The sequence below is a fragment of the Oryza sativa genome, chromosome 12 (assembly GCF_034140825.1).
Source record: "Oryza sativa Japonica Group chromosome 12, ASM3414082v1".
NCBI lineage: Eukaryota > Viridiplantae > Streptophyta > Magnoliopsida > Poales > Poaceae > Oryza > Oryza sativa.
In genome coordinates this window covers 9,493,137-9,609,191 of record NC_089046.1, presented here as the reverse complement: position 1 = coordinate 9,609,191, position 116,055 = coordinate 9,493,137, and the positions used below count along the sequence as shown (strand labels likewise).

General features: G+C 41.5%; 5 protein-coding genes, 4 long non-coding RNA genes and 2 pseudogenes across 19 annotated transcripts; 4 read left to right on the top strand and 7 right to left on the bottom strand.

Moving 5' to 3' along the window:
* Positions 1-2,420: 2,420 nt before the first annotated feature.
* LOC112937444 (uncharacterized) lies at positions 2,421-5,385 on the bottom strand. The gene is made up of 2 exons (XR_003240053.2): positions 4,958-5,385; positions 2,421-2,627 (listed from the first exon to the last, which is right to left on the bottom strand). It is a non-coding gene; the product is annotated as an uncharacterized lncRNA (long non-coding RNA).
* Positions 5,386-7,496: 2,111 nt separating this feature from the next.
* LOC4351940 (uncharacterized) lies at positions 7,497-19,689 on the bottom strand. 6 transcript variants are annotated; one of them, XM_026022169.2, is made up of 24 exons: positions 19,416-19,689; positions 14,675-14,898; positions 14,412-14,517; positions 14,157-14,258; positions 13,985-14,044; positions 13,762-13,843; positions 13,475-13,622; positions 11,775-11,898; positions 11,472-11,649; positions 11,265-11,293; positions 11,021-11,169; positions 10,803-10,905; positions 10,620-10,715; positions 10,459-10,514; positions 10,225-10,348; positions 9,948-10,010; positions 9,791-9,850; positions 9,454-9,600; positions 9,225-9,295; positions 8,964-9,057; positions 8,746-8,882; positions 8,562-8,642; positions 8,050-8,155; positions 7,497-7,972 (listed from the first exon to the last, which is right to left on the bottom strand). In XM_026022169.2, the coding sequence occupies exons 1-24, from the start codon at positions 19,617-19,619 to the stop codon at positions 7,925-7,927; spliced, it is 2,592 nt and encodes an 863-aa protein (XP_025877954.1). In that variant the 5' UTR covers positions 19,620-19,689; the 3' UTR covers positions 7,497-7,924. The 6 variants fall into 6 exon arrangements, with proteins under 6 accessions (XP_025877954.1, XP_025877955.1, XP_015618600.1 ...); XM_026022170.2 differs by having other exon boundaries at positions 9,454-9,615; positions 11,472-11,577; XM_015763114.3 differs by having other exon boundaries at positions 9,454-9,615; positions 19,416-19,688.
* A 6,961-nt stretch (positions 19,690-26,650) lies between these two features.
* LOC136354524 (uncharacterized) lies at positions 26,651-28,170 on the bottom strand (annotated as a pseudogene).
* Positions 28,171-31,121: 2,951 nt separating this feature from the next.
* Positions 31,122-33,940, top strand: LOC9267451 (uncharacterized). Of its 3 annotated transcripts, XR_010738561.1 has the most exons (7): positions 31,122-31,560; positions 31,673-31,799; positions 31,918-32,033; positions 32,119-32,169; positions 32,365-32,519; positions 32,926-33,130; positions 33,202-33,940. It is a non-coding gene; the product is annotated as an uncharacterized lncRNA (long non-coding RNA). The 3 variants fall into 3 exon arrangements; XR_010738562.1 differs by lacking the exon at positions 32,119-32,169 and having other exon boundaries at positions 33,756-33,940; XR_010738560.1 differs by lacking the exon at positions 32,119-32,169.
* Positions 33,941-49,319: 15,379 nt separating this feature from the next.
* Positions 49,320-55,508, top strand: LOC107277800 (uncharacterized). Of its 2 annotated transcripts, XR_003239880.2 has the most exons (6): positions 49,320-50,118; positions 51,027-51,255; positions 53,268-53,387; positions 53,926-54,043; positions 54,502-54,548; positions 55,071-55,508. XR_003239880.2 is itself a non-coding variant. In XM_066306163.1 (5 exons), exons 1-3 carry the CDS (start codon positions 50,099-50,101, stop codon positions 53,995-53,997), a joined length of 321 nt encoding a protein of 106 aa, XP_066162260.1. In that variant the 5' UTR covers positions 49,327-50,098; the 3' UTR covers positions 53,998-54,043; positions 54,502-54,548; positions 55,071-55,508. The 2 variants fall into 2 exon arrangements, 1 of the variants encoding a protein (XP_066162260.1); XM_066306163.1 differs by lacking the exon at positions 53,268-53,387 and having other exon boundaries at positions 49,327-50,118.
* A 1,893-nt stretch (positions 55,509-57,401) lies between these two features.
* On the bottom strand, positions 57,402-57,820 carry LOC9272600 (uncharacterized). The gene has a single exon (XM_015764064.3). It carries the CDS (start codon positions 57,742-57,744, stop codon positions 57,574-57,576), a length of 171 nt encoding a protein of 56 aa, XP_015619550.1. The 5' UTR covers positions 57,745-57,820; the 3' UTR covers positions 57,402-57,573.
* Positions 57,821-69,665: 11,845 nt separating this feature from the next.
* LOC4351938 (wall-associated receptor kinase 3) lies at positions 69,666-84,722 on the top strand. 2 transcript variants are annotated; one of them, XM_015764757.3, is made up of 3 exons: positions 69,666-70,925; positions 71,554-71,688; positions 83,312-84,722. In XM_015764757.3, the coding sequence occupies exons 1-3, from the start codon at positions 69,953-69,955 to the stop codon at positions 84,520-84,522; spliced, it is 2,319 nt and encodes a 772-aa protein (XP_015620243.1). In that variant the 5' UTR covers positions 69,666-69,952; the 3' UTR covers positions 84,523-84,722. The 2 variants fall into 2 exon arrangements, with proteins under 2 accessions (XP_015620243.1, XP_015620244.1); XM_015764758.3 differs by lacking the exon at positions 83,312-84,722 and adding an exon at positions 72,023-72,280.
* Positions 80,385-82,357, bottom strand: LOC107278082 (uncharacterized). The gene is made up of 2 exons (XR_001542234.3): positions 82,017-82,357; positions 80,385-80,767 (listed from the first exon to the last, which is right to left on the bottom strand). It is a non-coding gene; the product is annotated as an uncharacterized lncRNA (long non-coding RNA).
* Positions 84,723-91,596: 6,874 nt separating the features above from the next.
* On the bottom strand, positions 91,597-94,970 carry LOC107278731 (uncharacterized). The gene is made up of 3 exons (XM_026022210.2): positions 94,737-94,970; positions 92,252-92,609; positions 91,597-91,611 (listed from the first exon to the last, which is right to left on the bottom strand). Exons 1-3 carry the CDS (start codon positions 94,796-94,798, stop codon positions 91,597-91,599), a joined length of 435 nt encoding a protein of 144 aa, XP_025877995.2. The 5' UTR covers positions 94,799-94,970.
* Positions 94,971-97,801: 2,831 nt separating this feature from the next.
* LOC136354861 (uncharacterized) lies at positions 97,802-98,427 on the bottom strand. Its single transcript, XR_010738726.1, has 3 exons — positions 98,270-98,427; positions 97,928-98,177; positions 97,802-97,837 (listed from the first exon to the last, which is right to left on the bottom strand). It is a non-coding gene; the product is annotated as an uncharacterized lncRNA (long non-coding RNA).
* A 7,808-nt stretch (positions 98,428-106,235) lies between these two features.
* Positions 106,236-113,005, top strand: LOC9271271 (hydroxyproline O-galactosyltransferase GALT6-like; annotated as a pseudogene). Its single transcript, XR_010738164.1, has 7 exons — positions 106,236-106,253; positions 106,423-107,199; positions 107,269-107,453; positions 110,406-110,691; positions 110,774-110,901; positions 111,003-111,176; positions 111,987-113,005. The product of XR_010738164.1 is annotated as a hydroxyproline O-galactosyltransferase GALT6-like (transcript).
* The last annotated feature ends 3,050 nt before the right edge of the window (positions 113,006-116,055 follow it).

The following is a 116,055-nucleotide window of genomic DNA, read 5'->3' as shown; positions in this document are numbered from 1 at the left end:
CTCAGAGCAAGTTTAATAGTATACCCAATTACTAGCTACAAATCATTTATAGCCAATATAACAGCTCATTCATACATTAGTTATCTATAAATCATTAACATATGGTCTCACATCTCATACACACATAACGTATTGAAGTTCGTGCTGTAGCTAGCTATAATAGCCTTTTTTCCTTCTCTCCTCTTCTCTTCTTTTCTCTTCTCTTCTCCATGTGTGCCAGACTTAGCCAGGGGCGTGAAGGTCGTGCTTCTCGTGCTCCGTCCAAAGCTTTCCTGGGTCGTTGAGCAGGAACACTTAGCTCGTTGGAGGCGGCGTACGGACAATGAAGCAGCAGAGGCGATGCATCATGGCTATTGTGGATGGGGGAAGGGCTGCTGGTGTGGGGATTGGTTTGGTGTGGGTGTTTTGTGTGGGGATTGATTTCAGATCGAGGAAATGGAATGGGGGAAAGAGAGCCCTGAAAGTTTCACATCCCGCCACTTTTCCCTCCTTGCCGCCTCTCATTTCCCGCCCCACTATCTAGAGCATCTATAAGAGACTAGCCAAATGGTTCTCCAAGCTAAAATTTAGCTAAATTGGATAAAAAATTTACTCCAACAAACTAGCCAAATGGCTCTCCAAACCATCCGACTGGCTAAATTCCCAACCTCATTGACCAAAGTTGGCTAGCCAGGACGGCTTGCCATCTGGTGTGGGTCCCACCTCCTCTATCCTCTCTCTCCCCCTTTCCCCATCCGCCCAGCACCGCCGCCGGACGTCCTCCCGGCGTCCCATCTGCCCAGCACCGCCACCCCATCCTCCCAGTGTTGCCGCCGTCATCCTCCCAGCGCCCTATTCACCTAGCGCCGCCGCCCCATCCGCCTAGCGCCACCGCTGCTGTCCTCCCGGCGCAGCATCGATGCTGTGCGGCACGGCGGCGTCGAACTCGGAGGAGGCGTCGAACCACCGGTCCGCGTCCCTGACTCGTGCTCTCCTCGTCACCAGCGTCGTCTCGCCAACCCACCGGCGCTGCGGGTCGCAGCCGCCCGGATTCCTCGGCTCCACACCCTTCTCAGCCCGGCGCCCGTCGTCGGCACCGCCGCACGCCTCGGCAAAGCAGCTAGCGGCGGCGAACGGGGATGGCACGACGGAGGCGCCAATCTTGGTGGCGGCGGCGGCGGCCAAATCCTCGTCGAAGCTGACTCCCATCGTCGTCGCCTCCCGTCGTATGCGCCTCCTACTCCTCGTCGCCGTCGCCGATGGAGAGGTATGCCCGCTCGCTGCCGAGCTTGCCGGCACGAGTAGGCGCAGCATCGCCGCCGCCTCTCGCTGGTGCAAGCAGCAGCAACGTCGTCTTCGCCGCCGATTTCCGCCATCTGTCCGCTCGGTCGCCCGCCGACGGCACAGGGGAGTCAACGAGGGAGTGCCACCGCCGGATCCGCCCGCCGAATCCCCCGCCGAGTGCCGCCGCCGGATCTGCCGTTTGGAGCTCTGGCTGCAGCCCCCACCGCCGTCTCGACCACCGCCGATCTTGCATGGCGACCCCCTCCGTGGCTTCGTCGACCTCCTTCCGTGGCCGCCTCATCCGCATGCACGCGGGCTCATGTGGGAAAGGGGAGAAGTAATAGAGACTGACATGTGGGACCCACTATAAGATTGGAGAGTGAGATGGAGAGACTATTGGAGTAAAAGGCAAATATGACTAGCTAATTTTTTTAAACAGTTGGCTAAATGGACATATAGAGAGTCTAAAATAGCTCTTAGGTCGCCTCAGAATCTTTGGCAAGCTAGATGCATATCTACACGTGTCGACAGACAAACAACTACTACCACAGAATTTTCACCAGTAGACACTGTGACAGGACATTTCCCGGCATATCGAGGCATTGTTTAGTTCCCAAAATTTTCTTCCCATAAATATCACATCGAATCTTCGGATATATACATAGAATATTAAATATAGATAAAATGAAAAACTAATTGCACATTTTGCTTGGAAATCGCGAGACGAATATTTTGAGCCTAATTAGTCCATGATTAGCCATAAGTGCTATAGTAACCCACATGTGCTAATGACAGATTAATTAGGCTTAATAAATTCGTCTCGCGGTTTCCAAGCGAGTTATGAAATTAGTTTTTTCATTCATGTCCCAAAACCCCGTCTGACATCCGGTCAAATGTTCGATATGACACACAAAAATTTTCTTTTCGCGAATTAAATAAGGCCTGAGTGCTAGCGAAAAAAAATACCGACAGCGGCCTCCTTTTTGGTGTGGTGTACTACGTCCGCCCCATAAAAAACGAATGTGGCATATCTGTACTATAAATTTGGATAAATGTCCAAATTCGTAGAATCAAGATATGTCACATCTAGAAGTAGATTGGTTTTTTATGGGACGGAGGGAGTAGTGAACAAGTAAAATCTGCTAAAGAGCCTCGTGTATACATCAATAATTAATCTATAACAAATGAAGTTCAAAATTTACAATATATATCCTGCACATTCACGTCTGTACATTAATTGATCTACCTTCTTTTTCAGAACAAAAAGGCATGATCACTTCACCATTAACATAGTTACATTAACAAAGAAAAAAAAGAAATTGTCTGTACATCGATCAGCCTCTTCTCCGTGCAACATGAAAGACCTGAAATCGAAAAGGGAGACAAAATTACACTTCCCAGGGTCTAAAACAATTGTTTATGTGGGTGGTTTTCACGAAAACAGATCGATATCAGTCGATTCTTCAAATCACATAATTCAAAGTCTCAAGTAGCAGACTAGAGCTGGCGACCATCATGTTTCAGTTACTACATGATTGACGACAAGCTTACTCATGTAATTTATATATAAATAGTATCACTTGTCATACATGTGTCCATCTGGCCATGTTCTGACCAATAATAGCAAACGTATGATTGGCTCGATTGATTTTGTCCAATGTCCAATGGCCATCTATACCCCGCTGGAAATACCACTGTCGTTTGGTGATCATCGGTTTAAATAAACAAATCAGCAAAGACAAAATGAATTTCAAAGTTGAACCTTTTCTATCTGATATATACTATTTGATTTGATTCCACTGTTTGTCAGTTTAGAAGAGTAGGGGGTTATTTCATTCAATAGCATACTTGACGGCTAAACCTTATGCGAAGTTCCCCTGAAAAAAAAAAATCAAAAGCTTATGCAGAGTTTGGCTTTTATTTTTATTTTGAAAAATTCAGTTGTTTACCTCAAACTTCGTTCTGAGTGCAGTATTAACGCTAAATTTAAAACCTGGTAAACTTTTAAACTCAAAATCATGAATCCGGATTAATATTATCTTCAAATGTAATTTTTGTTGAAATGACGATGGTTTTCGTTCAAATGTGATTTTTGTTCAAATGACGATGGTTTTCGATAATAATGTATATTGCTACCAAACAAGTTTCATCACTACAAATCGTCTGTAGATACCATATGGTTGTGTTCGGCTCAGCTGATTCCCATCCTCTCCTTCCTTTTTTCCACACACACGTTTCACCAACTATGTATTTTTTGTAAAAATTTTCCGCAGTAAAGATGCTTTCAAAATTCATAGCGACCTATTTTTTTAAAAAGTTTTTTAGCTAATACTTAATTAATCATGCACTAATCCATCGCTCTGTTTTTCGTGCGGAAGGTGAGGGTTCCAAGAACACATCCTTGGCCGTGTTCCTAGGTGAAACCCTCACCTCTGACATGTAAAATGGAGCAATGGATTAATGTATGATTAATTAGTTATTAGCTAAAAAAACTATAAATTTTGATTAATATGATTTTTTAAAGCAACTTTTCTATAGAAAATTTTTACAAAACACGCACCGTTTAGTAGTTTGAAAAGCGTGCGCGCTGTAAACGAGAGAGTGAGGTCGGCTTAGTTCGGCAGCAAGGGTTCTCAACCCATCTCCCTCGTGTTCCGTGCGCACGCTTTTCAAACTATTAAACGGTGTGTTTTTAGCAAAAAGTTTCTATATGAAAGTTACTTAAAAAACCATATCGATCCTTTTTTAAAAAAATAGCAAATACTCCCTCCGTCCCACAATGTAGCAACCTAGGATGGGTCAATCTAGACATGGCCATCCTAAAACTATAAATCTAGATATGACTCATTCGTAGTCCTAGGATGGAACCCATCCTAGGTTATTATATTTTGGGACGGAGAGAGTACTTAATTAATCACGTGCTAATGGACCGCTCCATTTTTCATACGTGGGAGATATGTTTCCAACTGCCTGCAGCGAACATATGATGTAAGCAGGTACATTATCATAGCTCGCTAGCAAATTCGTGCCAACAAGATGATCCAAGTCCCATATGTAAGTGAGAAAATGAGTTATGTGAAAAATAAGAGAAACTTTATGGTTTAATGAGAAAGTACCTCGAGCTATTGAGATTTTACAATAAAATTTTTGGTATTTCAAGATATTTCTACTTATATGTACCGAATTTACAATAGAAAATATGGTACCTCCCGATCAGAGGTGGACGAAGGGTATTCATTTCTTTTTTTACAAAACAAAATAAGTATATACAATGTAATACATATATATAATAAAATTATATTTATATATAAATATATTTAAATAAAACAAATAAAACCATATTTCTAGGCCTTGCTCCATCCTCTCTCTCCTCTAATGGCCTAATTTGTGCAAGTCTAGCGGCTCATTTCGATGATTCGTGCATGCTAATTAAAATTTTTTTGGCTCCTTTATATTTCGAATACACAACTTTAAAATTATGGGTCCGCCCTTGCTCCCGATACTTTCTTAAGAATGATAAAATTACCACAGAAATAAAGTTCTACTGGTCTAATTAAGCAGAGAGAGAGAGAGATGGAGTAACTAAGAAACATGCATTGTCCAAAATATACACATATGCAGGAACAGAAGCATTACTTGAGAAGGAATTAAGCAATGATCAACCAGAGCAAGAATGATAAAGCAACCGACGAACCTGCAGTTAATTAGTGGAGTAGTTAGTTAGCTCGATCGGCCACGCGCGCCGATCGAGCACGTCGTCGATCAGCTAACCGAGCGCCGAGCGGAGGAGGCCCGCGAGCTCGTCGGCGGCGAGGCAGCAGACGGCGATCCAGCCGTCGAGCAGCGCCCACACGTTCCGCAGGATGCACGCCACCGTCTCCCACGGCATCGCCATTGTAGGAATTGAAGATACGATCACTTGACCATGGATCGAGGAGGAAGAGAAGGAGATAAGAAAGATCAAAGGCAGGCAGCTGCAGCCTGCAGCGAGAGAGACGACATAGGTGGCTTAATTCTGAAGTGGTAGCAGTACAATCTGGCCCATGATACCACACGCTAGCTACATGATCAGCTCGATCCAACGACGACCATGATTGGGCTGGAAGTTCGGTGGAGATCGAAGGGGAGATATACAAATCCGTGCAGTAATCCGGAAGGATTTAGCATCCACGTCGGCATGCTTAGGATCAACCTGAAGGTGACAACGAGGATGAGCTCTTTTTAATACTATTTCTGTGGATTCCAAGTTTGGAATATTTGGGAGACAAGCATGAGCTCCCACATGCCTCTCTCTCTTGCTGTTGTGTGCATGTTCCGAACATGTATTATTATATAGCTGTACAAGATTGACTTTATATGTACAACTCAGTTACTCTTCAGCATTATCGATCTTTTGCTCTGGTTTGATGTTAGCCGTTGACAGTAATATTATCTTTCGTTTTGGTTCGACATCAATCGTGAATCGTCGATGGTGGTGATACGTGCGAAATTCGATTCATCTCCATGGATTTCAAAGATTTACTTTTGGTTTGAGAATGATAAGGACTAGATATAATCGTTTGAGAAAAACATTGGTTATGTAAATTGTCATCCACTATTAATGGAAATTCTATGTCATGTCATGTTAAGTTATTCTATGGGGGTGTAGAATATACTGTTGTGCTGATTACCCTGCTCTATCTGCCAGTGATATATCTTTGCATCTTTGCCATGCAATGAGAAGAGTTAAAAGCCAATAGTAGAAAATAAAGTACGATAAAAAAAATCAAAATTATAAAATTAAGATCTAAAATTTAAATTTTAGTTGTATTTGATAAGCTTAAACGAAATGATGGAGCTATTCCTTTTTCGATATCTGGGTAATCCAAATCTTGTCCCAAACTTTCCCAACGTTTGTAAAACTCAGCCTAGTTCAGGTAAACACAAAGCCTTGAAGATAAACTAACACAAAACGCTTCACAAAGGGGCTGTTCAGATTGATGTTATTTTCAATCATACCTTTTTTTGGCAAAGTTACCAAAAATGTGTATACGTTTAATTTGTTGCTAAATTTTGATAAATACATAAGGAATCATGCCAAAATTTTGGCAATATTGCCAACTTGCCAAAATTTGGTAAGGTTTATTTTGGCTACAATCTGAATAGGCCCAAAGTGTCTCTGGCTATGCTTATGCTATTTCAATAAGAGAACATAACCGAACACTTTAAATACCTTAGTAGCCGGTAACAAACTAATGAAAAGTGACACTCAAAATAAAACGAGAATGAGCCACATCATTCGATAAATATTTGCCATTGGATTCACTATAGGACGGAAAAGAATAAATGAATCTTGACTATTGGATTAAATGGATGGTAAAATCAATAATTAAAGAGGCTTTTGGAGACAAAGCTATTAGAAGAGGAAAGAAAGGAAGGAAAAAAAGATAGAAAATAGACATAGGATGGTACAAGGTTATACATATAATTTACGATTTGCTCCTATAATAAAAAAAACTATTTTATAAATAAACTCTCTTATATTCACCTGTCAAGATTGAGCTATTTAAGAACATATACAAATGTACGTTCATATAATTAATTTTGTTTGGAACAATTAATTGTTAATATATTTGAGGAAAATATTTCTACATGCACAATCATGATTTTCACACTAATTTAAAATCAACCCAAACTCATGCCTTAAAAACATACAAAAATTTATACGTAGGCTATAAAAAGTGCATGCAATAGAAAATAAGGGGTTATGCAACCGCGAAGACATATAAAACAATGACTCGGGCAAATATGAATTTTACAATAAATATTTTAATTGTTAATATATTTGAGGAAAATATTTCTACATGCACAATCATGATTTTCACACGAATTTAAAATGAACCCAAACTCATGCCTTAAAAACATACAAAAATTTATACGTAGGCTATAAAGAGTGCACGCAATAGAAAATAAGGGGTTTTGCAACCACGATGACATATAAAACAATGACTCAGGCAAATATGAATTTTGCAATAAATGACTTATGTTTTTTCTTTATAGCGATGAGAAACCCATGAAAAATGGATTGCCACCCCCACATGCCACGTAATAGGAGGCATAGAGTCACGCGAATGCACGACATCATATGCTAGTAATTTGTGAACTCTCAAAATATCCATAATCAAATCGGCTTGCAAACACCTCCATGTTTCTCTTAACACATTCAAATCATTCTTCCGTACAGAAAATTCACATTACCAAAATATGGTAACCTTCATTTTTAAAACCAAACCAAACCCAACATATCTTTAATGCGCTCAGATGGCAAGAACAATGCTAGGACAAGCAATGCATCTTGCATCGTGTATATACACCATATGGAATTTATTTGAGGTAATAGATCATCAGAATATTTACTAGTCACCCCTCCAAACAAGGGTGACATGGCACAGAACATGCCTTCAAACAAGCAATGGCGGTAATTTCTCCAGGGTTGTACTTTGTCCTGTTTTAAAGTTCATGGATTGAGTCGCCAATAGTTGAAGGATTTCAAATATAGACTTATTCATTTTTTTTCAAACATGATCTTCAAGCATGAAGACCAAAGTTTCCTGTAAATTATTACACAATGGCAAAGATAAATAGGTTGGCTCGTGCTCTAGGGCAGAGGTCAATTTTGAGTTTAGAAGCCAGATCCCATCTTGGTGTTCCCAGGACGAGAGAATACAATCTGAAAGGGTCAAGCAACCAAGTGAGTAATAAATAGTTCTCTATATATGTTCATACGTACAGTAGTACAGTACTTGCCTGGTAGTCTCCAAGTGTCCTGGATTTAAAACCGGCTGCGCAGTATATGAAATAGTACTCCCATGTACGAATGAACTTCTCATCAAAGCCCAGGGCCAAAATTTTACTGAAAATACAAGAGGGAAATTCTGTGTAAACTCTGAACTGCCATACTGTGTGTTCATACTTTGGATTTTTGAACTGCTACTTTCTGCATTTGCTTGCTCAGCAGGCTTATGGCACCATAATTTTGTGCCATTTGCCGTAAGACATTTCAAAAACATGTCTTTGCCATAGGACACTCTTGTTTTATGGTAATTTGCTAGAACACACTATGGCTATCATTTTAACATTATTGTTCAATTGGAGATAAAAGAAATTGGAAAGGACACTTTTAACACTGCCAAAGTACAAGGCAGGGTCTGTGCTTTGACTAAAATTTCTGAAATTTCAACTCTTTTGGGCCTCTGTGTAACACATACCCTATTGGTACTAGTTGCTCACTTTGAGTAGAAGGCCATGCTTGTACTTACTCTTTATTGGCCATGAAGTTGTCCCTCCAGCGTATCAGAGTTGTATAATAATGGTACCCAATATTCTCAACGTGCTCAATGCTGCAAATGAACTCGACGTGCATCCAATCCAAAACCAATAAATCAATGTACGAGTGTGAGCACTGTATTGTATTGAGCATCAATTGACTGATCTTGAACATACCAGAGCCTTGATGCAGCAGACATGGCAGATGTTATCCGAGTCAGAGAAGGAAGGCATCCACCAGGGAATATGTATTCTTTAATAAAGTCTGAGCTTCTCCGGTACTCATCATACCGTTCCTCCGGAATTGAGATAAACTGGAATAATCCCATGTAAATTTAAGTGGGATATATCAACAGTCAGTGTCAATGACAATGACAAAGGTTGTTTGTACACACCTGGGTGACAAATATGCCATTTTCAGCCAAAAGGGACTCACAGCAGCCAAAGAATTCATCCATGTATTCATGACCAACTTCTTCAATCATCTCACTGATGAATTATGCAATAGGCTGGAAGCAATTAGTAACTGGCGGAATCACATGAACATGTACCCAGTGTTGATCGATGATAACCAACTTTATTTTTCAGGTGATGGGAGAAAACCAACTTGATTACTCTATTTCAATTGAAACTCACATGGTAGTACTAGTACTTACCAGCATATGATCCTGTCATATTTGTGACATGGTATTTCACGGTAGTCACACAGCAGAAAAGTTATTCGGTCCTGATAATAAATAAAAATATATAGTTATTATTAATGCTAACTTATCAGGGATTTCACCATACATATTTAAATAGGAGACTAAACTAACACTAAAACTGATTCCAGTAAATCATATGCGCAGATGATGTGAAAGGGAGAGAGAGTAAATAGTACGCAACCTCTAAGCCAGCTTCTTTCACCCTTCTTTGGGCATATTTAAGTTGCTCCACAGACTGTGTAACTCCTGTATATTTGCAGCCAGTTTGCTTCACCACTTCCATAGCCAAACTGCCCCAACCACTACCAATCTCAAGAACTTCATCATCCTGTCCCACTTTAGCCTTTCATTAAGTGGACATGTAAAAGATTGAAGGAACATCAGACCATGTATATAGATAAGAAAGGGTCGGGTTCATCTTCATAGTAAATATCGATCAAGACATATGTTCTCTCTCATTATGTGGTGAGAGAGAGATAGGTGGAAACACAAAAACTACTATATGATAGAATTATCACCTTATGGATTAGAAGGTTTATTTTACGCAGCTGAGCCTCTTCTAAGCTTTCTTCCTCATCCTAACAAATTAATAGGGCAATAAATCAACTGTGCATTAGTCCAACATATTCTTATGATAATTTACAAGCTGCGGAAAAATTCATATGTTTCACTTACCTTGAAAATGGCAGATGAGTAGGTCATTGACTTATCCAGAAAAAGCGAGAAGAAATCATTACTCTGCAGGTAAAATATATAGGATAAGAAAGGGTAACTCTTGTTGACTAGTCAATTATGTAGACATGGGAATTAAAGAAAATTATCAAGCATCCAGAAGCTGTATAGGCAGAGAAAGCATCAACATGCTAACTATTTTGAGCTAAGTCATCATTCAGCAAGGAGTTAGATCTGTTAATTTTGATAGATAATTAAAAAAGGACATATACAAACTGACCAAATCATAGTGCTGAGAGACATTTTGACGAGTTTGTGTTACAGAGTTCTTCCTTGAGATGTGACGCAGAAAATATTTAGCAGATGCAACGCCGGCAGTAAAAAGCAAGGGTGTCCACCAACCCCTGAGAACAAGGCAATATTTTTATCAAACTGATAATCTCACACAACATATGCTACTTCATTTTGATCAAACAGTCGAAAGGGATTTAGTGAAGAGCAGAGGACTTGATACCTTCGACTAGAATTCCTGCAAGAACTCCTGTGTGCATCTCTACTGGCAATGAGGATCTGCAGTAAAAAAGCCTGATGGGTTAAGTCTGAAAACCGATTAATAAATAGCACTATGGATATTGCTTTACCAAGAAAGTAATGAACTAAAATATATAGTATTACAAGGAAAAGATTCAGAAGGCCTTCTCTCTTATTGACAAAAGAGAAGCAGCCATTTATGTAGGCATCTGCTAAACCAAGGTCTGCTTCTGTTGCAACCTGAGAAACAGCAAGTCAGACAGGATCAACGCACAGATGCATCACTGATTTGGAAAATGTATTGACTTTTTTTCTGGAGAAGAGAACCTGCCAATAAAATAGTGGGTCCTGAACTTGCAGAACAGATTTTTTATTGCATTTTTCACAAGCTTCACCAAAACTGAACATAGTGCCACCTTCTTCAAACAAGCTACACATACGGGAAGTTAGTAAAGCAAGAATCATAACTACTTAACTATGCATTGCATTGTGTTTAACTACTTAACCATGCATTGCATTGTGTATCAATTTATACGAGTACTCACATCAAGTTGCCAACAGAGATGTACTGTTTGAGAAATCTTAACACCAGAAGACGTGCCCCAGTCTCTGTCCATGACAGGACCATCTGCTTTGGGTTCGTCAGGGGATCAATCTTGTTCCCAAGCAAACTTTGAGCTGCTGCTTTGCCAGCCTACATCAAGTCAATATACCCAACATGATCACAGATCATATAATGGTTATGTGCTTGAAACTCAAATGTGTGTGCACAGGTTATTCAGGAAAAACCTGGAATCCATCTTCATGGAAGCCAGATCCTGTGATCCAGGACAGAACAGAATTCAGATCTAACTGATGCAGTGAAAAATTGCTATACATAGATGTTCAGACATGCATATATGCTTGTCACTTGTCAGTAACCTACAAGTTAAACTAATTAAGGGAAAATATAATTTTTGTATATGTACATGTTTTAGAATCAATGAAATAAGCTACCTTGATATGCCCCGCAGAACCATATACCTCTCTTGCCCTGGATCTGATCAAGCTCAAGAGAAGCCTTTGAAGCAGCCACAGTCGGAACAAAATGATTTGTATTCCACTTAAGCAACACATGATCAGGAACATAAGAGGGGTTCAATGTCACGAGAAAATGATTTGTAGATTCAATGTTCTGGTAATTGAAAGAAAAGATATCAACAGGCTATTACATTCATTATCCATCCATGCATATAAAAAAACAATTAAAGCAGTCTTATTAATGTTCTATATGGAGCCGCCTTGGTATTTGCTAGGTACCTGAAGCAGATTCAACCAGTATGTGACACAGACAGAGCCGCTTCTTGTTCTGGTTATGTTGCAGGCACTCCATGTGGATGAATTACATAGCATAAAACTTTCATCGCAGTGAAGATATAGATTACTGCAATGGAAACCGAGGCATATATGTAAGTCTTTATAGACACTAATCTCTACTATTATAGAAATTGAAGATGTTTCTGCCAACATCTTGGTATGTCGTCGTCTATCCAATAGATCGCGATTCCGAGAGCACTCAGGAAAGAGTTTTGGATAAAAGTGACTTCATGCCGATTCAATCGCCGTCCAATTCTGTTGTCTGATTCATGTCTGTGTGCAAGCGTTCATATTCTGAATGAGATTGATTTCCTATATTTCAACTTGCCACACACCTATGCACATATGCAAAAGACCCTACACAAAATCCAGCAATCCTGATAGAAGTTTTGGGCTGTGCTTAAGCAGGGAATTGAATCAGGCTTTTTCTTAAGCTTAGTTTGAGATAATCTTGGGCCTTTCATTGAGAAAAGGAAGATATGCTCCGGTCTACCATCATATCCTTTTCTTCTGCTAATTGGCGATTTATCTTTAGTCTTCTCGGCTTAATGGTGGGCAAAATCCATTTGAGGAGGTGGTTTTACTACTCGCCACAATAAAAACAACTCTGAAAATCAAAATCTTCATGCAAAAATCAATTTTTGTGTGTGTGGGATCGTTAAGAGGACTGCCAATAAAAGCCAATTTTTGCAGGCAAGTTAGTCAACATGAACGTCTGTGCACTGTTTTTCAGTAAAAAAAAAATCAAAATATAGCAATTTCCACAATTCCCAGAAAGGCTAGCAAATCAGTGTTACAAAAGGCTAGCAAATCTCCAACAATTTCTAGCAAAGCAAGCCATACTCACAAAACTTCCCAATCAAATATTCGAAAAAAGAACTTCCAAATTCAAGGTGGCTCGAGAAAGGTCCAGCATGGGGAGGTGCAGCTCGACGACAGCACTGGCTACCAGTGGCTTTCCCATGTTTCTGTCCACGTCATCCACCAATGTCAGTGCCGGGAAGCTCCCTTCCCTGCCCTCCCTGGTCTCACCAATCCAGTCATCACCACCACATCCATCGACCACCAGCGCAAGGGGAGGGAGCACCACCTTGAACTTGCCCGAGCCACCACTGCCACTGTCCTGAGGCCCATCACCGCATAAGAGGACCTTATGGCCCAATTGTGAAAATACTCCTGTTTTCACAGGTGGTACTCTAAGGGGGGTGCCTATAAAAATAATGATTTCTACAAGCAGTTTCTTAAGATGGTCGTCATACGATCTTATTGAGATGACTGATTTTCATAGGAGGTCCATGATCGATGACTCAGGGTGTATTTTTACAGGCAGATTTTATTATCGACCGCGTGTACAAGAAAGGGGTATCACAAAAAATGGTTTTTCAGTGTCATATGCATGCACATCTATTTAACCTCCCCGATGCAAAGATGGACATGTTTACGAGTAGATATTGGGATTGCTCCCTGATATACAATCACGCTAAGATGTCTGAATTGAATCCCAAGCATTTAATATTAAAATCACATATGATTATAACAATTGAAATTGCTTTTATCCAGTGCAATGCATGGGCATCTTGTGCTAGTTACATCAAACTAAAATATATGAGATCTTTTAAGCAATAGGAGGCTGCAGGCAATACCTAGAGACATACTGAAAAGCACCAAGAATTCTTGATTCTTCATGTGTTGCTTCTGCTCCTAGTAATTTTAGAGCATCAAGTGCATGGATACCAACTATGATTCTGTCATACATCTCCTCTGAACCATCAACCTCTAAGACTCTGTAACCTGAAGCCAGAAACATAACAATGTTTCATTTACTCAATGAACTGTGAGTTCATTCATTATTTTCTGTGTTGCTGTCATAAACTGTTATAGGGAAAGGATGAAATTAACCACGAGCTTTGCAGCACAGTAATGCATGTACCTCTGTCAAAACTTGAAATGGATTTCACATGGCAGTTAGTTTTTATTCGACAGCTCCTGCTTTCCAGATCTTCTCTTACCTGCTAGTATGCAGTAGTAATTGTGATGAACAATCACTGCACCATGCATGTAATTAATAGCATCTACAGCCTAATAACAATATAATGTGTAGTGCTTCCTCCGATAAGCGCTCAACTATGTTATACTGCAAGATTCTAAAGTACCTTGTTGAAATAGGACTGAGAGCGACCATTGACAATGAGCGGCTGGGTGCGACTAAACAACTGCGAAAAATGCATGATCCCATTGAATGAATTAGCAGCAGCAAACTATGCCTAGTTCAGATGTAATAACATAAAGCAAGCAATGTGGAACAAAAACATATGAAATCGCCACCTGAAGGAGATTATGCTTACGAAAAAACGACAGCACAGAGGAAGCAGAGAAGCCCAAAACTCTTTGTGATGGACATGACCACATCCAACCACAGATTGGAAACTGCAGCAAACATATATTATTGCTACCAAACAAAAAAGGTGATTCAAGCAAGACAAGGAGATGCCACAATTAACAAATCACAACTCACAACTCAACAGTGCAGACATATATGTATATCAAAAAGTAACATAACTAATTGGATAGGGCTAGTACAAGATAAGCTTCTTGGAAGAACTGACAATATCCATGGGACTGAACGAATTGCCCCAAAGTCTCGCTCTGTTCCAGATCAAGGTTGTTTTCACAATCCTCCAAGTACCTTGAATTGAAAATTAAGCAACAAACAAATAATTCAATTACACAGTAGAATTCGCTCATATTTTTCAATCAAATAGGTAGGGCATTATTTTAGCGCATGAAACTGTTGTGTTTCTACCAATTAACAAAATAACTAGTGGACTAATAAACTAGCTCACCTGAGAGCATCCCTCTTGAACTTGAGTGTCTCACTGATCATGCGCCAAAAGCTGGGGCTGAGCGCATTACTCCTCTTTGCCAAGAGGCCTGAGATGCCATTGCTGCTGGCCCATTCACATTCACCACAAGCATCCAATTGTGTTCTTACAGAGAAGGACATGTCTGATCTCTCCATATTGGCCCCAAGATCTGCAAACCATTGCATCATGTTTGGGGATGTTACCTGTAATCAATGCATAAATGTAAGCAATAGAAAAAATCTCCGAACTGTAGACGATAGATAACACAGGGCCATTAGAGGTGAAAACTAGAAAAATTCTTTGATTGAAGGGACAAGATGTATTAAGTGTCAGTTTCCGCAATAGCTGCAAGCAGCCTTCATCCCAGACACTTACTCAACAAACAGTAAGCCAAGTACAGAAGAAATGGTGAAAAAAATGGATAAAAAGGAGGAGCACAGTCACGGCATAAACAAAACAAAAGCTCATTGTCCTGAGACAGCTCCATCAATCAGTTACCATCATATCAGCAACACATATACGCTTATCCTGCTCAACACTTCAGCAGACAGTATCTGATACTGATTACCCTCGCTCTTCATTTTCATCCTCTCTGCTCTGTCATGTCTAAGTGAAATGGACAATTACTGATGACATTGGCAAAACAAAATGATGAGTTCATTGGAACATATATATTGACATCTTATTTTTCAGAATCAAAGAGTGCATTGTTTCTAATGCTCGAACTACCCAAGAACAGCTCCCTCACACACCAATTGTTTCAAAGCCATCCATAGCTGATATGCGAAATAAGTATGTTTATGTGAGACGATCGAATCCAAAAACTAAATGGTTGTCTGCCACTCACTAAATATATTCAGCAAAGGCCATTTAAAGGAAATGTTCAATACTTCCACCAGTTGTGCAAAATCAGAACTGGTGTATTTCCTTTCTAATTTCCATTGAGAATATGGTATTTCTGAAATGAATTGAAATAGAGCAAAAGAAATTTCATCCTGGATGGTATGCTCAATTTCCATGGAGAATGATGTGAGAGTATGGTAGAACGCTGGTTGATGAGATCAGTGTTGATCCACATGGCTATGCCCCGAAATGGTTGGGCCGTAGCTGCCTAGCTCCAGTGGCTAATGCATATAGATCTATAATGATATTTACCTTAAGACATATTCACCCAAATGGTTACTTCTTTCTTGTTTAGGAATGTGATTTAATATACCATTCGCATATATGTATCATACACTTATATTGATCAAGAAATCTGAGGTACTGCGTGATACCATCATATTATGTGCAATGCTATGCTACGGTAGTGATTCAACCACGAAATGAAGGTACATTAGTACATGGACATACGGTTTTCGACCGGATTTCGTCGGAATTGTGAACCCTAGTTACTAGTAGAGTTCTGCTCCAACCTAGGTAGAATTATAATTGATATATTGACAAATTCATAATCCATTGCATGACTTTTTTAGTTTTAAATTACCAAAATGAAATGCTAGTTCGTACATTACAACAGAGCTAGAAATTGCTGACATCGCAAGCTCTTGACATGCCCGTACAATGTCAGCACCACAAAAGAAAAAAAATACGGTTTTAATAATCGAGAAAGCACCCTTTTTTTTTTTTGGGGGGGGGGGGAATAATTATGAAGACCAAAATATTTAATAATCCGAATCACGCTTACCACGGTTGCGCACTCACGCAGCTGGGCGGCGCCGTCAACGCTCGCCGGACGGCAACTGGGGATCCGCCGCCGCGGCGCAGCGTCGCTCCCCTTTCACCCGATGCACCTGCAGAAGGCGCCGCCGGCCCCATTGAGCGGAGGGATTGCGGTTGCACTGCCCGCGTCCCCTCCCGGCTGCCTCTTACCACCCCGCCGACGAGGTCTCGGCGGCGGAAGGAACTATGGCCCAGCGGCGGCGCCGCCGCCGCCTGATACCCGCGAAGGACTTGGGTGAAATTTCTGATTGATTTCGCAACGGTTTTTCTAAAAAATATATTTATTAATCTTTTGTTACAGAAATATATTATTTTGTCAAAAATCGATAATTAATATACCCCTCTTCGTATTGTTGTAAACTTACTAGCACACGATTACCACGCGGTTATCGCAGTTACCATGCATGATAAACTTTTTATTTTTAAAACCACGTTATGTCTCGCGGTTTTCACGATAACCACGCAGTTACCGCGGTAACCAACTTACCGCGGTGTCCAATAACCGTGCCGAAAACGCTAAGGGGAACCCTGCTTGCATCCACCGATATAAGTATTTTCAAATTGCTAAGGTTAAGGGGAAAAAATCTTCAGCGATAGATATGTGTGGCAGTGTGGTTGAGCGTATCCATGTAATATAGAAATAAATGTAAATGAGAGTTGATTAATAGAATAAAAGTATTTATATTTATGAACAAATCTAAAATACTTAAAGTGGTTATATTTGTTTATAGAGAGTGAAACCCCGATATATATGGATTCGCCATATATATAGAATGGAGAGATACTCCACTTCAACATATGGCATGATAACATATATGATCAACCTTTTGCAAATATATCCTGCTAAGTTAAATGTGGCATGTTACATACAATGCCATACTTTTATGAGAAAGCAATGTGGCAGGATATTCATTTATTTTCTTGTAAACACACTTATCCGCTTTAATGTACTACATAACCACACACAATGGTCTATAGGACAGCTTCCTTTTCACACAGCTAACTATTTTTAATTGAGTGCTAAGGGTTGTTTGGATCAAGCCCTGTGATTCACGATTGAGCTAGGCATCGTTCTCAGGCGTCCAATTTCGTGCCTCTGGTTCGATGGACCTACCTAAGTAAGTGAGAGCTCTTAGGTTAGGGCATCATCCAAACACACCTTAGCCTATGCATCATCAAAGAGGGTAAACTCATCAACTATGGTTACGCTTCTGTAGTACTTGCACAACTCTTTCAGTTTAAATATACAATTATCTTCGTTTCAAATTATTTATCATTTTAGCGGTGTGATAGGACAATCATTTTGATCATCAATTTCTATCTATATATATATATATATATATATATATATATATATATATATATATATATATATATATATATATATATATATATATATATATATATATATATATATATATATATATATATATATATATATATATATATATATATATATATATATATATATATATATATATATTAACGTAATAGATTCACCATGAAATAATATATAATATATAATTCATATGTTGTTAAATTATTTGTATTTCTAGATAAGTTGGTGGTTAACAGTAGGACTGTTTTACTTTTGACAAGCTAAAACGACATCGACAAGTAATTTGGTACTAGGGGAGTATATTTTTGCAGTGTGCACTTTTTTATATAACAATGTAACTTATATTATAGAGTTTTAGGTAAGTGGTCTTTTTTGTCCAATGTTTTTACCAGTTTATTCCTTAATGGTAGTTAATTGATTTTTTACAATGTAACTTATATTATAGAGTTTTAGGTAAGTGGTCTTTTTTGTCCAATGTTTTTACCAGGTTATTCCTTAATGGTAGTTAATTGATTTTTTTAGATCGACAGTTATTGAATTTACGATACCGTAGATCTGCCCAACTGAACCCATGATCAACTGTGATGACACATCTTTCATGGACGAATGTGACTCGTCACGAATGAAATTCACTTATGACTTCATTGGTGACGGGTCTAAAGCTTGTCTGAGATGAGGCTACAGAAAGCACAACTGTTGGCTGAAAATCCATGAAACATTTTTGGGCTGGGTGTGTTTAGATATGTCGACTGACGATTTGACAGTAAGGCCTAATTGGTGGCAGATAACCCACTGTTGATCTTTGCCGACAGACAATTTGTTGACGATTTATTCCTTTACCAACACACAGTGTGCCAACATATTTCCTAACAGTCTGAGTGGCACCTAAAATTTTTATTACCGACAGACAACTGACTTTTTTTTGGTGTTGCGGTGTAATGTGAGGGTGAGGGATCCGCGTCGAAGGAGTAGGAGTCGGTGTATCCGCTATCCCTGAGGCCAACGCCGATGGATCCGTTGCCCCTGAGGCCAGCACTAGTAAATCCGTCGTCCCATCTTCTCCGCCACTGCTGCCACGCACCCGGAAGGAGGAGAGGATGAGGCACGCCACGTGGCCATTTGTCTCCCATCGTGTGGCTACCGCTCCCGTCACACCCATCACCTGGATTCGAGGAGAGGGGGAGAGGAGAAGAGATGTGGAAGAAAGAGAGGATGAGGGAGGAGAGAGGTGAGAGTACTAGGAGAGCGAGAGATTTAGAGTTTTTTTTAAGGGAAGAGGGGAGTGGGAGGCTAGCTTGGAAGGCAGTAGCAGACGAGCCACTTAACAGGGCCTATTAAACCTATGAAAAACCTTGAAATTTGCATATAACTTTAAGCTATTTTTGTTTATTATCGTAGCCACTTGTCATATTGGCCCCCCGGCCATATTCAAATCCTGGCTTCGCAACTGCATCAAAGGTGCCAGTTCTCCTCAGCAGTGTTGTTAATGAGATGTCAATTGGTAAATCCGGCACCTACGAAGGATTCATAGATGTTCTGTAGTAGTGCATCCTCTTTCGTTGCAAATGCGCAAGTCCGTATTCTAATTAGTCTCATACAAGGATGGACGAAATAAACGATATATAGAACTAACATATATATATTCATGTGTGCACCCACCGAGTTGAAGGGCATGAAGCCGAGGTGGAGATGGACGACTTCGCCGCCGGCGCCACCATCGACGCCGACTGTCCGCGCAAAACTACCGCCAAGGCTGTCCTCTTTCTCGTACACGGTCACGTCGACGCCGCCGGCGCAGCTCGTCGCCAGCTCGTGCGCCGCCGCCAGCCCGCTTACTCCGGCGCCCACCACCGCCACCCTCATCCTCCTTGGCGATCGAGCTAGCTAGCAAGCAATATGTACCTCTTTCTCTCTTGGACCCTGATTGCTGCAAGACCAAGCTATACTTTATAGTTTATAGTTGAGCTAGGAGCTGGCACATGCGTGTATAGGTGTACTGATCTCTTGACCGGAAATGGATCCTCTATTGTATAAATAATACAAATAATGTACAGGTGCTGTAGAAGCTACAATATTATATCCATTGTTCAATTAAATCAAGCGGCTCATTTTCCTCGTGCTTCATATTAATTAGACTAATCCAACTTTACGATGAACCCTGCATACATACATACATATATATATATATACATATATATATATACACACACACGTATATATATATATATACACACGTATATATATATATATATATATACACCTATATGTATACATATATATACACACGTATACATATACATATATATATCTACTACTTCTACTACTACTTAAAAAATAAGTAGCGAAACAACCTAAAATAAAAAAGTCCGATTCCCCATAAGAAAGTGGCGAAAATAAAAAAAACTACCGTATCCGATTCCCATCTAATTTTGTTCATTTTCTTTTTTTTCTGTTTTTTTCCGTTTTATTTTCTTTTCCCGTTTCTTTTTTTCTTTCACTTTTTTCCGGTTTTCTTTGTCCGTTTTCTTTTTCCCCTCTTTGCGTATATTCTTTTCGCCGTTTTTTCTTTCACCAATTTTTCTGTTTATTTCTTTTATTGCTATTTTTATTGCGGTTTTTTCATCGGGCCAAACCCAGCGCCGTTTTCCTCCCATATGCTTCCTCCTTCTATTCGTTGCAATAACTGATTCCCCACTATTCTCTCATTATTTCCCCCATGAATTCCCCTTTCGATTCAGCTTTAATTCACCAGATTGAATCTGAGGTGCTTCCTACGTCCGTCAAAAACCAAAAAAATAACGAAAAAAAAGGTCCGACTCATATTCCTCTGGTCCAACTCCTATTCCTCTCAGAAAAAAAAAGTCCGTCCATCAAAAAAAAATAGCGAAAAAATAAAAAAAAGGTCCGACTCCTATTCCTCTCAGAAACCAAAAAAAAACCGACCCCAGGCACCCTCCTCTCGGTTTCAATCTATACTATGATATCCCATATATCTTGGTGAAAAAAATTAATGTGTCAGATTGAAGATCTATTTGCAACAATGGAACCTACAGGTCGAGAGCATTCCATTTTTATATGATTTTAATTTTTGGGTTTGTACTTTTGCATTCGAGTCCCTATAATTTTTATATTTACATTTGAGTCCCTATAATCTTGCAATAAGGTACTTGAGGTTGTTTTTGTTAAAAAAATGATAAAAGTGAGAGAACAAAAGCAAAAAGGTGCATAAAAAGAAAAAGAAAAGCCGCACAAAAAAAACAACAACAACAAAAGTTCGTTTCCCCTAAGTGAAAAAAAAACATAGATCCGAACCGAAAAAAAATCGATTCCTATAAAAGGCAAAAAATAGTGGTGAAAAAAACGCTAGATCCGATTCCTTTAAAAACAGAAAAAAAGTAAAAAAAGCGATTCCTTTAAAGGCGAAAAAATCCGAAAAAACATCTAAAAAAGTCTGTCCGATTCCCTAAGAAAGGGGCAAAAAAAATGGTTCGTAAAAAATAAGAAGCTGGTTTGTATAAAATAAAAGATGCACCTGAGAAAAAAAGGAAAGGACAAAACAAAAGTCCGATTTCTAATCAATATATATCTCTTCTTATCTCTAATCTAATCTAACTATATAAAAAAAACTGTTCAAAAAACGCGTGAGAAAAAAGTCAAAAAAAAAGGCAAAAAAATCGCTAAAAAGGTTTTACATCTTCCATAAAACAAAAAAAAGCGCGAGAAAAATTATTTCCATCGCCGGTAAAAAATTTTTAAAAAAACATGCGAGGAAAAAACTATCAAAAAACGCGCCATTTCTAAAAAAAATGGTGTGAAAAAAACGCGCAAGGAAAAAAAACCATCTATTAAAAAACAAATCGCTCTGAAAAAACTGTCAGAAAAAACACTAAATTGATGGACGCTTGAGTCGGATAGAATCCATCGATTTTTTTGCCATCTACTACACGGCTTTTATTTCGTCACATATTCTCCTGTATTGGAAAAAAGCAAAAAAGAACATTTGAAAAAAACATGAAAAAAACGCGCGAGAAAATGATTGTTAGAAAAAACATGCAAAAAAAAACACACGAGAAAATAAAAGCAAAAAAAAGAGAAAAATATGGTTTTCATCGTCAGTAAAAAAAGAAAAAAAAAACATGCTAAGAAAAAACTATTAGAAAGAAATGCGCTATTTCTGAAAAAATAGTTTGAGAAAATCGTGCAAGAAAAAAACACCGTTTATAAAAAAAAAGCCGCTCATCAAAATACAAACATATATTATTATTAGAATTTTTTCATCCATTGCAACGCACGGGCATTTTTGCTAGTTTACTTAAAAAATAAGAAACATTTTCTTCGTCCGTTTAATAAATAAGAAAAAGCGAAAAAAAACAAAACAAAAAGAGTCCGATTCCCCTGGAAAAAAAAGATCCGATCCCTAAAAGGGAAAAAATACCGTTTAAATAATAAAAGCAAAAAAAACAAAAAAAAGTCTGATCCCCCGGGCAAAAAAGTTCCGATCTCTTAAAAAGGGGAAAAAGACGGAGAAAAATAGCAAAAAAAAAACTAACAAAAATAGTCCGATTCAAAAGTGGCAAAAAAAAAAAAAACAAAAAATAAAACCGTAGATCGTTTCCCTTAAAAAAGGAAAAAAAAGTACAATACCTGTAAAAGGCGGAATAAAAAAGAAAAGTGGCCGAAAAACAAAAAAAATCCGAAAAAGAATTAAAAAACCAAAAAAACATCTAAAGATCCGTCCGATTCCCTCAAAAAGTGGCAACAAAAAGCTGTTTGTAAAAAATAAAAAAAAAGTAAAAAGGGCAAAAAAAAAAGTCCGATTTCTATTCGTATTTGTTTTAGTACTCCGTAAATATCTATTCTCTATATCTAATCTAATCTAATCAAAATATTTACAAAGAAAAGTTTACATCGTAGAACTAAAAAGAAAAAATACACGAGAAAATAAAAACGGTTTAAAAAACACTTGAAAAAAAAGCAAAAAAAACGCACGAGAAAAAAATGTCAGAAAAAAGCGCAAACAAATGCTTAAAAAAAACTATTAGAAAAAATGTGTTATTTTAAAAAAATGGTTTGAAAAAACCGCACAAGTAAAAAGGTAAAACACCATTTATATAAATAAAGCATGCTCTGAAAAAACTGTGAGAAAAAACGCTAAATTGATGGATGCTTGGGTCGGATAGGATCCGTCGATTTGTTTTCCATCTCCTACGCTACTTTTGTTTCGTCGTCTATTCTCCTGTATTGGAAAAATGAAAATAAAACAAGCAAAAAAAATGCACGAGAAAAAAATGACGCGCGAGAAAAAAATGTCAGAAACAAAAAAGTAAAAAAAAAACACGAGAGAAAAAAAAAGCAAAAAAAAACATGCTAGGAAAAAACTGTCAGAAAGAAATGCGCCATTTCTGAAAAATGGTTTGAGAAAACCCCGCATGAAAAAAACACTGTTTATAAAAAAACAAGCCGCTTTGGAAAAACTATCAGGAAAAAAAAACACTGTTTCTAAAAAAAGGATCGAAAAACAATCGGATTAAACGCGAGAAAAAACCGTTGTCTATAAAAACGGTTCGAGAAAACCGTCTTACTCAACACGAGAGAAAAAACACCATTACTAAAAAAAAAGTTAAAGAAAACCGTCTGACTCAACGCGAGAAAAAAAATGTCATTTATAATAAGAACCGCTCCTAAAAACTATTCGACTCAACACAAGATAAAATTGATAGACGCTTGGGCTGTATAGGATCCATTGATTTTTTTCCATCTCCTGCACGGCTTTTCTTTCCTCATCTATTCTCATGTAACGAACGTTTATTGGAAAAAGCAACAGTATTGGAAACCCTGCATGTCTAAGATATCAGGCTATTTTTGTTAAGTATAGCTATTATTCTTGATAACATAAATGTAATATTAAAAAATAAACATATTTTTAATTGTTATTTAGAGAAGAGTGCACGGTGACTCTATTTTGTGTAGACTTGATCATGTAAGGCAGTGTAGGATTCAATTGATCCTGTTACTGGTTGCACGAACGAGACTGAAAGAGTATTTTAGATTATATGCATGTTATCACATGAATAATCTAATTATTTTAGGTAAATCAAGCATCAGTAGGTTGTCTATAAACGATCCATACAAACATTGCCATTGACATGATTATGCATGAAAAACGTATATTATCATTAGAATTTTTTCACCCATTGCAACGCACGGGTATTTTTGCTAGTATATATACATATATATATATATACATATATATACATATATATATATATATACATATATATACATATATATACATATATATATATATACATATACATATATACATATATATATACATATACATATATATATATATATACATATACACACACATATATATATATACATATATATATATATATATACATATATATATATATATACATATATTATACCTAGTTATAATAATTTGATTCATACCTATACTTATCAACAAAACAACTCAAATTTAACTTTATTTCACAATCCATGATTACATACCTAACTAATTATATGTATGGATGCTATATACCTAGAATCAAAATCTAACAAAAAAAAGTTCAAATTCAGTTCAAACTTGCTTTAAACTAGTTAGTAAAGTAGTTAATGTTAATAACTAAGTAATTGAAAAAGTTTCATACTCATTTGAATTGGGTATATACTCAATTTCAACAATGGTGCCTGGGCACCATGGAGCACCAAACAAATTTACTATATATATATATATATATATATATATTAGACTTCTCCAACTTTATGATCAAACATTCATCATTTCATCATCATTAACGTCCAACTATGATAGGATCATTTCGTAGAGTTAAACATCATACCAAAATTGAGAAATCAAATTCATCCTGCAAAAGGAATAATTGTTGTGACTAATCCTTTTCACAACCATAGGAAATATTGCTTTTGTCATTGTCCAATATTTTGATCAACGGCAGTGCTAGAATAAAAAAGTATATTGCTAGTGATTTTCCCTCAATCCAAATAATTTCAAAGTTTTTCCTCCACGAAGCTAAGTCCGCCAATTAGAGTGTGTTTGGTTGGTTGCCACACTTTACCATACCACAGTTCAGTCATATCACAGTTTCTTAGGTATGTCTTTGTTTCGCTGCCGCAACTATATCGCGCCACATTTTCATATCTTTGGACTCACATGTTATACTCTCAAATTTGAAGCTAAACATGTCACACTTGTGACCAACTATTTCTAAGTTATATTTGTGTCACCATGTTACAACTAGGCTAAACTTAGTAATGATAAAATTAGGTATCAACCAAACATCCCCTGTACTTTCCAAGAAGAATTCAGATCTGTTTAATGTAGTTGAACGTTGGAATGCACTGTTGCTTCGGCAGCACCTGTACAGTATATATTAGTGGGCACATGCATCCATTGCTGGCCCATGCATGCTTAGTCACCATGTCAATGTCTTCTCGATATCGATCGATAGACAAGACGGAAGATAATATATCGAGTGAATTATTGGGGGGATTGCATGCGTATCGAGACCTGAAGACAAATCGTACGTACTTGCACAAGTTATTAATTTGATTAGCTTATGTTCATTACTCTAATCTGGTTATAAATATTTGAAACTTCGGGTACGATTAATAATTTTTGAAATGCTTCGTCAATTCAAAAATGATGTGTGTAGATCGATTTACTTTCAAGTATCACAATATTGCAAATTTATTAGATTTTGTGATTTTACTAAATTGATAATTTTAAAGGTCTGACCAAATATGATACATTTTAAATAAAAAATGTTTGGAGTAACTTTAGTTCAGCTCATATGGATTGCGATCATATATGGCAGATGGAGCTCCTGGAATGTGGATTTTCTAATTAACAAGAATAATTTGAGAAACTCTGCGATGCAATGACTTTTGGTTTAATCAAACTAATGTGATGTTGTAGATGTTGCTAATATTTTATAAGCTTGATTAAATTTTAAAAAAATGGATAGTAAAAAGAATCAAAACAACTTGGTATAATATGAAACTAGAGGGTGCACAACCGTGAGTTGTCCAATAACATCTTTTAAAAAAAACAAAAGGAACATATGTCATTGACTATAAAAATAACAAAAGTAGATGGGAAAATAAAAATATAATATTAAAATGGGTGGAAATCCATACCTACTAAACCATTTGGATGCCTTGCCCTTTCATCCAAATCCTCAAAGTCCACGAAATTAAAAATGTAGAGTGGAAGACTGCCACATATCTCTGTAGGCCGGGATCTCTTCAACAATAGTCCATGGTGTAAAATAGATGGCATAGGTGCTAGGCACAGTATTGAGCTTTCTTGTCTGTCTACTAACACGGAAATTCCGTAAGAAGTAGGCATGTCCCTCCACCATAGACATTGAAAACTTCTGTATTTCATTTTCTCCCATGCAAGCTGTAATGCCTACCCCCTAAGAAATTCAATTCATACCATGGGAAATAAAAATAATGTCATCCATGTCCTGTAAATAAACTGATATAATTAATATGATTAATTTTGTACCTCTTCATCGACCAAGAGAAGTTCCAAAGCAGTAAAATATCTCCCTTTGGAAGTTCCAGATAGATGCCATGACCTTGCAACTCTGACCTTTATACGCCAATTATGCCTGGTGGAATTAATTTCTGATAGCAAACTGTACTCCATCGGAAGCTTTTAAGTGAAAGGAAGGAAAGGAACAAACTGATTAACTAATTAATTAGTATAATCGAGATGTGGGATGTACATCGTAGGAAAAGTTGATGAGTATGTAGCAAGAAAACACTAAAAAGTTGCAAAACAAATAGAGGCTCAAAATCGGGGTAAAACTTAGGAGTAAGGAGGAAGAAAAAAAACCTTGAACATGGAAGAAGAAATACTAATGAGACTGCAACACCTCTTTGTAAACAATGTTCTGGGTAATACTACAACTAGATTCCTTATCATTATCAATTAGAATTCTAAGCCCATTTCTAGAAGTAACATGTGATATAGCCACATAGAGTTGTCCATGAGTAAAAACTGGGCGTGGCAAATATAAACCAATATTCTGCAAAGTTTGTCCTTGGCTCTTATTGATGGTCATTGCATAACAAAGTCAAACAGGAAATTGTCGGCGGCTAAGAACGAAAGGCCAATTAGTGCTTGATACATGCAATGCGATTCGAGGGAGAAGGACTTTATGACCTATATGTGAACCTGTAATGATTTCAGCCTCCAAAACTCGATCACCTAGTTGTGTTATTATAAGCCGCGTGCCGTTGCAAAGTCCAGCACTTTGATTTAAGTTACGTAACAACATCACAGGTGCTCCAATCTTTAATACAAGATTATGTGGAGGAATGCCTTTAAATTGTAATGAATTTAAAAACTCAACTGGGTAAAGCAAGTCTAGATTACCATGTCCTCTCGAGGATTCAACCAAAGTATCTGAACTCAGGTAATTTTTTTCATGGCTAGGGACCAAAGAAAGAACACGGCTGTTGATTTCATCAATAGTATCATTCTTTGGAGCAATAATAGCCCTCTCCCTTAAATAGGTTGGATTGGAATATGATATTTCCAAGTTTGGATAAGTAGATTTAATAATATCATCTATAGCAGAGTCCAACCTTGGAATTAAGATGTCATTTGGTATCTCTATCCATTCGGAGTCTCCATCATCACTTTGTGAACTACCTTTTGCAGTACCATCACCAATACTCAACACCCATTCGTTAAATTCTTTTATTTGATTAGCCGGTAAACCACTATCTAACATCCCGAGCAATCGCATGTTAACCTTTAGACGTAAAACATTAACATGACTCCATAGGTATGAATTAGTTATTGATGCATATCTATCGTCTCCAACCTACCTCCACTCTTGACTACCGGTAATACTTGCCTAAAATCTCCACCAAACAACATAGTCTTTCCACCAAACACCCTGTTGAAACATGAAGGATCTGTTTTACCAAGAATGTCACACATGCTGCAGTCTAGTGATTCAAAACAATACCGGTGAGTCATTGGAGCTTCATCCCATATTATCAAAGAGCACTGCACTATTAAATCAGCAAGGAATGTCCCTCTCTTGATATCACACAAAGATGCCTCGTCAATGACTATAGGGATTTTAAATCGAGAATGTGCAGTACGACCTCCTAGGAGCAAGAGGGAAGCAACCCTAGAAGAAGCTACTGCGAGAACAATATGCTTTTCGGATCATAGACGTGAAATAATAGTATTTCAAAGAAAGGTTTTTCCAGTGCCACCGTACCCATAAACAAAAAAGCATTATCCTGTTCTATCATAGACCGACCGAATGACAGTATCATAGATGTGCTTTTGTTCCCCATTTAGTTGCTTGATCATAGTGTCATGCTCATTTTTAAGTTTTGCAACATCATATGCCATTTCCTCAGCTAACAACCTGTTTTTTACTTTACTTAAGAGACTTAGATCAGGTTTAGGCAAGCCATAATCACTCATGGAAGCACCATTTTTAGTAAACAAATTATCAAACTCCACTAAAACATGATTTTTCAAATGTTGTTCAGGAAATATATATAAAGGCAGTTGTATTATCGATTGAATTTTACGGTGGATATCATCAGTGAAGTAAATGTAAAACTCATTAAACAGCGAGAGTGCATCACAAGCAGAGCAAAACAGGACTATAGTAACAAATAGCTGTCGCATCTGAGTAGCTGAACTCCACAGAGATGCTTCCCTAAGAGCCTCACGCCACTCATTGTCATCACCAAGTAGACCAAGTGCCTGATATGCATCCTTAAATGACGGGTATAAAACACCATGAACAATTCGCAGATCTTCATACGATGTAGCCCCCTTGACAACATTTAGAAGCATACGAAGGTAATAAAGCTCACCACAACTAGGATTAATGTAGATAGCCCGACCAATTTTTTTTTTGATGTCGACCTATGAGAATGCCAATGTTTCTCCTTTTTATCCCAAATCCACTTTGTTGGAAACTCTATATATGTTAGCTCTCGGGCATTTGGATATATCTTATTAGCAGAAAACTACTCAGTCAAAGTTGACTTTCTTGAACGAGGGTCATCTACAATATCAACTAATGATCGCTTAGCTGGGTACACAATGCTATTCATCAAGGGAAGATGTACAGCTAACCTCTCAACTGCTGGTACTCTATAATATATATCAAATTCAAACAAACGCCAAACAGCCTCATGCGAAGATAAATAACGGCAATCAATGTATTCTTGTACCTCAACAACATTGTTAGTTTGTTCCTTCACACTCGAGTTTTCGGCACTAAAGTCATTGCTATTAACTCCACCTTCTAAATTCCTTGTAGGGTCGTGAGCGCCAAAGCTCTCAATTACAGCTCTAACACGGTCTGGGCCTTTAGTAATATATTTAAACAAGTATTTTATAAGATGTCTCTTAATGCACCACTCGACATTTATATGAGCTTGAAAACACTTTAATAGTTTCAAGTTATATGGCACAACCCAAGCGTTGTCCAATTTAACCCTATACCGCTCAACAAAGTTGCCCATTTCCGCACGACGCCTATACTGCACAAAACCATCCTCACCCACGACTGTGCCATCCTGGTAATTTTTTGGGAAAAAATTTGAGCACTTACCATCTTTCATGCATTTGCATTGTTTATTTAAATCCCCACAAGGACCATGCACCATAAATTCATCGACAAGTCTATAACCCTCTGGGTCTGACAACCTGTTGGGTATCTTTGCACATATTATTGAAGTAATGAAGGAGGGATGTGGGTCTTTAGTATTACCTTAAAGCCAAACCAAAATATGGACGTGAGGTAGACCACGCTTCTAGAACTCAATGGTGTATAGAACTGAAATACAAGAAGAAAATAGTAAGGTGTGATAATATATACACACACACAATACATACATTATAGGCTAAAGCACCAAGTTGATACAATAAATTAGCCCTTGATCACTGCAAAAGGGTGACGAATAGACTAACAACTTTCTACATTTTTTTAACTACACAGGCCGCTCAAAAAATCATGTTGTAATATGTTAATTATAGCTTACATAATTAGTAGCTGGTTAAACTAACCAAATCCTTGTGTAACTTGATGTGGTAGGTAACTACTGGTAGGGGTGAAAACGGTATGGAAACTTTCCGGATTTCGGACCTATTTTCGAAAACGGAATCTGTCGGTCGGAATTTTTTCAGAATTTTTCAGAAACGGAAATGAATACGGAAATATTTTCTCGGAAACGGAATCGAAAATGATAAAGGCAGTTTCCGTCGGAACTCGGAATCGGTCGGAAACTTTCCAGAAATTTTTCTCGGAATTTTCAGAAATCACAAAATACCATGGATTCTTATTTTTTAAGCACTGAACAGTGAATACCATGGTGTTTGGCTGTTATTTTTTTAAAAATATTTGTTATGCAAATCTAAAATTAGATAAGAATATTTTTCATGCATTGAGATTTATCAACAGCATTAGTCTCTTAAACATAGATAATTTATTCTATAGATTGTGTTGTGTGATATACTGTTGATACTTAACAATTGGACTTATATGATTGTGTTTTATGATGAATTGTTGACAGTTGAGACTTGAGAATTGGATTTATCAGTGTGAGGGTTTTTTTTATTCCGATAAATTTTCGTTACCGTATTAGCGCCGGTTAGTTTTCGCTCCTTTTCCGGTTTCGATAATATTCGATTCCGTTTTCGTATCCGGGGTTTCCGATTCCGATTTCGATTCGAAAAAAATATGAAAACAAAAACGATAAAGATGATATCCGTCCGTTTCCGTACCGTTTTCACCCCTACCTACTGGGTTTCCACACGTGAATTTTTTTATGTTACTTAACAACCAGACAAAAGGGCATCGGTGACACACATCGATGCATGCATGCCTAGCAACACGTGGAGAAGTAGGATATAGAAATTGCACATAGTACAAACAAACAGAGCAAGAGTAGAGATCCCTATCGGGGTAATTAAAAGCAAGGGCGAAGTGCTCGCACGAGAGAATTTGGGACGGCGTGGACGCACACGCGTGTATCCACGTCGCCCCCCGCGCGCTAGAAGGCTGTTGATTTTGGTGCGCTCTGGTTACTCGCCAGCAGCGTCGTCCGATCAAGCATCTACGATGCGAGCGCTGGAGCTGGTAATTTTGCAAAAAAATCCTCTCTTACCTTGATAATCTTTCTTAAGTCCTCAATGTAAGTTCACTGTCTTAGGCCCTCTATATGACTATATCCAAGTATAGGACAGCGCCCTGAAAAAGAGAAAGTAAGGGAGTTTTATAAAAAAAAAAAGAACACCCAATCCCCCCATTCCCTCGAAACCCTAGCCACTACTGTTCCCCCATCCCTTCTCTTCCTTTCCCTTGCCCTTGCGCCGCCGCCGCTTTGCCTTCTCCTCGCCGGCGACGACGGCTTGCCCCTCGAGCTTTTTTGCCGTCCATCACGCGAGGGTGGACGGGGGAGTTAACTTTTGGCTGCCCTCTACTGCCATCCAAAAACCCTAGCCGCACCGAAGTCGCCGCCTCCTCACAAACTCCTCTGCGCGTTCTCCTTCGTCCAGGCGCTGCTGTGGTCGTTGGTGAATCGTCGACGCCGTGGTGAACCTGCGGAGGGACCAGACCACGTGGGGCTCGGGGCGAGGTTTGGCCGTGACGCCTGTCGTCGCTTCGTCGCCCTCCCCCTGCCCAATCTCTCCATCTCTCTTCCCAGTTAAGCAGGGAGAGTGGTCATGATGCAGAACGAGGGCGAGAGGGTCGATCTGCTGGCCCTGCCACTCGATCCGGTGGGTAGACGCCGGCCTCCCCCTCCTGCGCTTCTCCTCGCCGCCGACGCCCTCCCTTCCCCCAACACACACACACACACACCATAATAATACTACTCCTCTCTCTTCCCAGTTCAAGTAGGGGTGGTGGTGATGGAGATCAACCAGGGCTGCTGGTGATGGAGAACGACAACGAGGTGATCGATCTGCTGGCCTATCGCTAGATCCGGTGGGTACATGCACTCAAGTTCGCCATGAAGGTCTGGATCAGTGATTTTGCATTGCCATGGGCTATTGTTGTGTTGAATTCTCCGTTGGTTAGTAGTTCTTTGTCTCTGTAATTCATATTTGATTCCTTTTGCTTTGTGCTCTCTTCAGCCGATGCAATCCTTCTCCATCTCCACAGTGGGTTGGCGCCCTTCTGCTCAAGTTTGAAGCTCCGCTGCCGTGCGGCGCCGACACTGTTTCGCAATTGCAGATCTGGCCAGCAACAGGTAATCTGGGAACCATCTGTCGTCGCCTAGCCAAGGGCCATTTGCAATTGCCTTGCCATTGTTATTTATGGTGTAATTTACTTAGGGGCAATGGATGTATGCAACTTCATCATTAATTGAGAATCCATATGTATAGGTATTTTGGGAACCTTTTTTTTTTTTGCCTTTTCCTACTTCCACTTCAATTTTACTAGGTGATATTTTAGTTCCACAATGGTTCACCTTGAACTCTTTTTCTAAATGACGATCATATTTAACGAAACCTTCACTGCATGTTCTGATATGATTGCTCGCCATCATCTCAGCCACTATCTCAAATTGCTTATTACAGTGGTCGGAGGTATGATATTTTGCATGCCTCTTACAAGTAGTGCTATGGCCTATGTAAATGTCTGCAAGACTACAAGGAATCTATGAATCTATCCTGCTCTGCTGAGGGATTCTTTATTTTAGTACAGTAGAGAACTGAGATCAGTGCAAATCGAGGTAATTGATGTTTACTCTCACTTACTACACATTTTATTTGTTGATTCACATTACATATATGCTTCTTTCAAAGAAATGAATGTCCCCGTTTATTAGAGATTGTTTAGGGGGGAGTTGTTTTCTAAATGCCTTTGTGCTTCATTTACATAAGCAAATGTTTATTAGTGTTGATGCTTCTAGCTACATGGTTGACAACATATAAAGATTACCTTGCACATAATGAAACTGAATTGGCTCTTTTTTTTTCCTAAAGAAACTGAATGGGCTAGACCTATTTTCGTATACATTGATATATTCCATTAATTGCATTTTCAAGTATACACTTATATTGGTTTCTAGACTTGATACTTGCTTACTAAAGGTTTCTGGACTTGATACTTGCTCACTAAAGGATTTTATATTGCAGAATTCAGGCTCTATTTCTGCTCCTTAACATCAGAATTGAAGTTATGTGGCAGATTGTGTTAGAACAAAAACCTTCAGAGAAGCTCAACATTTACTAATAGAAGTACGTTTTTGGACTTGTGATGCTTCTGGTGAGGTTTTTGGACTAGACCAACCAATAGCATTTAGGTTGTTGGGCTCGGTGAGATCATTACAAGCACTTGAAGGTAACTCTGTTCTTCATTTGGCCTTTAGGATTTGAGAGGCAAAAATCATTGACTAAAATTACAAACTGTAGGTGTGGCTAAGTAATTGGATGATTCACTGTGGTGCTGATGCAAGTCAGCATTGGTAGTCTTTGAAGATGCAGAATGAACTCTACTAATTTAGGGCTAAGCCATGCTGATTTAAACTGATATATATTTAGTGCTCCTATAGCAATTGGTGAAGAAATTGTGTGGAAGTTTCTGTTACAATGATGAAATTAAGAACATGTTTGGTAATATATAAATACTATAGATTGGATCTGAAACGTGTTGTGGTGAGCTATGGCACAAAATCCTCTTTCCATGAATTGAACACATAATGGTTAGAGGTCGGAGATTAATGATATGGCCTATGCAAATATCTACCAAGATTCCTACACCCATCATGCTCTGCTTAGGGACACTGCAATTTGCTCCAGTAGAACTTGAAATCAGTACAAACTGCTAAGTGGGCTAATTGCTATACTCTTTCACTTTCTACACAATTTTCTTTGGTGATTGACATTACATTTTTTATTTGTTCTTCGAAAGAAAAATGAACCTTTCAGTTCCTTTCCATGCTGAAATTTCATACATTGAGTGCCAGTTACTCCAAAAGAGCTGAATGCGTGGAGCCACAAGGTTGCAGGCAGGTCAATATACTTTGGAGCTGTGATCTGTTGCTCTGTAGATCCTGTGCAGTCAGAGGTTTGGTTTGCTTTGTAAGGACGAATTGATTTTTTGAAACTAGAAACTCAAGTGAATTTGGCACACACCATTATATTGTTCTTATTTTGCATCTGATTTTGAGGTGAAGTTCACTTGGTCAGTTAAGTTATAGCCACCAAAGGTTCCATATCAGATTCCACATATCTAAATGCTCATTTATATTACATGAAATACTTCATGAACCATTTGTGCATTTTGTAGGTTGTACAACTGGAACCTTCCATCCCATAATTATGGATATGAATTGGTAAATAACTCTGTAAATTAAAGAAAAAATTCCTTTTAAGCTTTTGTACATAACTCTGTAAATATTTTCGTGTCAAAAATTACAGATGGTGATAGAGAAATTATATACAATTGCGGATGTGATAATATGCCTTATATAATCTTAGTAGAGCTTTTTGAAGTATGCAAATGTTTTTTACTGTTCAGGCTACTCCTGAAGTTCGAAGCCTTCACATTGGTCAAATGTTTTCATTGCTTTAGATTAGGTGCTCTCAGCGTCTCTCTCATAGTCATGCTATTTGCTCTGCTTTGAAGCTACATAGCTCTTAATCAAATGTTTCCCTATTACCATCTATAAGCTACATAGCTCTTAATTAATGAACGGTAGGGCGCCGCGAAGCGCGCCTAAAAGTCCTAGTTGTATACAGAGTAGGAGCAAATAATGTGTGCATAGTACAGCATGGTGAGTGCAAATATTTTCTCTTCCTTGACTGGAGTAAATAATATCTAATTTGGTAAATATTATATGCCACACTTATGAATTAATATTTAGCAAATATTCAAAAGAACGCTTAATTAATAATTTGAACTTGTGCTATATATCTTTTTCAGCTAAAAAAAATTCTGGAACACCATTAATAGTAATCATACCTGCCCGTGCCTTCCCAAAATAAGTACCCTTCTTCAAGAGAGAAACAAGTTCGTCCACCTTCAATTTGAAAACTCTACTTACTATATCAGGTCTATCTTCTGGTTTTTGCCCTGGAATAAATGCAAGAGCATCAGCTATTTCCTGCCACTTTAGATTATAAGTAAAAGTAATGAAAAGGTCTGGTGGCCCATAAAACCTACAAATTGCCATTGCATCTTGATAATTTTGTATCATATATCTTTTACTTCCTGTAAAGCTAGCAGGCAAAATAACTTTCTTACCAACATAGTTTCCATCAACATCACCCTTGTGCAAGGCATCTTGGATCCCCTTGTAAATCTCTGACCTTAAATTCTTGTTGTTTCTAATGACAAACCTAACTCTATTTTCCTCTATTGATGCAAAAGCGTCAACAATATATTGCTGGAACAGCCGGCCACCACTAATCAATGTTATTGCCTCACATCTACGCTGCTGCAACCGGAAACCATAATATTCAAGCATTGTAACCCCGTCCCTCTTTCGAACCCACATGACCCCAGAACGGTTGTATTTAATTTTTAGCTTAAACCCTTGCTCACCATATGGGAAAAGAATAGGATACTGCAAAGCCATATAATTAGCATGTAGGTTACTAATTCTACGTAGACACCACCTCTCTCCTGAATTATTACATCAGGGCTCTTATTTTTTTTTCTGAGAAATCACCTACCACTAGAGCAGCTATCTCAGTTCAAGTCGGTGTACTATATTGTGGTGCAGTTCTAGAGCGGTCATGCAATAGCCTAAGATGCAAAGGTTCACTCTGCCCTTTTTTAGAAGATCCCTAGCAGCCCTAAATGATCTTACCAACTCATTTGATTCGTCGAACATTCTTATTAAACCTTCAACTATCTTTTTGTCGACACCATTATCATCATCACAATCCCTATCTTTATCAAAAATTGATATGCGATTATGGACCTCATTCTCAATATCAACAATGTAAAGTTGTGCATACCCTAGAGACTCACCTTCTTCAGGAAGTAAAGATCCAATCCTATGATGAACCTGGCCATTAATTTTGAACACGTATGGCCCCGGACCTTTGTTTATACCATAGTCAATTTTAGCACCCAATGATGTGAAAGCGAACAGAGAATTGTATGATCTAATAGACTTAAGGATGTATTTGGATAAAATGTCACCATTTGGATCTAGCAATTTAGCCAAAAAAGGTGGAGGATGTTTCAAATATGGCAAGCAAACCTTACCACCCCTGCAACACAGATGAAAGCGAATATGACCCCGGTCACTTGAATTTGAATAAGGCCTCTTCACACTCTTCTGATACCAAAACTGGGCCCCACAATATTGACACACGTGGGCAGGAGGTCCGTAGTAGGAAATCTCATCTGCAAGGGCAACTGTAAACAAAGCACCATTAATTATTAAGGTTGCATTAATTTAAGAGGCCATCCTAGCACCTATATATATTTTTAATTTAATAATTAGAGTGAGTAATAATGTCACATGGGGAATCATTTTATTTAATTATCCATGTGTTCAAACAAAATTTATCATTCATGTATCGTATTGCACATGAGCCTCATAGTGTTCTCATCATCAAATGATGATAAGGAATAAATGGGACTTAAACATATAAAATACCCTTGTAATAGATAACTCATAATAAGTCTTCTTTCTTAGAGGCATGTAAGAACGCATATTATATATAGAAATCCAAAACTACAATGCATCAAAGGATATTACCTGGAACTTGCTGTTTAGAGACTGCGTTTTTTTAACTCAGATGAACAATTTCCTAATTTGAGAGGTAACACAGGTGTTATTAATGCAATAGATAATAGAATAATATATTATTTTATTGTATATGAGTCGCCTACCCACCTTTCTTTGCTTTTATTATGGATCTCCGGCGTTGCTGCCTTTCACGTATTGTGCCCCCAGTAGAATGTGAACTCACACCTGCATTTAAAAAGGTATTATTTGATATAGCAAATTATATATCCAAATTACATAGAATTTTGAGCACATATGCACGGGTTTTCAGTTTGATTTATAGATAATATACGCGTGATCAAAGCTTATATAAAAAATGTGACATCAACCCAATAAAAGTAAAATATGAAGGCACCTGTCTTGCTTTCTAGACGCACGCTTTCTTTTTGGACCTGTGGGTGGCGTGCTATCCATAAAACATAATTTCCTCTACAAACACCAATATAATATGTATAAATGAGAGAAAGATATCCAGATTTATTTAACCCAGTATTGGAAAACACACTGAACAACCTCAGCATAAGCAATATTAATGGAATAAACTAAGTAGTAGGTAGAAAAGTCCAATGTATGAACCACCGTAGTATTGTTTTCTTATCATCCATGTTAAATCTTTTAGTTAGTCGAGTTAGACCAGTAGTTGTTAAGATAATCACTTGTTGTTAGGCAGGCAAGTTAAGCATATAAATCAATAGTTAGTTCATAAGCAGTTCAAAGTTAGTTGAGTTAGACCAATAGTTGTTAAGATAATCACTCATTGTTAGGCAGACAAGTTAAGCATATAAATTAATAGTTAGTTCATAAGCAGTTCAAAGTTAGTTTTCAAAAAAAAAAATCAAGTTGCAGCACAAGTTAGCATCAGTAGCAACAACAATGCTATAGTCAGCCAAGTTACAACACAAGTTAGCACGGACCAGATAGCCTCATTATACAGATTTTGTATGTTAATTCTAATACTATTTATTTAACACTATTTCTTAAGATGCCATAGTTGGCATATAACACCTAGTACATTTGTAGAACGTATCTTAATTTTGAGCTGCTATAGATAGCCTAGATGAGAACAATTTCTCGAGAAAAACTACCTATCGGGTGCTCAATGGCTTGTGCTTGTATGGGTATGCTGGTGCAAGAAGGTAGTGCTGCTCTTATATAGGACGAGGGAGTGAGGCCATCGTGCATTCGTGCACCCTGCAAACTTGCTGCATGGATGGCCAATAGCATCCATCCTTATCATGTACCCTCAGACAAAAAGCAGTGCAGAGATACATGGGTTATGGCCTCATATATTTTGCATTGTGTACACTTGTAATATGATAGGTCATTGTCAACCACTAGTACCTACTGCATTCCAGTGCATACATTCCCGCGCATGCACTGGTAAATTGCATCCGAACCGTGTATGACATATCGAATGATATAAATAAATTGCACTGATGTGAACATAGAAGGAGGCCTTGCGGATGGCACAGCCTCGTATTCCTGATGGAGGGAGTATTTAACTGGGCAACATATCCTATGCACACAGGCCCTCACGTGTACACACGTGCACACCAACTAAAAAATGTCACCAAAAAATCTAGAAAAAATCATACACATACTTTCAATTGTATTACACCTAGGGTTAAAATCTTAACGTCAAATTCATTATATTTTAGCTGTAACAAAAAAAACAAAAAATCTGACAGTTTTAAGGTTGCAATTTTGTCAGAATTTTATCTTTTTTGTTATTCTCTATGTAGAATGAATTTGAAGATGCGACTTTGCACGTAGATGTAATACTATTGAAAGTATATGTATGAATTTTTCTAGAATTTTTTGTGATAATTTTTAGTTGGTGTACACGGTGTGTACACGTGAGGGCCTGTGTGCATAGGATACGCTCCCATTTAACTGTGCTACTGTGCCATTGTTAATTGCTTTAAGGACCGCGACTATTCCACCATGACATATGTGCACAGTGTACACTAACGATAATAGAGAATCAATTGCAGTACGTGGAACCAATGTGTGCATAGTGTATACTATCCGAAATTTTAACAAAATTGACCCTTTTATTTAGGTTATCTATACTAAACCATAAAATTCGATATACAAAGATGACACATCAACATCCATTAGTAATTATTATATCATAAACCTTATGCAAACATGTTATATCATTCATAATTTATTATATTTTAAAGCTTTAAAATACAAGAATGTTAAATCATCATCCCACATAATTTACATAATATTTTAATATATATTCTCTCCATCATTTTCTATAATATCCTATATACATGTATAGTGCATCCTAGCTTTGTTAATAATTTCTCTTCTCTCATTTAAATCATATCACCTCAATCATTTCTAGCCTTTAGATGATTAATCTATAGTCCAAATTATTTCCCTTATTTTCTTCTCTCATGAAGCCACATCACCTTACTTTTACTTTTGAATTATCAATCTATTTACTATTTATATTATCATAAACCACCTTAATTTAATGGTTTATAGCTCTTTTCCAACGATTGATCGAAAATACAAATTCTATAAGCTTAAGACGTCTAGTTATGTTACACTTTATTTCTACTATTATCAAACTAAACTCTCGTAGCAACGCATGGCATTTCATCTAGTTTCAAGAATAAATTCTGCCAAAAACTAATTTCAGGAATAGGCCGTAACATCCACACTAACCTTATTCGCAAGTATTGTCTTCAGATTCATCATTCTTCTCATCTGTCTCACCATATATTTATTTTGCTAATAACAAATATATATATATATATATATATATATATATATATATATATATACATACATATATATATACATATATACATACATATATATATATATATATACACATATATACATATATATACACATACACACACACACTAGCAAGTAATGAGTTGTAATCCCTCCATTCAAAAACATCGAACCTAAGATGTGATATGATATTACCTATGATGAATCTTTGTATTTGGTAACATTACATCTCTTTTTTGGGTTAGTTTTTTTATGGAGTATATATTTGGCATTTCATACATTAAATTGCTTTAACGTCAAACCTGAAATAAACCAACGAATAAATAAAAGGTGTGATATCACAATTGAGAAATCAGCAATAGCATGACAGATATGGAATACTTAAGAAATCATCAACTCGCTAAAAGAAACAATTCATCGGGAGATATTAACGAGCAACAACTGATGATCTACAATTATTGGAAAGTATCAAGATGATGGAGGAATACAATTATTGGAAACCTGGAATATTACCAGACAAAGTGATTGCTCCCTGGGGCCCTGGTACTAAAATTGATCAGGCTAATTAGTGGCGGATCGAGGATTTTAACCCTTGGTGTACCCATGTCACGAGCCAAATCAAAGCCTTCACAGTTTATCAAAAAGTATAGTACAAATAGTTATTATTTTGGCGTTGAACCAGTAGTGTATCATTAGATGGAACTGAGCAAAAATTGAACATAAATTACAATTTATTCCTATTGTCTTCCGATATTATTCTGGCCTATTCTGAACTTCATCATAACCTTGCATCACCATCACAAAAGTGAAGCCCTGGACGACATAGCCTTGGTGATGTAGAACAAGTAGAATAAATCATGAAAGAATGCCCATGTTCCTCCTCATAATTGATTGATGCCCATGTACCTAATCCTACAAATCACGCAACATACCCTCACTGATTTGGCATTTCCATTTTCAATCAAATATAGCCATCTAAAGAAGGAGGATGAGAGATTTTGCAACTTCAGATATTATATTTTCAGGGTTTTCAATCAATCCCTACCACTACCAAAGACCAGAGAGATTAGAGTTGCAGAACAAAAACGAGAAAAGAGTATACATGCACAGCACGGCTGAACCCTACTGGTCGCCGCGGGCAGAACCTCATTGTCCTCGTTGCCTTGCTGATTGGCGCGCCTGCCACCAGCAGGAAACGCACGGTCTTGTGGTGAGTTATGCGAGAACGATGAACCACTGGGCCTTGACCTGTCCACTTCTTCATGAAACGAGGCACCATCCATCGTTTAGGCCAATTGAAGCATAATAGATCCCAATTTTTTTCTGTAAATTTTGGGTATGCCAGTGCCCACTTGACCTTGGGTCCGCCCCTGAGGCTAATGGATAGCCCTATCATTTGGCTTATTTGAGGAATAAGTCAAACGACATATTTACAAATGAAAAATAATTTGTGAATAGAACTTTTATATATGTGTTCTTGACGATCTAAAAGCAAAGGCTGAAAAATAAACTACGATGAAGAAACTCCAAAATTATTGTTGAAAATTCAAATTTTGACTGATAATCAGGTCTACTCGATGATGTGTGGTCTCAGTCTCACTTGCGTGAAGGTGGTGTCCGGATGGCGCAGCTGGAATTATAGGCGGTGGCCGGTAGTGAGAAGGCGGGGCAGTAAGTGAATGCCATCATATAATCGGAGTGAGAGACGGTGGCCGACGATGTAATCGGAGTTGGGGAGGTTACACTCTCTGCAGTCGGTGCTTTCAACTGAGGGTTAGTTTGGGGATGGGGGAAAACTATTTTGATCCCTTGTTCGTCTAAAACAATCCAAATATAGTTAGAATGTTTTTTGACATTCATATAATATATATATACCAGTCCACAAAATCTTAGGTCTAAACTCAACTCATATATTGAGATATTAAAAAGACAAATTCGGATATGAATTGTAGTGGTATTATTCATACCCGAATTTATATTTTTTTTTCAATGTGTAGGTGAAATTTGAGCTTAAATTTTTCATGGAGTGTTTATGTGTCTATATGCTCTACATTTTCAAATTATTTTTGTTCTTATTGGCACAACTCCGAATCCTGGAGCTAGATATTCCTTGCTCTATAGAAATCCATGTATCTGAATTTGCGATTGAGTTGATAACATTTGGATGAATAGTCTTATTGATATTTTAAATGAAATATTATATTTTAAACCAATATAATTTAACATGTAAGATGTAAGATGTAACTTCAAATCTAGTGTGGATGTAAGATGTAAAGTTGTGCCAAACATAATCTTATGTTGAATTTAGAATTTAGAAGAAAAAAATACAAAAAGAAACGTCTCCTCGAGGGAAGAGAATCATTTGCTTGAGTTTGGTTGCAGGATGGATGGTGGCCTCTCGTGGAGTCACGGGCCTCCTTACTTAATTTTTTAACATCCGTATAGCCCACAGATTTTAGCCCGCAAATTATCTCATACTCCCTCCGTTTCGAAATGTTTGTCGCCGTTGACTTTTTATCACATGTTTGACCGTTCGTCTTATTCAAAAAATTTAAGTAATTATTAATTATTTTCCTATCATTTGATTCATTGTTAAATATATTTTTATGTAGGCATATAATTTTACATATCTCATAAAAGTTTTTGAATAAGACAAATGGTCAACCATGTGCTAAAAAGTCAACGGTGTCAAACATTTCGAAACGGAGGGAGTACCCACTAGCAATCAAATGGTAACGATCAAACACTGTCTACTTTTGAGGTTTTCTAGTCGCTCATCTTTGCACGCACCCAGCCACTCGCATATCGGGAAAAAAAAGAAAATTCTTCATTTGTCAAACTCTATGTCTAAAATAGTCTTTTTTGTCGGATTATTGTCCGTCTTGCTTCGACTTTGACTCCTATTAGCTATGAACTAGGAAGGTAGCCCGCGCACATGCGCGTGCACCTTTTTAATACACGTAAAATAAAAATTGAACTTATTTAATGTGTTTTGAATGGTGGTTATAATTTTCTTTTGATTACCCTGCAGCACATAAATTCTAAACTAAAATTACTCGAGACTGTACACTTCTCAATTTATGAGAAAATATTATGTCGAAAATATGTGTAGTTTCTATGAGTAAATTTTTGGAATTTTGACTTCCTACGTAGATATCTTACCCCCCCCCTCCCCCAACATTTGCTCAAAATGTCCAATTTTTTTGTTAGGTGCTATTTGAAGTTTTACATATTTTCGTTCCATTAGCGCAGCAAAAAATTTTAAATATTTCTATTTAGAATGGTTTTTAAAACCAATTTGTTTTAAAAAAATAGATAAATTTTGTTTGTTTTCATGTCCATTTTTTTAAAGAAATTTGGAGAATTCCATTTTATGAAGCATCTTTGAAATTATTTGATCTCTGTAATTTGGGTTGAAAACATAAGTGGGTTGAGCCTACAAACATGAGGTAAAGTCATCTCTTCTAAATTATCTCACTTCAATAGAGTAAGAAATATTAAAATAGAGGTCATGTAATAAATACACATTTCTAAATTGTTCTACACTAAATGTTAGGAATTTACAACGTAGCGTAGCAAGTTCTACCAAAAAGAAATAAATGAACATGATTTTTAATTCCTATATGGAAGTGACTCATTATATTGGTAAGGCCACCTCATCATTGTTTCACTGCTAAGATTCTTTGTTGCAACCCACATGCTTGTACGATCAATATGATGTTCAACTGAGCATGTTTTTATTTTCATTATGTTGTCTATAAAAAATTAACGCTAGATGGGGTACACATTATGACTAGAAACAATATCATTTAACGCATGTGGTTTAGAAATATTTATAAGATGTTTAATGTAGTTTTTTAAGTCATTAACATTGTAGGGGCAGGGAGGGAGGAAATGAGGTTTGGGAGTTTTTTAAAATAAAAATCTAATAACAACCTATGATATGTCCATCGATTTACGTCGAAACCATAGTTTGATGTTTTGTTCTTAAATTTTTATGATTTTTTCTAATTTAGAAGTGTCACTGGGTGGTTTAGAAACATTTATAATAAGATGGTTAATTTGCTTTAAGGCCGCATGGGAGCGCGGAGGGAGATTTGGGATGTTTTTTTTTAAAAAAGATAGATCTAATAACCTAAAATAATGTAAATCGATCGTCGAATGTTTTATTATTTTTTTTAAGATTTCCTCTAATTTAAGAGTGCTATATACTCCCTCTATCCCATAAAAATTCAAATTAGAATGTGATGGGATATATCCAATAACAACGAATCTGGACATTGTTTAGAAATATTTATTTGATATTGAATGACTATTTATTAGGAGAGAATATATAAAGAGTTGGCTAGATATAATAGGCTAATGGGCTTTTTAGGCCCATAAAAATATTTAGTTTTAATTGTTATGGGGATTAAAAAAAAGAGAGGAACGGTGGTTGGAGCCTTGGAGGGATCGTACATACGTGCGCATGAAGGCTGACGTCCGGAATCCGGGCGGAAATTTTTTTTTCTTGTAAAATAAATCTAAAGATCAAAATTAATGGGTCCACCAATTTAAATGAAAATCAATGGTCAGATTTTTACTATTTTATTAGAGTGACACATGGTGACTCGAGAGCGTTTATAGTATGCCACATGGTAGCCTAGGAGCGTTTGTAGTAAGTTTAATGGACTTTTAGTATATAATAGATAGATAGATAGAAGATAGATAGATAGATAGATAGATGCTCTCAAGCGGCCATCTCTTATTATGCCCCATCCCTTGATCGCTTCCATCCTGCTGTGCGCTCTCGCTGCAAGCCTTGATCTCTTGCTATGACCTCTTTGAATGGTATTTGGTTGGGGCCCTGCAGGGAGAAATGGAAAAATGATCGGTGTTTTCATGTTGGGTTGTGGTGTGATTGCTTTATTTATCCCCTCGTGCTCATCGCACTACTAGAAAGGGTTGGACCGCCTGTAGCCCAATGACTGCGAAAACCATCGATTTTCGTAGTCGGGGCAACAGCCCGCCTGCAAAAATCCATTCAGTGAAAAAAAAAAAATCCCGGGCGTGGCCGCCGCCGCCACGCGCCTCGCCGCCACCGTCCTCCTCCAGCGTCGCCGCGCCGGTCAGGAGGGGAGGGGAGGGGAGCAGCGCCAGGCGTCGTCGTCGCCGCTGCCGCCACCCCGCGCCGTAGTCGCCGCCGCTGGCCTCCCCCCTCCCTCCTCCGACCAGATCTGGGAGGGAGGGGGAGGGGAGCCGCCGCCGCGGCCCCGCGCGTTGTTGTCGCCACCGCCCCGCGCCGTAGCCACCGTAGTCGCCGCCGCCGACCTCCCTCCTCCCTCCTCTGACCAGATCTGGGAGGGAGGGGGGAGGGGAGCCGCCGCCGCGGCCCCGCGCGTCGTCGTCGCCGCCGCCCCGCGCCATCGCCGCCGCCGCCACCCCACGCCGTAGCCACCGTAGTCGCCTCCGCCGGCCTCCCCCCTCCCTCCTCCGGCCAGATCTGGGAGGGAGGGGGAGGGGAGCTGCCGCCGCGGCCCCGCGCGTCATCGTCGCCGCCGCCGTTGCCCCCGCCGCTGTCCTCCCCCTCCCTCCTCCAGCCAGATCCGGGAGGGAGGGGGGAGGGGAGCCGCCGCTGTCGCCCCGTGCCGTAGTCGCCGCCACTGCCCCCGCCGGCCTCCCCCTCCCTCCTCCGGCCAGATCTGGGAGGGAAGGGTGGGAGGGGAGCCGCCGTCGCTCCCCCTCCGGCGGCCAGGGAGAGAAGAAGAGGTGAGGGGAGGGGAGAGGAGGAGAGGTGAGGGGAGGGGAGGAGAGGTGAGGAGAGGCCGGCCGTGGGTGAGGGTGGGGTGAGGTTTTGAGACTTAGAAAAAATCTACTCCTATCCAAGTCTATTTATATTCAAGTCTAATTTCGTAGGCGGACCACTTAAGTGGTGCCTGCGTTTCGCAGGCGTCGCTTAAGTCGCGCAGGCGGACCATAAATTTCACCCCGATTTATATTTTTGTAGGCGGTCATTTGGCTCTAAGGGTCATATCCGCCTGCGAAAATAAGATCCACACGGTCGGGAAAAATGCTTTTTCTAGTAGTGTCGGCTAATTTCTCTACAGCTTCTACCGAACCCCCAATTCCTCTCGTGGTCCTATGACCTGAGGCCCGACGGTTATTAGGAGCTACATGCACTACTGGAAAACTGATCTTTGCTAGGTCGATCCGAAACCACAGTAGTCCCGGTTCCAAAAAGAACCATGACTAAAAATGATCTTTAGCCTCGGTTAAAAACCCCACAGCCATTCTGTGATCTTTAGTCCTGGTTCATCCCTGTCAGTGGCCTGTCAGGGAGCCGAGGACCTTTAGTCCCGGTTGGTGTCACCAACCGGGACTAAAGATCACCACTTTAGTCCCGGTTGGTATTACTAGTCGGGACTAAAGATCATCTAGATCTTTGCTCTCGGTTGGTATTACCAACCGGAACTAAAATTCAACGCGTAGTATATAATGTTGGAATTAATAGATGGGCATTAGCCCACTCGAAGATTAATTCTTTGGAAAATCACAAAAGCCCACCTCATAGGATGGCATGCATGGAGAGTTTAGTACCACCTTACTTATTCTAGAAGAGGGGACCTCCTTAAAAGGGAGGATGCTCTCCTAGCCACTTCAAACATGTGTGGTGGAGAGAAGAGGGGGAACACGCGCATGCTCGCTCGCTCGCCTGGCCTGGCAGGGCAGGCGGTCATGACGTACGCGTCGAATGGTCCGCCAAAATTGGTTCCTCACCTTTGCACAGATGCAGCCTCTTTTTGCAGTTTTGTTTTGCTGCGAGAAATTCGGTTTTGTTTTGTTTTGGAAACATTCCGAAAAATCCGGTGCGTGAAAACGGCATGGAGTCCGGATAAGTTACGCGTGACTTATCCGGTTCGGTTATGCGGAGTGGAGATCATGCGGGTGCCCTGATCAAGCGAGCTTTCTCTATATAAACCGAGTCGCTGCCTCCACTCAACACATGTGAAATCAATCTAGGGTTTGCCTCATGCTCTGTGCTGCGCCGTCGCTCGTAGACTACTCCATCCCGCTCGCCGGCGTGCACCGGCTATCAGGAGAGCATGTCTCTGGAACCTCTGTCGGCTGCTCTCTGTTCGTCCACGACGGCTCATCTTCCTGTTTGTTCGCGTGTTGCGTGCCTTCGTCAACGCCCGCAACCGTGAGTGATTCCTGCTGAACAACCGATCTTTCCGCAACCTCGGTACGTGTTTGACATGTTGCGCATATTTGATCTGTTCATGTTTTACTGCTTAGTTTACATGTGTAGATCCAATGATGCGTTTATGCTAGTTTACATATGCAATGTCATGTTTTATTTATGAAATAAATTAAATCATTATGTGCTTATAATTTCAACATATAATCTCTCGCACTTATCCTATCCTCCACGATCGCAACCACTTCCTCACACAAATCACCTTCCTCCTCCTCCCTTCCCATCCGGCAGCCGGTGGCGCCTCCCCTCTCCTCCCCCTCCTCCCTTCCTATCCAGCAGCCGACGTTCTTTTCTCTGTTTTTTTTGGATAATTTGTGATTCACCGAGATGTATAATTTTGTGATTCATTGCATGGATCTGAGATGTATAATCTATGATGTATTTAATTTGTGTGTAATTTTTTTAGGATTTGTGATGTATTTTATTTATGTGTAGTCTATGATGGATCTTTAGTCCCGGTTATTTCAATCGGAACTAAACATGGGCATCTTTAGTCCCGGATTTCTACTCCCGGTTGGAAACCAGGGACTAAAGGGGGTTACCAACCGAGAGTAGAAAAGGTTTCTCCACAAGTGATGCAGTTCTACTAGTGGCAAAAATCCTTACCCGTTGGGTAGGTGGGTATGGTCCGTTCTTTAGCCACCCAAACCTACTAACCCATGGGTAAAAAAATGCTTGCGCCTAGAATGATGTTTACTTTCCTTCGGACGGTAATGTGTGGATTAGTTCTCGTATGATTTATTTACTTATTATATATATATATATATGGTCTAATTCTTGCATGGTTTATTTACTTAATTTTGAATCTTAATATTAAAAACAAGTTCACCTGACATGATGTTGATGGTTGTGGTTGTAATCGTCATATTGTTGTGTAAAATTATAAGTCATCACGGGTGTGGGCATAGGTTTGAGAAAACCGGATGCGTACATTACCCATTGCTACATATTCACAAGGACACATGGGCCAGTTCTTCTGGGCTGGGCGGCTATCAGACCTTTATACACGTTTGTTAACAACAAAGTTGTGGTATTCTTTTTTCTTTTGGAGTTTTATGTTATGTTCGTATCCAAAAATTTGCTTTTTAACAGAGGGAATACATTACAACAATCGTCAGATTGGAGTTTTATTTCAATTTCCTTCCATCTTGTTTTTATGGATTGAATAACGGGAGCAAGCAATTAAGGGATTTTTAAATGTTCATGTGTTGGAAGGGGCAGGGGGGGTGAAAACAGAGCGAATTTGGACGAATAGTGGTCACACCATATTCTAAACCATATTTTTGAAGAAGATTTTGAGCGGGAGTGGATAGTACGTGGACGCGAATATAGAGTGGATTGTTTCGGATGTCCGAAAATGGTGCAGAGTCGCTCAGTTCGAAAACGTATTAAAAATTGTTGGATATTACGTATATATGCAATATAACATCAAATTAGCAATACAATGGGCAACAATACAATAATCAATGAACTATCCATCATAATAACTATATTCTCAAACAGCCCCTAAATAATCACTCAGACTACAAGAGCAAAGTATCCTTGGTTAAATCACAGAAATATTTAATATTTGCAAGATCCCAACATTTCGCACGCATTGCCAGCGAGCATAATGTTCGCACGCACGCACGTTTGGTGTCACGGTGTGCTTCAATATATATATATATATATATATATATATATATATATATATTTGGCGGTCGCATTTCTGGAGCCGAGCTACGGGAACGCCGATCACCCGGGCCACGCACGGCGTCGGACTTCACCTTATGCCGCCGAACGGCCGATCGGTGGTTTCCTTGACTGTCCGCCATAACGTATCGCCGCAGCGAGGCCAGGTGCATGGGTCGTCGTCGCCTTCCAACACAACGCATCCACCGTTACGGGGTGCTAGCACTACTCCTCACCGACCTCTTCCGGAGGCCCGCCGTCCCAGCCAGGATACTTCGGCCGGCCGGCCGTCTCCCGATCACATACGCCGACGACGTTGATGGCAGAAGCTCACGTGACCATGCCAAGATGCTCGCGAGGGGAGCGCGAGGTGCCGGTGATGGCGAAGAACCTGTAGGAGCTCTCGCGCTTGCGAGAAGGGGACGTGGGGGCGCGGGAATGGCGTGGAGGTCGCTAGGGAGGACGACGGCGAGGGCTTGTTCGACCAGGACATCGTAGCTGCAGTGGCGCGGGTGCGCGGCGCATGAATTGGATTCATGGGATTGTTTAGGAAAGTGCATGCGGCCCCCACAAAACATGTTTCCTATCATTAAAACTTGTTACACGCGAGCAGTGGTAGCGCGTGGAAACAGCTGCTAATTAATGCCCGGTGCAAAAACAAGCGCTACTCCCTCCGTCCCACAATGGCCCTGTTTGGATCCGGAGGGCTATTAAATAGCCCTCCGGAATCTTGCTATTTAGGAGTATTAAACGTAGATTACTGACAAAACCTATTCCATAACCCCTAAGCTATTTTACGAGACGAATCTAACGAGATATATTAATCCATGATTTGCTACAGTGATGCTACAGTAATCAGTCGCTAATCATGGATTAATATACATCATTAGGTTTGTCTCGCAAAATAGACTAGGGGTTATGGAATCGGTTTTGTCGGTAATCTACATTTAATACTCCTAAATAGAAAGATTCCGGAGGGCTATTTAATAGCTCGGAGGATCCAAACAAGGCCAATATCTCGATTCCTGGAGGGAGGGCTTTATCTCGAAAAAAATCGATTCCTGCACAGAAAACCGCGTGACCTCTCTATCCGTATCATGTGTGGGGACAGGTGGGTGGTGAGTGGCGACTTCTCCAGAATACTCCTCTCTCCTCCCAGAACCTTATCTCCTCCCAGCCGCATACTACTCGTACGCTTCTCTCTCCCCCTCTCGCGTTTCTCTCCCTCCCGTTCCTCCCCATCGCCCCTCACCCCTCTGGATCGAAGGCATCGACGCGGCGGCGTCCAGATGACCGACCCTAGCAAGCTTCCAAGTCCCTCCTTACCTCCCTCCCGCTCCTCCCCGCACGTCCCTCCTTGCTCCACGCTGCTCCACCAGGCTCCCACATCTCCCTGCCAAGCTCCCCGTCCAACTAGTTGCTTCCACTCATATGCGGCGGGGGAGGGTTATGAGCAGTTAGATCCGATGCCAGAGACGGCTGGGGTGGAAGTGTTTGGCTTGATAGCGGCGTTTATGGAAGCGGCGGAAAATTTTAGGGTTTTGATTCAAGAGACACGAGCCAAGGCGGAGGAGGCGTGTCGGCTTGCGGTTGTGATCCAAAAGGCGGTGGCGGCGGCGACTGCGGCGGTGGCGGAGGTTTGCAAGAAGGCGGTGGGTGGAGGAAGTTGGGATGCGGCAGCGGCGGTGGAGGTTTGCAAGAAGGGGGCGGCGGTGGGTGGAGGCAGTTGGGATGCGGCGGCGGCGTCGGAGGTTTGCAAGGCGGCTGATGTAATGCTCAAGGAGGTGGCGGCGCCCGCGGATCTGATAAAGGAGGGGGCAGTGGAGGACGAGGCTGACCAGCCTCTTATTCTAATTCTGGCATCAACAACTAGGATCTTAGGGTCTTTGGCGGCGGTATGCGTGGATTGACTCAAAGGTACATCTCCCACTCGATCTCCCTGGCTCCAATGCCTCTCAGCCTATTCCATCCTAAAATATACTAAGCAGATCTCATATTCCTCTGTGCGTAAGATAGTTACGCAGTGACCTGCATCTCCAAGTCATTAGCACAAAACTAAACTAACAAAAGAAATCTACTCCATAGCTAGCAACACAAGACTTACCCAATTAATCAGCTAATTAAAAGCCCAAAGTGATTTCTAGGTGATTGAAATGTGATCCTTCAAATTACAGAGCCTACAAAATCGTGAAGCACTTAACTAAACTCATGGATGAATGATTACCATAGAAGGTGTGTGTGTTAATAGACTGGTTGCTGCTTTATGGCACAAAAGAAAAGGATATACAGTGTGTTTTTTAATGTTTTGAGACAGACAGTGTTTTTTTTGTTAAGTACTCGATTGGGTCCAATGGCATATTTTCTTCTTGGGCGAAAGCTGCATGCATATTCTTTTTGTCTTCAACCTGCATGCATATTCTTCCTCTCAACCACAGTAGTTAGCTCATTCTAATTGACAGCAAGTGACAGCAATAGATGAGGACTTATGTCACTTATCGATATTGTTTGTTTGCGCTTTGCCTAAATAAGTTGAATATAGATAGATGCAGCATATCTGATTGATTTCTAACCCACTTACCAAGTTGTCAACCTGATTGATTTCTTTAAACAGTATATGATTAATCAAGGTTTTCTTATTTGAGAACAATGATTATTTTGTTTCAACAATTACATTGATATAAATATAAATATATGGCAGAAATGTGATATTTTTCAAAAGAAATTTCAATTTCATCTTCTCGCATATCTTCAGTAATTATATTGTTAAGAAAAGTGGTTATTTTGTTGTGACTTGTTTACAAATGCTATTGTTTTATCCTTTTCAGGACAATGTTGGTTGACGACAGCGACCACACGGCACTGTTTGAGAAGAAGGCAAGCGTTAAGCAAATCGGCATCGAGGAGATGAGGGGAAAAGCTAAGGATGTGAGCAGCGAGGAGGTGAAGTCAAGCGACGATGATGAAGACATGGTCATTGGGGGATATGCGCAAGATCCATACGATGATAGTGGCCTAGAAGACCTTCTTCAAGACCAAGATGCATTGGAAAAATCGGTAAAGAAATTTCTGGAGTGTTTTAAGAGTGCAAAATTTAGATGAATGCTTCAATTATGTGATGTTTGTGTGCTGGTTTGGTGGTTATGAATGGTGGCCTAACAAAGCAACTCGATAAGTATCCTTTTGGTATTGTATGAAATTATGTGTAAATATGGTATTAGATAAGATTAGGTGGTTATGAATAGAAGCCTTGACAGTCTGTCAAAGTAGGCACACTTTTGGTATTGTATGAAAGCATGTGTAATTACGGTAGTAGATGATATTAGGTGGTTATGATGGTAATGTATCGAAATATTTCAAATTATGATGGTTTATGGTGGTGACTGAAATTAAGGAGACGTTTGTACCATGATTTACTCTAATGCTGATATTACAATGTCATATGTACAATCTGAAATTAAGCCAAAAGCTGAAACCATCGTAAAACTTCCTATATTACATAGTCCAAAAGTTCAAACCATCATAAAACTTTATATTACATATTCCAAAAGCTGAAACCACTATAAAACTTCCTATATTACATGATTTGTTGTATTTACTTGCGTAATACTGATCTTACTTTACCATATATACAACCTGACATTTAACCAAAAGCTGAAACAATGATAGAGCTTCTCATGTTGCATGATTTACTGCACTTGGTTGGATAATGCTGTTCTGAACTTGTCATATAGCTGACGACCACAACTAAGGGTATTAGGGAGAATGTCTAGACGCTCTAGCCTCTCTTTACCCATATGAGGAATCCTGTATCCATTTCCACCATCAACTTCCATAACCTCTAACAAGCAAGATTGTAGAGTTAGGAAAACCCTATTCAGCTTGTTGTCATCATAAGCCTGAAATTCCTGCTCAACATTATCTATTAGCTCATCTATATTCCTAGATATCCTTCTATATGTTAATGATTGCAGAGATGCAAAGAACCCAAGATCTAGTGCATTCATATCTGTGGAATTAGGAGGCTGATACATAAGGCGGATGTCAAACCCTGTTTGAGATACTGCATAGGCAAATTGAGGATCATCCACCGGCACATGAGACGGAGCATTATCTTGCTGAATCCATATAGTGTTGTGTCGCTCTTCTCGAGGCCAACTTGATATAATAGCTGGTAGGACTTTAGCAATTAGAAATGATCTGACAGTATCTCGATCAACCTTGATTGTCTTGGTGACAAGAGTCCCTCTTGGCCTGTTTTGGCTTGCCCTTTGTGCTGGTTCCTAAATAGTAAATTATGTAAGTTAGATTAACAATTAAGTTTTGCATCACAAGCCTATCTTGCCGTCACTAATTAAAAATGCATATATGAAGATGTTATGATACCTTTTTGGTGAAAGGCCACAAGCCTATCTTGCCGTCAAAAGTGCAAATACCTTCTTCATTGTATCTAGGCCTAGCCACTGCTGCCAAGAACATCACTTTATCAATAGAATTCTTGTTTTGCACAGGTCTGTATGGATCATCCTCCCAATGGACCATGTAAAAATTTCTTGTCTTCTTAGTGGTATTGAACCATTTTTCATCGATGTGCACAATATTGCGCATATCAACAAACTTGGGTTCATCTAGCAAAGTATGCCAATCTAACATGGAAAGACACCATCGCAGCCTTGACCGTTTGTTCTCTTCCTTCAACAATGGCTTTAATGTGTTCGAGTGACGTCTTAGTATCCTTTTTTCAACATCCTATGCAGCGTGCTCTTTGGTACACCTGCGGCTGATGCAAATGACCGTAAAGTGCCCCTTAGTTGCAAGGGAACATTAGCAATATCTGATAGGTTGATTTCATTCTTTTTGTGACCAGAATTTTTTTTCTTTCTAGAGCTTACATCGATTGGTATTCCTTGGGCACGACATTGCTTCGCTCTTCTCCAAAAATCTTGCACTCTAGCTCTTTTCACATTAAACATTTCTGCAACTTCAGTAGTAGCCTTTTTCCTTAGGATTCCGTTGGTAGTTTTCCCAACCAATGCTATATATATCTATTGCCTTTGTATATTGGTCAGATTTTTGTATGGCTGTTCATCTTCCTGATCTGAATCATCCAACTCCTCGTGTTCGAAAACAATGTCCACATCACCGGCATACAAACCGTACTCCTACATGTCTACAACAATAATTTCCAGGTGAGTTGTCTGCACTAATTTAGATGGTGAATTTTTTATCGTCATGGATGAACATGCTTTGCAAAATTATGGCTGATACAACATGCATATTCTTTTTATACATGACCATGCATTATATAATTTGATTTGTACTGAACAATCATAGTAGGCAAAACTGGAAATGAGATCTCCATATTAAGTGCTCATGTTGATAATAAAGTTCTTGCACAACTTGTTAGGCTCACCATGTGGTTTACTTTATAATATGGTTTAACCATACATATCATTTAGAAGGCAGAGAAACATTGGCACAATTTACTGTATGTGCTTTCTTTGAGATTGCTATGGCTGTGAACCAATTAACATGGAAAATCTATGTAAATACAACATATTAGCATATTTATAATCCTTAATCTCATCATTCGTTGTGATTTACTATGTGCTGAAATATCCAATTTATAATCCTTAACTGTTGATGCAACTAATGCAACCAATGGCATTGCTGAATTATTCTAGGTAGTTGACATGATGTAATAATAGTACCTGCTTGCATTTGTAGGTGTTCCTTCAAGGCATCGGAGTTGATATCAAAAGGAAAGGCATTATGGATGTGACCTCCATAAAGTTGTAGAACTTGATCCATTGCATCGCCATTGTCTACAATAACAATTACCATGGTCAGTAGTTAGTACCATGTCAAATAGCAATATTTTTTGCAAGCACAATCCTTTTTACCCATGATTCAATACTGAAGTGGTATGTGTTCAATTTGCAAAGTATCATCTATTCCAGATATACCTATGAAATGTCCACTTAGTGATCATCTCTGTTTCTCTATATATAACTGAATGATTTAGTTCATGCATTCTATGCGTGCAAATAGATATAGTAAGTAATACAAAGGCTGTCATGTTGTAGAAAACATGATTTTGTAGACTATAACAGAGTGCCCTGTTCGCTGCTGGTGATACTTGATGTTTGACATGCCATGCATATTTGCCTTACTAGATGTGTGTGACTAAAAGAATAATGTTTATACTTTTTTCCAATATATCCAAAATACTTTTATTACTAACTAATCTATTATGTTACATAACTAATGGAACCAATGATTAATATATGTTCCTTTATGCAGTACAACATCAACACAGGAGTTTATGAGATCAAAGAACCACAATCAAGGTACCAACTGTATACCCATATGAAATTTAGTTTTTCTGTGTAGCTATTTTATTATTCTACCCTCAACCATGTTTTTCAGTAGAGGGAGTCTAGTGCACATATTTTAAACACCGGTCTTGCTTTTTGATTTGTCCTGTTTAGTATATAGCATATCAGGATAGATTCTAGACATTAGATAAGCATTATAACAAGAGATAAGTATTGCATTAGTTCAGCTAGCTAAATGTATAACCTGTGATATTATGGAAGGGGAATTAACTTCAATAGGGCCAACTCATTGACAGAATCAAGTCGGTAAAAGAACAAAGAAAAAAAATCAAGTCCTAACAATTTCCTCATACTTATCAAAGATTGATTTTGTTCCAAAAACATAGCGATTGCATCAAGGCACATGTTACTGATCATCTTTTCAGAGAACTAGTGAAGATTCTGAGTTATTTATGCTAGTCAGTGCTACAAATGTTAATCATTTCATATTAATGCTTGCAAAGTTACCTGGATTCATTTCTCCTTGATGGCCAGGTGCATCAATATTGAGATCAAAAGGAAACACATGTTTGTCACCTCCCTGGACATCACCTCCAAGTTGATCCTCCTCCTGACCAAGATGGATTTCAACTTCAGCAATTTCGTCATTGAGGTCAGGCAAAGCCTGTTCATCTCCCTCATCTACTGGCTTGTTTAGATCAAGAGCCATGGAGGTGATTTTGAAGACTCATGCAGTGATTCAGTGGGAGGGAAACTTGCTATTGAGGTTCATTTCAAACTTATATAGGGTTGTTGTAGTGGTGTGTGCTGAAATTTGTAATGCTTGCCGCCAATGAAGCAATGCTAAGTTTCAAAATATTTGGCGCCCTGGTTGCTGTGTATTATTTGTATATTGAGCACTTAATGGCTGCATCAGAAATATTCTTATCCAACTTGGTGGCTGAGTAGTACTACTATTTTATTTGTCTCCAATGATTGCATGTACTTTCACTGAGGGTATTTCAGTCTTTTGCCACCTGTCCTAAAATTGCCTTGGGATTCTAGGGTTTGAGATATTGTGGGACGGAAGGAGTAGCTCGTTTTTCTCTCTCTTCGATTCTCTTCCCATAATCTTGAATTCGGATGATGTGAGAAATTTTAGAACCTACTTAATCATCTTATTTTACCTCATCAAATATGTCAAGTGTTCTCAAGCCGACGCTATAGAGCCCAGCCCGGCATGACCCAGGCACAACCTATAAGACTCGGGTCATGCCGGGCCGGTCCGAAGGCCCAACAGTCCAACATGCTTCTCCATGGAATAAGTATACTTTTCCTCCCTTATCTCCTCCGGCTATGTTTTATATGGCTGGAATAAGTCTTTTTTGCATAGCTCTTCTCTTTAGACCATGTCTTATATGACTGAACTAAGTCTATTTTAGGTCTCTCAACTATTTTTCTCTCCTGCTCATAGGACCATGCCGTAACGAGCCGGCCCACCGTGCCAAGGCGTCGGCCCAGACACAACCCAACTATCGGACCAGCTTGGCACGGACCCGACACGTACCAGTCATGCTTGGACCGAGCCAAATGGTCATGCCGTAAATCAAGTCGTCAGGCCTTATGTCTATAGCCTGCGCTACCTAGTAGGTGAGATCGGGACTTCTCTGATTTGATATGCCAAATTAGAAGGACCTTTTTTATAGATGGCCACAACGCTCGTGGTCTGACGGCCCGGCCCAAGCACGGCATGGCATGACTAGTGTCAAGCCCGCGCCAACCTGGTTCAACGGTTGGACCGTATTCAGACCGATGCCTTGACACGGTGGACCAGCCCGGCACGACATGGTCTAAGAAAAATAGTTGACGGATTCAAAATAGACTTAATTCAGCCATAAAAGGTATGGCCCGAAGAAAAGAGGTATGAAAAATAGACTTATACTAGCCATATAAGACACTGCCGAAGAGTTGAGGGAGGGAAAATATACTTACTCTATGAAAAAGCACAATAAACTATCGTGCCTTCAGGCCGGCCCGACACGACCCAAATCTCATTGGACCGTGCCTAGACCGTTAGTTCAGCCTGTGGGCGGGCATGGCCCGGTCCGGCAGGTAGGTCGGGCTGGTGGACCGGGCCGTGCCCACCCGACTGATCTCAGCTCGCGGTCGTGTCTGGTCCCATCTATAGGCCTTTTCTATCCCAGAGCACACTCATAAGTTTTCTAGTCCCAGAGCACACTCATAAGTCAAACAAACTCTCCCGTCCTTCTGACCATTTCTCTGGGTTAAAAAATTATTTGTCTTATTTAAATATTTTATATACTTAGGCTCTGTCTAGTGCCTAAAACTTTTCGAAAAACATCACATCGTATCTTTAGACACCTACATTAAATATAGATAAAAAGAAAACTAATTGCAACTTTTCGAAAAACATCACATCGTATCTTTAGACACCTACATTAAATATAGATAAAAAGAAAACTAATTGCACAGTTTGCATGTAAATGGCGAGACGAATTTTTTGAGCCTAATTAATCCATAATTAGTTAATTAGCCATAAGTGCTACCGTAACCCACATGTACTAATAACGGATTAATTAGGCTCAAAAGATATCTCATGGTTTTGCATCTCATGGTTTTGCAGGCGAGTTATGAAATTGAAAACATCTTCTAACATCCGGTCAAACGTCCGATGTGACACACAACAAATTTCATTTCACTAACTAAACATGCCGTTATTATTATTATGTAAAGTTCCTTTACTATATATCACGAATTTGCACATCATCTTTTCTTTGTTAACGAAACACGCTTGGATAGAATATTCAGTACAGGAACCAACTCACATGTCATTGCCGAAACCAAAAAAAAAGAGAGAGAAAGAGAGAGCGAAACGAACTCAATAGTAAATGTTCAGAAAAGAGGCCAACAAATCACAGCAAATTGACCCAAGGTCTCCTCGATAAAAAAGGGAAGAGCTAGTACATACAATTTTTACATATACAACCACACAGCCTCACGACTCACGAGACCTGCAGAGCTTTGCAATCAAAGCTAGCTAGAGAAATGTCGTCACGACGACGGTGGAAGAGGCCTGCCAGTGGCGGCGGCGGCGGCGCAGCGAGCAGGCGATCCCGTCGGCGAGGGAGACGCACGCCGCCACCCACCGGGCGAGGGACACCCAGGTGACGGCCATCAGGTACTCGGCGAGCTCCCACGGCATCGCCATGGATGGATGATACGTACGATGAGCAAGCTTGGACTTGAGAGAGATGATCGATCGGTGATTGATGATGCGCTCTAGCGACTTCCTAGGCTGATTTATGATGTATATATAGCGTGGACGGTCAACGGATCGGAGAAGAGGAAGAAGATACTCCAGCTTAGATAATGGTTGTGATGTGATCCACGAGAAAACGACGCGTCGCCTAAACTTCTCGTGTGGATGGGTGTGAGGTTTGGTGTGCCTGCTCGTTCCGCCGTACGTGGCGTCCATGCACATCTTTGCTGCTCCAACGTGTCGTCCAACGGGCGGTGACTTGCTGCTTACGAGCTACCGTGTAAATGTGAAACTTTAGGATGTAACTATGAAATTTAAAGTATAATTACATTGTAAATTCATATAATTTTTAGTGTAAAAGATTGACTATTTTTTTTTTCGAGATGATGTCCGTTCAAATATACAGTGAAATATGTTCTATATAAACAAAATACATCCATACAGTATAGGCCGACCGCTCCACCTATTTCTTAAGACCTATGAAAATTCTTATTTTTGCAACGGGTAACCGACTGTCATAAGCTAGTTACTTTGTGATAATCGATTTTCGTAGGTCATCGGACCCTGCCCATCAGTCATCAAGAAAATTCCATATATACCATCCAAAATGACTGCCCATCAGTCACGGAGTGATTTACAAAATGACTTCTTCTCCTTATGTGTAAGTGTGAAACAAGCTGGTGGAAGATATAATTTATCATTCTTCTCTCCTTGAGGGTGTAACTCTTCCCTAATTCCTATCTCGACTAGGTCAATCCGTAATTGCATACCATCTTTAGTCTTCCTTGGCATGTCCAACAATGTTCCAACTATATTGTCAAACATATTCTTTTCTAGATGCATGACGTCTATGGCATGCCGTATCTCTAGATATTTCCAGTACGGGAGATACTTAAAGAAAATGGAATGCTTCTTGAAAGAGGGGAGGGAGTTTATCATCTGGCTTCTTACTATCTTTTGGTTTCTTAGTCTTGTCGGGTTTCTTGCGCTCTGTCCCCTTTGAAGGTTTCTTAGTTACTTTTCCAAATTCGCAAACAATTTTCTCTGTCATTGCACACACTTCTTCCCCGGATGTAGGTTTCGTGGAGGATCACTCTCTTCAGTGCCATCGAATTCCGCCTTCATCTTACGGTACTTGTAATTTGTGTGTAGGAACCGCCGGTGCCGTATGTACACAAGCTTGTTGGAACCCGGGAGATACCTATAGTACGTTCCATTCAAGCAGATCACACATCCAGTTTTACCTTTAATTTACCCTGAAACTGAAATCATGGCTGGATAATCGTTAATAGTCACGAATATGATGGCCTTCACTGTGAAGTATTCTCTTAAGTACTCGTCGTACACTTTCAACCCCTCTTTCCATAAATCATCCATATCTTCTGACAATGGTTCAAGAAATACGTCAATATCAATACCAGGCTGACGGGTCCCTGTATCAGGATAAAGAGAAATACATATTTTCGCTTTTGACAAAGCTAGGCAGGAAGATTATACATGGTGAGAAGCACTGGCCAAGTACTATGTGAGCTGCTCATGTCTCCAAAAGGATTAACTCCATGAGTACTCAAGGCAAACCTAATATTCCGTGGGTCTTTAGCAAACTCTTTGTACTAACGAGCATCTGCCGGGTGTCGAATAATCACGTCTTTCTTGCGCCCTTCTTGATGCCAACGCATTAGTTCTGCATCTCGCGGATTTGAGTATATCCGTTTAATGCGATCTTTGACATGAAGATATCGCATCACAAGCTGCGGGATTTTTCTCTTAGTTCCCTCGGCTGTGTCAGACAGTTCTATTCCATTATTGCTATTCGATTTGTACTGGCTAGCACCGCATGTTGGACATTCATCCAAAGAAGCGTACTCTTTTCTGTACAATATGCAGTGATTAACGCACACATGAATCTTTTCGACACCAAGAGAAAGGGGACATATGAGTTTCTTCGCTTGATATGTCCTGGATGGTAGTGAGTTAGGCCTCGGAAGCATATTCTTCAGAAGTTCAAGCAGATTGTCGAAACTACTATCAGACCATCCATGTCTCGCTTTTAACCTCACAAGTTCAAGAACTGACCGTAGTGTTGTGAACTCACTGTCACAGCCCTTTGACTTATCATACAAAACTTCCTTAGCTGCCTTCTGTAAAGCTTCAATGTTATTTAAACCTCTAGCTGACCCAGTCAGCACCTCGGGTTCTGCATGACGTAACATTTCCCCTAGATCAATTTTGTCCTCACTAGAACCATCGTCGTACACCATGTCTTCAACTTATGTTGGAACTACATTTTCAGGCATGTCCACTTGTTCTTCACCATGACGTGTAGGGGTGGAAACGAGCCGAGCCAAGCTCGGCTCGGCTCGGCTTGCAGTGGCTTGCAAAAATCTAGGCTTGGCTTGGCTCAGCTTGGTTAGGGAAACAAGCTAAAATTTGAGCTCGGCTCGGCTCGTTTCCTAGCTCGAGCCAGCTCGAGCTGGCTTGGAAGCCTTCCTGTTGAAACACCTCTTCATATATATTTTGTAATTATTAATAAAAGTAAAAACAAATCATCAACATGTAAAATTTAAATAAGTTTATATATTCAATTCTTCAAAATCTTAATGATAAATTTGAAGTTGACAAATAATAACACCATATAAAGTAAAATAATCAATATAAACACACGATGGCCTAGGCTCGCGAGCCAAAACAAGCGGCTCGCGAGCTAGCTCGGCTCGGCTCATTTTAGCAACGAGCTAAAAAGGAGGCTTGGGCTTGGCTCGTTTGGCTTACGAGCCGAGCCAAGCCAACCAAGCTCGAGCCAAGCCCGAGCTGAGCTCACAAGCCCGAGCTTTTTTTCCACCCTTAATGACGTGTCCATATTTCATACTTTTCCATAAATCCATGAGTTACTAAGTGCTCCATCACTTTAGACACATTGTTCCAGGCTATTTCATTCTTACAATCAACACATGGACAAAGTATCTCCCACATATTGTTCTGTTCAGCGTGTGCCTTCGCAATACTAATAAATTTAGACACTTCATCTCTATATGGAGCCAAAAACCTCGGCGAATGATACATCCATTGCCGCCTGCCCATATCTCTAAAAAAATGAACAACAAATATTTGCACTATTAATACCAAATTTGTAGGGTTCATTAACAATAACATATCACTATTCAAAACTAAGTGAAGGTGATTTATAAATTAATGAAAAACAAAGTTTATTTCAATTTGGTTTATACAGACATGCCAAATTAGTATAATAGAAAAATCTAACAAGATCATACCATATGCATATTAAAAATAATACAATTAATTTTTTATTAAACCAAATAAATAGACATAAAAAAATTTCTTCTCTCTCACATATATTTCTAGATCTGGATCTAGATCTAGGAGGTGGATGTGATAGCAAAAGAAAAAAAATAGGAATTTATGTTACCACATTAAACCACTACAATAAGAGGCATCAAGTATTACACATACATCTAATATCAACTTATCAGAAGAAAGTAAATAAAAAAATATGGAGCTTTTCCTTCACAATTTTGCATGTATAGATCCATCACAAATTGAGGTCTAAAACCTTAAAAAATTGCATACCTAGGGTGGAAAGGAGTAGATCTAACCACCGTAGAAAAATCGCATGAAGATTTGAAGTTCAAAACCTCCCTCTATATTTAAGTCACTTTAGGAGAGAGAAACACCACATAGAATGAACAGGGCTCGGGGAGGAAGATGACTATATAGTTGCATTATCGCAGGCGGACCACATAAGCGACACCTGCGAAGATCGATCTTCGCAGGCGCACGTTCATTGCCGCCTGCGAAGATTGCAGGCGTCGCTTATGTGGTCCGCCTGCGATAATCGATCTTTGCAGGCGGAGTGCCAACTCCTCCCCGGTTATCGTCTTTGCCAGCGGGGTTTTCGCTCCGAAGGCCATGCCCGCCTGCGAAAATAAAACCCCAACGTCATCGAAAATGCATTTTCTAGTAGTGAATGCCATCGCTCAAGTGGGCTTCGATAAAATACCATGCCCAACAAGGATGGTTTTGCTGGAATACCATCCTGGACAATATTGCCCTTGCCTCTTCTTCTTTCTCCTCCCAGTGCCAAAGAAGCTTGCCGGCGACGACCTCTCGCCATGGCCATGAGCAATGAAAAAAAAAAAGGAAAATCATCCTGGATTGATCTGCTCTGTCATCGTTTTGATAGAGCCCGTACATGCCGTACATGGCATGAATTAACAGAACGAGCACACCACCTCGTCTTCCTCTCGATCGGTTGTGCTTGTCCGCCGCTGCCGCCTGCTGCTCATCTTGCTGCACCCAGGAGGCGTCGCCTCCGCCACTGATGAGTACACAACTAGTTCGGATATAACCATGACTACCTTATGTATAAATCAATCAAAGGTGCATATGTTCTATATTAGATTTACTTGTTATATATTTGAACAAACGTTGCTACACATTGAGATTCGTGTGTTTTCGTTCGCAGAGGTACTTGCTTGGGTGAAAGAAATACCCTCCAACCGTGATTGGGGAGCCATCTCAGCCGTTCAGGAGAACCCTGGATCAAACGGAGTTGCGGAGGGTTCGGCCAAACCATGGGCTGGGCTGACCTGACCCAATTTCGGTAGGCAGCCTCCTCTTTTGCTCTCATAGGCAGACTTGTGAATTTTGGCCCAATTCATCGTGTCAATTCTGAGTTCTTGGCCTATTCATATATAAGTCTGATTGTCGACATCGTCCGATTGATTTATCGTTTGAGTTGATGTCGATTCTCCTCCACTTTATTGTTATTCTCTGCAAAAATGTTAGTATACCTAATACTAGTGGAATATTATTATTCTAACAGGTATATGCATTGCAAGCATCACTAGTTCTTCTCTAGTTTAGTAATATTGACGGTCGAAACTGATCGATAACAACCGTCAACACATACTATAGTAAGGTGTCTTGGTGGCAAGTCAATTATTGTAGTAGTCCATCACTTTATATTGAAACGTTATTTGGTGAGGTTGGGGTGGATCTTTTTGTGACCGATGGAACATTCATAAGTGCGAGTGTGGCAACTGTCAAAAAAAATACTCTAAAGCTGTGTTCTATACTTAGAGCAAGTTTAATAGTATAGCTAACTACTAGCTCTAATTCATCTATAGATAATCTAATAACGCATTCATATAATAGCTACATACTACACTATTAATACCTGGTCCCACCTGTCATATACACACTGCGTCTTGGAGTCCGTGCTACAGCTGGCTACAAATCTGGCTACAAATTTGTAGCCCGCTGCTATTCTTTCTCCTCATTTATCTTTTTAATTAAAATATGTTTGCAGCTAGCTTATAGCCTGCTATCGTACCTGCTCTTAGGATGTGTTCGCTGTCCCTTGTTCCCAATCAGAACCCTCCGCACGGAAAACGGAACAGTCTATTAGCGCGTGACTAATTAAGTATTAGCTAATTTTTTTTCGAAAATAGATTAATTTGATTTTTTAAGCAACTTTCGTATCGAATTTTTTTGCAAAAAAAGGTACCGATTAGCCGTATAAAAAGCGTGCGCGTGGAAAACGAGAGAGGTGGAGAAGGGTTGGGAAAAGGGGCAGTTCGGCACTGCAATCCACCTCTCTCATTTTCCGCGCGCACACTTTTCAAACTACTAAACGGTGCATTTTTTAAAAAAAAACTCTATACGAAAGTTGCTTTAAAAAATCATAGTGATCCATTTTTCAAAAAAAATTAACTAATACTTAATTGATCACGTGTTAAAAAGCCGTTTCATTTTACGTGCAGGAGGGATGGGTTCCCATCCTCCACTGCCGAACACACTCTAAGGGTTGGGAACCCATCTCCACCGCACGGAAAACGAAGCGGTCCATTAACGTGTGATTAATTAAGTATTAGCTTTTTTTTTCAAAAATGGATTAATTTGATTTAGTAAGAGGACACTATTCATATGAAATTTGTCTTTTTTTCTCTTAAACGAAGTTGAATTTGGTGTTGAGATTCGGTGAAAATATATTTCATATCTACACCTATCTCTAGTATTTTTTTATGAATTTATGAAACTTTTAGTTATGATTTTAACGAGTTTCCAACACTTAACTTGTTTTCAATGATATGTCCTCTATATTAAAATAAAAAGTTATTTACAGAGAGAAAAACAAAAAAAAACAAACATAATTACAAACTTTGTAACTAGCTAAGAATGGAGGAGCTAAGAGAATCCTTCATTCTATGTATATGCAGAAGAATTTTATTTCTGAAAGCAATAAACCACCTGCTTCCAAATGTGCCAACAAGCAAAAGAAACAATCTCCAGAAAACCTTTTCTTCTGAATAAAGTTTGGGCCAGAACCAACATTTGCCAAATTTCCAGGTTTGGATTCCATCTGACACCCAGGCGCTCCCATCACAACTTGTTAAAAGGGCAAGAAGAGAAAAGGTGAATCAGTGTATTCTACGGTTTAAAATTGCATCTCCAGGAGCACAATGTATATATTATCCAACATGTCCCTCTCCAACAAAATCATTTTTATGTTTTTAGTTTATGCTGTCGTTTTCAACTAATAAATGCACTGATTTTTCTAATAATATATAATAACACTTTCACTTGGGCGTCAGACGCGCCAAACATGAAAACCAAGCGACAAAATATATTCCACCGGGGGACCCATAAGAGAAAACAACTCGAGGTAACATAGCAGCATATACGTATGGGCCCACGTGAGAGCACCGGCTAGCTTGGAGAGACGTGAGATGTCATGTCAGCATCTATTTTCAAAATATCAAATGGCTTTTATCTATAGGCGGTGTGTTTGGTTACAGTGGAAATAGTTTCTATATAGAAGTTGTTTAAAAAAATAAATTTATTTTCTAAATTATAATAATTAATACTTAATAGAACTACTGTTGGGAGCGTTGCGCACTCCTATATTCCAAGCGCCAAACGTGTATCAGCCAGACCCACCTCACCCCACGTTCCGTCATCCCGCTCCCACCGTTATTGGAGTAAACGATTTACTTCGATAAAAAACTTCTCTGATTACTATCCCACCCCACGTCCCGTCATCACACTCCTACCATTACCAGAGTAAACGATTTACTTCGATAATAAAAACAACTTCCGTTTCGATCCCACACCACATCCCGCAACGTGCTCCCACCATTATCGGAGTAAATGATTTACTCCGATAATAACAACTTATTTACTTCTGGTATATATTCTATTTTTCCCATACCCAACCAACTACTCTCACCCCCAATTCATTTTTTCCTTTTTTATCCGGATCTGAATCGATCCACCATCCCAGCCCACAGATCGGCGACGCACCATGGAGAAGGATGACGAACCATGGTGGTTGATGGCAGTGGCCGGCGAGTGGTGGCCGACGGCGCTTGAGGCGAAGGCACTGCTTCAGGCCTCGCTGCCGGACGCCGGGCAACATCTTAACCAGCAAGGAGGTGTTCACCTGGGCCAATAGCAACAACCAGCGGCTGCTCCACATCGACGATATTGATAGAAAAAGCAAGTAAGAAAATGACACTATGATTTGCATCTGCATACTTTCCTTGAACTTCACGCATGAAGCCCCAATTTTCTTTTCATATCAAATTAATGTGCAATCTCCAATGTTACCTGATCTCAATTGATGGGCTACACAGGTCCTACACTTGCACATCTTGCTCCATATGGCTGGCCGCAGAGGATAGGGTGGAGTCCGCTGGAGGTTGTTTCCTATTTTTCTTTTGCTCGTCATATCTATTGACATGAACGAGAATGTTTTTGTATTTTTTTTTGTGCTTGCTACATGATGGATGGCTGCTACTGTGCAACGTCGAGCTCATCTCTATACCACACCGCTACATCCTTCCATGATTCCATCGTCGATTACTGCTCGCCACCCGGTTGCCCTCTCCACTACCAGTCACAAGACACAGACCATCATCTTCATCCTTATAGCAAGATCCAGCAAAGCCACCAGACGAATTTTTGGCTGGATCATTTTTTTTTCTAGTTTGATTCACCTGTGAGTGATTTGATTGCTTGTGTGTGATTAAGCCTGTAATTTTTTCATTCATACGACTATTTTGTGATGCAGATCAACAATACTCTTAGTATCAGTTTTTACTCTTATATTGTATATTAAACATATAAGTAAATATATTACTACACAGTGGCTACGAGATCATGGCTATATCGACAGAAAGGTGGTAATTGTTTACTCTTATACTGTGTATTGAACACATCAGTAAATATATTACTACATGGTGGCTACGAAATCATGTGCTATATTAAGAGGAAGGTAGAAATTGTTTTACTCACATACCATGAAATCTAAACAATAAATATTGGTAAAAGAATTACAAGCGTTATAAGCTGGTAGTAATTCTTTTACGACCGTCCAGGTATGGCATCATACGATGTGGAGGCATCATGCGAGTAAATTTGTTACTTTTGAATGAGCAGATGTGGGAGGCTGGGAGTAAATAAAAAACTCCACGGAGTAAATTCGTTACTTTTGATACGAGATACTAGAAAAACGGAAAAATCGGAAAGACTAGACGGTAAATGTTTTACTAAAACGCGAACAGAAGAACCACATAGAAGGAACGAAAAACAGAAAAATATGGATGGTTAATATTTTACCAGACCCATTAAGATGGAAGGTGGGGTAGTAAAAAACGAAAAAAACGAACCGAGAAAAGGTGGGATGCGGAGGAGAGGTGGGGTGGTAAAAAAGGGAAAACCGGAAGAAGAAAACGTTGTGCGGTGCTCGAACTACTGTTCCGTGCTGTATAGCGTGGAATAGCGCTACCGAATAATTAATTAATTATATGCTAATAAGGTTCTAGTTTTACGTGTTATAAAAAAAATCTATCTCCAAAACAGCACATCGAACCGAGCCTTGTGCCAAGTCAATCATTCATTGTAGTACTCCATCACTCTAAATTGAATCGTTATTTGATGAGGTTTGGATGAATCTTTTTCTGACAAATGGAACATCATAAGTGCCAGTGTGGCGACCCTCAAAAATAATACTCCCTTCGGACACGGTCTAAAAAAACAACTTTGACCATTATTTTTTATTATAATATGTATAAAAGTGTTAACAATTATGTGATTTTATTAAAGTACATTTTAATATTTGAAAGACAAATATTTTAAAAATGATTTATAATCAAATATTCTAAAGTTTTACCTCACCCTTATGTAAACGATAAGTATTATCAGTCCGAAAGGAGTGCTCTACTAAACATATATTTCTAAATAAAGCTCCGGGCTGATCATTTTATGCTTTTAGTCTATTTGCTTTCGTTTTCAACTAATAAATGTACCGGTTTGTTTAATAATTTATAAAAACACTTTCACTTGGAAGTCAGACGCTCCAAGCATAAAAAGCAAGAGAGAAAAAAAAAACACCCCACAGGGGACTCGTAACATAAACAACTCCAGATAGCATAGCAGCATATACGCAGCGAGAAATTGGACATTACGCCACTGCCAAGTGTGGGCTTCGCTATAATGCCATTTCGTGGAATGGCGTCGTTAAAATGCCACTACTAAGATTGGGCTTACATTTGTTTTGCCATTTGGACCATTTCACTCCATTTTCACCTAATTTTCCACCTGGGTTACCCAAAATGCCCTTCGGTCTGAGTGGTGGTTGCCGATGGTGACGCTGAGCTCACCATGGCGGAGGCCAAGGAGGAAGGGAAAGCCACTCACGATGGCTGCGGCGTGCTGCGGTGCTAGGCGCCAGCGACGGCCTCGTCTCCACCCCGTCACTCATGCTTGGCATCGGCGTGGCACGCCCCGCCGACGAGAACGCCGTCCTCCTGTCCGGGCTGGTTGGCCACGTCGCCGTCGCCTAGCCATCGGCGAGCCGTCCTCCTGTTCGGGCTGGCCGGCGAGGCCGGCCATGCGCAGCTCGATGTCAAGCTGGCCGAAATCGAGCGCGCGGCCCGGCTCCAGCTGGCTACGACTGCAAGCAGCGGCGGCGGCGGTGTCGCCGTCCTCCCAGGCCGCAACCGTGTCGGCGTTGTACTTCGCCGCCGGTGCCGCGTTCCTGCTGCTCGCAGCATGGTTCATCGCCAGCTACGTGAGCCACGGGCTTCTTCTGCCTCCCTCCCACCGCGAAGCAGCACCGCCTCTTCCCCTTCTCTCGCTGGAGATGGCGTCCGGAACAGTGCCGGCCCTTCCCCTTCTCCTCGCCCACAACTCCCACATGTTCGCCGGAGGAGAGAGGGGTATTTTGGTCAGTTGAAGTGTGAAAAATGGTGAAAATCTTGTGAAAAGGTGAATATGGCAAAGCAATGGTTTGACATCGGTTGGAAGTGGCATTTTAACGATGCCATTCCGTGGAATGGCATTGCGGTGAAACCTACCCTTGACAGTGGCAGAATGTCCACTTTCTCATAGGCAGCATGGAGTTTTGTGAGATGTCATACCAGTCATCTAATTTTACAATATTAAATGGCTTTAAAAGAGTTTTATCTTCTAATTAAATATATTGCATATGAAATTCACGACCCGGTTACATAGTTATATTCGCTGTAATTTAATATTTATAGCAAAAATCTTAAATAATAATATTTTGGTGGATAAATTAAAATAGGATCGTCGTTATATTCTCAGTAATTTAATATTTGTAGCAAATATTTTAAATGATAATGTCGACGTTTGATGTCGCGATTCCGGTATTTGCATAGTATGGGGATCGTTGGTACTAGGATATACGCGAGACTTAAGTAAAAGAGACGGAGGCGAGGATTTTTATACAGGTTCGGGCCCCTGAATTGTCAGGTAATAACCCTACTCCTATTGGCCGAAGCCGGTCGTTGCTCTTATTCACCATAATCACATCAATGCAATATATAAGGTAGCCTATCTAACTGTTGTCGACTTGGCGGTCTGAAGTGCTGGCTCGTAGTCGACAACAGGATAGCATTCCTCCTCGAATCTGTGTTCGGCGAGATCAGAGACAGCGCTAAATCCCTACAGCCGGCCTATGTAGGTATCGGATAGGGTCAGTCCAGGCATATCTCTTGTGTCGATATTCGGCGGCATGTCTTGGCGCATGTTGTCTTGTATGTTGTGGCTTCTGTTGTTCCGTGTCCCCTCTCCTCCTAGGGGGCCTTCTATTTATACCTATAGGTGTCCCTTTGTCCAAATAGAACTAAGGAAACCAATATGGATACAATCCGAGTAGCCCTTGTCGTTTTCATGTAGAACTCTATTCATCCTTCCTTATGCGGAACTCCTCCTATATTCGAAGGTTGTTTCCGTATAAGACATGGTATGTGATGGGTACTGCCGATATTTAGTCAACTGCTATTAGGTATGTGGTATCCATAACCTGACAGATAATATCTGTAGAAATTAAAATATGTATTGCAATTGTTGCATCTGTGGTCTGCCTTAAACATTTTTTATGACACGATATAATATTTTTCATTGAGGCCCTGTTTAGTTGCCACACAATCTTTTTACACCATGTCACATCGAACATTTGAATATATGCATGAAGTATTAAATATAGATTAAAAAATAACTAACTACACATATTTCGACTAATTTATGAGACAAATATTTTAAGACTAATTGCTCCATAATTTGACAATGTGATGCTATATTAAACATTTGCTAATGACAAATTAATTAGCTTAATAAATTCGTCTCGCTGTTTACTAACGAATTCTTTAATTAGTTTTTTTTGTTAGTACCTGAACGTCCCACGTGACACCCTATATAATACCCGATGTGACACGCCAAAAATTTATACCCCTAACTATACACCCCCTGACGAGTGATGAAATATCTAAAATTGTTATTTATCCGTGATGGAACACCGTCTGAGCCGTATTGCTCTCCATAATTTAGTGAGACGTGCGACTTTTCAACTTGTAGTATTATATATTTGTATAAGCCAATATATGAAATAAAAAAAAGGAGCGGCTCATGGCAGTCTTGACTCTTGACTCTTAACACACTTGTAAGATAAGGTCAACGTATCGTAGCAACCTTTCATGGCGGGCAACAACTTGCAAGCAAGCACGCCATCGATGATCGATCTATACTTAGTGAACAGAACAGGAAGACGATCACTCATCTAATACCGAATTATTAGCTGGAGAGATCGATTCAAGGCTATTGTCTGGATCGAATGATTTGTCCATGGAGTGTAGCGGCGGCGGCGGTGGCGCTGCTGCTTCTGTCGCCGGGGGAGAATCAGATGGTCCGAGTGTCAGCACAGCCGACGAAGACGAGGTGCGCCGCCGGCGTCGTCGACACCTGCGGCGACGTGGGCGTGCCGTACCTGTTCGGCATCGACGGCGGTAGCTGCAGCTTCCTCCCGGGCTTCAACCTCACCTGCGACCGCACCAAGCAGCCACACAGGCTGTTCCTCGGCGACGGCTCCCACCTCCAGGTCACCGAGATCTCCCTGGCCAACTACACGGTGCGCGTCCTCAACGGCGTCGGCACCGTGAACTTCACCTTTGCGGGGCACAACGATTCCACGGCGAAGTGGGCCGGAGTCAGCGTCGGCCAAGACGACGGGCCGTACATCGTCTCAGAGGAGCACAACCAGCTGGTGGTGACGGGGTGCAACATCATGGCCTCCCTGCTCGGGAACAGCGGCAGCAACGTCATCATCGGCTGCTCCTCCTTCTGCTCCATCACCGACTGGTGGGGCGCCGACCCAATAGTGCACTCCGGCGCCGGCGGCGCGTGCTCCGGCCTCGGCTGCTGCGACGTCAACATCACCATCGGCCGGCCCTCCTACGAACTGCAGCTCAGGTGGCTCGACTGGGACCACAACTACGACGACCTCCTGCCCATCGCCGTGCGCATCGCGGAGCGCGGTTGGTTCGACGGCATGTCGACCAAGCTTCTCAGGAAAAACAGCCGCAGCGCTGTTCCCGTGCCCGTGGTGCTGGAGTGGGCCGTGGCGTCTGTTCACAAGCCGCCCACTCCCGTAGACGTGAACAGCACGTGCCCCAAGGACCCGGCGAGAAGCGAGTGCCGTAGCAGCAACAGCTTCTGCCGCAACATCGCCAACATGTACCGCAGCGGTTACGTGTGCAAGTGCGACGACGGGTACCAGGGCAACCCTTACCTCACCGGCGGCTGCCAAGGTACATGTATACTCCCTCCGTTTCTTTAGTATAAGACTCCGTTTCTTTAGTATACGACGCTACTGACTTTTAAACACATGGTTAACCATTATCTTATTTAAAAAATTTATGTAAATGTATAAGATATAAGTCATGCTTAAATTATTTTGAATGATAAAACAACTCACAACAAAATAAATTATAAACGTAAAATTTTTTAATAAGACGAATGGTTAAACGTGTAATAAAAAAGTCAATGGCGTCATTTATTAAAAACCGGAGGTAGTATGTACTTATATACGTATTATATTATACTCCCTCAGATAACATCGTTAATTTTTGGCATGACGTTTCAGCATTCATTCCTATTCAAAAAATTTACATAAATATTATTTATTTTGTTATGAGATGCTTTATTATTAAATAATTTTTACGTATCATTTATACTTTAGCATATTTACATTAATTTTTTTTGATAAGGTGAATGGTGTCGAACATTATTTCAAAATTCGACAGCACGTCATATATTAAAAAAACAAAGATAACTTATACAATATTCATATTCTATACTTAGTGCATTCCTAAGCTAAATTAGCTATCTATATACCCCATTATATCTTCTGTTTTCTCGGTCAACATAACATTCCAGATATCGACGAATGTTCGCTGCCGGGCAAGTGCTTCGGTGAGTGTACAAACACGCCAGGAAACTACAGTTGCCGTTGTCCGCGTGGTGCGCGTGGCAATCCCTACACCAAAGATGGCTGCATCAAGTTTCCTCTAGGTCAGCACCGTAATCATAACTATTAATTGCTAGCTATCTTCTGCTTTCATTCTAGCTTTTAATTTTATAAAAAGAATGTACCAAATGCAAACTTTTTTTACAAAGACTAGCAAATATGGTCGATCTGCGCGTTGCAACGGATTAGTTTATGAAAAAAAATTCTAGCATGGTAAGCTAATTGTGCAAATAACACTGAAACAAACAGCACTTCTATGATTTTTTTTTTGTCGTCCTATTATGCAAACACTGAATAGTCATTCAACCTTGGAATAATGCAGTGGGTTAAAATCCTATCCACAGTATTCATTTAGGTTATGCATACTTGTTTGGATAGGTCCGGGTCTACAGAGAAAATGGATTGGTGCGGGTTGGATTTGCTTTGGTGTGAGTCCGAATGGTCCTTTCTCTCGTCTTCTTGGCATGTTGATGAGAAACCAACGTGGTGGGAGGGACGGCATCACGTTGAACCGCAACGCTAGTGATGCTGGCGCCAAGAGAAATGTCTATTTGTAAAATAAGTTTCTCTAAGATTCTATTTGTAAAAAAGTTTTAAAAAGATCTAAAATATGAACTGCTCTAATTAACTTGTCCAGATAGTTTGAACAAAGAGTTTAGACCGGTTCAACTCCCGTGTCGCTCTCTCCAGGCGATCCGGGAGGCGACGCCTCAAAGCACCTGAGGCTCTGCGGTGAACCCCCCTCCCCCCCCCCCAACCGCCGGCGGCGATGCTCCCTATTGCCGGCGGTGGCCCCTCCCTTTGGCCCTCCACCCTCTTCTCCTGGCCACCTCCTCCCCTTTTTCTCTCTTTCACAAGCTTTTCCCCTTCCCTTTTATTCAGATCAATCTCTCTGCGCCTTAGTTCTGATGGTGATAGCGGGATATAGCAGAGCCACCAGCGAGGTGTGGTGTGGTTGGTTTCAGGACCCAGCGTCTGACCTGGTCGTGTGGCAGCTCCCATGGTGTGGTGGTCTCATGGATGAGGGCGGTGGTGTTCGCGGGAAGGCTGGATCTGGTGCCCCTAAGTTGGCAAGGTCTGATCTTCCCTTATCCAGTTCCGGTGGTGGTGTCTACCGGCATGGCATGGCTCCTTCATGCGGCAGCTACACAGCCAGTGCATGTCCCATCTATGTGGAGTCTGGCACAGCGGGCGTGGTTATAGGTTTGTGGTGCTGCCGTTGCAAGCAGGCGGCAAGAGCACTAGCGATGGCGGTTGTGGTGGCTACCAACGTGGAGGCTACTATCTGGCAAAGACAGAGTTGGAAGGTGCTAGTCTCTGGTCAGCTTGAATTCGGCGGCACACTTTGAAATAAAATAAGAATTCTAATATAGATCAACATACTCAAAAGGGATGTTTTGGACCTGTATGACTTAGAAAGTCCTAAAAATGTTTTATGTACCTCTTCCGAACTCACGATCCTCCGAAACAACACGAACTACACCGCAAAACAAGAAAAAGGCTAAGAAACTCCAAATAAACAATATATAAAAGTACACACACATGCAGAGATTTATTTAGTATAAATTATGAGACTTACCCTCGTTATTCCGAGTTCGCATGAATTAGTTATGAATTTTACAAGATTCAATACAATTAAATCCTATTTAAAACAATTAAATATATTTATTGCATAATTTATAATTATTTTTATACTGATAAAGAAACTATGATATCAGTCCTAGATAGAGGAGGCTAAAGTCAGTGACATGTGAGACCCACATGTGGTGAGAGAAAGGACAATCTAGCATGGACCCAACTCACCGAAAGGGTTCAAAGAAGACAGGCGTTTTAATCTGTTGACCAGGGTTAACTGAGATTGGATAGATCCGATCAAGGCGCTGACATGGTGACGAGGGACCTTAAGGTTATCGGTGATAGACACCGAGGATACCGACAAAGAGAAAAAAAGGAGATGACACTTAGCAATTGCAACACGACGTCAGTCGGTGTGAATGGACGTGGTTCATTTCGATTCTTGGGGAAACTAAAAGAGGAGGATAAGGAGATAAAATCCCATCAACCAATCTGAGAAAAGACCCACTAGGATGGCCGAATTCAGAGTGGGAAGGCAGCGGCATAGGGGATCCGGACTCCGAGCTGAAGGTTGAAGATTACCCTTACATGAGGGGTCTGGTACCACATGTCAACGGGAAGCGGGAGATAAGAGAAGAAGGAATGGACCAAAATCAGCCCGAAGCTCAAGGAAGGATTTTTATTTGGTTTTTCATTTAAATTATTTCTGAAATGATATTTTTTTATTATTAAAACTACTTGTTGAGCTTTGAAGAATCCAAGAAAATTCTAGAGAGTATAATTAATCGTAGAGAATTTGATAATACTCAGAAATAGGGTGTGACAGCTAAGATGGCCTCATGTGGTGCCGATGTGGTGCAAATTGGGCATGCCATATATGGTCGTCTAACATGGATGACGCTGGTGCACATCTAATGACCAATCATGCTCACCTAATGCCGATGGATGATGGCAAGTCACAACGAGCAACCAGTGCCATCGGCTAGGGGAGGGTGATGGAGGGATTCAACGACTTGGGTGGGGACGTCAAGGCGATTAGTGACGGTTGGTGGTTGAGGCGAAGTACGTACATAAACTGGTGATAGACCGCGCGAAGGGGGATCCCATAGGGTTCGGCCTAGGTCATTTTGATCCCTCTTAGGGTTTTCACATTGCCTTGATGTGGCATTCAGCCCATGCCACCGACGTCGGAGATTCCGCTCCATGTCCGCCTATTGCGTTGCTCCGGGAAGAACATGGAACCAGATATTGCCATAGGTTCCTGGCCAGATTTCGCAGGTCTGGGCTCACACCTTCTATCCCACGCCACCAGACCTCTGTCGAGGAGCTCAACGGTGACTACAGCCCCTTGCGACCGTCCCTCCTGTTTGTGCCACCGAGCTCCATCTCCAGTACTTGATTCACCACCGATGGCGTCGAGATGTGAGGACTTTGCCAGGAGGCAAAAACGGAGATGGGAAGAGAGGCAAGTGCGCCGCAGACATCGTCAGAGCTCGCCTCTACTGGCGCCGTAGCCCTTATTAGAGCTCACCTCAACCATCGGCACGAACCACAAACAAAACCGTCGGATTCAAGATGGGGGAGGGGGGGAGCTCGTCGGAAGCTTAGGCCTAAACCGCCGCAAGGTTTCATAGCCGACGAACTCGGCGGCACCATCGTATGCGGCTTAGGCTTGGCAGCACCGTCGTCTGGAGAGGTAGTGCCACCCCGCTACATCTCCGTTCCCGCCCGGCATGTCGCCGCTTGGGCCGTCCAACGCCTCGCTTCCTCCTCCCGGTAACCGGTGGGGAAAGGCAAAGGGAAGATGAAAAATGAGACAGGAGAGATTGGTGGGACCCACTATGAAGGGTGTTTCTTTCACCGTTCATGGCCGAGCTGGTGGCTTTGGCTTCTCAAGTACGGTAGATGCACTGCGTTTGCCCTTAGAGGCAACGCGACATGGTGCCATGTGGCAGGGGGACTAATGGTAACCAGTGATGCCATGATGATTAATTGTTGCTTACTCATGTACCAGTTAAAGGAGCGACTCCCCCGTGCTATGTTGCATGTTGTTTTAGTTTTTTTCTTAATGTAAAACCTCTCTATATTTGATTGGATTTGTATTAATAACCACAGTACCAAATAAATATACGACCAAGGTAGATTTCATGATGGATTTAGGGGAACTAAGTTGGTATTATAGATGGTATTTCTTATGATCCATGATAGAATCTATTGCCAGGTTAGAAACCATGTAAACGGAGGCTGACAGCTGGCAGAGCGTGGGGGTCGGGGCCTGCTCCCGCTGATGTCCCTGGGCACCCATGGCCTTCATGGTTACACACTCAATATGATAAGAGGAGTGTGGAGACCAGTAAGATCTATATCTACAAGGTGTAACAGGGCCCGCTCCAGCCGGGGGGCCCGAGGCACCTAATCCCTTCATGATTACACACTTTGTATGACAAGAGGAGTGTGGTGACCTATAAGATCTATATCTACAAGGTGGAATGAGGCCGGTTCCGGCCGGGGCCCCTGGGTACTCAATCCCTTCATGGTTGCACACTCAGAATGTTAAGTGGAGTGTGGAGACCTACAAGATTTACATATTCAAGGTACTCATATATACAATTGCGTATTGGAACAAACTTGTAGAATTATATCCATCATGAACTCCTTCATCAATGACATCTTCGAGAAACTTGTCCAACATAACAAGAACTTCCATTACAAACCACGGGAGTGTGCTGGAGGCCCGGGTCTTACCAGGGCACCTGGGCACTGCATATGCCCCGGGAACAACACGAGAACATCGAAGCCCAGGGGGTTAATGTAACCTTAGGGTAAAAACAAATCATATATTATCTCTATCAGGGAACCCGCTGGTACTCGATGCTCGGGCTCTCCGCGGTGATCTCCGCTGGTGGATTACCACTTCAGGGCCAAGCATGTGAGTGCCGCTGGTGGTCAGAGTGGGATGGTGGGCCCAACGGTCTGTTCGAGGGCAACATCATCATTATGATTGTAGCACGGTGCCTGGAAGATTACGAATCGAGATTACAGCTCGGTCGCATGCAATAATGTGGTGGCGAGGTTTGAAGCCGCTAGCGGCACTGCGTCACTCAAAGGAACAGGAGCAGAGCAACGTGCTGCATGTTAGCCAGCGGCGGCTACACGATGACTTGGCTTGGGTCCACCAATCGCAGTTTTGAGCAAGTGGCAAAAGGTGCAAGTCCCAACGGTCCCAGGCCCCTATGTTTGGGTGCCCGAGGCACAGTGAAACAACCGTCCATTGTAATTCTCTCATTTACTCTAGGATGACAGAGGAGGCAATGACAAGACTTGGCATAGGTGTTCCCTATGCGATAACGACACTATAGGCCCCCTTTTGGTTATAAAAGGAGGGAAGTCAAAAGAAACCATTGAGAGAGAGAGAGAGAGAGTTCTAGAAACCCTAGTTCATCAGGTAAGCTTGTATTGTGTACTCTTTCATCCTCATAGTCCCAAACAAAGGAGTAGTGTATTACGTTCCGAGCAGTCTGATCGTGGATACGTGCTTGTGTTCTTTGTTGGCTCTGCACATGAAGTGAACTTTGTCTCTACTTGTCCCCTAGCCGAATCTTCGAGGGGGGGTCCTCTCTTCCTTGTTGTAGGAGTTTTGATCTCTGACAGTATTTCTTACGATTACATATAAATCCGCAAGCGCATAGATACCACTGTAGCATTTCAACAGGAGTATTCCAAGGGTGCCGTATATATATTTCTGCATGGAAGGCGGCGGTATAAATATAGAGTTCATATATCCTTAATCAAACTATCATTACTTTACCATAGTCTAAATAGGGGTTAATTGGCAATATGATATATGGTTAGTGTGACACACAGGAGATTCATCTCTAATAAGATACGCTAGGTAATGGAGAAGAACTATAGAGAGATATGGTTCATATGTACAACTATACTAATAATGTTTATTATACACTTAACACATACATGCTTACAAGGCTAGCCGTTAGTTTTTGGTACCCAAGTACTACCGATAGACCACTCTCCATTGGCCTGCCAACGTTGTTATGGCATTTTACGAACTCTTACGTTATACATGGATGTGGAGGAATACAATGGACAGACAAGGCTATCACTATCTACCGTCTACCTCACTCTCTGTAGGGTATACCCGCATCCAACTGCATTTAACTAGCCTAAGCATCATGTTTATGTTAATATATAATATCACTAATTCCCCCAAGACTTTCACCCTTCGGATGGACAAGTTAGAACTTGTGCAACCTGTTAAGATCATTGAACCATTACCATAGCATAGATCGACTAACCTAATCAAGTAAAGCATATAAATGAAGTATAAACTATTTATAGAACACATAACGAGAAAATTAGTATAAGAACTATGAACACTAATAAGTAAAGAAGATAATTCTTTTATTGCGATTATTGTCTTACAAGAAGAGTAAAGTATTAAAGACATACCCTAATCTCTGAGAATGCTATATGATCGAAGACTATTCTAAGCATAACTCCACTACTACTAGAGAAAATACAATATATTGAATGAGAATATTACTTCTTGAAGTGTGTGTTAAAAAGCGAGAGAGCTCCTCCTTTTATAGCCCTCAATGACGGTTGATTAAGACGGTTGTAGATCGGTAACTACCAGTAACATCATTAGGAGTCCATCAGGAATGTCCGCGTGTAAGGTGGCGATGTGAGAAGCAAGGGGTGGTCCGGCTGAACCAAGGGTTCAGCCGACCCATAGGCCCTTACCTCTCTCCTTCGACTTTCACTAGCGATTGCCATATGGGCCCGTACGATGATTGAGGATGGTTTGGCCTAACTTTAAGTTGGTTTGAGCTGACTTGTGGGCCCATTGATCTGTGTGCTCGCACGTGATTCACACGAGGTGTGTTTCTCATTCATTTTATTGTATATTACCTGCATATACATAGTATTTCTCCAATACAAGTGGAACTACATTATTCAATACTAATATATATGTAAGAAATGTTAGTTCTCCCTTTATTTATGAAGATAGTTGACGATCGAAATTAGTACCTAATCAACGTCAACATATATTTACCAGATGGAGGTATTTGAGGTACCTTCCAATCATTGTATAATTTATAATAATACCTAAATATCTGTAGTAGTGTGACCCAATCCGTTCTGCCTTCAGTGTGACCCTTGATGTTTGGGCCCCACAATGTCAATGAAACAACAATCGGCCGATCCCCACCATCCCATGTGACGATATCCCTGATCGCTGCCGTCGCCGGCAACACCCCCATGAGTCACCACCGCCGCCACTCCATCCTCATCTCCCTACCTATCTCACCAACTTGCAGGGTCTCAGCTTGCCACTGTCGTACATCACCGTCCGTCCCCAGATCTGCTTCAGATCTAGCAGTGATGACGCCCCACGGCCCCAGGATACCCTCGCCGGCAACTCACTCCGCAAACAGCCACCAACCTCCAGCACGCACCCAACCTCACACCGGAAACCTCCAGATGCAGAAGTGCTGAGTTAGCACATGTGCCGGCCAACTCTGCGGCCAAGTGGTAGTCAGTGCCGCATGCAGCGCCTCGCGGACGATGACAGCGTCGGTTGCCGTGGGGAAATTGGGGTGAAACTAGGGGATGGCGACTGGCGTGCGAGCTTGTTTTTGCGAGGATTACTTGGGGGAATCCTATCTTACTATAAAGTTATAACCCACTGTCTCCTAAAGCTTAGCATTCAAAGATGCCACGTCATCATCTACTAACCAGTTGACACATCATCATCCACTAACAATCAATACATTAAATATCATGCAAACATGCTATATTATTTATAATTTAAAATTTATTACATTTTAGAGCTTTTATAATGAAAGCATGTTAAATCATCATCCTTCATAATTCACATAATATTTCAATATATATCTTCATTATTTTTTATAATATATTATGTACATATGTAGTTCATCCTCACTTGGTTAATATTATTTCTCTCTTCTCTAATTAAGCTATATCAGATCAATTGTTTTTAGTGTTTATGTAAGTTTATATTGTCTAGCTATCTTATACATTATTTTTACTTATTGTTATCATACTGAATTCCTACAGCAACGCACGAGGTTTCACCTAGTTTATTATATGTTTGGATCCAAAGTTTTGAGAAAATTAGACTGCACTCGCAGCGCTTGATGTTCAGAGGATAAAATTGCAGAATTCCTAATTCGCGCGTATGCGCCTCGGGCGCGCACTTCTGGCCCACATGGCCCACGCATACGCGCGGTGCCGCCGGCGCTATTAGATCGGGATTTTTTTTAGCGTGTTTAACGTAACTAACTATGTTAGCTAAGGATAATGACATTAATTAAGGAAAGATTGTTTTTGATATTATTTTTACTAGTAGATAGAAAAATTTTAAGTTACATTTGAAATCTTTTGATAGTTGGTGCCCACTAAGAACCATTTACTCCTATAAAGCAAGACATGCAAGTAGCCAAATCATTAACAATTTTAAGCCATCGGATCGCATTAGTATAGAATTATCAGCCGTTGGATCAAGAAGCTAGCTACTCATCCATCTAATTTAATCATTGATTACTCATCCGTTCACCTCCCTTTAGCTCATAATCACGCGTGACATTGTTATCCATTCTGCACATCCAAATCCTCAAAGATAATACTAATCTTTTTTTTTCTAAATACAACTCCAATTATTACATAAGATGTAAGCTTTATTTTATTATAAACAATTAGATAACATACAATAATTAGGTATCATTAATCCAAACTCATGATACCCTACCCCGGTTGTGTATGAAAATATCCCACGTCAGTTTCTCATCGAGAGATGTCCACACTATACCATGACCTAGTATTCCCTTCATTGCAACTGCCCTAGATAAGTGCATTGAATGGCAATTCATTTGCCGGGAAAACTATTCCCGGCACTTAAAAACTGCCCTATAAAGTTCTGTAGCAAAAGAGAATTCCCGGCAGATATTTTTTTCCTGGCAATTAACTGCCCTAGAATCACTAGAGTATTCCCGGCAGACAGCTGCATCCATGGCAATTAACTGCCCTTGATGCTTAAAGCATCCCTCACATATAGTCTGTCAGTCAGTACTTTTACCAGCACTTGGTTGTTTCAATCATGAACTCAGTACACATGGATCCAATGTACACAAATTAAGATCAGTACCAAATCAACCCACAAAATCAGTACAAATTCCATAGACATTTAACACACATTCAGCAATTCAAGACTCCATAGACTATCAATATGCATTCAACATCTGTTGCATCTCAGGTAAAAAAAAAAACAGTTCTGTTGCACCTAGGATAGCAATATATATATGCATCTGCATAGAGCATATGCACACAAGAGTACAGACAAGTCTTCAATGGACAATGGACAATTTCTTCATTGGACAATTTCTAGGACAAGTGACATCTTTAATGGACAAGTCTACAAGAGCATCAGCAAAAAACTCTTCAATGGACAATTTCTGGGACAAGTGACATCTTTAGCAGAACAATTTCAGCAGCCCTTCCGATTTTGACCTAAAAATAATGGTTTGGAATCTGTGAGCAATCTTGCATGTAGAATATAAAGAACTATCTATCATAATATAAATACATTCTTGATCACAAACTGACGAGACCATGCAAACTGGCTAGGTTCAAATAAACAAAATAGCTACATATGCAATCAATGTATATTATTGAGGGCACTTCGTCATGCAACACCAATAGGGAATACTCCAAGTTAACAGTGAATCCAGCAGACAACATAATATCACAAGGATAGTGTGAGATGGGAAATCATCAGATCACTAATGGTTCTAGTTCCATATGCCCTTGTCACTGTAGCACATGACAACATAACCTCCCAAAAGGTTTCATGTTGGATAAAATGTTCTAGGTAACTAAACTAGTCCATGTGGTTAATTTGACATAAACAGCGTCAGAAATGTAGTTCATGTTATAGGCAAGGTTTTTTACAAAGGTATTGTTTTTGTACATTCATTACTCATCATCTGACATTCCATATAGCTATCTACTCTTCACAAGCATTAATAGCAACTTAACCTGAAACTCCAAAATTCTGATCCAGTAAGTTCTCATAGGATAGAGCAAGAATCACCCCCACAACTCTCTTATACAAAACAAAATCCTGAAAGCTCTGAAACTTACTGCTAATCAATACTTTGCACATCAATTCAATCAACTAGCCTACATAAAAAGGAGTAAATCTGTAATTGATCAAATAATTAGATAGGTGTGTACAGCACACACAGAATGCAGGGGAGAAAAAACTTGGATCACCACACAAGGTCATATGACCTCAATTCCTTGCCATTCCCCATTTTAATCCAATACCAACCAGGCAACCATTATCTACTCTGACAGTTTCATATGGTCCAAATTTTTGGGTTAAAAATCAAACAAAAAAACTCATCGAGCAAAAGAGGATTAGTGCCCAAACTCACATGTACAGCGTTACAAGCCAGGACCAGTAGGCCATGTATCTCTCCTAAAATTCGCAACGAAAAGATAGTTCTTCGATGGATATAGAACAAAATCAGTAAGAATTCTCCAAGATTTTCTACAAATTCACGATTAGGTCCACTCAACTTCACAGCGACTAGATCCAAAATCGAAATTCCCAACTAGATCAGCTAAATGCATAGTAGATGATATTGGCGACTACATCCCAAATCGAAATTCCCAGCAAGCTAAGCGCAAGCAGTACAGTGGAATGCACAGAGGATAGATGAGAGGAGTTGGGGGGGGGGGGGGGCAGTATGACTTGGAGAAGATGACGACATCGTGGGCTTTGACGATGGATTTCACGAAGGACGACTTGGACGCCGTCCCCGAGGCGGATCCGAGCGCCACGAGGGCGTTGAGCGCCGTCGCCGCCGCCGCTACCATCCCGATCCTCCAGCCCAGCAACGGGAGGAGCCCACAGCGGAAGCCGGCGGGCGGAGTCGATGGCCGAGGAGGGGAGGCGTCAGCAGGCGACGGACGGACGGCGGCGGACGGACAGAAGGAGGAGGAGGAATCGGCCGGGCGCAGGGGCGCAGGACGCCGGTGGGCGGAGTCAACGGCGGCGTGCAGCGTGGGTGGAGGCGGCGGTGTGGCCTGGGTGAATCGCGCCCGCGCAGATGGGGATTTTTGTGCGACGATGGTGACGACGCGATGGATTTTTTGTGTGGGCCCACGAAAATTTCTGCAACCTTGGCGCCTTGCTGGGCCCGCCGATATTTTTAGCCCGCAAAAAATTTCCTCCAAATTTGTTTTCCCGGTAACAAAATTCCCGGCAGATTATATGTTATCTTAAATTATCAATGGCAGATTAGTTGACCTGCTATATTAGTTTATTGCCGGCACTTAATTTGCTGCCCTATTTTTTTAATTCCCGGCAGATGAGATGATGTACAATATTATTTCCGGCACTTGATATATTCCCGGCAAATAGTTTGCCACTAACTTCATTTTATTACCGGCAGTTAAGTGCCATGAATACTAGGTCATGGTGTAGTGCCAGAACACCACCCCGCACCATTCCATTTTCTCTGTGGACCGACCGATCCAAACCATTTGTAGTAGCAGGCCATTTCCACCGATCCAAAATTAAAGTAAATGCAGATTAGAATCCCAATTCAACCCATTCCCACCCAAGTACCGAACCCATTGGTGGTCAGTATTTCTTTTTTTTTAAAAAAAAACAATATGTATAGCCTGGATCAAAATGGTGGACACGATTTGGACCCACTGCACTACTCCAATATCGTAGACTAATCAAGTGTTTGTATAATAAGAAAGTTAGTGTTATTTGCGTAGTTGACTTACCATTGCTAGAAATTTACCTTTGTCTATAAAAAGAATCCGTTGCAATGCGTGGGCTATTTAATAGTCTCCTTAAAACATGGCATGGAATTTATGTTTCTTTCCTAAAATTTAGTACTAAAACACAACTATTGGCATGTACGTATGTTGATGAAAAAGTTTCTGTCCTTTTCGTTTTTTCCTTTGATTGATATTCTAATAAATATCTTCGTGTTGTGATCTAAGCCAAATCTCATACTCCCACGTTATCAGGTTTAAGTGTTGGCATAGGAGTTGGCAGTGGCGCGGGCCTTCTGTTCCTGGTATTTGGTGCTAGATTGGCAACCCGTGAGATTAAGCACCGAAGGGCAAAAAGGGTGAAACAAAAGTTTTTCAAGCAGAACCGTGGTCATTTACTGGAGCAATTGATATCTCAGAGGGCAGACATTGCTGAAAGAATGATATTGCCCTTAGTAGAGCTAGAGAAGGCAACTAATAATTTTGACAAATCCCGAGAGCTCGGTGGAGGAGGGCATGGTACTGTTTACAAGGGGATTTTATCAGACTTGCATATCGTGGCAATCAAGAAATCCAAAGAAGCAATCCAAAGAGAAATTGATGAGTTCATAAACGAGGTTGCCATTCTATCGCAAATAAACCATCGGAATGTTGTGAAGCTTTTCGGTTGTTGTCTTGAGACAAAAGTGCCACTTCTTGTCTATGAATTCATATCAAATGGAACTCTATATGAACATCTTCATGTTGATGGACCAATATCATTGTCATGGGAGGATAGGTTGAGGATAGCAACTGAAACAGCTAGAGCTCTTGCCTATCTTCACTGGGCTGTTGCATTCCCTATTATCCATAGGGATATCAAGTCTCATAATATTCTTTTGGATAGCACCTTTACAACGAAGGTATCAGATTTTGGAGCTTCAAGATGCATTCCAGTGGATCAATCAGGAGTTACAACAGTTGTCCAAGGAACACGTGGATACTTAGACCCCATGTATTACTACACAGGAAGGCTTACGGAGAAAAGTGACGTATATAGCTTTGGCGTCATTCTAATAGAGTTGCTTACCAGAAAGAAACCGTTTTCATATAGATCACCTGAGGGAGATAGTTTGGTTGCACATTTCACGTCCCTACTAGCTGACAGTAACTTGGTTGACATACTTGATCCTCAAATCATAGAGGAGGGAGGGAAGCGAATGATGGAAGTAGCGGCTTTGGCTGCCGTATGTGTAAAGCTGGAAGCTGAAGAACGGCCGACTATGAGACAAGTGGAGATGTCCTTGGAAAGTCTTGGAGGGTCGTTGCAGGAGCATACCACGGGCTTGATTGCAACAGAATCTCGTAGAATTAGGCATGTTGCAGAAGAGAATTATCCAACAAGGGAGGGAACAGGCAATGAGGAAGCAAGTCGACAGTATAGTTTGGAAGTAGAGTACCTGCTATCTTCAAGGTACCCTCGGTAATGATGAAGATTATGCAGTGTTTGTCTCTTGATGTAATATTTAGTTAATTCGATTCATATCTGCTTGAACATGCGTGATGTCATTTTTATAATTTTGTATTTATTAGACTTCAGACATCTGAAAATTTGTGGATTATTGTAACTAAGCCAACTAAGCAAAAAATTACATTGTGATCTAATGTGCAATTTTGTTTGTTTCAACTGCAGTTTTTTTTTTCATTTAATTTCATATTTTTTTATCAATTGAAAATTCATTTCATGTTTGGATTATTGTAATCGTTGCTGAACCTTTTCTATAACAAAGAACACTCTTGCTTAAGCTAGGAAGGTAGCCCGAACATTCGCCCGAGCATGCATATATCGTTGCTTAAATTTTTTTTCTAAGATATTTGTTAGTTTTATATTATGTAAAATTTAATTCATCTATATAAGCACTTATCTATAATCCTAATCTTCTTCATCATATAAAAGATGTAGACTTAGTTTGTTCAGAAAACATGTCTAATAAATAAAGTGTGAATTAAAAGAAGTTGGTTTTTCTTTTTTTTAAATGAATGTTTTGGTTTTCTTTAACATATCTTGAAAAACAGTTATTGCTAATAAATGTGTTTTTATTCGTACCATAAAAACCCTCCATTTGATTGGTTTACATTTGACGCAATTTATTATACGTACTTACATATGAATCATTAAAAGTAGAATAGATACATATATTCTAGCCCTCGTTTCCTTATAATACATGTGAGCTATAGCATTTTTAAAGATATCTTGTTGACCTAAGTGTTAATTTAAATTTAATAGTAAAAATATAATATTTAAAACTAACTATACAATAAAGGGAAAACCATTAATATGTAATCACTTAAAAATAATGTGTTAGTTATGATAATGCTTGTCTCAATTTAAGTGCAAATTAAGAACCATAATGGTTCTATGAAATTATAAGAATTTCTACAATTGGTTCAATTTACACTCATTGCATATTTTTCTATTTTCTATTGTATTTTGTACAAATCTTATTTTTTGTTCAAATTTTACAATATCATAAATAGTGACAGCGATTACACCCTATGTATCAATTTTTTTTAAAAAAAAGAATCCAATAATCTTTTATCTACAAGCAAGTAAAGATTGATATTGATTATCATTGTTTATTAACGGGTAGATTATATTTGATATGAGGCTACAGATAGATTGAGATAGATCCAATTAATGGACTCACCGTTTTAAGTTATCTATATTTAAACGCAAATATAATCTTAGCGAACCAAAATAATGTATTTCTTCTACTACTTGTTATTTAAATCTTATTAATTATTTTTTTATGTTTAATATTGTTCTAATATCTCTTAGTCAGGTGTTTAAAACTCTTTATGCTTTTTCCCTTAAAATTGTGTCTCGAGTGACCAATAGCTAATCAAATGTTACGGATTTTTTTCTACTTGTTAAATATAGTTAATTACGTTTTTTTCTACTTGTTAAATATAGTTAATTACGTTTTTTTTCTACTTGTTAAATATAGTTAATTACGTTTTTTCTACTTGTTAAATATAGTTAATTTGGGTCTTGAATTATGCAACAAAGATCTAATGTACGTCTATAAAAATAGCTATGTAAGTTTAGATCGTATAGTCATATAATATATTTTCAATCAAATACATCAATCATTAAAACAGGAGAGACGCCAATATAGTAGCATGGCGTGCGTACTACACGTACAGGTCTAAAGGGGTGGAACGTGGGCCTTTCAATTTTTTATTTTTTTATGGTAGAAAATAAGGCAATGTATCCTATGCACATATCCTATGCACATAGCTAGGTAAATGCACTCATGCACACAAGCATCCAGAGCCATTGGATCAACATCCTACGCCCAATACTCGAGTGTGGTACTTTTTCAGTTAGCCGCCCGCCTCCCACACTTACGTTTTATAAAAGACCCCTCCACAACTCTCTTCTTCACATACGTAGTCCATTTTACAAAGAAAAATACCCATTCCATTCTGGATCTGGCACAACGGGCGCAAGCACGAGCAGCATCGGCGGAGAGGGCGATCTCGAGCGGCACTCGTATTCAGAGGTGGCGACCACGACGCATCGGCGGAGACGACATCAATCGACGACGTGGCTGACGGAGACAACGGTCTGGAGCAGCGATGGCAGGCCTCTGGAGTTAGAGATCTGGAGCGCCGACTCGTCTTCAAAGGCTGCCGCTGCTCTCGTCGTTGTAGATTTTGTGAGCTCGGCTGGTAACCGGTGAAGACTAGAGCTATAGTTTTTGCTTGCTTCTCTTTCGTAGTAGTGAATTGTACGTGTACCTTAAATAGATACATATAAACTTTGTGTGTATATAAATTTTGTACGTACGTACATATATACAATACCAAGTTTACATACATGTATATATAATACAAAGTTTATACGTATGTATATAAGTTATGTTAACATACGTATATAGACAATAAAATATATGTGTAAACTTTGTACATTTTTTATATATACACGCATACACTTTTGATATATAGAGAATATATATATATATATACATGTATACAAAATTAAATTTGTATATGTATGTATGTATAAAATATAAAAAAAAGTATACACGCTGGCAAAGACATAACAAGGGGCAAAGTGGTCATCATAGTGTATGTGTATATACCTAGTTTGTATAACAAACCCCAATAAACCAAAAAAATGAAAAAGGAATGGACAAAAAAAAAGGAAAAAAAAAGAAAAGCGCGGATGTCCACCGCCCTTCTCTCCGCACGCGCCGTGTGTGCAGTCACTTGGGGAGGGCGTGCGGGACTAGCCGCGAAATATGTCACGCCCAGAAATTCACATGTAATTTCCAAACTAATTTGTGCATTAAAACCCTCGTCTAGGAATCAGCCGAGGTACACAAACTGACAATTTAATACACATATTCATCAAAATAACTAAAACGATAAATACTTACATAAGAGGCACTTAGTACTCACCATGAAGAAAACTACAGCGGAAAATAAAATCTAGCGAAGCTTCAGCTCCACTCCCACAGGCAGCTCAACTGGGATCTAAGCCAAACGTCTTCTCCTTCCGGATCCTTTTTCTTCAACTGAGGTTTGATGATTATTGCAAGAATGAGCATATGACATACTCAACAAGCCACACAGCAAATATGCAAGTGTACAAGGATACCAAAGGATGGCATAATATAGGGTTCATTTGTGAAAGCAGCATTTAGCAGAGATTTAAGAGTAGTAAAACAATAGAGTAATTGATCATCAATATTAATCAACACTGAACAGCACACCCATGCTGCTCAGGCCCAACCAAACCTGAACAACCAACCCCGGTCGTACAGATCAAACCTCCAAACCAGGAATTTACCATTCCAAACCAGGAGTCAAATTAATTATCACATTATTACCATTAATGAGTAGTGTGAGACTAATCACGAAAAACATTGCTCAACTCGCCCATAACCGCGGGCACGACTATTCGAATAGTTTTACTCTAGCCAGAGATGTACCACTGTACCCACAAGACACGATTCCACACATGTTGCCATGCCCCGAAGTACCTCCACGGCACTGCAAAGGGGGAAATCGTGACAGTACCCTTTGCACAACACAACTCACCACAGTGCACTGTTCCTGGATCATAATCTCCCCCCTCAAAACCAGAGGCAATGGACTCCCTAGCGACCCCCACGGACTTCTCGCCGCTTCACAGTCTGGCACACTATAATGAATCATGCTATACAAAAGATAAAGCCGTTGCCCACGCTGGCTTGTGGTTGGTACGGTTATTGTTTCACAACAGTAGCTCACGAACCGGTCCTTAATTGCTATGAGCACGACCTTCAAAACCATGTGCTCACAACCCACCATTAATCATATATTAATTATCAATTAATTATCATAACACGATTGACCATCGTGAGCTACCATTAATTATAACCATAAATAATAATGTAGTATATATGATTCCCATTAATGAGCTAATGTTTCTAAGCATGGCTAAGCAATTAAATATATATAGCATTTAGCTGAACCAAACCAATATATAAGGTTCTAGCTAATCAAATTATAACCCATAGGAAAATAAAGTCATCTTCGGCCATAATTAAATGGGAAAGGCTCACCACCCGATGACATTCGAAAATAATGCATAAGTTAAAATAAAACAATAGCTTTAAACGGGTTCAACATGCTCAAAGGGTTGTTTGGTATCTGTGTGACTTGCCTTGCAAACAAGCGTCTTCAATTCGTCATCAGGAACTTCTCCAACGAACGAACGATCCTCTGAAACAACGGAAAACTAAACCTAGAACGCAAAACGAGAAAAACACTAATAAAAACCAAATAAAAAGTACAATTAAAGTTCATAAATAGGTAGAACTTGAATTTAGATGAATTATGAGACTTGAACGACCTCATTCCGAGTTCGTATGAATTAGATATGAATTTTACAAGATTTAATTCCAATTAAACCTTTTAAAGAAAAGACTATTCCGAATTGATTAAACAATTTACAAATGACTTATAGCTGAGACAAAAGATTAAAACATCCTCCGGAAATAGATTAGATCATATTTGGTAGATGACATATATTAAAAAGGAATAATATGCCATTGAAAAGAAAGAACGGATTTATATCGATTTTGGACGGCTGAGATTAATCTCGACCGAGTCGACCAAGATCGAATGGCTTGGATTGACACACGGCAGCGGCACAACAGCGGTTGCGGTGGCACACATACAGCAGCAGCGCGACGGCGACGTACAACGACTAAACAGCGACACGGCGGCAACAAGGCAGCTAGCGCAGCGGCGACGCTAGGGCAGCAGCTAGCGACACAGCAACGGCTGCGCTAGGGTTAGAGCAACAGCGGCGGTGACACGACCGAGGGATTGAAACCTAACCCGAGGGGACACGGATAGAAGTCTCACCGAACCAAAGCGACCGGAGAGGGAGGGTCGACGATGACGACGCTAGGGCCAAATAACAGATTAGATTATATTAGATTAAATCCCTAGGGATGAACTACACCGGTAAACGACACGGGAGAGAGGAGAGCTCACCGGAGAAGACGATGGCGACGACCAAGATGACGACGGCGAGGGGTGACGGCTAGCGGCAGCGGCGACTAGGGCGGCGGCGGCTAGGGTGTTGGAGGAGGAGGCTAGGGGCGGCTGCAACACAAAAAGAACAGGAAACAGGAGGGGAGATGATGGCTTATATAGGGGAAGATTGAATAGGATTAGGTGAGGCCAAGGGAGGCACGGCAGAGGGGGAGCGGCGCACAGCTGGGAGGGGGGAGAGGCGCACGGTGGGAGGAGCCCGAGAGGGGGAGGGGAAAAAGATACGGGAGGAGGGGTTGCCTAGAAAGGAAAGGTGGGGGAAACAGACGCGGTGTCGTTTTGGGAAAGGAAGAGGAAACGGAACCAGAAAGAGAATAGGACTCGGCTCGTCATACAAAACGAAACCGCGGTGGCGAAAGGGGTCGGCGGATACGACGAACCGTGGACAGAGAGGGTGAACTGGGAATGATTCACAACCAGATGAGGAAAAAGAAAGAATTATTAATTACTTTTCCAATTAAATTAATCACTGAATGATCTTTCATTTATCAAAAATACTTCCAATGCTCAAATAATTCTAGGAAAAATCCAGAAAATACTTGGACATTAAAAATATTTAATACAATTTTATCTATATCAACTTAATGTTCAAAATTTTCATAGATTTTATTCACACTTGCTTTAATCATTAAATAATTTCTAAAAATTCCTTTTTCACAACGTTTTATAATTTAGCGATTTTCAGGGTGTGACAAAATAGCAGTTTCGGCTATAGTCATCGTTATAGCAAGTTTAATAGTATAGTCAACTATTAGCTCTAAATCATCTACAGTCAATTTAATAGCCAATTCATACAATAGTTATCTATAAACATATAGTACAATATTAATACATGGTTCCATCTGTCATACATACTTCCTCCGTTTCATTTATAAAACTTTCTAGCATTGTCCATATTCATATATATGTTAATGATTCTAGACACATATATGTGTGTCTAGATTCATTAATATCTATATAAATGTGGACAATGCTAGAAAATCTTATAACCTAAAACGAAGCTAGTACATTATATCCTGTAATTCGTGCGGCACCTAAGGGCATTCCCAACCCAATAACTAAGATGGTATGCATAGCATTAAATAAGTTGCCACCTAGGACAAAAATGATGTGGCAAGTGAATAAACGAGGAAAGAGAAGGAAACCCTGTCTTGCATGAGACATGGTTTCTACACAACATTCAAGACATCATGTGAGATAAGTAGCATTGAATTGAAGTATGGAATAGTGGTGTTTGCATTGGAAGAATAGTGTCTAGTACTAGTTTCTTGATGATGTGGAGTTTATGGAAACCATGTCTAGTGTTATGGGTTGGGACTGCCCTAACTATAATTTTATAGTCCGCTGCTTATCTCTCTTCTTATTTATCTTCTCGAAATATATAATATTGTACCTGCTCACATATGTGGACAGCAAACAGCACCGCAACTTACCGCCGGCTACTCTCGCTCAATTTGCGGCCGGCGAAATCGGGGACGAATGAGACGGTCAGGATTATTGGACTTTGGACTGGGGCCTTCCTAACGCGCACACGGCGGATGGTTAGCGATAATGACAGTAACTAACTATATTAGTCATTAAAAATAATGACAGTAATTAAAGAAAGAATTTTTATTTTTTTAATTCTTTTTTACTAATGGATTGAAAAAATTTAAGTTACATTTTAAAACTTTTGACTTAATATTTAAACTTTAAAAACTTTTAATTTAAGATTAAAACTTTAGAGTCAATTTTTAAAAACTTTTAAATCAAACTTTAAAAATTTTCAATTTGCAAGAACAATTTTGAAAACTTTCAACTCAGATTTGAAAACTTACAAATCGAGTTTTGAAAACTTTCAACTCATATTTGAAAACTTTCAACTCAAGATTTAAAAACTTTCAACTCGAGATTTGAAAACTTTCAAATCGAGATTTAAAAATTTTCAACTTAAAATTTAAAAACTTTCAACTCAAAACATGCTAAAGATTAAAAAAATAATCAGAAAAAAGTGAGAAAAAACCGAAAAAATTCGGTAAAAAAAACGAAAAAAAAGACGAGGGAGGAGACGCGCGGGCCAGCAACGCCGGCGCTGGGCCTTCTGGGCGCGCGAATTAGCTATCGTGTTTGGACGGGCCGGCGGCTTGACTTTTTCGATCGCGAGGAATCTCGGACATTCGATCAGATTCGACGGCTGATACATCCCATCCTTTTGGGCCTTTCGGCCTTCGTTGAGCTGGGCACTCGGACTATAATGGGCCCGTTGTTCTCAAAGCCGGCGATGCAAGTAGATGAGATGGGGCGTTCTTTAGGAATAAGTTCACTTTAGGTCTCTCTATTTGTCGCCCAGTCCGATTTTCGTCCCTTGGTCGCAAAACCGGATACTACCCGTCCCCCGGCAGACAAACAAGGTCCCTCGGCAGCATAGAGGGTGGTTTTGACCGACGTGGCGCTTACATGGCTCTTTTGACTAGGTCCTCGTCCCACGTGTCATTGACGTGACGTTTACGTGGCAATTGGATCCCCAAAAAATATTAAATCCCGTGGGACCCACATGTCAGTTTCACACACAAATTAATAAAAAATGGTGGGGCCCACGTGGGCCCCGCATGTCATTCTCACCGCCACCTCTTCTTTCTCCCCGTCTCCCCTCTCTGCGACTCTGCCCGCCGATGCCCCACTCCGTCCCGTTCTTCTAGGCGCCGCCATCCGCCCGCTCCGCCCCGCCCCGCCGGCTTTGCGCCGCTGCACGCCGGATGGCAACGACGACGAGGCTGGCAGCATGCCCTTCTGCCCGGTGTCACCGTCACCTAGCTGCTGCATCAAGTCATCCAACTCGGGGCCGAAGAAGAAGTCGGCCTGCGCCATGCCCTCGATGTCCGGACTTCCGCTGCCGGTGGCGGAGGCGGAGGCAGCAACGGTAGTGGAATCCAGGTGCTGGCACTCCCGTAACTCCTGCAAGAGAAGGGAAGGCTGCAAGCTGCCGAGGTGAGCTGCGACCTGACCACAGCATGGAAGGCCGTCGCCGCTCCACCTCAACACCTTGCTTTGGGTGGAATGGAGTCGCACCGGGATGGGGAACTCGGTGGTGGTGGTATCGTGGTGGATTGGGGACTGGTGGCGGAGGATTGGCACCGGTCAGAGCGGCGGCGGCCGAAGCAGAGCGCGGCAGTGGTGAGGGAACGACACCACAGCAGTGGGGTAAAGGTGCGTGCGTGGCGCGGCTGGCCGACGCGACGCATCGCCAGCAAGAGGGGCGAGACGGTCGCTGGCCGCCGCCCGGTGCACCTCTTCCTCCGCCCGTCGCCGTCGAGCCGCACTCACGGCGCCCCGCCATCGAGTTCTTCACTAGATTGCAGAGGGAGGAGACGGGGATCCGCTACTCTTCCCTCCCTCCCGTCAGACAGCGCGTGCTGCCTCCTCTCCCGCCAGCCGCCCCGACGAGCTCGCCTCCTCCCTGGCAGCGCTCTCGCCACGCCACCTACCGCCCGTTATCGCACCGCGCGCCGCCACCCCTCTGGTCCGCCCTCCGCCCGCCGCCGGCCGTCGCTCCGCCCACCGCACGCCGCCGCTCCGCCCTCCGCCCGCCGCCCGCTGCCGCTCACACTTCTTGCCGTGTAGGGGGGAGAGAGAGGGGATAGAGAGAAGAGGGAGGCTGACATGTGGGATCACGTGGGTCCCACCTTTTTTAAAATTATTTTTGTGTAGCTGACATGTGGGTCCATGGTTTTTTATTATTTTCCCTAGATCCAAATGCCACGTAAGCGCCACGTCAATGCCACGTGGGACGAGGACCTAGTCAAAGGGAGCCACGTAGGCACCACGTCATCCAAAACCGGGCACAATACTGTCGAGGGACCTTTTCTGTACGGTTTTGTAAGTTGAGGGATGCACTGTATCCGGTTTTGCAGCCAAGGGACGAAAATCGGACTGGGCGACAAATAGAGGGACCAAAAGTGAACTTATTCCCGTTCTTTAAGGGCCCATTTTGTTGGCAAAAAAATTTATTTTACTCATGCATGTCACATCGGATATACGGACACATATATTTAATAACAAAACAAAATACATATTTCAGATTCCGCAAGGAAACCATGAGACGAATTTATTAAGCGTAATTAATCATTTATTAGTAAATATTTAGTGTAGCGTCACATTATCAAATTATGAAATAATTAGACTTAAAATATTTGTCTCATAATTTCCTGACGGACGGTGTGTAATTTTTTTTATCTATATTTAATACCCATACATTTTTCAAACATTCAATACGATATGACATGACATGTTAAATTAGAGCAAGTTCAAATAGTAGGCATGATGGGGCCTTCTCAAGCGTGGTGAGGTGATAATTTGAAAAATGAAAAACGTCCGTTTTTCTTGCAAGAGCTATCTGTACATATATTTCAAGATAAATATATTAAATATAATTGTTTATATATTTTAAGATAAATATATTAAATGCATATACATTTAACTCTAATATAACTTATAAGTTATGACTTAATTACAAGCTCATATAGTTGGTTGTATTATTAAATTTGTTCTTAGGAGGACCTTCTCTAGGTCGTAGAGCACAGTCATAAGTCAAACTAATACTCCCTCCGTTTGATCATTTTTCTTGCTTAAAAATTCATTCTCTTATTCAGAAATTTTATACTAATTATTATTTAAAGTTCCTTTAATAATAAATCGTAAATTTGGCCATCATCTTTCTTTGTTAACGAAACGCGCGTGGAAAGAATATTCAGTACAGGAACAAACTCACATGTCATTACCAACCCCCTCCCTCCCCCTCTCCCAAAAAAAAAGAAAAAAAAAAGAAACGAACTCAATAGTAAATGTTCAGAAAAGAGGCCAACAAATCCCAGCAAATTGACCCGCGGTCTCTTCGATAAAAAAGGGAAGAGTACATGCAAGTTTTACATATATACTACCACACAGCCTCACGAGACCTCAGACCTACAGAGCTTTGCAATCAAAGGCTAGCTACAGAAATGTCGACACGACGACAGTGGATGAGGCCGGCGAGGGGCGGCGGCGGCGGCGGCGGCAGCGCAGCGAGCAGGCGATCCCGTCGGCGAGGGAGACACACGCCGCCACCCACCGGCCGAGCGCCACCCAGGTGACGGCCATCAGGTACTCGGCGAGCTCCCACGGCATCGCCATGGATGGATGATACGTACGATGAGCAAGCTTGGACTTGAGAGAGATGATCGATCGGTGATTGATGATGCGCTCTAGCGACTTCCTAGGCTGATTTAAGATGTATAGCGTGGACGGTCAACGGAGAAGAGGAAGAAGATACTCCAGCTTAGATAATGGTTGTGATGAGATCCACGAGAAAACGACGCGTCGCCTAAACTTCTCGTGTGGATGATGGGTGTGAGGTTTGGTGTGCTTGCTCGTTCGGCCGTACGTGGCGTCCATGCACATCTTTGCTGCTCCAACGTGTCGTCCAACGGGCGGCGACGTGCTGCTTACGGGCGGCGACGTGCTGCTTACGAGCTATCGTGTAATTGTGAAAATTTAGTGTGTAACTAGTGAAATTTAAAGTATAATTACATTATAAGTTCATATAATTTTTAGTGTAAAAGATTGACTATTTTTTTTATTCGAGACGATGCCCGTTCAATTGTAATTCGTATGTACTCCCTCCTTCCAAAAATAAGTCCTACTCCCTCCGTTTCAGGTTACAGAACGTCTTAGAGTCAAAATCAAACTGTTTTAAGTTTAACCAATTTTATAGAAAAAAATACTAACATTTTTAACCCAAAATAAATTTATTATAAAAATATATTCAATTATTAATTTAATGAAACTAATTTAATATTATAAATATTAATATATCTGTTTATAAATATTTAATATTATAAATATTAATATATGACTTTGACCAAAGTCAAAACGACTTATAACTTGAAATGGAGGGAGTATTTCTTTTAGACCAACATCAAAGTGTATTTAACTCATTTATCATGTGACAAAACCAACGAATATGCAACCAATAAGTACTAAAATAACTTCTTAGGGTTCCGATTAAAAATTTAATATAGCATACAGTAACTATAAATAGGATTTAGATTTTTGAGAAACGAAAAAAATAGGACTTTGACTTTTGAAAAGAGGGAGTACTACGATGAAATATGCTCCAGAAATACATATAACTTGTCCACACTACTATAAAACTATCTTATAGACAGTTAAAACACATCCATATAGAGCTAGGACTTGGGCCGTGCAGGGCTCGCACGGCCCAGCCCATCGTGCTTCGTGCTAGAACGGGCCGTACCAGGCCGAGGTGGAGAAGAGAAGGCCCAAGCACGGCCCAAAGACATGTCGGGCCTCTTCGGGCCGTGCCGGCCGCCGAGAGAATTTTTTTTATTTTTAATTTTTTTTATTAAAAGTTTTACAAAAATAATTTTCCATTTTGAAAATTGACGGAAGTAGTCGCCTACCGCCCTCTGGGAGGGCGATTTTTCCCTCCCAGAGGGCGGCGAAAATGACGTGGCAGACGGCCGTTCGCTCTCGGGCGACGGCCGTCAACGAAATTTGCAGGCGGCCCCCTTGCCGCCCTCCGCGAGGGCGATTTTGTACTGTGCGGGGGGCCGCCTGCAAATGGGCGGCGAGGGGGGGCATGGAATTTTGCAGGCGGCCCCCTTGCCGCCCTCCGCGAGGGCGATTTTGTACTGTGCGGGGGGCCGCCTGCAAATGGGCGGCGAGGGGGGGCATGGAATTTTGCAGGCGGCCCCCTTGCCGCCGCCCTCCGCTAGGGCGATTTTATACTGTGCTCTATATTTTTGTATAAATATCAATAGTTATCAAATCTTTTTATATTGAAAACTATACAAGATTAAAATCTCCAAGACTGGTAAAATACAATTTTATTATTTTTTAGGGCATATTTGGATTGTTACCGTACAAATATTTTGTTACCGTACAAATATTTTATTAATTTTTAGGGCATATTTGGATTGTTAGTGCCAAATTTTTCTTCACGACCAAATATTTGGTAAGGTAAAATTGCATTTGATCATATTTGGTTTGCTGCCAAAATGTAAAATTGTAGTGAAGAATGTTCTACATAATCTCAAATCTAGATTACGTATTACCAATGAATAGGCTTCCATTTTCGTGTGTTGTGTGCTAGTGGGAAAGAAAATATGAAGAGGTTGCCTTCAGATTGTCAATTATATAGCGTCGTTTTCACTGCAATATATGTGAACTCAATGAGATACATTATTCATTAGATGTGACAAGACGATCACGCGTGGGCGTGATTCACTTTATGTAAACAGGCAGCGCCGAAAGTTGATAGTGATAACTCGAGCTGCCGCTTTTCATGTGTGCTGTTGTGGACTGTGCGCGCTACTGGATCTGACACTACTGTGCAGCGCCGAAAGTGTGTTGTCGTGAGCATAAGTTGTTCTAGCACCATATGAATGAAAAGAACTATGTAGACGAGACAAACACAAGTAGTACTGCAGTAGTAATAGCAAAAGTAGTACTGCTTTACAAGTTTGTAAGCCAAAAGAAACGGTCACATAAGGACTGAAGAGGTAGAACACTACTGACGAGGCCTCTTACCCCTGTCCCTCCTACCCTGCGCCCTAATGTGCCCGTGGGAGTACGTGAGTCGGTCCGGGGGTACGGCACGGCCAACCCGTCCTGCCTGTACAGGTGTGACCTCTGGCTGCTCCTGAGTGTGCGCCTCTGGAGCTCCTCCAAGCTGAGAGGAGCCTAGTACGTCGTGGTGGTCTGCATCGTGCAAGTCGTCGTCGTAGAACTGGCTAGTAGGACCAGTCCTACCGGCGTGAGACGAAGAGGCCCCAGTACCGAAGATCCCGGCTGCAAATCCTGCTGGACAAGGACCATCAGTTTCGTACAGGTATTTAACAGTATTAATAAAAAGTAAAGTACCGTGTGGGCGAGGGATCGACGCTCCGTGAGAGGAAGAGCTGGCAAACGCGCCCGAAGAGGTGGCGAACGCCCCTGCGGAGCTCGTGGAAGCGCCGGTCGTGCCTGCGAACGCGCTCGAAGGCAGACGAGGTCCTGCGATGAGGAAACGTGCAGTTAAAACATGGTGACATAATCGTGCAAAAGCTGAAACAAAAATGAACTAATATCTGGGCTGAACTGTACCGTGCGAAACCGGTGCTGTAGGTCGCACTGATCCAAAGCTAGGGGCGCTCGAAGGCAAACGAGGTCCTGCGAGGATGGATCATCAAGTTACGACGGGGTGATGTTTTCGTACAAAAACAGAAACAAAACTTAAGAAACCTCTGGGCTGAGCAGTACCGTGCGAAATAGGTGCCGTAGGTCGAGGTCCTGCTCCGACGGTAGGCGCGCGAGGCCGTGGTTGTACCGGACCAGCTGGAGGTACGACGTCCACGGCGCTGCGACAGGAGAAGACGCGCATGACCGCACGCATCTTCTCCTGCATCCGGTCGAAGGTCACCCTCTGCTCAACGTCAGTCAAGTGCAAACCTCTGTTCAACCTCACTTGGACTGCGGTGATATCGGCACTGATATCCCGTGCGGCATCAGCCTATGCAAGATGGAAATAACAAATTCAGTAGTTGTCCTATATTATGCAAGATAAATGAAATAATTGTAAGAAGTAATACAAATTGGACGTACCGCCACGAAGTAGTCTCGGTCACGGTGCGTGGGATACGCGTCCGTGACAGCGGCAACGTGCGGCTCTGGGGCGTCTGGAGTGAAGGTCACACGCGCACGAGTGCGAGGAAGGTACCAGCGAAGGTAGTCACGGTAGTTCTCCTCCGTGTGTGGGAAGAGCTCGTTGATCACCTCCTCTGTAGCTAACACCCAGTCGTCAACGTACTGCTGTACACGTGGAGCCCAAAGTGCGCCTGCTAGCTGTCCCCGTCGAGTCAACCTGTGAAGAGAGGTAAATTATATGGCTCGATGAAGTAATTATCATAAAAATTTAGAAATGAACAATCCGAACTCACGAGTGGTCGGCAGGGAGGACGGTCGGCTGCACGTTGCCCGGAAACACCTGCCTAAGTCCGAACTGTCTCATCACACGCTGCGGGCAGTGAGGCTCAACAAAAATGTCGAACACCATCGGCAGGATGGTGAGCCAGTAAGCCTGGTCGCGTGTGCACAAGGACGAAAGTCCTAGCGGTGCTCTCGCAGCGACGGCCTCTTCTGTGTACGGCTCCCAGATGACGTCGCTCGGCTGGAGACGGTCAAACTCGAACACGAAGTCCGGGTAACCACGTCTCACCTGGACGTGAGCGTAACGACGCTGCAATAAACATGATCGGAATTAGACATGTTATGTGAAGAAAAAAAAGACGACTGATAAACTTATAACGCAGCGAAGTTGCACTAACCCCACGTCGACACCAGTAAGTCCCCATCGTGGGACCGTCCTCTGGCCACTGCGCGCTGCGACCAACCCCGTAGGGTGCGCTGTCCACCACTGGTCGACCTATGGCAAACCTCTCGGCTGCCCAAAGCTGAAGCAACATAGGGCAGCCAGCGATGATCGCTCCCGCGTCAGTCTTCGTGCACGCCTCACAGAGGGCACGGTACGTGGCTGCTAGCACGGCAGAACCCCAGCTCCACTGCGGCACGTCCTGTGGCTGAGCATCCGCGATGGACCGTGCGTAGTGGACCAGCCGGAAGTCCACAGCGTGCCCGTGGGTGCTAGTGAACATCACCCACCCGAACAACCACAACAGGTACGCCTCAAGGGAGCGTCGGACCGAGTAATCATCAGCGTCAGGGTGCAGAAGGTCCGCCTACAATTAAGAATGAAATGTTATTACAAAACACTCATTCGGTCGCAAATAAGCACGTATGATAATAACAACTTATTTACTTACAGTGAACTGGAGCAACCAAGCCTTGCTAGGCCCGACTGTAGAGTACGGAGGAAGGGTGGTGGTCGGTCCTAGGTGTGGAAGGCGCATCACCCGCTCGAAGCGCGCAGTGATATCCTCCTTCCACCCAAAAACACCGTCCACGGGACCAACTGCTGCTCCCGCCAGCGGTAGCCCGAGCAGGTACGACACGTCCTGCAGTGTCGGAGCCATCTCCCCACAGGGAAGGTGGAACGTGTGCGTCTCAGGTCTCCAGCGGTCTATAAGAGCGGCAAGGAGTGACCGGTCTGCATCCCACCGCTTCGCTGGGTCACGGTCGTCCGCCGCCGCCTCAACAAGCCTACAAAGTGGTAGAAGGCTTGCTGCACGCAACCTGTATAGAGCAAACTTCAAACATAAGTACAACACAAAGCAAAGTTGGGTTGAAATGTGAACATACGCGTACCAAGGAACGTGACGGGGGTCGACACGCAACCACTCGCGCGACGTGCGTGGACGGAAGGTGCCGAGCTGTGCACCCTCGACTGCTGACAGGAACGAGCGGTGGTTCCTGTCAATCCCACGGTTCAACAGCGCCGGTGTGTCGTACGCCATACCTGCATCAAATAGGTTGATCAGAAACATATAAATAATTAGTTCAACATAAGTAATAAATGTTCATAAGCGAATTACTAACACATATTAAACAAGAGTACAAACAAACAAAAGTGTTTAGTCCGAACACTCATCACGATAACATTATGATACAACACCGAATAATTCGCAATACTACTAGTACAATAATAGTCGGAGGTACTCATTACAACAACATTGAATTGAAATTACACGATAGAAGTATTTAGTCCGAACACTCATTACATCACAACAGCATTTTATTTCCTAAATCGAAAGCATTGTTACACCATGGAATCGCCTGCTGCGCGACGACGCCTTGGTCTTGCGCGCCTGCTTGTTGTTCCTTCACCAGGTGGTCGCCTACCATCACTTGCCTGTCCAGATGGACTAGCATCTGCGCCGCTTGGAACTTCTGCATTCTTCGGGCATTTCTTGTAAGTATGGCCGAGCAGATCACACTTGCTGCAGCGTAAAGTCCTCCCACCTGCTTCTGACTCATCCATATCATTTCTGATGCGTCTAGTTTGGCGTCGACCCTTTTTCACCCTTAACTTAGATGGATCTGGAATATAAAAAACTTGGGCACTCAGCGTTGTGTAAGATCCTGAGATCCCGAACCCATATATCTCCTCACTCCATGTATGAAAGATTGCTTCTTTCCTGAAATAATTTGAGACGTACACATTGGGAGATATGCCACAATCACCGGCAGCAGCAAGAACGTGTGAGCAAGGAAGGTGATGAAGCTTCGGCTTCATACAACTGCAGGTACATCCACCATCCGCCTTCAAGACACATTCCTGCACGGCTTGCTTGCGATAGATACCACGCCTGCTCCTATCAACACACATTATTTCATACCGATGTACTTGTGTGCCTTGAGCAACAACTCGATGTCTCCGTGCCTTTTTGATTTTATCTTCCATGTACTTTGTCACTACGTTGCCAAACACTATGTTGTTATCGGCCATGGACGGACCAATTTTCTTGTATCGATCCCTAAAGTACGCTTGCGTGCCGTGAAGGATGAATTCAACAATAGCAACCAATGGAAGTACCCGAACTCCTCGCATTACCCAGTTGTACACCTCTGCCAAATTGGTTGTCATTATGCCATACCGAGATCCATCGGTGTCGAACAATAGAGACCACTTCTCCTTAGGCTCATTCTCAATCCACTGAGTGAAATTTCTGATGGACGACCCTGACCTCCTTCTCATTGTTGGTGGGTCATCATGTAATGCACCAAGAGGTATGGGAGGCTCGTCACCTTCAACTAGTGGTCTGCGAGATTGCTCATCTGTTTGCTTCGTTGTCAACTCATCCAACTTGTCCCACAACTCATTAAATTTCTTCTCTTGGTTCTGTGCACAGAGCCTCTTAAAGAGCTCCATAAGATGCTTGTTCTTGAATTGCTTGTAGAAATTTGCACCCATGTGACGCATGCACCACCGACTCCGAACATCAGGCCACTTAGCTGGAAGTCCCTTCTCATCCCAACCGTTCTGCAAGTAGTCAATAGCCCGCAACATACCCGCATGACGATCATGTATAAGGCAAACGTTGGGCCTCATACGCACCACTGCAATGTGCACTCTCTCTAGGAACCAGTACCAGCTTTCAGTGTTCTCACTCTCTACAAATGCAAAAGCCATAGGTAGAACCTGGTTGTTCCCATCACACCCAATTGCTGTCAATATCTGACCTCGGTATTTACCTGTCATAAAAGTTCCATCTATGCATAGAACAGGTCGACAATGCACAAAAGCATTGATGCAAGCACCCAATGAGAAAAAGGCTCTTTGCAGCACACTCTTTGTTCGATCATCAACCGATGTAAATGTATGTAGGTCATAGTACGTATTATTATTCCTCTGGGCAATGGTGGCTAACAAACGAGGCAAATTATCATAAGAAGCTTCAAATGTGTCATACCTCATCTCAATGATCTTTTGTTTGGCTCTCCAGGCCTTTGCATAGCTTATGGTGTACTTGAATTTGTTCTCGATGTGCCTAATAATTGATTTTGGTTCAAAGCCAATGTTACCAACAACACTGCTGTACATCTCACTTGCCACAAAAGCTGAAGTGATGTTTCGGTGATACTTCTCCACCCCTTGTAAGTAGCACTTGTGCTCGGTCACAATGCTAACTTTCCAATAATCATTCCATTTACCCTTATATGCATGGACACGCCACGGACAATCTTCCTTCATGCACCTCACTTCATACACATAATTTGTTGACTTGACCACCCTAAACTCTCTCTGCAAGGAAACTGCCCAATGCTTCACCGCCTCCTTCATCTCATCCTTATGAGCATACCTTGCACCCTCAATTACCTCGTTCTCCTTATACTCCCAGGGTACATGATCACCCTCTGATATAACAAGTCCAGAGAAGTCCTCATTTGCCCAATCAGTGGCCATTACATCACCTTCCTCATCGGATGATGCGTCGTCGTCCACTTCCTCATTATCCGAATCTTCCCTCTCCATTTCATCAACAATTATACCGACTCTCTCCCCCTCATCCGCCATGCCCATAGCCTGCTCCTCCCTTGGTTGATTTTCCTCATTTTGCATCGATGGTCCAACAACATCCCCTGCATTGATAGGACCCTCTACATCTTCGGTTTGCATTGAAACATTTATATCTTTCTCTTCTACCGACACAAATATAACGAGGGGCCATGACCGTTCAAAAGCCATTTCCACATACCGTCTCCAAGCATCAGTGCTGTCCATCGGCATTAGTTCCCAAAAATAACCTTCTGTTGCACGACTCACTACAACTGACACTGACATTGTGTATACTTCTTGGTCTATTCTAAATCCTCTCAACAACCAACTATAAATTGACTGAAATGTTCTCTCCGCAGGCCTATCGATGCCCTTAGATGTCATTACAAAATCTGACAGATCAACACCATCTGGACCAAATCTAATATTTCCTTCACCGTGAACTATCTGAAATGTGACCTTACTTGACATTGTGCCTGATGAAAACAATAACTGCGTTAACCTCGCATTTCTGTACTACGCCCTAAGTTACATTCTCTACAATATTGTTCTCTAAATTTCTAAAATTACGTTACATTCTCCAGATCAAACTAAACTACATCTTACAATTAACACTACTGTCTATGTCTCAATTCATACTATTATATTCTATGCTCTGGATCTATACATATGTGCTGTGTGCTACAGATGTGCTAAAATATATGGAACTAAAACTAAAACGCAACATATATACTCAAACATAACATATTAGTACAAATGCAAAAGATGTATGGGAGCATACTTGTGATGAATTGAGCGAACCAGCAGGGCTTCGCCGCTCCCCTTCTGCTGCCCTCCCCTCTCTCTCTTTCTTTTTTTTGGATTTTTAGTGAATATAATGAAATTTCACAGAGGAGGGACTGGGCTTTATAGGGGGAGAGGCAAAAATCGCCCTCCCCCAGGGCGGCAAGGGGGCCGCCTGCAAAATTCCATGCCCCCTCGCCGCCCATTTGCAGGCGGCCCCCCCCCACAGTACAAAATCGCCCTAGCGGAGGGCGGCAAGGGGGCCGCCTGCAAAATTCCATGCCCCCCCCCCGCCGCCCATTTGCAGGCGGCCCCCCGCACAGTATAAAATCGCCCTAGCGGAGGGCGGCAAGGGGGCCGCCTGCAAATTTCGTTGACGGCCGTCGCCCGAGAGCGAACGGCCGTCTGCCACGTCATTTTCGCCGCCCTCTGAGAGGGCGATTTTTAAAAATCGCCCTCCCAGAGGGCGGTAGGCGACTACTTCCGTCAATTTTCAAAATGGAAAATTATTTTTGTAAAACTTTTAATAAAAAAAATTATAAATAAAAAAAATTCCCGCCGAGAGACGCCGAGGACCGACGACGCGCGGCTGCGCATAGCCACCGCCGCCGCGCCGCAAATCCTGCACCGAGGGCCGCCGCCGCCGACGCCGACGCCGAGGACCGACGCGGCGCAGCCGCGCATAGCCGCCACCACCGCGCCGCGCATCCCGCGCCGAGAGCCGCCGCCGCCGCGCCGAGGGCCGCTGACGCCGAGAGTTGCCGCGTTCAACGCCGAGGACCGACGCCGCGCGGCCCCGCATAGCTGCCGCTGCCACGCCGAGGGCTGCCGATGCCAAGAGCCGCCGACGCCGAGGACTGATGCCGCGTAGCCGCGCATAGCCGCCGCCGCCGCGCCGCGCAGCCCACGCCGAGGGCCTCCGCCGACGCCCGGCTGCCTAGGCCCTAGGGTATTCGCCTCTGACCTGCTCTGCCCGATGCGTTCTTAACTCTTAAGGGAGGGGAAAATGAGAGGGAAACTGAAATAAGGGAGGAAAAAATAAGAGAGGGAAAATGAAAAAACAATGAGATAGTAATGTATATGGCTTAATGAACACAATTATAATTAACTTAATATCATAAATAACTTGAGATAATAAAATTAGGTGAATATATATATATATATATATATATATATATATTAATAATTTGAATATATAGTTGTTGCCTCGTTAAAAACCTTACGCCCTAGAGTAGGGTTCCCCTGTAAGGAAAAAAGAGTACAACAACTATTTTACATTATAGCATCAATTACTCCGAATCAACACCACCATCATCTTTGGTAAGGCAAATTTCCGCCAATGCGTCTTCCATTGCATCAGCAAGCTCTTGATCATGTAGACAGTGTTGTATTCGTTCATCTGCTTCCATCCAGTCTTTAAGACAAAATATTGACTCAACCGTCTTGGGTGTCAGGCATGACCTTCGTTCTTCAATAATTCTTCTAGTAACGCTGAATGCTTGCTCGGAAGAGACGGAGGAGGCCGGAACCAGAAGAATATCTCGAGCAAAGTGAGGTAACATAGGAAGAGTTCGCTCTTTCTCTTTCCACCACCCAAGGAGTTCGACATCGTCGCCATCAAGCGTCGTATCATGCTCAGTATGATTGGTGACGAGGTAGTGGTTAAGCTCTAAATTTGGGTTCCATGTTGATTTGTTCTCTGAGGATGAAGAGGCTTGGTCGTTGCCTATATACTGCTTCCACAAATTTACTGCACTTGACTTGCTTGCTTTCTTTTGTGAGGTCTGCTTGGGAACTCGGGGAGTACCACCAAGCTTGGTTTGGTATAGACAGAAAACCCTATAGAGCTTATCATTGACATGTTGAAAAGCTTCAGAATAATCAACCCCACTGCATCACCTATTGAGTTCATGGCAACTTTAGCGGTTTCCAACTTTTTGCGAGGATCAAGTATCAAAGCAAAGCAATAAAGGTGAGGTATAGCGGTGAAGTATTTGAGAAATTTTTCTTCCATGGGTTTAACAATGGAAGACTGAATATGATCAGACGGTTTTCATCAAAAACAAGTGCCAGCTTCCAAATCCACTCAAGCATCAAACAAGATGTAGGATAGTAAATTCCCGATAATTGAACTGTAGCATTATAAAAGGGCATCAGAAATTTATGCACACGTGTAGCGATCTCCTAGTCCTGATCGGTGAGAATCAAAATCTCACCATCGTCGTCGTCATCGGTATCCTTCATTCTGACATGCATTGAATTGATGAAAACATAAATTAACTCCTCGTACCCTTTTAACTGTCGCAGCAACAGGTATGTTGTATTCCACCTATATTCGACATCAATGCCAAACATCCGTCCAGGTTTCTTCTTCGCTTTACAGTAGTCCTGGAACCTCGCTTTGACCACTGTATTACCTCCTATGATACGAACAGAACGACGAATTTTGTTTAACAATTTATCCAGAACAATCATGCCTGCAAAACAAATAGGTCACATACATTAAAATAAATAAGCAATATGCCGTATACACTAAAAATCAATAAATTATTAATAACATTAGTACCTGGTTGAACGATGCGATTGATGATGTGGCAAATGCATCTCTAATGAATAACGAAGCCTCCAACATAACTTTGCAGATCCGGCTCTAAAATCGACATGGCCGTTGTGTTTGCTGATGCATTGTGAAGAGTAATGGAAATAACCCTAGATTATAAATTGAATTCTCTCAATACCTCTAGGATTGTCGTGGCTATGGCATATCTCGTGTGTGACACCATGAGTTTGAATCCTATGACTCTTATTTAACGACTGATTGTTGTCAAGATAATGAAGAACAACACTAAGGTAAGATGTTCTTTGGTGTTGGGATGTCCAGATGCCCGATGTTACAGCAAATGAAAAACTAGTAGTCTACCTTATAGTTGAACAAATAGTTTTACTCATTCATCATTCATCATGTCACACATCCAACGCTCCAAAGAGTTACATCCAAGGGCTCCGTACCTTCCTCTAGATCCACCCGCACCTGCTCCAAATCGCGCCTCTCTTGTGCACCTCCCTTCCATCCGCCGCCCAGATCACGCCTCCCACCCGCGCCGACTCCGCCCTCTTTCTCTCCCTCGACGCCCACCGATCCTGGCTCGCCGGCGGCGGGGTGCGGGCGGCCCCGGCGCGCTCGGCGAAGGAGCCTCGCCTGGCGGCGTCCGCGTCACTCTCGGGGCCTTCCGCACGCGGCCGGCGCCTCTCGGGGATGGTCTCTGGCCTCGACCTTGGCCTCCTCAACACGTCGCGCGCCGGCCCACTCCGCTGCCCGATTGCCGGCGCCGTCGAGACAGGCACGCGCGTGTTCGCGGAACTCGACGACCTCGACACCGCCGCCTTCGAGTCGCCGTCCGCCGAGGAGGAGGAGGCGACCAAGTGCCCGCAGTCGGTCATGCACTCCGCCGACGAGTTCCATGGGAGGGGCCGCATGGTGGAGTTGTCGTGCGGGCTGACGCTGGGGGTGACCCTAAGATCGCGGTGCTGAGCAAGGGGGAGCAACCGATCATGGTGTCGCAGTTCATGATGGAGCTTCGGGGGCTAAAGACCGTCGACGGCGAGGACCCGCCGCACATCCTCCACTTCAACCCACGCCTCCGCGGTGACTGGAGCAGCAGGCCGGTGATTGAGCAGAACACCTGCTACCGAATGCAGTGGGGCGCCCCGCTCCGCTGTGAGGGCTGGAAGTCCCACTCTGATGAGGAGACCGGTTGGGGACCCCTGCAATTCCAGTTTGATTATGTTAGTTCAGGTGAATTATGTGAAATTTGTTGATCGAGTGAATAATTTTTGAAGTTTGAGAACTGAATTCTGGACGCAGATAGACGTTCCAAGGAATCAACGACAACCTGGCTGAACCGGCTGATCGGACAGAAGGAGATGAATTTTGATTGGCCTTATCCTTTTGTGGAGGGCCGATTGTTTGTTCTTACTATCAGCGCTGGGTTGGAGGGGTACCATGTGAACGTCGACGGGCGACATGTGACTTCTTTTCCATACCGTCCTGTAAGTACATTTGTGTTAGGAACCCAATTCCTCCAATTCAATAGCAAGGATCCACCATACAAGCAACCATTGTTTTGGGGTGAAAAAGAAAAGAAGAAACTAGGGAATACAAGTTCTTGAAGCTTCTAGAACTAGGAGAGGTAGCTGGAGGTATGAAGAGAGGTAGAAGAGAGAGAGATCGCCAAGGTTCCAGCCCGGAACCAGGACGCCGCCGCCGCCGTGGCCGAAGCCGCCGATGCCTGTGTTCTGTTCGATGCCTTCCAATAATGCTGTTGCTGTTGCTTTTGTATGCTGCTCCTTCTGCTTGCTTGGGCCTCGCTTGGACTTGGCTAGCTTGGCCCATATACAGCCCAATCAGGTTCCTAACAATCCCCTCTCCTTGACATTCGGCTTGCCCTCAAGCCGATAGAAATGAAATAGTATGGAATTGATACCACCACCAGGATCCCAGGGTCTGTGCAAAATCATGTCACGGCTTGTTCTTGGGTTGCTGTTCAGGAATGCAAGAGAAGGCTTTGCTTGTCCTTTATGTTGCCAGAACTGTGCTAATCTCCTCACCAATTTTTCCAGGGGTCTCACTCCAATGTCACAAGGAAACACCCACCATCCCAAGTGGATCCCAACAATTGATTTGTGTAGAACCACAAGATTATTACCTCCCAGCAGATAATTGATTGTTGATCTAAAGGGTGCATTCCTTGGTGATATGTGAATTAGCTTTGTGATAAGATAAACCATTGCATGTCTGATAGCTTCCCATTTCCCATCTAACAATGCCAGAAGCTTGAAAAAATCTGAGCATCTCTTGTCCATGATAAGACACCATCCACCCTTCTCAGTATTTTGTCCAACTTTACATGATGTTAACTGGGGTTCAGATAGCTGAAGTAAGGAATCCTTTCTCCCAATAACTTGAGCAAGTGTATGCAATTTATGATAGAAATCCAATTCTCTCCCAATACTTGAATATTGAACAATGTACTGACTGATTTGCTCAACGTTTGTTGGCTGGATTGACAACTTTATAGCAACAAAGGAAAGCACTCCTCCATCAATGTACTGCTTAAAATTCCAAGCAATTAATTGATTCCCTTCAGCACTATTAGGATAATCCCTTTCTGCAAAAAGTTGTTGTTGCCACTTGGTCCACCTTATAAACTCAAGCTTTTCAAGGTTCCTAGTGTTTCCAGCAGTGAAAATTACACAACCCAAGTAAAGCTCACACGGCTCATCTGTTAGGATGTGGCTGGTACCATTTTCATCAAACAGAGACCAAGCTTTCAACTCAGCCCAATGCAAGTCTGTAACTTTCCTCTCAGTATGAAATGTTCCAATCCTTTGAATTGGAAGTAAGGGAAGACCACTTACTTCACTTGGTGGAGGCCATGGTTTTATCTCAACCATCGCTTGTGTTAAAATCACTGTTCCAATGACTAGAGCTCCAATATCAAAAGTCTCACATGCCAGGAAGCTTACTCGAGTCGGTGGTGGCCATGGGGGCATCAATGGTAAACCTTCCCAATATAATTTGGATCCAGGCCATGGCAAAGGCTGCAACTCCCATCGTCTAATCACTCCGCCCACCCAAGAAGGTGTCCATGAATTTCTCTTAGCATTCCCCAGTAGCAGCTTCTTCTTGTCTTTGGAACATTTCATCGAACACACAGTGAGCAGCAAGGGAACAAGGCCCATTTCAACAATCAACCATGGCGAGAAGACCTTGGATGATGCATCAGGTACTAGAACGCTGTCAGGCACACCCATCATGGTCTGGCATGTGACCCTGGTGTGGTCGGTGCCACCCTTGACCTCAAGGCCAACCATCGAACACTTGACATGCGTCTCCTTGGGATGACCAGGGGTGTCAACGTAGGGTTCACAGGTTGCGTTCCCTCCAGCCACTAACTCCATGGAGGCCAGAGAAGTGGTGGCGCACACAACTGCTGCTGCCATGTTGAGGTCAGACATGGTGTCGAGGCCAAAGCAAATTATCGAACACTTGGTGGGCGCTGAAGAAGGTGATGCTTGGGGTGATTGAAATGCAGCAGCCTCGGTGGTGGGGGTGAGCTCCTTGATGGAGGCACTGAATTCCTCAGATTCATTGCTCCTTTTGTCTTCCTCAGATTGATTGCTCTTGTCTCCCATCAAGCCGAACACCTCCAAAAAACGATCTAGCTTCTCATCAAATCTACATTGGGCATCCTTCAGTTCCTCTTGTAACAGATGGAGTGCTTCATCCCATGTGATGTTCTCCTCACTCATGACAAGAAGAACGTCTTCCTCAAACACCTCCAATGGGCTTGACATTTCATCGAACAGTTGGTGGGTGCTGCTTGGATGAAAACTTTCCCAACCCAATTCCTGCTCCCTCTTGCATGGCTGCCTCCCAAACTCCTCCATGACAAGAATCCCAGTGAACCGAACGGCTCTGATACCAGATTGTTAGGAACCCAATCCCTCCAATTCAATAGCAAGGATCCACCATACAAGCAACCATTGTTTTGGGGTGAAAAAGAAAAGAAGAAACTAGGGAATACAAGTTCTTGAAACTTCTAGAACTAGGAGAGGTAGCTGGAGGTATGAAGAGAGGTAGAAAAGAGAGAGATCGCCAAGGTTCCAGCCCGGAACCAGGACGCCGCCGCCGCCGTGGCCGAAGCCGCCGATGCCTGTGTTCTGTTCGATGCCTTCCAACAATGCTGTTGCTGTTGCTTTTGTATGCTGCTCCTTCTGCTTGCTTGGGCCTCAATTGGACTTGGCTAGCTTGGCCCATATACAGCCCAATCAGGTTCCTAACAATTTGTTCCTCCATTTATCTTATTACGTCCAAGATTGAAATTGTGGTAAATGGCTTGCATAATGAATAATGGAACACTATGATTTACGGTAGTTCAAATATCAGTGCTGGGCAATAGTTGCCTTAAGTTTATTTTTGTTTTGCTTTGGCTCCTGCAGGGGTTTGTTCTTGAGGATGCCACAGGTTTATCATTGAGTGGGGACCTTGATGTGCAATCAGTGTTTGCAGGGTCCTTACCCACTACACACCCAAGCTTTACCACAGAGTTACCTGGATATGTCAACTGTTTGGCAGTCCTCTCCTCTGCCTAATGAACCTGTTGACATTTTCATTGGCATCTTGTCATCTGGCAATCATTTTGCTGAGCGCATGGGTGTGAGGAAGACATGGATGTCTGCTGTCCGAAACTCACCAAATGTGGTAGCTCGTTTCTTTGTTGCACTGGTAATTCTTGAGAACTAACTTGATAGATTTCCTTGCTTCATGTCTTCCATAAACCTGAGCTGATGAACGTTCTTTATCCCAGCATGGCCGAAAAGAAGTGAATGTGGAGTTGAAAAAGGAAGCAGAATTTTTTGGGGACATTGTTTTGTGCCGTTCCTGGACAACTATGATTCAGTTGTTTTGAAGACTCTTGCAATATGTGAATATGGGGTATGCCAACAAGTTTCTTGCTAAAACTGATTCTTATTTAATGATCTATAAATTGTAGCTGTTATTTTCATATTTTCTGACTGGTTGACTTGTCTGCTCAGGTTCATGTTGTCTCTGCTAGGTATGTAATGAAGTGCGATGATGATACTTTTGTCAGACTTGATTCAATAATAACTGAAGTCAACAAGGTACAAAGTGGCAGAGGCCTCTACATAGGAAATATCAACTTCCATCACAGGTCGCTACGTCATGGGAAATGGGCTGTAACTTATGAGGTAAAGCATATGTATTTTGTTTGATGGTGGTTGTCAGATAATATTGCGTATGCACCTTTTGTCATCGTTTCTTCTATTTGCTTGAAGTGTACAAGCTAATTACTTTAGTCATGAGTGATAGACTCCATTAGAAGAAGAACTTGGTTATGGATATGTACTACTCCCTCCGTTTCACATTGTAAGTCATTCTAGCATTTCCTATATTCATATTGATGTTAATGCATCTAGACATATATATCTATCTAGATTCATTAACATCAATATGAATATGAGAAATGCTAGAATGACTTATATTGTGAAACGGAGGGAGTACTAATGTTACTCTCGAAGTCCAAACATTGTTCATAGTAAAAAAACTGAAAATATGTGTTTTATGGATGCTTATTATAGTCGCAATTGATATTTGGAACTTTTTTTTCTCTGTTTTTTCTGTGTGCTGTCTCTGAACTTCCTGTTATCTTCAAAGTTTTGAAGACTGAAACCACTGTATGACTTTGTAGATATCAAAATCTGATTAATAACTTGATTCATTCTTTGCATAAGTTTTTATTTTTTCTACTGTTTTATACAAACCAGTGTGAAGAACAATTACTTCCTGCAAGTGATGAAAGGTCCTTTTAAGGTGTACACAATCGAAGATCTGAGATATCAATCTTTGTTGGTTATTTTTAACATCCTTAGTTATCTGTGTTGTCAGTAGAATTGTTTTGCAATCAGTTAGGCATTTAGGTTGTGTCTTGTTTTAGTTTTTTTTTTCCCTAGCAACTCTACTAGACTGGATAATTCTAATCTTGCTTATCAACATCACAGGAGTGGCCGGAGGAGGTCTATCCACCCTATGCAAATGGTCCTGGATATGTTATATCTTCTGATATTGCTGGTGCCATTGTGTCAGAATTCAGAGACCGAAAACTGAGGGTTCTATCTTATAGTTTTCTGTAAAAAAAATTTCCATTACTCTGCACATTAACTGTCCTTTTATTAGTACATATGCAGTATGGGCCTGCCCTCCTGTTTTCCCCTAAAAAGGAGAATACCTTAATTATCACTTTGAACAGTTGGTTTAGAAAGCATAAAAAATATATATAGGATGAAAGAGACAATAGATTAACTTCACCAAATGAACTATATATGATTCTTCTTCCATGACAATTTAGTAATGACCAATAAGAACCTTCCCTTATTTGGTACTCCCTCTGTTTCAGATTATAAGACATAGGACAGGAAGAAACTCAAGAAAGAGTAAATGTATTGTGTTTTAATAATTAAAGACTTAATTTGAACTAATTGTGCTACATTTTGATAATTTAAGATGTAACCGTACTTTTGTGCTTGAGTTTTTTTGTTTTGACTTGCTGTAGGTCTGGGTCTGCCACTGATTGGGACGAGAGCGACGGGAGGCGGGCAGCCTTCGTGCAGGTCAGAAGCAGTGTAGTAGCGCCTCGGCGGCAGTTCAATGCCTGCTGGGACTGGCATCTTCCCGATGCCGATGACAGTGGGTGCGTCCCTGCTCCTGATCCGTCGCTGATCCTTGGGAAGTAGGATTGGTGAACTATCAGCATACCATTCTTTTGAATCAACATATTCCTATTTCTAAAGGCGAGAAAAGGAAAAGGTAGGCATATTGCACTTGTAATTACATGTGAATGACTCTGTATGTGCTACTCTTATTTTTGAGAGAACCCTTCTGATAGCTCAAGTGAAGCTGATCATGCTATGAGTTTTACATATCAGTAAGTTTTGTGTGTAAATCAATATGCTGTGAGGAAGAAGTATAATTTATTGGTCAGCATTATTTTCATTTACACTATGAAGTCGTTTGATTCTCAGCAGGAATTTCCCTTTCTGCTTATCACCGTTGTCTTATGAAATATCGCCGTAACGTTAGTACGGGTATATTACTAGTACTGAAAGTTTGCTTCAACACACTCAACTTAGAACGATATATAGTTGTAATATCATTCTTGGTGGTTTTCCTAGAAACCTTTTTTACCGTGGGCAAAAAGCTTTTTGGATCATCCTCTCAAAATGTTTGCTTTCCCCATTCTAATTGGTAGATCCTCAGCAACAATAAACTAAGCAATCTCTTCTCTAGCTATTTTTGGATCATAGGTCCATGTACTTACTGAACCGTCAGGGCCGAAGGACAATTGTGTCTGTCGCCGGCGCCTTGTTCTTGAGATGCGCCAAGTAATACCGGTTGAGATGGCATGTCGCTGAAGAAGTAGCTGTAGACAAAATTTTGTCGCAATATTTGCATTGAGCATGAGGTATACTTTTACCATCAACCATCTCGGTGAATACTTCGAAGTGCCGCCAACACTCCGCTCTTCTGGTAGATGGCTGGTTGTCGGAATTTGGTGTGGGCATCGTCGTGGCGTCGGCGTCGATGGAGAAGTTGGCCTCGCCAGGAGATGGCTGATCATCATCGTCGCCCTCCAGACCATCCATGTGGCGATCATCCATTTCGTAGTCGTCCATGCCTGAGGATAGCTGCCGGACATCGACCGTTCTTTGGGATGGACCGGTTGTCGACTCATGTCGACGCTTTTTGGACTTTCGCATATTCTCTATAAAAAATAGATACGGTGGGGAGATGTGTTGAAAGAAGAAGAAGTGTGTTGAAATAAAAAAATGGGTATGGTTTATATAGGGTATGCAGGCCGGGCGCCAGGCTCTTCTCCTCTCCCTTGCCTCCTCGGTTACCGGCGGCGACGCGGGTGAACTCTGAAGTCATCACAAATTACACCAACGGCCGACGACGCGTGTGAGTGTGACTCTGTGAGCTCTGAAGTTGATCAGTCATCACTGTGTTACTGTGACCAACGGCAGGCGGCAGGGAGCAGTGCAGCAGGCGACGGCATGTGAACTGTGAACGACTCCTCCGCTGCTGGCACCTGGCTGCTCGACGCCTCGAGGCTGAAGACTGACCACGCGTCGAAAGGTCGAACGACGAACGCACGCGCTCCTGCCTCCTGATCTCCTCGCGGCGACGCGGCCGGCAGTCGCACGGGTTGCGTTACTTGCGTAGGCTGCCAGCGCGCGCATGGACCATCCGATCCTTCCGTGTGCCCCTCGGCGCCGTCCGATGATCGCTGCCGCGGGCGGTCGCGGCGGGGCCTCGCGATCGTTCATGGACAAACGTCTACCTAGACGTGTGGTGTGACGCGCGTCGTTGACTTGAGAGGAAAAGAAGCCCGGCAGGATTCCTCGCGACCGCGTGCTCGGCCCGCTCGGCCGCTCGGCTAGGCTAGACCGCTAGGGGCGTTGCTAACTGGCGCGCGCACGTCAGCTGCTCCTTGGCCCACAAAGCCGATCGGCCTTTTTTTTCTCTTTTATTCGCGATTTTTTTCTTTCGTTTTTTTACGATTTTTTTCCTTTTTTTTGTTTTTTCTGATTATTTTTTTTAATCTTTAGCACACTTATTTTTTAAAAAATGTTGAGTTGAAAGTTTTTAAATCTTAACTTGAAAATTTTTAAATCTGATTTGAAACTATTTAAATATCGAGTTGAAAGTTTTTGAATCTGAGTTGAAAGTTTTCAAATCTCGAGTCGAAAGTTTTTGAATCGAAGTCGAAAGTTTTCAAATCTCGAGTTGAAAGTTTTTAAATCTGAGTCGAAAGTTTTCATATTTTTTCAAATCTTAACTTAAAAATTTTTAAATCTATACTTGAAAGTTTTCAAATCTCGAGTTGAAAGTTTTCGAATCCGATTTGAAAGTTTTCAAATCTCGAGTTGAAAGTTTTCGAATCTGAGTTGAAAATTTTTAAATCTGAGTTGAAAGTTTTTCAAATCGGAGTTGAAAGTTTTCAAGTCGGAGTTGAAGGTATTCAAATCTGGGTTGAAAATTTACACATATATGAAAAAATCCACCTATTAGGGCGTGTGGGCTGGCGCGTACGCGCTAATTAGGATTCCTGAGACCGCTAGAGCTTAGGAGTCATGCCGGCCTGCCAGCCTTTTTCGTGCTGGGCCGGCCTTCGGACCTTTTTTGTGCTGGGCTGGCCCAGGCACGGCCATTGGGCCGTACCGTGCCGCCCAGCGTGCCTCAACTTACGGCCCAGGCACAGCCTAACTATGGGCTGTGCCGGCCTGGCCCATAGCCGTGTCGTGCTGGGCCATCGTGCCTTGGGCCGGTCCGAGAAAGCACGGCCCATGTCCAAGCTCTACATACATACAGTAGGCCGACCGCTCCACCTATTTCTTAAAACCTATAAAAATCCTGTATTTTTACAACGGGTAACCGACTGTCATAAGCTAATCACTTTGTGATAATCGATCTTCGTAGGTCATCGGACCCTGCCCATCAGTCGTCACTACTTAGGCAGTCCGTCGAGGCTGAAATACGCAAATCTTCTATTATATACTAAAAGTCCATTAAACTTCCTACGAACGCTTCTAAACTGTAATGTGGCACCCTATAAACGCTCCTAAGTCGCCACGTGGCACTTCAATAAATTAGAAAAATTCTAAGAAAAAACAAAACTCCTAACCGTCGATTTCATTTAATCTGATGGACCCATTATTTTCAACACTTACATCTATCTAAAAATTTCCCATTAAGTATGTGGATATTCCTACCAAAAAAGACAAACTTAAGTACGTACTCCCGGCCCGGTTGCACATCTATTCTTTTTTTCCTTTTTTCTTTCCTATATTTAGATTAGATGAAAAGTAGCATACTAATCCCTCCGAACACCTCATGCACGCACATAGGCACGTACGTACACTTCCTCCTTCCTCCAATAAACCTCTCTCTCACCTTCCTATTTTCTAGCTAATAATTTAATTTTTTTAAAAATATTATAAAGGAAAATTTTAATCCTTCCTATATTCTAGCTAATAATTTATTTTTTAAAAAAAATATTATAAAGGAAAA

Excerpts from the sequence above, each read along its gene's own strand:
- LOC107277800 (XM_066306163.1), top strand. The coding sequence starts at position 50,099 with ATGCGTGGATTGACTCAAAG. Across the intron at positions 50,119-51,026 it reads ATGCGTGGATTGACTCAAAG|GACAATGTTGGTTGACGACA; the intron begins GTACATCTCCCA and ends TATCCTTTTCAG. Across the intron at positions 51,256-53,925 it reads AAGATGCATTGGAAAAATCG|GTGTTCCTTCAAGGCATCGG; the intron begins GTAAAGAAATTT and ends TTGCATTTGTAG.
- LOC9272600 (XM_015764064.3), bottom strand. The coding sequence starts at position 57,744 with ATGGCGATGCCGTGGGAGCTCGCCGAGTACCTGATGGCCGTCACCTGG.
- LOC107278731 (XM_026022210.2), bottom strand. The coding sequence starts at position 94,798 with ATGGCGATGCCGTGGGAGCTCGCCGAGTACCTGATGGCCGTCACCTGG. Across the intron at positions 92,610-94,736 it reads ACCTGGGTGGCGCTCGGCCG|CTTGCAGCCTTCCCTTCTCT; the intron begins GTGGGTGGCGGC and ends TCACCTCGGCAG.
- LOC4351940 (XM_015763114.3), bottom strand. The coding sequence starts at position 19,619 with ATGAGGGTGGCGGTGGTGGGCGCCGGAGTAAGCGGGCTGGCGGCGGCG. Across the intron at positions 14,899-19,415 it reads GCTTCATGCCCTTCAACTCG|GTAACATCCCCAAACATGAT; the intron begins GTGGGTGCACAC and ends CATTGATTACAG. Across the intron at positions 9,296-9,453 it reads TGAAAGAAGCTGGCTTAGAG|GACCGAATAACTTTTCTGCT; the intron begins GTTGCGTACTAT and ends ATTTATTATCAG.
- LOC4351938 (XM_015764757.3), top strand. The coding sequence starts at position 69,953 with ATGATTTGTCCATGGAGTGTAGCGGCGGCGGCGGTGGCGCTGCTGCTT. Across the intron at positions 70,926-71,553 it reads CCTCACCGGCGGCTGCCAAG|ATATCGACGAATGTTCGCTG; the intron begins GTACATGTATAC and ends ATAACATTCCAG. Across the intron at positions 71,689-83,311 it reads CTGCATCAAGTTTCCTCTAG|GTTTAAGTGTTGGCATAGGA; the intron begins GTCAGCACCGTA and ends CCACGTTATCAG.